Source organism: Labeo rohita, chromosome 3, assembly GCF_022985175.1.
Source record: "Labeo rohita strain BAU-BD-2019 chromosome 3, IGBB_LRoh.1.0, whole genome shotgun sequence".
NCBI lineage: Eukaryota > Metazoa > Chordata > Actinopteri > Cypriniformes > Cyprinidae > Labeo > Labeo rohita.
Window position 1 is genome coordinate 32,367,526 of NC_066871.1, and position 144,179 is coordinate 32,511,704.

The following is a 144,179-nucleotide window of genomic DNA, read 5'->3' on the forward strand; positions in this document are numbered from 1 at the left end:
TCTTTATAATTTCAATGAATCTGCTATTATCTTATTTTACTCACAATTTTTAATGGCATCTCATTTAAAAAAAAAAATAAAATAATGTAAAAATGCAAATAAAAAATGCCCTATAAAAAATATAGACTAATTAAATCCATCAGATAGTTTATTTTTATTTTTTTTTTTGTTAATTAAAAAAAAAATAAAACATTAAATGAATGTCCACTTTGTTTGTTTGTTTGTTTGTTTCATTCTAAAAGGGTAATAATAAATATAAATAATACAAATAAAATAAAGCAACAAATTAAAAAAAAATAAATAAAAGCAAGACCAGACTGATATTTTAATTTTTCATGATTTTACATAAATTACCAAGTCATAAAATACTTCTAAATCTGCTCTTATCTCTTTCACTTACAATTTAAACAACAACAACAACAACAAACAAATCCATCCATTCCTTTTATTGAATGCAAAAAATAGTATTTACCATAATTTCCTGAGTGATTTTTCCATATAGTGAATAAAATAAAATAAAAAATAAATCAAATAAAATAAATAAAAAAGCAAGACCAGACTGATGTTTTACATGTAGATTTTGTATCAGAATAACAAGCCATAAAATAATTGTAATAAATCTGCTCTTATTGTATTTTATTTACAATGTTTTAACGGCATCACATTTTAAGAAATAATGTAAACATTTAAATTAATAGTGAGTTGAAGTAAAACTAGTTACTCTAGTGAAGTAAACACTTTATCTAATTTTTTTATTAATAATTTTTAAAAAAAATAATTTGCTTATTTTTATTTTTATTTGCTTAAATTTATTTTATTTTTTATATTTTATTTACTGGTTTTTAAAATGCTAATATAATTAGAATGTTAATTTTAAACGATTAAAGAACTAGTTTACCCAAAAATTTAAATTCAGTCATTATTAACTAATCCATATATGGATATTCCTTTAGTGAATGCAAAAAATATACATTAAGCATTATATATATATATATATATATATATATATATTTGCAGACATGCAGAGTTTGTATCTAGAAGAACAAGCTATAAAATACTTTAAATAAATTTAAATCTACCCTTATCTTATTTTACTTACAATAGAATCACATTTTAAGAAATAATGTAAAAATGTATATATATAAAAATTGCAATAAATATATACAAATTATATCCATTAGATTAGATAAACAGCCTTAAATATTCTTTAGTGAAGTAAACACATTTATTTATTTAATTTAATGTAATTTAATTTAACTTAATTTTGAATATAATATAATATAATATAATATAATATAATATAATATAATATAATATAATATAATATAATATAATTTCAGAGGGCAATCAATTCTTGTTTTAGAATGCTAGTAGAATTTGAATTTGAATTTTAAATTATTTAAGAAATAGTTTACCCCAAAATTCAGTCATTATTAACTAATCCTTATAGAGTTCAAATCTTTTATGAATGGATTTTCTTTCACTGAATGCAATTTCCTGGGTGCACTTTAATAAAATAAAATAAAATAAAATAAAATAATAGATAAATTTGTATCTAAATTAAAAAGTCATAAAACACTTTGAATAAATGTGCTCTCACTTTACTTAAAAAAAAAAAAAATCACAATAAGCTCCTAAAATTAAATTAAATAATAAAATCATTATACAAGTATAAAGTAATCCATTACGGCTCTATATTTTCTGTATGACTCTATATAAATAAAAACTTAATAAAACTTTTTTTTGTGCTTGAAATTTTGCATACAATACTACATGATTTGTAAATGTGGATCACTTCATAGATAGACAGCGCAGGTAGGCACAGATTTGTTAATGGCTCGCTGAGGGGGAGATTTTGTCACACGTTCGTCTCTGTTTGGGACATACTAATGAGGCCACCGCGCAGCAATTAATGAATGTCTGTTTCTTTCTTCTTCTCCATTTACTTGCTCTTTTTAACGGTGAATGGATGCCTGACACAGAGGAATCATGTTAATGAGCGCTGGGTGCGGAGAGAGGGGGATCTTTGGGTCAGACGCTCTCATGAGCGCATGAGCCTCATGATCAATGGAGAGGAAAGGTGTGTGTGTGTGTGTGTTGGGGGAGAGGGTGTCTCACTGTTACCATAGAGACGAGAGGACAGTGGTCTTGAACATCACTACTGGGCAGGAGGGATGCTCATACAAGCTGGGGGAAAGGTTATAAACGCCGGGGTGCATGAAAATAAGAGATGGGGTTCAGACAAGAGGACATGGGTGTGGAAAACTGATTTATTACTAGTTAAAAAAAAAAAAAAAAAAAAAAAATTCAAATATAGGCAAATGTGGGAGAATATTATGTTTACTACAATCTATGACTGTCAGATGAAGTAAACACAGCTCAATGATATAACAATAACACACACGCTGCCATCTAGCGGTCATACTGTGATACTACTCTTTTGAATAAAACTATTTGAGGTGAAAATGGTGTTGGTGATCTGACCTGAACTGTAGACAAAAATCATGTAGTGGCCGACTTCTAGAACAACAAGACTAATTAAGATTGAATTTATTTATGTATAAAATGAATAAATAAGATGAAACAAAACTGGGGGTGATATCGAGGAAACCAATCTGTTGACTTAAATGGTCATTTATTGATTTCTGTCACCATCTAGTGGAGATACATTGCAAGTGCTACAGATCACAAGAGCTGTTTTAGTGACTGTGTAAAATTATATTACATATAAGCTGGAGTATGAATACTGACTTTGTTATTTTAACCCTTTAACTGTCACCGTCCCCTCTGTGGGACGGCTAAGTTTACTTCACCATATTACAATTAAATCATAATGTAATCATGACAAACTATACATTGTTGGAAAGGTCTAAGACTCCTAGTAATAGATTAATATATGTCAAGAGTGCAAAAAAATGTACATCATAACATGAGTTCTGACCTTTGACACAAAAGACGTTCTTCGTTGCCTTTTTCCTTATCACGTTTTAGAAATCAGTCAAAATTCATCCTTTGAAAGGCATTTTCAAATCAGACATGGCATTACCACGGGAAATGTACATTCGAATCATATTACAAAATATTTTCATTCATGAATTATACAAATTTAAGTCTGGATAGTGCATTTTTATGTCTGTGTTCAAAAATGGGAGTGACAGTTAAAGGGTTAAGGAATTTAGCAAAATAAAACTTCGGTAAAGTAAAAAAGTTTGCATCATCTATATATTTCATTTATATTTCACTACTCATCTCTATGCAGTTATTTTGGTATTATTCATATATTCTTATAGTATTTATAAAAAATTTGAACTAGCTTTTATTTTTATATTTTTCTTTTTAATTTTAGTTTAGCTTTAAGTAATTTTGTTGTGCTTTTGTCAGTTTAATTAGCTTTTGCTTTTTTAATAATATTTCTATTTAGCTTTAATTTACAGTATTAAAGTTTTAGTAATTTGAAAGAATCTGCTCTTATTTTACTTGAATAAAATCCAAAATAAGCTCATAAAATAATAAATAAATAAACTGATGAATAAATAAATCATTACACGAGTATAAAGTAGTCCATTATGACTCTATATTATTTGTATCACTCTATATTAATGTAAGGATACCTGCTTAATTGTTTTTTAAAATTATTAATATTTTGAATTAGCTTTAATTTTATAATTTTATAATTTTATAATTTTCATTTTAGTTTTAGTTTAGCTTTAAGCAATTTTGCTGTGGTTTTATCAGTTTTATTAGCTTTTTTTTTTTTTTTTTTTTTTAAATAAAATTTCTATTTAGATTTAATTCACAATATTTAAGTTTTAGTAATTTAGTAAACTTATTTTTAATCTAAATTAACAAGTCACAAAGCACTAAGTGCTTTTTAAAGGTATAAAGTTATAAAGTATAAAGTAATCCAATTATGACAATATATTATCTGTATCACTCTCTAATAATGTAAGCATACATTCCTAATTGTTTTTTTATTATTACAATTTTTAAATTAGCTTTTATTTTATGTTTTTATTAAATAATATTTCTATTTAGATTCAATTAATGACTTAACCTAAATTAACAAGTCATAAATCACTTTAAAATAATCTGCTCTTATTGTACTTGAACAAGGTTCAAAATAAGCTCCTAAAATAATAAATAAATAAAACATTACACAAGTATAAAGTAATCCATTATGATGCTATATTATCTGTATCACTCTATATTAATATAAGCATACCTTTTGAGTTGTTTTTTTTATTATTAATATTTTTGAATTGCTTTTATTTTTCAATTTTTAGCTTCGTTTTAGTTGTAGTTTAGCCTTAAGTAATTTTGCTGTGTGTTTTGTCAATTTTATTAGCTTGTGTTTTTAATAATATTTCTATAATATTTCCATTAAGCTTTAATTGACTGTATTTTGGTACTTATACTTATTTATTTTAGTTTGCTGCCAAGGCAATATTTCTAATTTCATTTAAGCGCTTTTTATTCACTTAGTTTTTTAACATAATATTTCGATTTTATTTTATGCCAAATTTATTTGAATAAGGAAAACATTTTTGTAATACTTTTAGTTTAACGACACTGACTGGATGTAAACTTCAGGTTGTGTGACTCTAAGCATGCAAAATGCAAAACAAAAGCTGTCAAGCAAAAATAAAATAAATAAAAATACAAATGTATTCATTACCATACAGCAGTATGTTTATATTTCCCCTAATATACAACAAATTTGAAATAGTGTCAGATGGGTTTTTTGTAGTGTCAATCAACACACATTGAACACTTTCTCAACTTGTGTCACACCATAATCTCTCTAGGAGGTTAGATTAACACATTTTCTTATGAGACGGAAGTCACTCATCCTCTGAAAATCACACCTTACATCAGACAAGACCTGCTGTCAAAATGTTGTATCTGTAAAATTTCTACTCAAATGCAAACAAACATAATGCAAATTTAAGAAAAACAATTAACTGTTAGATTGGCAGAATCAGGGCGATTAACATTGTATGATGTTGCCCAATTTTAGTTTTTCAGCTTTGGTTTTGTCTACCCATTTTTCTCCCATTTATTTCCTTCATAGTGTTTAATAAAGACTGATTACTGAACTAAACCAATCAACTCAACACTATAAACTCTGATTTGAAACATAAAAGTATTTAGATAGGGATATATAGGGAAGGGAGACTGACTATAGAGTTTCCATAATAACTGCAATGTTTCTGATTAGTGGATATCACTTTAAGATTATCGGTGTTGTAGTTCCTCAGAGAATTTTGCTACTAAATACTTTTTTGGTCATTAAATGTTTATACATATACTAAAAACGCTGCTCTGTCTGAAAAGCTAATCTCAAAATACAAGCTAACAATCATCAGCAATGGTGCGGTAGCCTTATATTTAAAGATCTGAGCTGTGTTAAAATCCCAAAAGGCTTCTGTTGTGTTCTTGATCGAGACAACCTCAGCCTACTCTGTAATTAGTGTACTATAAACTGCATTTTATATCTATAATGTTCTTAATTATGATCACAGTGGTTTGTAGTGCAAACAGTTTTACCGTTTACTGCTTGTTGTTATTCGTCTCGTTATTTCCGGGCTGATGAACCGGAAGTCTCGTCTATAGGCTTACTTCCGCTTTGAAGAAAAGGTGGATACACACTGGCTAATACTGGGCCAGCAAATGCACATGAACTACTCATTTAGGCATTATAAATCCTGTACTGTATGTAACTGAAAGACCTGGCTCAAAGTGTGAAAAAAGAAAACCTGATTGCATCTCTTGAATATGAATAAATAAAACCATTTTCAATTGGTTGCTGATTCATGAAGCTTGCACCCTCAGGGCTGATGACACATGTAAATGTAGCTCATAAGTAATATTAATCAAAAACTACACAATCAAGCCACCTGTCTGTCTGATGAATATGCATGACCTGTTTACATGATTTGTATATTAATTTGTCACTGTCACAGCATGAACGCTTCAAATCAGACCCTTCAAACCTTTTAATATTAAATGCCTTGTTTGTTTTTCAAGTGTGTGTAATATTTCACTTCACTAAACTTAAAAAAAATAACCTTTCACATGCAAGTTAATCTGCACTAGACACAAAAATTCACTGCCCTGCAAAATCATTTCAATCTTGTATAGGAAAATGCAATTAGGAGGGAGCAAGGCCACGTATTGGTAATGACCTTTATAAATGACATGTAGATTGAGACATTTCAATTTCAATCCTAAATGGCTCAGTCAAAGGCACAGTGAGATCTAATGCAAGCCTCTTTCAGTGTGAAATATCAGCTTTGAGAGTTTGGATATTGCAGGTAGAGCTTTTTAATTTCAGAGGAAAGGTGAAAAAGGCTTTTTCCCTTTTGAAACGCAACCTGCTGTTTAGCAATAGGGGATGAATACGACATCAACATCTCAGTTTTGTTTACATGTGAGATATTGCCTCACAGTGCGCCACAAGCTGTTGCCTGGAGACAGCAGTTGGCCCTTCCGTCATCTTGCCGTCTAATCCGTTCGGCGGGGCGCAGGTTTAGAGGGGTCCGTTTCAGGACATGAAACGCCTCCTACTGTACTCCTCACATGAAAGCCGCAAGATGATTTGGCTTTGTGAAGGAATAACTAAGCCGAAACAACAGTATCTGCAGGTTCTGTGAGAATACAAAGCAGTGAGAAGAAAGCCTGGATTTTTTTTTCAAACAGCATCCTATAACATTTTGCTGTGCTATGATAATACAGCATATTTAAATCACATTTTTTAAAAATGTTGTACTGCCATCAAGTGGTCAAGTAATGAACTGCATGTCCTGCTTCCTCTGATACACTAAAAAATATTCAAGTTCACTTCCAGAAGGAAAATTTTCTGATAATTTACTCACCCCAGTGTCATCCAAGATGTTAATTTATTTCTGCCTTTAGTCGAAAAGAAATTAACTTGTTAAGTCAACTTAAAATAATTTGTTGCCCTAAAACTTTAAGTATAGTCAACTCAAATATGTTTAGTCAAATTGAAATATTAAAGGAGAAGTCCACTTCCAAAACAACAATATTTACAGATTATGTACTCACCCCCCTTGTCACCCAAGATGTTTATGTCTTTCTTTCTTCAGTCGTAAAGAAATTATGTTTTTTGAGTTAAACATTTCAGGATTTTTCTCCATATAATGGACTGATATGGTGGCCCGAGTTTGAACTTCCAAAATGCAGTTTAAATGCAGCTTCAAACGATCCCAGCCGAGGAAGAAGGGTCTTATCTAGCGAAAAGATTGGTTATTTTAATTAAAAAAAGCAATTTAAATACTTTTTAATGTCAAACGCTCGTCTTGTCTTTCTCTCCCTGAACTCTTGTATGTAACCTGTATTCTGGATCAAGACAGTTAGGGTATGTCAAAAAACTCGTCATATTTCGTTTGTTTTACAGATAGTTGTGAGTTTAAGATATCCAAATTAATATTACAGGCTTAATACAGGTTGAGCTCTAGTACCACAGCAAATGAGGTCAATGCTCAGTCCCTCAGTTTGTAAAAACATAAACATGACTTTACAATAAAAATCTATGTAGCAATTAACATGAGACCAGACAAAAATCACTTACTGGCATTTTCTTTGTAAAATTTTAGTTTAATATTTGACGAAAACGTATCATTTGCATGTGTTTTCAAACACTGTGGTTTAAAAACAAGTGCTTTTAAGCTGTTGAAACGCAATCAGCAGCGACAGAGAACTTGGGAGTATTGAACCGAGTTATTTTTACTGCTTTTATTCTTGAACAGTTAAATACACACATTTATATGTGTCAAAACGCCCGTGTTTGCAAGTATCCTCATAAACACAGTAATTTGGGTCTTAAGTGAAAGCAGACAGCTTAGAAAAAAAACACATGTGTAACAGTATATTAAATCTGGGCAGCTCTTAAAGTGACAGCAGTCTAATATTCCTGCTGTCCGTCATTCATGTTAATCAAACAACAAAAGAAAGAAAATCTTTTACTGCTCTTGACTAAATCACTTTTGTAACTTTAAGAAGAAGAATATATTTACACAGAGAAGAATATGCAGTGTTTATGCATTTGATTAATTTACACAGTGCATGTAGCATTTCCTATTTATTTGTTCTCCTGCTTTTTTGTCCCATTGCTTGTAATTAGTGTGTAATTCCTAATTAATCACTAAATGATTACTTGTCTTCAGGAGTCTTTTTCTTTTTTTTTGGTAATAGGCTAGTGTTATTTTTTGTGATATTGACACCTGTGACAATTCAAATTTCTATGGTATCAAAAAAAAATGATATCATAAAAATAACTAATATATAGTCCTGTTATGACTAGGTAAAATTGGCAACTTTATATGCACAAGGATATCAGAAAGCAAATATTCAAACAGAGAAAAGTCCAAACATAATATGTAGTCACTTGTGAAATAGAAGTGCATTTTAGCATATAAAATGCTCATAACCAATGTGACCGTGGCTTATCTTGAACCCGGAACATTCATTTACATTTTTGATCCTTCAAAATCTCTATTTGCTTTGTGTTTTACACACAAAAGAGTTCAACAACATAGCTTCTTTTATTGCACACTTTTATCATTTTGCAAACAGATCTTCACAGTAACAATGCCTAAGAGAATAAAAGAAAGAAAACTGAAGCATATTTTTCGCTCCAAAAACAGCCTTTTGGATCAACGTATCATATTTACAGATATGTACAGAAACACTGAGAGTATTGGGAACGTTTTTAAATCTGTTTGGCTAATAGAAAGCCTTGACCATCCCACAATTACTTACTGCCAACCAAAAAATAACAAATAAAAAACCCTTTGAGTCCATGCCGTGGGCTACTAAAAGGTCCGTTTGTGAATAATCCCAAAACATTCAAGTTTCTTGAGCATTGCACAGGCACTGGGGTTAAACACAAAACACACATGTGGCCCCTCACTTTACACAGAGCAGTCAGACTATCAAATCATCTTTACAATGTCTGTGAGGAACAGGGACTTCATTTAAAGCACACAAAAAATCTCAAATGCAAAATAAGACCTAAATCCCAAGAAGTTTACCTCACAAATGTACTCTTTCTTAATAAATAGCATTGTGAGCTTTTACAACACACAACTACTTCCAAAAGGTTCATTTAGAAACCAACTAAAACTTCTTTAAAATGTGATGCCGTGAATATGAATGAATGAATGAGACCGGAAGTGGCAATCACCACTGCTAGAAAGATAAAAGGCACTCTACTGCCTTTTGGCCATAGTTTACACAATACAAAAGAAGTGAGAGCTGAAAACATGTTTAATACAGAACAATGGAATAATAACTTTTGTTGAAAAGGTATATGTGAGTAATGCTGAAAAACAAAACAAAACAGTAGGAAGGGAATGATTTTGTATTATAAAATGATCTATGAGCATTACACCATGTCCTCACCACTTTCCAGTGACAAGTAATTTGCTAATCAGTGCTGGATTCACAAATGATTCGTAAGAGTACGATTTTCTTAACTGTTATTGTCATCTTAATTTACAACCTAAGAAAAAAAGAACATATTGTATTCAAAAACAAAATTCCTGACAAGAATGTTTTGTAAATACATTAGAATAACCTCCATCTTATCTTAAACCCCCAAAGATAAGAGGTTTAATACATTTAATTTGGTCGTCTCAAATATTACGCATTTCAACACAACACTTTAGCTACATACTTATAATATCCATATAAGACACCTCTGATTGATAAACAATGTTCAGTCATGATTATGCGTAACATGACTTTTTACTGAATTTGAAATTCAGTAACAACTCTACAAAATTGACCCAAATAGGGAACTCATTTTTATGAATGACATTATTTCTTCAGAAGATATTTGTGAATCCGGCCCCAGAACACACATGCATTCTGTTCAACTCAGAAAAGTCATAATGTCTAAAATCTTATTTGGAAAAGTGCAATGGAACGCCACTTCCACCTTAAGATTTTGTGTACAGCAGATATTGAGACTGTTATTGATTGTAAATGAATGCAAGTCCAAGTACCCACATTTCATTATAATAAAACCAGAGAAACGGTTTGATTGAACCTCTCTGTTAATAATCACAGAACAACAAATGCTTGCACTGATTACCATCATGTAACCTTCCCAAACTGATTTCTAGGACAGATCTTCATAGACCATGGAACATGTGCAAAGCTAACAAGAGCATTTGGTTTGCCACGTCATGTTCTGAACACTGAGCGCTGAAACGGATGAGAGATAAGATCCCACGTCTGACTGGAATGCAGCATAATACACAGTTATTTGGAGCAGGATTTCAAACCAGTGAGAGTTCACTGTTGGCAAAGCTAAAAAATAGACTCCAAAGAAACAGAAACCAACCAAAATGGCTTATCCAGGGGTCCATTCCTGTTTGTGGAGGGCCACTGTCCTGCAGAGTTTAACTCCAACCCTAATTAAATATACCTGAACCAGATAATCAAGCTCTTTAGGCATACTAGAAACTTCCAGCCAGGTATTGTAGGGTATCTTAGAGTAGGGCTGGGTGATAAAACGATACCGATATAATTTTCCTTGATAAAACGATACTAAGAGTTGGCTTAATAATGTTTGTGTGCCAAAAGCGCAACGAAACAGCGATACTCATTTGATCCGTGACACATGGACCATTTATCCGCTCAGGGGTGCGTTTCCCATACAACGATTTAACTCACTGAATAACCTCCACAGTACGATGCATTGTTCTGGAAACGAACTAGCTAGTCATGAACTGTTTCCCGAACGCAGTCGCATCTCCGTTGTTTGAACCACATTAGTTCAACAATGTAGGGCCGTTGTTAATGACGTCACAGGGTAATAACAGCGCTTACAGAGGAAGCTTAAAAATACATAGATTAAAATGCATTTATAATTAGATCGAGTGAAAGATATAGATTGTACTGCATGTTAGCTTGCATATTGTGCCCAAGAGAATTTATTGAGCCCATATGTCTTACTAACAAGGAACTATGTTTCTAACCACAGGTGGAGAGCTGTAGTTAAAACCACGTAAGTTTGTGACGCTGTTTGCGAATGTTCGTTTGAACTATGGTTTCGGGAAACACTGAATCATTGAACTATGTTGGTAATGACGGAACTTGCGACCATAGTTGGCTAATGATGCTTTTGGGAAATGCACCCCAGATCAAAGTTCAAACAGCAGTGCAGCACAAGTTTACTAGAGCAGATGCGCTTGCTCGCTGATAAATCTCGGTCACGCGAACACTAAACAGCGCTGTGAGATCCAGTGTGAAATGCTTGAATCCAGCGAAGAACACATAAATTAGTTTAAAGCCAAATGAAATGGCACTGACAAACAGGAGAAACACTGTGTGCAACAATACAGTCTTGCGGTTTTCCCTCTAAATTGGGCTACTTCTATACGGCTTCCTGGAATTAAGTTTTGAGCCCCTGGAATCCCATTTTGATAGCCATTTTCCCCCAGAAAGCAATTGAGATAATTTTGGCCGTGATTGGGTTATTTTAAGTAGCAATTGGACTTGTTTTGTTATGCAGACCTGGCAACCCATTGAAAAAGGTTTTTCAATCTAAAAATCGCCATTTACCACGGATTTATTGTAGTAACATTAACTGCACCATGGTATTGTGCCAGAAATGTGGGCTATACATATGAAAATTCATGTAGAATTCATGCTATAGTGTTTGTGCATTTATCCTAAATGTAGCCTATTTAGACTACTGGTTTTCATTCAAAATGCCTAGAAACCATATAGTTATATTTTTAACCATGGTAATGAAGTGCTCTATGTGTGGTTTTAAGTGTGGTTAAATGTATGCTACTATGGAAGACCAATGGCTAATTTCAATAAAACTTAAACAGTCAGAATAATTATATTTCACCATATAAAAATGAGGTTGTTATAATTTTTACAGACTTTACTGTTTTTGATAATGAACATAAATGTACATTTGCATCCTAACTCAAGCTACTGTCAAATGTGCATTTCTAAGAGACAAAAAATCTATTATTATTAATATTGCAGTCTGCAATGCAAACTGTGTTGAAGATACATGTCATCGAAGTCAGGCAACACAAACCTGTTTTATGATTCAAAATAATGCAGAAACTAAGAAATTAATTTTTCTATTAAGATTTTTTTTTGTTAAGGAAAAATGACTGGAGAGGTGTAAAGATCTCAAAAATGTGAAGTGTTTGTCATGTTCTGACCATAGAGACTGGTTTAAAAACACAATTAAGGGCAGGGTTGCCAGGTTTTCACAACAAAATCCACTCAATTGTTACTAAAAACTAGCCCGTTTTTGAGGGGGTCACCTGGTAAAAATCATATTCCAGGGGCTAAAAATCATGTTTTCGAGGTCGCTTAAACCCACGGACATGAACCGCAGACTTGGCAACACTGATTAAAGGTGTGGTTTCTTAAACTTTCACTTAGGAGCAAAAATCTGCCTTTAAACTAAAAAGAAATTATCTACATGGACTGACATGAATTTTTTTTTGGCCATATTGCTCAGCCCTATGCTGGAGCTAAATTCTGCAGAACAGTGGCCCTTTAGTAACAGGTTTGGACTCCCCTGGTCTCGTTGGTCATTTCTTGTCAGCTAGTTAGGACAAAAACTCATTTTAACATTAAAGGACTTATCGTTTGTTGTTTCCTGGTTAGGACACGGTGTCAGTTTGCCTACACATCCGATTGGTTTGTTTTATTCCCTCGAGTCTGTGCCCTACTCTATAATCAAGCACTGAAATCACACCACCAGATGAGACACGAGATACCTGCAGCGTGAAGTACGACTAACATCATTATGAACTTCCGCTAGCATAGCATCAGCCGTCCTTAAGGTTCTCATTAAGAGAGAGCAGGTGTATTCAGTATGAGGCCTGAGATGGGAAACACTGACTGCGGGCACAGGACGCCTGAAGAACCAATCAGCGTCATTCTCTTTTCCTCCACGGAGATGTTAAAACACGTGCTTCACCACTGAATAACCTCAAATGAAGCACACTTCACCTCTGAAGTGAAATAACAAACGTGCCCAATCTGACACGATGACTGAAGGCTTGATGGCACGATGTGCAATTGAAACGATGGCTTAGTTGGCAGGAAATGATGTTGTGAATGCACAGGGAAGGATGTGTTTAAGTGTCCTTGCACAGTAGTACTGCACTGCAGTACTATCATTAAAGCTCGTTTACGTGCCCTTATGTCGAAGACCTACATGAGCACAGTTGTGTATTCGAATATATAGATCTGAGTACCAAGACAACAATCATCTCTGTTCCAGCGTTTGGTTCCAACTCGTCTGTACACTCGCCAACTCGAAATATGCAAATGTAATAAATTATATCAGCAGACTTGTCCAAACAAATCAGGATGCAACAGAATAGTATGTACTGCAGCTCCGAGCACAGCTCAAACCCATTCAGAAACAACGTCTTCGTCCCAGAGTTCCTCTGATAGCTGTGTCTCTGTACATCCTCATCTACACACACAATAGGGTGGCTCCTCAGAGGCATTGGTGGCTAGTCATGGAATTCACTGAATTCAGAGTGACTCGAGCACAAGCCTCGGCGGGGCTCATGGTGGGGGATTGACTGGCAGGAATCGAGGTTCAGGCCTTACTACCTCCCTCCATGCGCCTGGTGGTGGTGCGAGGAGGACTGTCCGTCCAGATCGTTCTCCACCACTGATGAGAGGCCTTCTTTCTCCACGCAGTCGGACAGGACCTTGAGCACCAGGCGCAGGCGGCGGTCCATGGCCTCCAGGTGGGGCTGGATGAGGATGGGCGCCAGCTGGTCCTGCAGTAGCGATTCCTCCATTAGAGAGCTCAGCTTGAACTCCTCTTTAGCCAACATCTGTAGCCGTAGGTATGTCGACCTCTTCACTCTGAGAGAGAGAGAGAATAGTGAAAGGTATAACTCAATATCAGCTAATCTGTTTAGTCTGCAGGGCGCTATGAAAATACAGACGGAATTGTAGAATCCGGTTATAAAAATGGAATTTAAAGTATAACGTGAAATATTTTTTAAACACTAACTTTTAGGGATGTAACAGTATTTTCAATATCGTGGTATCGTGAGTGCAAAACTGTCTAGATATCATCGTGGTCACATGATGATATGAAACAATAGGCCTTTTGTGTAAAAAATGTATTTTTTTTAAAATATATTTAAAGTTGTTATTCTAACATCAACAATCTTTGAAGTAGTGTTTTAGGCCATTATGCTTTGGCACAGTATCTGTCAAATAACCGAAAGCACAATATAGCTTAATTCATTCATCAAGTCTGTTTTCGCTGCGTGTTTCAAAGTGAAGCACACACTTTTGCTGCGTTCAAGGCGTAATAATCAAGGAACTTTGCTGCCGTACCAATGGGTGCAGCAGGCGCAATAATATTACGCAGCCATCAACCCGGCTGCAACTCTGCACCTATACAAACTTAGTGCCGGTCACTTTCAGGCGCTGTGTAATATCATTGCGCCTGCTGCACCCATTGGTATGGCAGCAAAGTTCCTTGATTATTACGCCGGAATGAGAGTATAGTTCCTAGCCATATGGACCTACAAAATTGCAACTTATAATTTTTTGTCCGTCTTAGTACACACTGTAACTATAGAAGAGTCAAGTTTTAAATAGGAAAAATATTGAAACTCTTTGGTCATTTTTGAACGAGATGCTAACGGTCTAATCGGATTCAATGATCTATGCTAAGCTATGCTAAAAGTGCTACTGCCAGACCCGGAGATCGGCTGAATCTATTCGAAGACAGTAAAACTCAACTGTTTAACTCTAGGGGAGTTGGAAAATGAGCCTATTTTCAAAACAAGTGGAGTGTTCCTTTAAACTCTGCATATACAAAATGATGAATTAAGAATGTGCATCATTGTATGTTTACTGTTTTCTGTTTTTATTCAGTTTGTGAAGGTGCTGTAAACGGCATCATTACATATATTATAGTAATTATACAATAATATAATATTTTGTATATGTAACTTGTATGGTTTTGTTGTACATTTACAACAAAATAATAATTGTATTCATTTTAGCAAATTTACTGTCAGTACAGACACTGCATACCTATTGTCTTTGGCTGCGTTCATTGCATCCAATACATTTTTTTACTGACACACTCCCAACTCGGAAACTCTGGGCTTAAAGAAAATTTCAAGTTTCCCACTCGTAATAACTTTGTGGTGGTGTTCATGTGCATCTCCGACATGATTTGAACACATCATTTTTCAGGCGATCAGCTCGTGATCCGGTGTTTTTCGTCTCCGTTCACAGTGAATGCAGTGAACTCATTTATTGCATGTGCTGCGAGTTTAGCGTGCATTTGGGAATGCAATGGCCACTGGTTATGCTTTATTTTCATGGCAGATTATTACAGCATTTCACTAGATTTGAAGTAAGTCCATTTTCACTGAAGCTGGAGTTTTCCGTCAAAATGAAAGCTTAAATGAATTCCTGACAGCTAGCGGTTTAAATGGGTAACATTACCGCAGTCCAAATTCAAAATATCTCTTTCAAGTGTAGAAATTAGGAAAGAAGTATTGTAATTTTCCTACTGTAGTGTAAAGCAAAAGTAATAGACCTATGAAATATTCATTTATATTTATTTTACAGTGCAACTGTTTTACAATATATGGCTATTACTGTCATAGGAATAAGAATAATATAAAATTGTTGTTATTATTATTATATTCAGATTTGTTAGGCTTCCTAAAACACCAATGTGAATGTAATTTAGACTGTTTAATAAACTGAATTCATTTTGTACCTGAACTTTAGTCCCCTTTTTTTCTTAGTTAAGAACATGGGTTGGAGCTCTTAATATTGAAATCTCAAAATAGATGGAATAATTTAACTTTAAAATGTACAAAATGTTCATCTTTTTCCAAGTCTTTATTTGTCTTTTTTTAATATCACAATAAATACTGTATCGTATTGTGAGATTCTAATATTGTTACATCTCTACAAACATTTATTTTAACCATTAAAAATGAAAATTCTGTCATCAATTACAAAGAAAACAAAAATAACAACTTTATTCAACAATTTACAATAAAGTCGTTACTTTTGTTTTCTTTGTGCACAAAATGTATTCTCATAGCCTTACAACATTACGGGTGAACCACTGATGTCACATGGACTATTTTAATGATGTCCTTACTACCTTTCTGGGCCTTGAAGGTGTCAGTTGTATTGCTGTCTATGCAGGATTTAAGATTAAGATTTTATTCAAATTAAGATTTAATCAAAAATATCATAATTTGTGTTCCGAAAATAAACAAACGTCTTACAGGTTTAGAACGACATTAGGATGAGTTATTAATGAGTTATTTTTGGGTAAACTATCCCTTTAAAAAGGAATATTTAGAAAATTCAGAATGTTCAGAATTTAGAATGTTCACTTGTTTGCATCGAAAATGAGAGACGAGAAGCGGAATTAAAAAGAAATTCTGGATTTATTTTAAACTAATGCCAAATGTGTGTTCTTAGAACAGCGTGTCGTGTGTGAGATGCTGTAAAAGACAAAAGGCATAAGTGCAATAGACGTCTGTCTAGCGCATGTTTAGCTAGAAAAACAATGCAGAAGTAGCGTGTGGAATGCAAAACGTGTATTGTGTGAACGGCCCTTTAGAATAGCCAATTTAGCCACATGCAGAATGTTAGAAACAAAAGTGCTGTGTACTATGACCAGCTTGCAGAATTATGCAAATTAGGACACAACCAGTGTTTATTCGCAACCACTCATATAGACTGTTCTAGCAAAAAACATCAGCCACAGGAAATAAATGTAAATGTGCAATAAAGGATACAGCTAGAATAACAGAGCGCAGCAGACAGCAGGATGTGGTTGTGTCGGTGCTATACTGAATTACTGCACTGCAGTCACTCTCTCAGTTGGGAGGCTATTGCCTCAATTCAAGAGATGTCTGAAAGTGGAGAAAAACAATCTTACCTGCAGCACTGAGTCAAAGGGACCAGGATGGACATTTCATCATGTGAATGCTTTCCGAATCTGTGGGGTTAGAAAGAAACAGAAGTCGAAAGGCTGATATTTTGAAATGGTTCTCTTATGAAAAAGTGTGCTTTATTGTGCTATAAATGTGCACTTGTAGTGTACTTCAAATCTTAAAAGTATATATATTTTAAAAAACTGTACTTCCAGGTAATGTAATATATTAATGAAAAGGCCACTTAAAGGGCTAGTTTACCTAAAAATGAAAATTACCCCATGATTTACTCACCCTCTAGCCATCCTAGGTGTATATGACTTCCTTCTTTCAGACAAATATAATTGGAGTTATATTAAAAAATGTCCTGGCTCTTCCAAGCTTTATAATGGCAGTGAATGGCTGTTGAGATTTTAAAACCCAATAAAGTTCTTCCGTCCATCATAAATAGTGCTCCACACGGCTCCGGGGGCTTAATAAAGGCCTTCTGAAGTGAATCAATGCATTTGCGGAATGCATCGATTCAATTAAACCCTTATAAACCGTAATTTCGATCTTCCGCTAATTGTCGTACATGCGTTCACAAACATAGGACGTAGGCATAGCGTATGCTTAGGTGAGAATATGCAATTCTCGCAAGAACCAAGTTTTGTTTAAAGCAAAGGAAAACCAATCTCCTCTTGGATTATATCTAAATCCTCCAACATTTTTCTTTACAAATCCTACTTTTTTACTTGTAATAAATATGTACATTTTTCTTACACAAACGCATCAATTTACTTCAGAAGGCTATTATTAACCCCCAGAGCTGTGTGGAGTACTTTTTATGATGGATAGACGCACTTACTGAATGTCAAAATCTCAACAGCCATTCAATGCCATTATAAAGCTTGGAAGAGCAAGGACATTTTTAATATAACTCGGATTGTCTTCCTCTGAAAGAAGAAAGTCATATACACATAGGATGGCTTGAGGGTGAGTAAATCATGTTTTTACTAGGGTAAACATGCTGAAACCCTCAACCATTTCCAACATACTAGTAGTGTGCAGTCTCACCAAACTGTACATTCAGGTCTTTATTTAAACCAAATAAAACCCAGCTCATAGCATAGAAACTTACATCACTTTTTGTCGTTATACATTCATCTTTCGCTATTACTTTCATATTGGCAAGTCAAATTGTACAGCGCATTACTGGTGCGGTTCAGTGGCGCTGAAATGTGTTTTTAGAGGTCATATCATCACTGTACTGTTATATTCGTATTTATAAGTATAATAAAATGTATTTCCATCCTGCAAAAGTAATGACAGAACAGCAAGTTCAAAAAAAAAGTACTGATAAATAAACAGTAGTCCTTTATATAACTTCATGCCAGGACCTTCAACTTATTTGTAGCAGTAAAACCCCAAAAGAAATTCAGTTCGGTATAAATTTCACACAAATAGAAGAAAATAAATGTAAATTTTAGTCGGGGCTTAGATCAATCTGGCATTGAGAGACCTATGGCTCTACACAGTGGCCTACTTCAGTAACAAATCTAGAGAAAGAACAAGCAGCCACTTCAGTCGAGCAGGATGTCAGTTTAATCAAAATCCTTTATCTGTGCGAGCACCTGTGTGACTTCTACCCACTGTGAGCCCTTCACCGGCACACATATTACACCCTGAGACGTGACGCCATATGAATCTGACCTTCCACTCAACATCTACATATTCACGCCTCTTAAGATAGAAACACTCTGTTTCCATGGTTTCGGTGTAAAAAGGAAGCGGCTGCCGAGTCATGTGGAGCTTTGAGGAGTGAGGTGTGAAGGACGGAGGGGACGTTACACCATAATAAAAAAACGGCTTACCCTCTGCCGTTGTCCAAATGAATAATGAAAGTCTCATTTCCAAACTTCTCAAAAGTCTCGTAATGGTGGCGATCCATGTTGCCTGTTCAGGGCGAAAATGGAGAAAGGGAGAGTGAAATACAAGAAGATGCAGAAGTAATGATAAAAGGTAGTCCATTGCTTCTTTAAGGTTATAATTCCACAGATTCCAATTCTGTAGTTGATAATTTTAGTCTTCTTAATGACTACTGAGTTAGCACTTGAATCACAGTCTATATTTATCCACACACAACCAGGGCTGGAGGAGTTGGTTTCTATGGTGTTCACACAATGCCCTCATAGAAAAGCAACAAGAGCTTCTGATGAACAGGGGAAATTCCCCCAGATCAACCTGAGGTTAACAGCCTCGCTCAAGGGCACACGGCTCATGAATGGATCAAAACACTCTCAACCTCAGAAGACACATGCAGAGACCACCCACAGTCTGCTCATAATCTCACAACTGTGACTTTATATCTTGCAGTTGTGACTTTATGAAATTGAGACTTTATACTTGACATAGTGTGAATTTATACCCGTCTTTATATCTCGAAACTGTGAGTCTTTTAGCTGTGACTTTATATCTTGCAGTGACTTTATATCTCACAATATGACTTTATATATATGTATTTGTTTTAGATATATATATATTATTAGAGGTTGCGTTAGACTTTTACTTTAACAGGTCGTAAAAATTCCGTCAATCTATTATTACCCATTATATTAATTAATGAATGAATTCATATTTTAAATATAATACATTTAATTGCTTTTTTTTGTTTGTTTACATTTTCAGTTTTAATCATGAACATACAGGACGATATAGGCTTATACATTTATTTTGAAGAGAACAGATTAACAGAGATTGCGTTACTTTTCATGTTTAACACCGCACAAACAGGGACAACGAAGGACACTAAAATATTTCTCGATTTTAATAGATTCTCATTTTCATGAAACAATATAGATTTTTAATATCAGGCGATCTTTTGGTCTACGCTGTTTTCAGTTTATGAATGAACAGTAAGTTACATGCGCCTCCCATTCAATAAATTGCAATCTTGTGCTTTGTTACTTTTGATATGAAAAAGTCTCAGATTTCAAATTCTGTCCATTTCATTAGAAAATTCAACCCAGAAATACAGTTTTAGAATGAATATCCCCTCAGCATTTGTTGGTATCGTGATACCTTTATGGCGTTATTTTTTAGTCAAAAGTTATGAGCGTGTAAGACATGCTCACGAGCACATTATGTTATTTCACACGCGCAAAAATGAACCTTCAGCTGGCATGATAAAAGTACTCGCGCACAAATTCAACAACCCGAGAGGTGCACAGGCAGCTGCGCGCGAGCGCCTGGCATACTCTCATAGGTTAACTCTGCTTGTACAGTGGAATCCTGCTCGCGCGCAGCGGGCTTCTGCTCGCGGAGTGCTGTTTTGCTCGCGCAGTGGATTTCTCCTCGCTCAGCTGATTTCTGCTCCCTCGAGTCTAGATGACTTTTGACAATTTGGGGGCGGAAACCAAGGAGGGCACTGACTCTCTTATGATTGGTCACTTTCATCGTAATCACACCCACAGGGACATCCTTGTACCTTGATTGACAGCTCTCATTACAGGAAGCACGGAGACAGTTGTGCTGCTTAATATTTTTTTTATAACCTGAGATACTTTTTTTCAGGATTATTTGTTGAATAAAAAGTTAAAAAGAACTGTATTTATTTAGAATAGAAATCTTTTGTAACAATATACACTACCGTTCAAAAGTTTGGGAACAATAACTATTTTTTTTTTTAAGAAATTAGTACTTTAATTCAACAAGGATGCGTTAAATTGATAAAAGGTGATGGTAACGATGTATATTGTTAGAAATGTTTTTATTTTGAATAAATGCTGTTTTTATGAATAAATGCTGTTAACGTTTTACTCAATGAATCCTGAAAAAAGTATTCCAAAAAAATATATTAAACAGCACAACTGTTTCCATCATTGATAATAACTGAGTATCAAATCAGCATATTAGGATGATTTCTGAAGGATCATAAGACACCAAAGACTGGAGTACTTGCTGATGAAAATTCAGCTTTGCATCACAAAAATAAATTACATTTTAAAATATATTAAAAAAGAGAACCATTATTTTAAATTGTAATAATATTTCATAATATTACTGTTTTTTTTGTTTGTTTTTTTTTTTTATTTTTTTTTTGCAGTGTTAACTGAATGGCTGAACTCCGTCAGATACCTTGACTCCGTGCTTCCTGTAATGAGAGCTGTCAATCAAGGTACAAGGATGTCCCTGTGGGTGTGATTACGATGAAAGTGACCAATCATAAGAGAGTCAGTGCCCTCCTTGGTTTCCGCCCCCAAATTGTCAAAAGTCATCTAGACTCGAGGGAGCAGAAATCAGCTGAGCGAGGAGAAATCCACTGCGCGAGCAAAACAGCACTCCGCGAGCAGAAGCCCGCTGCGCGCGAGCAGGATTCCACTGTACAAGCAGAGTTAACCTATGAGAGTATGCCAGGCGCTCGCGCGCAGCTGCCTGTACACCTCTCGGTTGTTGAATTTGTGCGCGAGTACTTTTATCATGCCAGCTGAAGGTTCATTTTTGCACGTGTGAAATAACATAATGTGCTCGTGAGCATGTCTTACACGCTCATAACTTTTGACTAAAAAATAACGCCATAATACCTGTCGTCGCCTTCTGTGTATTTTATTTTTTGCACCAAGAGTTGTATCCTTTTTTCTGTTATTTAACGAAGTAAAATAGGCACGGAATGGAATGGTTCGGCCTGATAGTGGGAAAGCAGCTTTCATTTCTTCTAACTGTGATGTTATATCTTCCTGTTGTGACTTTATTTCTCGAAATTGACTTTTATGACTTTGTCTTGCAGTGTGACTTCTTTATATCACAATATGGCTTTTTTTAAATATATGACTTCTGTAATTTTGACTTTATAAATCAAAATTAAGACTTTATGCTTTTAATTAGTGACTTGTCAGATGTCAGAAAGAGCTTTATTGCCAAGTATGCTTGCGCATACAAGGAATTTGTTTTAGTGTCACAAGCTTCGAGTACACAGAGAAAACAACACACAGACAATAAAAAAATAAAAAACAAAAAGAGAAAAATTAATTGAAAAATACATTTATATTCATCTCATAATGTGACATTATATACTTTTTTATCCCACAATGTTACTTTATCCCTTGGTTTCACAGACAGGGATTAAACCTAGTCCCAGAATAAAATCTAAATCTGAGCTGTTTCAAATAAAGTAAATTTGCACTGACTGATCTTAAAATATACCACTGGCTTTGTTTTGCCTCAAAATGCACACCAGTAATGTTTTTGGTAATACTTTTTTTAAGGTGTCTTTGTTACACGTTACATGTACTTACTTTTATAATAACAATAAATTAGCCATAATTACATGGAAGTAACCCTAAACCAAACCCTAATCCTAACTCTAATCCTGGCTTAGTCTAAACCCTGTCTGTGAAACCAGGCCTATATCTTACAGTATGACTGTTATTATATGTATGGCTCATGTTTGTGACTTTATATCTAAAAGTTGTGATTGTATTTCTCAAAACTGAGACTTTATATTTTCCCATTTTGACTTCACATTTCTCAGTGTAACTTCCTTACCTCACAATGCAACTTTATATCTCACAGTGACTTTTTGTTTAGCAGTGTTACTGTATATTAACCAACTGTGACTTCTGTGCAATTCAACTTTTTTATCTGACTATGTGACTTTTTATAATCTAACACCATGACTACTTCTTGACAGTTTATTTGTGTATTTTAACTTGCAATGTGACTTTATATTTCACATTGATGTTTGTTTATCTCCCAACAGACTTTCTCACAATAGGACTTTTTATCTCACAATGTGACTTCATTTCTTGTAACTGTGATTATGTCTTCCAATCGTGACTTTATTTCTCGAAATTTCCTTTATACCTCTTAGTTTTGCCGTGCAACTTTTTTAAATTTTATCTCAGAATGTGACTTTCTTTTGTATTTGCTACTGTATATCTCCCTATTGTGACTTAACATTGTACAACGTGATTTTATATCTTTAAATTAAAACTTTATATCTCCCAACTGTGTAACTTGCAATGTGACTTTATGTCACAATATGATCTTTTTTAATCTTGCAGTGTGACTTTATATCAAAGACTATGGAATATCAAAGACTTGTCACTCGTATAGTTTTGAATGGGGAAAGATGCAACACTTATTATGACCGTGAAGCCCCGCCTTCTTAATGAAAGAACCAATCGTTGACTAGTAAAGTCAGCGCATCACTGCAGCTGCCGCTATAGAAACAGTCAGACATGCGCTTAGAATGTGACTTTCTTTCTTATTTGCAACTGCATTGTGACTTCATATGTTACAGTTTGACTTTATATCTCAAAATTGTGACTTTATTTCTCATAATTAAACTGTATATCTCCCTATTGTGACTTAACATTGTAAAGCGTGACATTATATCTTGAAATTAAAACTTTATATCTCCCAACTGTGTATTTTAACTTGCAGTGTGACTTTATATATCACACTGATGTTTGTTTTTGATTTGTTCTTTGATTTCTTGTGACTGTATATCTCCCAACTGATTTTCTCACAATATGACTTTTATTTTTGGTAATTGTGACTATATCTTCCTATCATGATTTTATCTCTCAAAATTAACTTTATACCTCATAGTTGTAACTTTATATCTTGCTAATTGTGACTTTTTTTCTTGAAATAAAAACTTTACATCTCCCAACCAGAGGCTGCGCTAGACTTTATCATTGTCCGTCATTTTGACGGAAGGGGTCGTAAAAATTCCATCATAATCTATTATTACCTGTCATATTAATTTTCATATTTTAATTATAATAACACATTTAATTGCTTTTATTTTTGTTCACATTTTCATTTTTAATCATGAACCTACAGGACAACAGCGCAGTGTTTAAAAACAACAAAATAGGGCTGGGTAAACAAACAAACAACAGCAAAAAACAAAACAAAACAAAACAAAACAAAGCAAAAAAAAAAATGATTTCACCATTTTAATAGATTCTCATTTTGATGAACCAATATCGATTCTTAAATCACAATCGATCTTTTGCTCTATGCTGTTTTAGTCTGAATGAACAGTACATGTGCGTCTTCCTTTCAATAAATAGCAATAGGCTAGGCTTTGTGTTACTTTTGATACAAAACAAAGTCTCAGTTTTCAAATACAAATTGGGAAATTTTCAAATTAGGAAATTCAAGCAGCAAATACAGTTTTGGCGCTCTTTACTGTGGTGTGATAATCGTTGTAGCTTCTGTGTACTCGCCTGTGCGTAATCAAAGGCATTGCAAAGGATTCGTGACAGTTTCGTTTTTGTTCTGGATCCCCTGCTCTGCTGTCAGACTGGAGTGTGGGAATTACAGCTACAATTTAGTAGTGACAGTGACAGATGACCTTCAGATTTTTCCATCACTGATAAAAAAAAAAAAAATCTGTCAATGATGGACAATTTTTGGTTAACGTGACCTCTGTTCCCAACTGTGTATTTTTAGTAGCAATGTTTTTTTATTTATCACAGTATGATCTTTTTTTAATCTCGCAGTGTGACTTTATATATCACATTGATGTTTTTTTTTTTTTTCTTGTAATGTGACTGTATATATTATTTATGGTAATTGTGACCATATCTTCCTTTCATGACTTTATTTCTCAAAATTTACTTTTTACCTCGTAGTTGTAACTTTATATCTTGCTGTGATTTTTTTATGTCAGAATGTGACATAAATTTGTGACTTTATTTCTTGAAATTAAAACTTTATATCTCCCAACTGTGCATTTTCTTGCAATGTGACTTTATCTATCATAATATGATCTTTTTTAAATTTGCAGTATGACTTTATATATCAAATTGATATTTATTTTTTGATTTTTATGTAATGTGACTGTATATCTCCCAAATGACTTTCTCACAGTAGGACTTTTTATCTCACAATGTGACTTTATTTCTTGTAACTGTGACTATATCTTCCTATCGTGACTTTATTTCTTGCTGTGTTACTTTTTTAATCTCACAAAGCGACTTTCTTTCATATTTGCAGCTGTATATCTCCCTGTTGTGACTTTATATCTCACAACATGACTTTATATCTCAAAACTGTGACTTTATTTCTCATAATTAAACTTTATATCTCCCAGTTGTGGCTTTATATATCTCACAGTGTGACTTCATCTTATAATGTGACTTTATATCTGCTAGATGTTTATCTTATGATGTGACTTTCTGTCTCACAGTGGCTTTTTTTTAAAAAAAACCTTGCAATGCAGCTTTATTTATCAATGTGACTGTATATCTCCCAACTGTGACTTTCTCACAATTTGACTGTAGAGTGACTCTATCTCACAGTGTGACTGTACAACTCCTAAATTTAATCTCAAAATGTGTTTATTTGTTTACCTCACATTGTGACTTTATATCACACAGTGTGTCTATTTCTTATTTTTTTAAACTTGTATCTCACAAGTCAATTTGTTTTTTACACTAAGGCAAAAATAGACTTCAAAGTGTTTAAGCAATGTGATTGGTTGGATATTACACAACTTCCAGTAGACAAAATGCACAGGTTTTTATCAGTTGCCAATGTAGGGGTAAGTTGTCACAAAAGTTACATCCAATTAACTGTGTCTCTTCCCTGAGTAATAATGGAAAATGTTCAGTTTTGTCTAAGACTTCATGAATCTACACAAACATTTAATTCAAAAAGACAAAAATGAAAAATAAATACGTTTTTGAGCATGTTCAATACTTACCCATTAGAAAGTCAAAAATAGTCATGTCCATGATGTCCAGGAGCCGTGTGCCTCGGTCATACGGAGGAGTCTGTTTGACTTCATCACAATAATCCGGATCCACTTCCCACCTTACAAAAGAGAAAACGACTAAGAAACTCACTTCACCCTTAAATTTGAGCTGCATTTTGTCCCGTCTCATATATAACCCTACTAGCGTACAACTGCCATCTCAAACAGGATGGCCCATTGTTTTACTGCACAGATAGGATTTCTCTGAGAGTAAGTGAGAACCGCAGTAGTCTTTTTTGCTGATAAAGCCAGACTGTAGTTTAATGAAGATATGGGGTGGTGCGTGGAGACCTGAGATAAAGCGGAGAAAAAGAGCTTACTCAGCTTTCTTGCGTTTGTGGTAGGATCGGCGCCAGGGGTTCCTCCAGGTCTTGCGCTTAGCTAGTGCCAAGTCAGGAAGAAATGCAGCTAGGGAGCCCTCGATCTGGTCAGGCTTCCCACACAGGGCATGTTCGGTGGAGCAGTAGTAGGAGCACTCGCCGTAGAAGCAGATGTTGTTGGCTGCAGAGGTGAGAATAAAAAAGGTCTTAGGAAAGAGAAAACTGTTCTTGAGGGTCTTAAAATGGGCTGCCAGTGAGACAAAGAGAAGGGAATGTCCCTCTGGACTAACACGGGGTTAAGTGCCTTCAAGTACACAATGGTAATAGTGCATTGATTGCCCATTACAGGGGTTTGAACCCACAACCTTTTGGACTCCCCAGATATTTAATCCAAGATTTATATAAAGCGAAGCAGCTGTTTTCCACTGACGCATCGATTTGTACTAAATCAATACGCGTCCATCAAGGTAAATCAATCAATCATAAATTATTATATTGTGATACATACCATTACTACGTAATGTGGTTAAGTATACTCTAAAAAGTAGAGTTTTGAGGTAGTTTTATTTAACTCAACTACTGTTTGAAAATGACTACTGACTAGGGTGACAACCTGGCAAAAGATCTGGTGCGGGACATAGATGTGATTTTACGGGACAATGCAGGACACGTTTGAAATGGGTACATTTTCTACAGTTATGCTATGTAAATACTGATTACATCCATTGTCATATGCGCTGATTTATGTTTCTGAGTGTGCATATACAAGCGAAAGAAAGCGCATCTTATTTATTGAGAGTTAAGAGATTTCACCTGCGAGAGAAGAGATTTGTGCTTGTGCATTTTGATGTGCTCCCGGCATTGCAATGATGCGCTGTAGTAATTAAAATAATGCCATAGAAACCGCATCAAACAAACTATTAAAAATAAGAAAGTCGCGTCTGAAAGCTACATTGGTTTTTTAAATTGGTTAAAAGGAATGGAGAATATTGTGTTTTTTTCTTAGTGAGGTCCAATTCTTTGTGCGGAAACTATGCTGCAAAACAAAAAAATAAAAGCTTTCTTAAAAAAGCAAAAGAATGCATGGATGTTTTCTTAATATGATCACTAAAAACCAACAGACTGATGAAAATGCGGGACGTTTTCTCAATATGCGATGTGCGGGACAAAGGGTGAAAATGCTGTGCGGTACAACACAAAGCGGGACAGGTGGTCACCCTACTACTGACTGGCTTAGAATGAACCCAAAGTAGGTTGTAAATTAAAAATCAAGCACATAATTACTAGAGGCATCAGCAATAATCAAAAGGTGAACTTTTAATAATAAGCCATTTAAAAATGTTCATTATTTAATTATTATTTATTCAACTTGTTAATAAATGTTCATTTATTGAACATATTAACAAATGTTAATTTCTCAACCATTTTGGGTCCATTATAAGCAAGGAATGTAGCACTTTATAAGCAAAAGTTGAGTTAAATAAAACTACTCAGACGGTGGAGTTAAACCTTTAACCCAACTACTGGGTCAAAATAACAATGCTTAGTGTTGCCAAGTCTGCGGTTGTTGCTGCGGGTTGTTTTTCATGTCCGCGGGTTGAAGCAACCCCAATAATGTAATATTTATCCCCTGGAATGCAAATTTTACTAGGGGAACTTCGCCAAAAAACATGCATTTTATACCACAGAGTGCAATCTTTTTAACAGGGGTCCCCTCAAAACGCAATTCGCCAGATTTTGTTGTGAAAACCTGGCAACCCTGCCAGCGCTGGGTTGTTTTTAAAACAGTAGGCTATAACTCCTCTAAAATCTTAAAAGTATATTTAAATTGTGCTTGCAGATAATTTAATATCAATGAAATAAAATTGCACTTGAGTCAAGACACTTTCATAACTGTTTCTTTACATACAGTATCTTACAGTTACTTACAGTTCTTAAAATACTTACCGTATTTTAAAAAGTGCACTTTGTAATAATGTAAAAGCAAATGCTTTACTTTAAAGTACATTTTAAAATCATTATATTTAATACCATTTATACTTGCTACACTTATTTTCATGTGTTGATTGACATACTAAAGCACATGTAAAGTACTTGCTTATGAATTATTTTAATACATGACATACAAGGTCCAATAGAAATAACATTAAAGTACATTTTAGTTTATCACAAATGCTTGTCAGTACATTCAGAAGTTAGCTTTAACCATATTTCAGTTGAAGTCATTATGAAAAGACATATACTAAATATACTTACAGTAATTGTTCACCCAAAAATGAAAATTCTGTCAGTAATTGCTCACCCTCTTGTTCCAAACCTGTAAGACCTTTGTTCATCTTCAGAACACAAATTAGCTTCATAAAATTACAGCTGAATCACTGATGTCACATGGACTATTTTAACAATGTCCTCACTACCTTTCTGGGTCTTGAACGTGTCAGTTGCATTGCTGTCTATGCAGGATTAATGACAGAATTTTCATTTTTTGGGTGAACTATCCCTATAAGTCCTACTTAAGTGGGTCAAAAACACTCTAAAGTTCAGCTAACTGCATTTAGTATAAATTTAAACTGTAATAAATATTCATTACATTGCAAAAAAACATGCAATTAAATGTCCGAAAGCTGTAATAGCCACATAAATATATCTATGTGGCAGGAAAAACAGCTGACGCATATAAACGTCATCATAACACCAAGCCCTACTGTCCACAGTAATGATGATAAACACATCTGAAAGCAACAAGATGCTAATGATGACAATCTTTTGTGCAGCAGCCTTGTTTATAGCATTAATACAGTTTGTAAAACATGTTTTTGACATAGGTGACTTCTCCAGATGTGCCTTTATGCGATGAAGGATGTCAGTGATCTAAAATGCTCGGATTCACCAAGGGCTCATTAAACGCTGCTGTTTAGCCAATGATGAATCATTGTGTATAACGCCTTTTTCAAATGTTTCCTGACACGGCTCCCCGGGGGAAGAGGAGCCCTTTCACTCGTTCCCACAAAAACACATTTGTCATGAAAAGTGGAGGCAGAATGCTAATGATAGCCCTGCAGAGAAAGAATATGGCCAATCTGGGTGCCTCATCCGAACACTTACATCATCTAAATGTCGGTAATTTAGTTGCCAAACTTGCTGCACGTGTGTTATTGCATGCTTGTTACTCCCCAATTAAAGGCTGTAATTAGCCTAGCATCTTGACTGGGTGTCGTTAGCTGGTCTACTGTTGGTCTTCTGCCCGCTAATTTTTGTCACAGCCCGTAGTTAGTTAGTTTAATGGTTATTTATAGACCTTTTAAGCTCTTAAAATAGGAATAAACAGTCACAAATACATGTAGCAAAATGCTAACATTGCCATATGTTAAATATACAACAAATTTAGCTACATGCTAACACTTTAACACCACATAGGCACAGAATGACTGTCTTCATTCTCAGAAATCTGGATTTTCCCATTGTCCAAACTCTATATGCGTGAGAAGCCAGCAATCAAGAGGGAAAGAAAAGGCCATGCGGAAGCCGCTCATACCTGGGGATACGAAGAATGTCCGCCAGAGCTTTTTGTCACGGGTCACGTCTCGGATCTCCCGTGTCATGTTCACCAGCCTGCCGGCCACCGGGGGAACTCTCCGGAAATCCAGGATTCTGTGTGCCACAAACAAACGACACTGTTAAATGATTCATTTGCAGATATAACACCTGTGGTGTTTCTTCATGCATTGCATTGCACAGTTCACAGGCTGCTTTATGAGAACACTGACACCAGACATTCAATCTCCTGCCGCATTCAATAATGAGGAAGCAAACAATAAAGAGCGCAGAAAAATCCATAGAATAAAGCCATTTTTAAAGTAGGCGGGTAACGATTTTTTCTTCAAGGTGCTACTGCTAAGCAACTGAGCCCACTCTTTACTCACTAGCTTTATGACACCTCTGTGATTGCTCTTTATTAGACTGTTATTGGCGTTTTAGCATCTGGCCACACACCGCAGGAAATAAATGCCCTCTAGTTTCTCTCTCATTTCATCTTTCTTGTGTTGGGCAAAAGTCAGAATTGGCTTCTTTTCATTCATGAAGTTGAAATGGAATGACAGGAAGAAAACATTTACAGAATGCAATTTTCAGAAATTCAACACAAGATTTCCAATTAAACACACAAGCATGCATTATTACTTTGGAAAACTGTGTGTTCTTTGATCCCTTAACATGTGGAATATTTTTCCTCAATTATTAGACATACTTTTCTAAACCAATCAAAACAATTAACCCATCAAATTAATTTTGCCATACAGCACCATATGAAAAATGAACTGCCTGATCTCATGACGAAAATGTACCTATGGGAACTTTTTTGCAAGATGCAAAAGTGAAAGTTGTGACGTATTGTCAAGTATGGTGACCCATACTCGAAATTGGTCCTCTGCATTTAACCCATCCAAGTGCGCACAAACACAGCAGTGAGAAGTAAACACACAGACACACACATATGTCTGGTTTATTATCTTTGTGGGGACTCTCCATAGGCGCAATGGTTTGTATACTGTCCACACTGTATTTTCTATCCCCTTACCCTAACCCTACCCCTAAACCTAACCCTTACAGAAAACTTTCTGCATTTTTACTTTCTCAAAAAATCTCATTCTGTATGATTTATAAGCTTTTGTACCCATGGGGACCTCAAGCCAGTCCCCACAATGTCAAAAATTTCAGGTTTTACTATCCTTGTGGGGACATTTGGTCCCCACAATGTAGCAAAAACAAGTACACACACACACACACACACACACTAAAACAGCGAGCACTTGTAATCGTTTTCATACACAGTTATGATTACAGCTCCATGTGTTTCATTTTCTGAACATAAAAAGCTTGCTCGGCAGCTCAGCTGGCACAGAATTGGACTTAGGATGTGGAATTCTTGGGTACGAATTCTGTGAAAAACATGACTCATGATGAAAGAGCTGAAAGATGAGAGATCGAAAAACAAGCTAAAGTGGCATGCTTGCGATTGTGTTTTTACATCACATTCGCTTTCATTCACACTATCATGTAGGTTTGGGTGTAGCTCAAATGGTACATTATTTTAAAACGTCATGGAGCATTATGGTTGTAGGCCCACTCAAAGGACATTTGAAGTCAGATCTGTGCTGACGTGTACAAAACCAACGTCACATAAAACATACCATATGTACGTTCATATGTTTCGGGAGTGCCACTCAGTGGACATTTCACATCACATGTCACGAAACATACTATAAATATAGAATACTGATTATCGTCTCACTATGGTCAACATGTGGTCAATATATTAAAGGGATAGTTCACCCAAAAATGAATATTCTGTTATTAATTACTCACCCTCATGTTAGGCACCCTCATGTATTCCACATTTTCGTCTTTGCTGCGTCACTTGTGGACGTGCATTTACGAGAGTACCACAACAGTGTGGCGGCGCTGACCCAGATCAATACAGAGTTCTGGCATGAAACTCTAGATGGCAGCCCGATAGGTCTTACTCAATATGACCTATGACATCAATACCACATGGCACAGCTGATTGGTTCTCTCCTGTATCAGTAGCCAATAAGCTCACTGATCAACATTCAAATTAGGGATGGGCGATACCTCATATTTTATTTTCGATCCGATACCGATATTTTCAAGCCAAGTATCGTCGATATCAATACCGATACCGATACCTCTAAACTAAACTGATCTTTTAGATTATTAAAAGAATAAAATCAGTAATTATACTTACTTAACATTATATTTGAAAGTCATGTGTTTTAAACATTTCATAAGTGTTTTTTTTTTCCCTTTTTTTGATAACACTGTCAGAAATAAAATGTACTAAAATTTTGTATTTTAGCTCTTTACTGGGCAGTAACCTCAAAGGTGCACCTTTCTTTACCCCTAAAAGCCAGGGAGCATACTAGTACCATACAAGTACACACATATTAAGGGTAGATAAGGTACAAAGGTGTACCTTGGAGGGTACTTGATGAAAAACAACCATGGTGTTACATAAGTACTAAAATGTATAATAATAATAATAATTAGTAGTAGTATTATTATTAGTAGTATTATTAATTATTATTACCATGGTTTTTGCTACAAATATTATGCTTGAAATAATGTTCCTGTAGTGTTAACCATGGTAAAAGGAAGCAAGCCAAAAGAGAGAGTGTTAACCATGGTAAATTTTTGTTACTGCAGTTTTACTACAAATACTGTGGTTACTGTAGCAAAACTGTTTGTGTGTGTGTGTGTGTGCGTGTGTGTGTGTGTAAAAAGCTGCCAGGTCAAACTTTAGCACAAGTTGTTTCTTACAGACAGCGATTACAGGATATAATAACCAATCTGAACTTTTAACAACCAGTTTAAATAAATTTACTTACACAAACTAACAGTAAAAACAGCAAGATTGGGAAAATTAACAATTAAAATAACTATTTTCTGTTTTAATATACTTTGAAAAATGTAATTTAAAAAGCATCTGTGACCAAAGCTGAATTTTCAACATCATTACTCCAGTCTTCGGTTTCACATGATCCTTCAGAAATCATTCTAATATACTTTGCTACTCAAGAAACTTTTTTTTTTTAAATAATGCTTTATTATTTCAATGCCATGAGAACAAGAGGAAGAAACATAATTTCCGATTATTATCAATGTTGAATGAAGCGTCAGCAGCGAACACTATCTGTGATTGGTTGGTTCTGACTTTCAGCATTTGCGTGTGTTCCGATGAGCAGGAGAAATAGTTCTATCCTACACAATACTTCTTTAATAGTCTGTTGTTCCTCTTAGAGGCTTATTTTATGCACCAAACTTCTTATTAAATAAATAAAATTAATGGTTAAAAATGCACTTAGAATCGATATTTTTATGTGAGGATCGATCCTTTCGATACAACGTCAGTATCGAAAGTATCGATATTTCAGGATCGATCCGCCCATCCCTAATTCAAATATATGACTAGTGCTTGTCGTAGCAGTTTACAGCAAAAGTTTCAGAAACCCTCCACCTTCCCCAGCTCTGTCTCATAAAACAAAATTATGTTGAAAGTATCTGTTTTGATGAGTTTTCACGTAAACACACTCAGTCAAGATTTTCATGTCTTTCTGTCTTCAGTCGTGAAGAAATTATGGTTTTTGAAGAAAACATTTCAGGATTTTTTTTCCCTATAATGGACTTCATTGGTGCCCCGATTTTGAACTTCCAAAATGTAGTTTAAATGCAGCTTCAAAGGGCTCTAAATGATCCCAGCCAAGAAGGAAGGGTCTTATCTAGCGAAACGATCTGTCATTTTTTTCCAAAAATAAAAATTTGTATACTTTTTAAGCCAAAAAGCTGGTGTAGCACAGGCTCTGGGATGCGTGTTCACGATGCTACGAAATAGTAATGGGTCGTTCTTGAACGATTCTTTTATTTTGAACGAACCTTTAATGTGACTCGGGAAGAATGAGTCATCTCGGGGAGTGATTCGTTCAGTCACGTATGCGCAACATCCTATTAGGTTCTGTACTGGAATTAGTTCACCTGTTCCGAAGTCCTCAGGTTTTTCGAGTTGTTCGTTCATCTTATGGGGCTGTCAAGTGATGAACGAATGACTCAAACCCGAAAACTTGTCAGATAAGAGGTGAGGTGAGCTAATCATAGACTAAAGACCCAGGTAAACAATGAATGAATCTTTTCTGTTTCTTGTAGCATTATAGTTTTGTCTTGTTTGTAGTTTGATCAACATTTGTGTAAGCAGTAGATGTGTTAGGGAAGTAACGTAACATTTTAATTATATTTTGCTAAAATTAACAAAATGACTCGAAAAAAGATTCGTTCATTTTGCTAAACGAGACTCAAAGGTCCGAGTCGAACTTCCCATCACTACTATGAATCACGTGTAAGTTCATGGTCTGTGTACTGAGTATGGCGAAAAACTCCATCTTATTTTCTCCTACAGCTTGAGAGGAGGACATCGTTGTACCTTTTTGTTTATAAACAGTGTTTACAAACTTACTTACACTTCTTTGCGCATTCGCTTTGTAAACACTAGGTCTGTAGTTCCAGCTACGTTCCGCATGACGTGATTCAATAGTACATAGCGTCGTGGACGCGCATCCCAGAGCCTGTGCTACACAAGCTTTTGTTCTTAAAAAGTATAAAAAAATGACCGATCGTTTTGCTAGATAAGACCCTTCTTCCTCGGCTGGGATCATTTAGAGCCCTTTAAATCTGCATTTAAACTACATTTTGGAAGTTCAAAATCGGGGCACCATAGCAGTCCATTATATGGAGAAAAATCCTAAAATTCTTTCCTCAAAAACCGTAATTTCTTCACGACTGAAGACAGAAAGACATGAACATCTTGGATGACAAGGGGGTGAGTAAATTATCTGTGAATTGTTGTTCTGGAAGTGGACTTCCACTTTAATCAAGCAACAAAGGAAAGACAGAAAATCACTCTGCTCTGTGGCTGAATCACTTTAGTAGGCCTAATAAAGATTAATCTAAATTTATTTAAAATTAACATTGTTAAAATTAACACTGATTGTGATATATATCGTTACTCATATCGCCTTCCCTACTCTGTCTTTGTCTGTGTGTGCAGTGGACCATCACGGAGAAAATCCCACATCGTGTGGTGCAACCGCTTTCAACATTAAACCTCCAAAGACGCATGGGCTTCTGCCTCCTGAGAGACAGAAACCCTAGCTTTTGAGATGAAATCACTCAAGGGTCGCAAGTTGTAGAGTCACTGTGGATGCAGGTGACAAAGAGCCCAGTGTGGAAACACCGCATTCTAGGAACATTCGGTCAGACTCTTGTGGAAACAAGCTATAGTACAACCGGGTGGAAGTGGCCAGTGGAAGTGGTTTGTGTTTGTACAACATTTCTTGTAAACTTCCTTTGTTTCCACACGCTCTCACGTTAATAGAATATCAATATACCATTTCACTAGCAAACATCCTCTCGGCGTTATCACTCAACCAAAAATAAATTGGTATATAATATCATGCTTTTTCCTCCCCTAAATAAAATACATCATGAACATGACAGGCAACTGGAATGAGAGCGTTCTGGAGGAAATCGAGTGGGTCTCACAAGCTCAATTAGCTCTCTGACTCCACAAAGGCTTTCTCTGTGGGGCTTCTTGTTAAAGTCAGCAGGGAGTTTCTTCTGACTTCTGACTGCACTCACATGCACCTTGTTACTCCCTGAGTAACTGTAAGGTGTATCGACTCTATCGCACTAAGTGCTTTTCAGGCCGTTGTCCAAAAATGTCTTGAGTGACATGCGCAGAGCGGCAAGAATATAATAAGAGTTGGTTTGGCTTTCTGACATCACAATGGCGCAAGTGATCTCGTGCGTAAATGTGAAATGTGGAGATGTGTGTGTGTGGTTATGGTTTCTTTTTCCCGGCCCACGTCCATTCCAGAGCAGTATCAGAGCACTACAGGTGTTTTCAGTGAAAGAACTGGGAGGAAGCCAAGCTGAAGGTCTCTGTAAGGGGAATTTCCTCTCAAAGGCTACTGGGGTGGGTGAATGGGGTTTGGATGAGCGTCATGCAGGCTACCAGACTGTAAGACTACCAGATCTCAATTTACACATATAACAGTAATAGACTTTTCTTCTTTCTGTGCAAAATAAAATAAAATAGAATAAAATAAAATAAAATAATAAACACATTTTACAACATGGTTCAATTTGTTCCAACATTAGTTAACTACTTTAGCTAACATAAATGAAAAAATGATTCTTAAGTATGTATTAATGTCATTTCAGCATTTACTAATACTTTATTAAAATCAAAGTACTACCAGACTTGTTAAATTTACACTAAAACACTTTTTTTTTTTTTTTTTTTTTTTAAAATCAGTAATGGACTTTTCTTAAAAAATGTTTATATGTATTGGCTGTGCAAAAATAAAATAATAAAATAAAATAAAATAAAATAAAATAAAATAAAATAAAATAAAATAAAATAAAATAAAATAAAATAAAATAAAATAAAATAAAATAAAATAAAATAAAACTGTATTTAGATTTTTAATGTTCCTGAGCTGACAAGATCTAAAAATGAAGTTATATTTTTTATATAACTGTTATATTTCCAAGTAATATATTTTAATATAAATATAATTTAACTGTTATTTTTTTTTTTAACTAATGTTAACAAAGAATAATGAATAATATATATATATATATATATATATATATATATATTATTATTATTATTATTTTCTAATAATAATAATAATAGTATATTATAATATTAGTATAACACATAAGTAATATACATTTCCTTTTAATGTAACTATGTAACATAATTAGTTTATTAGGTTATATATTTTTGAACCCATGACGCAATTATGCTTGTCTTAGCTAACTAATAATAACAACAAAGAATAACGGGGAACAAAAAAGGGAAATATTTTTAACAGTTTAAAGTTCAGACAATAATGATGACATTGTCAAACAGATTGGCAATCTAAGATTGTCTCATCCAACCTTATCATTAATGTCAGACACCTAAAAACAAAAACCCAGACCTGTCATATCTAAACACCTCCAAACATTTCTGCCGAACGAAGATAAAGGCCGAGTAAACACAAAGTAAACACAGTGGGATGCTAAGCATAGACTCTTGGCGATGCTTAAGGTCACATGATCTCATTGTCATTCAGATGCTTCCAGTTTGTGTCTGAAACAGTCAAACACACAAGAAAATAAGAAATGTAGCCAACAAAAACTGGAAACATCTTCCCTGAAACTCTCACACTGGCCACTGGGCTGCCCTACAGTGCACTGCAAAAAATAGGTGTTTTAGTCTTACCTGTCCAGATGAAATGCAGCGATCTCTGCATTGTGTCGCTCAAAGTCAGAGAAGTAGAAGAAGTCTGGGGGTGTTTCTTGTTCCCTGGTTTGTCTGGAGGACAGAGTAGAGAAAAACAAGATTGATGTTAGTTAGTGCTTGTTAGACAGTAAGCTGCTGGCAGAAACAGAGCCACAGTTAGCACAGAGACTACAACAGAAATGTTTGTTTTCCACCTAATAGTCTCGGAATGCTTTACTGTGTTCAGCTTATATTGTATAAATCATATTAGGGGTTGCACAAACTAGCTGACTTTAATGCTCTGCCATGATGCTTCAGAGGAGAAGTTCACTTTCAGAACAAAAATTGACAGATAACGTACTCACCCCCTTGTCATCCAAGATGTTCATGTGTTTCTTTCGTCAGTCATAAAGAAATTATGTTTTTTGAGGAAAGCATTTTAGGTTTTTTCTCCATATAGTGGACTTCTATGGTGCCTGCGAGTTTGAACTTCCAAAATGCAGTTTAAATGCAGCTTCAAAGGGCTTTAAATAATCCCAGTTGAGGAAGAAGGGTCTTATCAGTCATTTTCTTAAAAAATGTACACTTTATATACTTTTTAACCTTTAATGCTCGTCTTGTCTCGTCTCTGTGATGCACATGTGTACTCTGTGTAATCCAGTTAAAGAGTTAGGGGTTGTTGACAAACACCAATCTAATTTTTTCTACATCGCTGTTTTACCTTTTTGTAAAGGGCGTTTGACCTTCTTTGCACGTTCACTTTGTAAACAGTAGGTCGGTACTTCTGCAGCGATGTAGGGCGATTTTGAAGTCGGAGGAGAAAATGAGATGGGAGTTTTTAGACATACCCTAACTCTATTGAATTGGAGGTACACAGACTACACATGAACATCGCAGAGGTTGACAAGACAAGGTTAAACATAATAACTGATGGTTTTGCTAGATAAGACCCTTCTTCCTCGGCTGGGATCGTTTAGAGTCCTTTGAAGCTGCATTAAACTACATTTTGGAAGTTCAAACTCGTGGGCACCATAGAAGTCCACTATATGGAGAACATTCCTGAAATGTTCCCCTCAACAAACATAATTTCTTTATGGCTGAAGAAAGAAAGACTTGAACATTTTGGATGACAACGGGGTGAGTAAATTATCTACATTTTTGTTCTGGAAGTGAACTTTTAAGCTTGACTTCGACTAGTCGCCGGTCCTATAGACGGCGCTATAGGATAAGAAATCTTTGAAGTCCACATTTGCGCTTTGTTTCCAAACAGTTAAAATGACAAATAAATGTATACTCTGAAAGCACACCACAAGACTTGTGTGATTATACCATCTGGATGAACGAAATTGAACGGGAAAAGGCACGTTTTACAGTTTATTGTACAGGAAAGTTAATCTCTGTTTAAATCTAACGCACTGCTGCTTTGTAACGCACACACATACAGACCATAGCTCGTATGCAGGGTTGCCAGGTTTTCAAAACAAAACCCGCCCAATTACTACTTAAAACTAGCCCAAAACAAGCCCGTTTGCATTTTGGCAGGTTAAAATTTGCATTCCAGAGGCTAAATATCACATTATTGCGGTCGCTTTAACCCGTGGACATGAAAAGGCAAATTCCACGGGAACACTGCAAACTTGGCATAACTGCTTGTATGTCAGAATATCACGCACACATTTTTCAGTAATGCGGAATTGTATAGAGTGTTTTCACAACGCATCATCAATCGGCCATATTGGCAGCACTTAAATGTAAACAAAGCCACTGAACTGAACCAAACTCACAATTTTACTGATTACTGCTGCTGAAAATGGTCAATTACTGTCATGTTCTGGCTTGTACTAATCAGCCAGACTGAGAAAAACATTTGAAATACTATAGACTGTCAAAAGTTATAACAAATCAAAGAAGAGAAAGCAAAAAACTGGAACAAAATGCGTTTGTGGTTGGCCAAACTGAACCAGGATTTCCAGGGCAAGAATTGTGACAACATTTGTGTTTGTTCTTATCATTTCCAGTCAAGTAGGTGAAATATTAGGCCAATACTCTAATTAATTGTGCTAATTGTCGACTTTAAAAAATTTGAAGTTGTCTCTCTATTATCCTCTATTATACTATAGGCAGTATGTGGACCGCTATTCAACATTACACAATTTGATAAGTAGTATGAACATTGCCATCATATAACCTCTCACGGCATGTTCAATTTTGCATTTATAATCAAATTTTGTGTGAAATTGTTCCAACTCTTAGTGGTCAAATCAAAACAGAAGTATAAAATTTTGATGTACCTGCATGCATAATGTATGTTAGAAACCATTGCTGACTTTGCCTCCAGGTCATTAACCACATTGGCTATATTTAGAATAACATACTACCATAATACGTTTGCTATTTATGCATTATGCAGTAGGTTATATATATCTTTATATATTCTGTATGCATAAAACAGCTGGGTGACCTACTACTGTACTTTTGCCATAACGTTTAGTACAGAAGAGAATATACTGCAGTATCCCACTGTGGAGCTTCTTGACTAACTGTTTAGTCAGAAAATATGAACATTAATATACAAAACTGACTTTATTGTATAAATATTTCATCTTTTAGTATTTTAATAATATTCTGTTACATATTTAAATGCATTTCTTTGTACTGAAAATCAAGGATTCCAGCAGTCTGTTGTGTCAGGTAGCGTTATGCTATCTTCAGTTAGCTGTATTTACAAGCAGACATCCTGACACTAACGGACAGACAAATAGACAACATGGACGTCTGCCGACTGGGCTGGATCAGCAACCAGGAATGTGTGTGTGTGTGCGCACAGCACAGATTTTGGCAGGAAACAAACTGCAGGTGCATGTTCTCTCCACGTACCTGTGCGTTCAGACAGACAGATTACAAGACTCAGACAGACAGGCGCAGGAAAAAAGACATAGAATCCAGACAGACATGCTCTAAACCACAGATCTTAACTCTCAACCTCCTACAATGATATCAGTCTCAACCGCTCATGGTATCTCTTACATGGTGCTTTCCTGAAACAACTGTAAGATCTTTCCTGGAAGCGGTATGAAATGAGGGCAGAAAATGTCAAATCAGAGCTATGCTAGGCTAATGTTAGCTCAAAACACGTCAGTTCTCATAATTAAATTTGGTGCACTCTGGTATCAACTTTGTCTCAGCCAGCACTCTTCTTTTCACATGTTTCTCCTAAAACTAATCAACACAAACTGTTGACAAAGAACAGCACTATAGAATGAATGTGCATAACATAAATAATTTGATCTTAAAGGAATCTGACGAGACATGTTTGCGTTCATTTTGAAATGTGAACTTTGGTCTCTTGACAAAGCGTGAGCCATCATTGAAATCCTTGTAAGAAAAATATGAGATTACTTGTGTATTTCATGCAAGAGAATACTCCATCTCAGTATAATCTCAGAGCTTTAGGACTACCAATCGAGATATTAAAGAGATCTCATTCATGATTTTTCTTTCTTATAGGATGTCCTGCTTTTTTAAAAGCCCCAGCCACCAGACCTCAATATCATGAGGTATTATACTAACTTTTTAGTCTCCAAATTCCCATTTTCATCCAGCCATTAACTCTAAGTGCTGCTTATATCCTCTTCCTTCACTACTGTCAAAACACTAATGGAAAAGACTTTTTGTGACTTCATATATTTTCATTTGAGGGACAAAGCAAGCTTTTCGCACTGAAATCCTCCTCCGCCATTATGATCCACTCAATTTCCTGGATCAAAAGGGAACTAATGGATTTTTATTTGCCAGATGAGGCCTAAAATGTACTGCTGATTCAGGCGACCTCTCTGGAGAGAATGGGGGGTAAAGCTTTTGGCCTAGAATGAAATGAGTCACTCCGCAAGTGACTGAAGTGTCGTGTACAACCGCGTAGACCAGTGAGCGGGATTTTATTCAACCAGCAGGTGTCCATAAGCATTGTTAACTACTTTAAGTATGGCTACTTAAAGGGACAGGTTACCCAAAAAATGAACATCCTGTCATTAGTTACTCATTCCAAACCCGTAAAACTTTTTTTCATCTTCGGAACACAAATTTAGATATTAAGATATATCAAAAAATATTTTTTTTGTAAAATCGAAGAGCTGACCCTGCACAGACAGCATGTTCAGGGCCCAGATATGTAGTAAGGACATCGTCAAAATAGTCATGTGACATCAGTCGTTCAACCTTGAAGTGACAAAATTATTTTTGTGCTCAAAGAAAACAAAAATACAAATTTTATTTAACAATTTATTGGATTACTTTTGTGTCTTGCCCTGTTTGTATCTGTTTGCTGGTCAACCCTGCCTGTGTATGGCCATGTCTCTGTCTTTGTTTAATAAAAGCTTGCGTATATATCTAATTCGTATCTAATTCGTAACACGCGGAACGCATGTCCCCCCCCCACTGAGCTAGTTTTGAGTAGCAGTTGGGCGAGTTTTGTTGTGAAAACCTGGCAACCCTTACCGAGATGCCAGAAAGCGCATCCTGTTTGCTTTCATTATTTTACAAAAGCCCTATTTGTTATTCTAAATGCACACAAATAAACAGAGAGACTTCGAGATTAGAAAGATGTATTACTCTTATCTCTATGACCAAAAATGAGGGAGTATTTTAAGAGCAAGTGACCACACTGGCATCTCCATCTGTCATGCATTAAGCGTGCTACTTTTAAGCTTCCACACTTGAATAGCACACATTTTTCTAGGTTGACATTAGTTTGAGCTGCCATGTAAAGTTGCTACTTCTTACATCTTTTAGATGAAAAGCCATATTTGAGGTTGATGAATCATAGGTGAGCGTGAGGATGTCCTGTCATATGTACTATATTATAGACCAGCCGTTAACGGCATGACTTGGCCACTTCCTATGGAAGTTTTCTTTTTTTTCTGTGATTAAGCGTCTAATAATATTTTGGTTGACCAAGCCTCTTCTCATTGACTAATTGACTATTAGGGGACAGCACTAGTTGTTATGCATAAAAACATTCTTCAGAATATCTTATTTTGTGTTCTACAGAAAGTGATCTTAGTGTTTTAAAGGGGTCATTGGATGCCCATTTTCCACAAGTTGATATGATTTTCTAATGAAAAGTCTATAATATACTTTGGTTAAAAATTCTCAATGGTTATGTAAAACAACACCCTTTTTACCTTGTCAAAATGAGCTCTGCAAAATTCATCCCATTCTGAGGGGATTGTTCCTTTAAATGCAAATGAGCTCTGCTCGCCCCGCCCCTCTCTTCTCTTTGTGGAGTGACGAGCCTGTTTACTTTAGCCGCATTTAGTTGCATTTAGCCGCTAAACTTGCCAACTAGCACGTTATTAGGAAAGGCAATCGCAAAGATTCATAAAAAACCCTTATACTCACTTCTGCTGTAAGTGAAGCTGGATCATGAATGATTCGCGCGAACATAGATGGATATATGTAGATCGGGAGGCGCATTCCCTTCACAAACAAATGTAATGTACTGCATCTTCAGCGGCTCGGATGTCGGGAGTAAATGACGACCACTACGTTCATTATTACATCCAGCAACACAACACCTCAGCCGGAGATATTCTTGTCTAACTTACATCCCTGCTCTGGCATCAAAACAATGGAGGTCGAACTGTTACAGCTTATCTGAGGTAAGACGCTCATGTCAATCAACTATCATGGGATACCGACAGGCATCTGAGAATGGCTCGATTTGAAAAAGCGGATATTATTTTTACAGATTCATTAAAAGAAAACTTTTTATCATTATAGTGTAGATTTGTACATACACTGCCAACACACAATAATATTCAAACAACATGAAAAAATGAACTTTGCACCCAATGACCCCTTTAACTATCTTTATTAGCAATAACAGTCAAGAGAGAACTGGAAATGATTGGAAAATGGAGGAAAGGGGAATGAAAAGGCCTGATCTGCATCACCAAGGCATGTGTCAGAACAAGTGCGACTCTGACACACAAATAGAAATTGCTTTGAAATGTATATTAATGTATATTTATGAATATAATGCAAATGAAGCAAAGGATAATATAATAGACAGTGACTCAATTTCCTACCGTACATGCAAAATAGTGGAAAAGCAATGCTTTTTGTTTCTCATTATGTCTCCATATCCCCCATAACAAAACACAAGCGACGTTTTTTCAAATGCTTTTGACATAGTACATCTCCGTCACCTTGCGCTGTGGTTAAAAAGTGCTCAGAGCAGTGCTCTGGATGCGCCAGGCTGTGATTGGCAGGGCGGTTGCCACGGTCACTCTGACCCTGCGTGCAGCCTCCAGTCTGGGAAGAAGTCCTGGCAGTTTGACATGTGACAGCTCATGGCTCTAGGGGCTGGTGGGTGTATCGCTCAGCGGTCGAGCCATATTAATGTGCTTTTTCCTGCTGAAGAATGGGCAGATCAATTATGTTGATATAAATCTCATTGCCAATAAAAGCAGAAGACAGCCTGCGCATTTGTTGTTTGCCAAGTGGCAGCAATATGTGTGTCACTCAAAATGGATACACGAGTCCCTGTTCGCACAGGTAAACAAAGACGGGTCACCTCGCAGTTAAACGGCAGCCTGCTGAGAGCGCTTCAAGGACAATCTGTGACAATCCTGACATGAAACATATCAGCACATAGCAGAGCAGTCTGACTGATATTGCCTCAAAATGACACCTAATTTTGTCACTTAAATATACAGAAAAACTGATGTTAAATACTTGTATAAACAACAAACAAATGACAAACGAATCAACAAACACATGCAAACATAAAAAGCCTTATATTGTAGCAGATGGTAGTCAGACGAGCCTTGAACAGACGATAGTGGAGATGACAAATAATCACGTCAGCCACCTGAAACGTCACATTTCCATAGCATGGCATGCAATCATCAACTGAACAGCAATCACGTAAAGAGCTTTCTGGGTCCAAGCCAGCAAACACAAACATGTGTCGTGTTCCATTATGCTGGTAAAGGAGAATGTCTAAAAGGTGGCTACTGTATTGGAACACCTAACCTGACAGCTTCCACTCTTTTCCACAGGATATTTGCTCATTTTATGCTCATTTATCTAGTAAAACCTGCCCAACACTGCAAATGACAATAGACGCAGGGCCTTTTTTGTCTTTGTGACCACTTAACTCACCTTCATATGTGATCCTGGACCACAAAACCAGTCTTAAGTCGCTGGCGATTTGTAGCAATAATACACCAAAAATACATTGTATGGGTCAAAATGATACATTGTTCTTTTATGCCAAAAATCATTAGGATATTAAGTAAAGATCATGTTCCATGAAGGCATTTTGTAAATTTCCTACTGTAAATGTATCAAAACTTAATTTTTGACTATGCATTGCCGAAAACTTCACTTGGACAACTTTAAAGACGATTTTCTCACTATTTTGATTTTTTTTGCACCCTCCAGATATTCAAATAGTTGTATCTCAGACCAAATATCATCCTATCATAACAAACCATACATCAATGGAAAGCTTATTTATTCAGGTTCCAGATGATGTATGAATCTCAATTTCGAAAAACTGACCCTTATGACTGATTTGGTGGTCGAGGACTTTTAGGCTTTAGGCTTTTATTTTTGGAGTTTGACAGCTCCTGGTCACTTTCTATTTTATTTATTTATTTTTTATTTTTTGTGGAAAAGATCAGCCTGAGCATTCTTCAAAATATCTTCTTTTATAGTCCACTAAAAAAATCAGTCATATACAACTTTTAACTTTCAACTTTTAGTCAATGTTGAAATTAACAAGATTAATAATAACTGCTTTAGACATATTTAGACATATTTCATTGTTAGTTCATGTTAACTAACATTGCTAACGCGATTGCGAATTTACATTTTTGGGTGAACTATCCCTTTAAAAAGATTGGATAGCCTCTGGATGTGGGAGAGACAGACAGAAGAGAGTGCAGGTCAATCAGACAATCAAAAACCATGCAAACAAAATATGCTGAAGTGGCTATATGCGTTATTGTCCCAGCGTTGTAAACTAAAACTCTAATAAAATCTCTGATCTGGAAACAAGCCTTCTAAGAAAACAATATGGAGTATGGAACGGAAGACATAAACAATATTGACTTTAAACGAAATTATATTTTTGCTGTGTCACTAAGGTGACTGAGACAGCCAAACTGTAATAATGTAAATGTACGAATCATCTTTTTGCCTCTGAGATTTTGGACAGTAATGTATGCGAGATGTGAATAACGCAACATCAGCAAACAGAGATGCTAACTTTTTTCTCTCTTCCCCTACAGGAACTTTTTTTCATTTTTTTAAATTGATTCCACCACTTTTTCAGGAGAAATATTTTAGCATTAGATACATAAGAGTCTATACAATTTATTTATTTACTTTAATAATACTTAATAGAGTTTGCACCCAAAAATTTGTATGTATTCAATTAATAATTTGACAAATATTCTCTAAAATATGTCAAAATTGAGGAGATGAAATGGCACTATCCTAGCCCTGCAGATGTTTTTGAGCAAGAATTTAGTTTGATCATTTTTAACATCTAGATTTCTCTTCATAATGAAAGAATCATTTGAATTTTTGACATTTTTTTGCTGGAATGACTGAATAAAACTGTGCTTTTACAGTCAATTTTGATGGCACGAGTGCAGATTAAATTTAAATTCACAACCAATTCTACTTCCAAAATGTGACATACTTTTGAGTGAAACTGGTTATTCACCAAGTAAAAATGTAAAACAGTACTCAATGTTATCTATTAGAAGTGATTGGATTGTGAATGTGGTCTCTGTGGCAGGTGGTTAGAGAGGGGAGATACTGATTTCATCTGAAAAGGACAGCTATTACATTTTGATTAAATATTACAAAGACAATTTTCTTTCAATAGAATAAAATACACTGATGAATAATCAGGAATAGGGCCATGAAAGCGTATTTAAACAGTAAAAAGGATCATGTATAAGCAGATTGACCGCCAAACGAAATTCATCTAGACTTGCTGCAATTCATGAAATAATCTGTCACTCATTGACATTGTTTCACAGAAACCTTACAGAAGTCCCATCGAAGTTAGCAGGGGTATGAGCACACATCCTAAAATAATAATGGCATATCATCAAGGAATAGCGACAGCTGTCAGTCAGCTAAATCAACAACACACGACAGCACATCCAGATGGTTTTATCCCACCACAGATGTCCCATGCACTGCGAGTGCCAGAGCTTCAACACACCAACTTTTTTTTCTCGTTCTTGTTTTTCCTCTCTGTTTTCGCTTTCCTGCAGTGTCCTCCCAGAGTTTCCCACAGGTATTAAGAAGTCAGTGCCACCTGCTCACACTCGGTGACCCGTGGTTCTGTCAGTGCTGGAGAGGCCGAGGGCAACACCTCAACACTGTAACCAACACCTGAAACCTTTAAGCAGGTCACGAATTCTCCCTGAGCGCTCAAACACACAGAAACGAGCTCCTGAGCTTGGCCCGCCTGCGCAGAACCTCCTTGAATCCTGTCCATACTCCTGCAGGCAGATCCAGGGGAGGGATCTATCATTCGGACGTAATCCCGGATATGGTTACTGCTCCAATGACAGGACTGATTGTTAGAGCCCACGTGCAGACTGCGCTGGAGGGGACAGGTTAGCAAGTCATGTTTGACCTGAGCTCACCGTCTTTCACGTCGGGAGAGACAGAGAGATAAAGCTAAATAAAAAAACATGAAGGAAACCTAAGTAAGGGCATAGATGAAGTATGAGACAAAGGAGTTGGAATGATAAGGAATTAGAGATGAGATCGGCTGGAGGGTCTACATCCATCCTGAGAGATCAAACATTTCAGAAACTAAAAGAAAATAAAACCACTATAGAGTAAGAGCTTTTTTTGTGCAAAAGCCCTTAAAAATTTAAGGATGAAACATTAGTGTCTTCAGAAGGCTTACCCGGGGCTTACATAAGCCAGCGCAAAGCATATTATACAGTTTTATCTGCTTATGAGGTTCTCAACGTAATTCAGACAAACAAATCTTTCATACAACTGTTGCAGTGTTTTTTTTTCTTCCTGTTTTTATTCTCTATGCTTTTACATAAACCCTAGTTATTTTCTGAGTGAATTAAGCACAACTACTGTTTTGTGGATTTACTACAGGTTTCATTAAAAATGTATATAAAATAATTTAAAATAAAATAAATGAACGGATACATAATATATACACCACCAGTCAAAAGTTTTTGAACATTTTTTATGTTTTTTTTTTAAGTCTCGTCTGCTCACCAAGCCTGCATTTGATTCAAAGTACAGCAAAAACAGTACAATTTTGAAATATTTTTACTATTTAATATAACTGTTTTCTATTTGAATATATTTTAAAATGTAATTTATTTCTGTGATTTCAAAGCTGTATTTTTAGCAGCATTACTCCAGTCGCATGGTCCTTCAGAAATCATTCTAACTGCTCAAAAAACATTTATTTTTTGTTATTATGTTGAAAACAGCTGAGTAGATTTTTTTTTAGGTTTCTTTGATGAATAGAAAGTTCAGAAGAGCAGCATTTATCTGAAATAGAAATCTTTTGTAACATTATAATTGCCTTTATCATCACTTTTGATCAATTGAAAACATCCTTGCTAAAAAAAAATCAGTATTAATTTTTATCATTTCTTTCCCCAAAATAAAAAAAAAAAGTTTCTTGAACAGCAAATCATCATTTTAGAATGATTTCACTGACACTGAAGACTGAAGTAATGATGCTGAAAATGTTGCTTTGATTACAGGAATAAATTACATTTTAAAATATATTCAATTAGAAAACAGTTATTTTAAATAGTAAAAATATTTCAGAATTTTACTGTTTTTGCTGTACTTTGGATCAAATCAAGCAGAAGAAACGTCTTTAAAAAAACAATAAATATCTTAGTGTTCAACTTTTGACTGGTAGTGTATACCACCATATAAAAGTTTGGCATCCTGAAGATTTTTTTAAAGAAATTAATACTATTATTCAGCAACGTAAAAGTTTATTTTAAAGTGAAAAATATTTAAGATGCTATTTAAAAAATGCTACTCTTTTGAGCTTTCTATTCATTACAGAATCCTGAAAAAAAGTATCATGGTTTCCTAAAAAATATTAAGCACCATAACTGTTTGATAAAATCAACACTGATAATAATAATTAAATCAAATCAGCATTTTAAAATGATTTCTGAAGGAACATGTGACACTGAAGCCTGGAGTAATTCAGCTTTGCCGCTGCAAATAAATTACATTTTAATTATTTTCAAAATATTAGTTCATAAGAGATTCCAATCTTTTACATAGTAGTCTATATTTGTGATTTATACATATAGAATTGGATTATATAACTAAATATTGCATTTTTAATTTATAGATACGATTGCAAAGCCAATTGAGCCTATGTACACAGCTACATTTTTGTTCCTGTAAATGAAAGCTACATGAAAAATGAACGTAAATGATTTTGAAATGACGCCTCCCATATGTTTGGATAACTGGATTGGCTGCCTTTGGAAATCAATGAAACTTGACACATTTTCATAAGCTGTATAATTAATGCAGCGATGATTTTTAGGGTCTAATTTAACTCTGAGATGCAATTAGGTTTCGGAAGCACGTGCGAGGCTCCAACCTTAAAGTGTGTTTAATAACTAGTGAAGAGGTTAGTCCTGATTGGATGCTGCAACAGCTGATGTCAGACATGCAACATGCGGAGTGACAGTTTTGTCGCGAACGCTTTGCTTCACGACTTTACCATACATTAAGAGACATACGATAATTAGAAGCAGTGCAAATTACTACAGTAATTATATTCCAGGGTTAAGAGAATTAAGGGTCATTGTGATTTTTAATTAGAATTTCCCTAGGGCACCCTAGGAAGATTATAGTACATTGATTTAATTTCTCTCTCTCACTTGCCACGCCAAACCTTTTTCCCACCAAATATAATTGACATTTTCCCCAGGCTGTAGCTTCCTGATGGGCGGAGATTCAAGCTTGTGTCAGTGTGTACTGCATGTCGCAGTTTCCACCCAGCATGCCTTGAGGTGTTTCCTTCTGTCACCTTCAGCATGCTGACCAATGTTTGCCTTTTGACGTTGACTTAAATCTTTTGTCACTTTAGGACCCAGACCGATGGACTACAAGGATCTGTGTAAACAAACCAATCCAACTAGTGGCTGCCCTGCTGTAAATTGGAGCGGCCCCAGACATCCCAGCATCCACTCTGACCCCCTGCGTCTGTCTGAGAAGAGTGTGAAGCCTCGGCATATGCCACAAGGTTGTTTTTTTTGCTGGTGTGCCACTGTGAGAGCACATATGGATGACATGCTTCTCAAGGTCTCTTTAATTAACAAGGGAGAGAGTGAATACTTGCTGAGAATCTGAAGGGGAAAAACCAAAATGAATGAGGCGACAGAGCCAGACTCCTGCTCAGCACTTGAGACCCCTGAGGCTCAAAGCGCTAATTGCAATTCACAGACAGACTCAGAAATACCTCGAAGAACAGAGTGGCCATTGTCTATTCCACACTTCGTTATTTTTGCTTAAATATTCTTAGAATGTTCTGTTCAGTGTGCCTTGCACTAAATTTAGGTTTTTGTTATCTTTTTCCATACTGAATTAAACACGCAACTGTATCTTTAAGAATTCTATGTGCAAATGACCTCTGTTATGATTGTATAACTGCCGCATACCAGTAGAGCTCATCAGGCGTGTGCTTCGTTAGCCAACGATGGTCACAAGTTTTGTCATTATCAATGCAGTTCTACAATTCAGTGTTTCCCAAAATTGAAAATTTTGTCATTGTCGTTCCAAATCTGTAAAACAAAAATAACAACTTCATTCAATAATTTCTTCTTTTTCGTGTCAGCCTTCGATGCACATTCAGGATCAGCAAAGGTCCTTGAGACAGGATTCAAACTTGGGACACCTACAGTTGAAGTCAAAAGTTTACATACACCTTGCAGAATCTGCAAAATGTTAATTATTTTACCAAAATAAGTGGAATCATACAAAATGCATGTTATTTTTTATTTAATACTGACCTGAATAAGATATTTCACATAAAATATATTTACATATAGTCCACAACAGAATATAATAGCTGAATTTTATAAAAATGACCCCGTTTAAAAGTTTACATCCCTTTGATTCTTAATACTGTGTTGAATGATCCACAGCTGTTTTTTTTTGTTTTTTTTCAGTGATAGTGAAATCACTTATTCATGAGTCCCTTGTTTGTCCTGAACAGTTAAACTGCCTGCTGTTTTTTAGAAAAATCCTTCAGGTCTGACAAATTCTTTGGTTTTTCCAGCATTTTTGTGTATTTGAGTCCTTTCTAACAATGACTGTATGATTTTAAGATCCATCTTTTCACACTGAGGACAACTGAGGGACTCATATGTAACTATTACAGAAGGTTCAAATACTCACTGATGCTCCAGAAGGAAACATGACGCATTAAGAGCCGGGGGTGAAAACTCTCTGAATTTGAAGATAAGGGTTTAACTTTTTTTTTCTTCTGGGAAACATGTAAGTATCTTAAGTAGCTTCTGAAGGTCAGTAGTAAATGAAAAAAAATATGGTATTTAGGCATGATAAGAAAAATGTACACAATTTCATTGTGTTCAAAAGTTTACACCCCCAGATCTTAATGCATTGTTTTTCCTTCTGGAGCATCAGTGAGCATTTGAACCTTCTGTAAAAGTTGTATATGAGTCCCTCAGTTGTTCTCAGTGTGAAAAGATGCATCTCAAAATCATACAGTCACTGTTGGAAAGGGTTTAAATACACAAAAATGCTGGAAAACCACAGAATCTGTGGCACCTGAAGGATTTTTCTGAAAAACAGCAGGCAGCAGCAACTAACAGCAACCATCACTAAAAAAAAAAAAATAAAACACAGCTGTGGATCATTCAGTATTAAGAATCAAGTGTATGTAAACTTTTGAACGGGGTCATTTTTATAAATTCAACTATTATTTTCTCTTTTGGACTATATGTAAACATCTTTTATGTGAAACATCGTATTCAGGTCAGGTACTAAATAAAACATAACATGCATTTTGTGTGATCCCTCTTATTTTGGTAAAATAATTAACATTTTGCAGATTCTGCGAGGTGTATGTAAACGTTTGACCTCATCTGTACTGTATATGATGACATGCTGCCCAAGGCTACCAGCGCTAACAAGGATGACTTGCAATTTTTTGCCCAGCTTTACTTAAATGAACCACAATATACAGATGATGGGCTAAGAGAGATGGATATTTTGTGTCAGAACACCCGCTCCTGCGTCAGCAGCACCACACGCATGTGTCGTGGTACTCTCATGAAGGTGTGACGAAGACTGACACAGAAGAAAATAAATTGTTGAATAAACTCATTATTTTTGTTTCTTTGCACACAAAAAGTATTCTCGTAGCTTCATAAAATTGATTACTGATGTCACATGAACTATTTTAACAATGTCCTTACTACCTTTCTGGACCTTGAACATGTCAGTTGCATTGCTGTCTATGCAGGGTCAAAAAGCCCTTCAGATTTCATCAAAAATATCTTAATTTGCATTACAAAGATGAACAAAGAACTTACGGGTTTAGAACATAATGAGGGTGAGTAATTAATGACAGAATTTTGAGTTTGTACAAATTTGTAAGGTCGTACAAAACCACCAATTCGCTAGAGCCTAAAATACTTACAAATCACCATAAGATTATTATTTTTTAGCATGACCATAATCAGCATCTCTTAACCGTGTAAATGCATATGGGAACCCCAGAGTATGGTGTAAGAGGAAGCCCGTGAAGATTGTAGAGAAAATTATGTTGTGGAAAAAGCTGCTGACTGAATGAACCACATATATAATTGGTTTCTTTAGTTTAATGAAAACGAACTTTAGTGATCTGACATTAATTGCAGTCTTGATTTGATTATTAGCAGAAATTATTACTCTACCCCCTGTATTGTTGAAGCAAATGAGGTATGACCATCTTACTACAGTTTAAAGAAAACTGCTACTACTAGTTAATTATACTGTGGTAGTTAGGCAAGTTAAGTTGCTGAATGGGAAACGCACCCCAGGGCTGGCCAAGCTGTTGGATACCGAATGTGATAAAGCACACCTGAAGTTAATAATGCCGTGTTACCATTAAATGCAGTGTGCGACTCCTCTTGAGAGACCAATTTCTTCTCCCTGCATGCATAATGCAAGGGAGCGTGTAGGGAATCCTGTAAGATGGAAAAGCCACAAGACTTCACAATTTGACATTTGAAAAACTTTGTAAGAGAAATAATTCAACTAGCTCTATCCTGTGAGACTTGATGAATAGTTGCTTCAACTTTTTCAACATCGTCAAACTTGAGCACGTTCCTTTACTCTGTTCACAAGGCTTGCTGGAGAATATCAAACCCTATGAAAGCTTCTTTGTAGCTCAGAGGTTCCCATTCACTACCACAGACCTCTTCGATCTCTGAGGAAATACTGTGCACCACATCTTCAGCAGGGACCTTTCCATAATTCATAATCCTCATCTTGAAATGGATTTCTTTGGAAGGCAATGGTGGCAAATTCTTTTTTCCCCTTTAGCTGGCAGCACATACAGCAATGAGAGGAAGCCAAGGTGGCCTTGAATGAGATACCGACTGTTTCAACAAGTGAATGGAAGTAAGAGTATTACAAACACATTCCACTTCACTGCAACAAATCAGAGAGGGATCAAATTAAAATTATTATATTCTTTGTTTAGTGACATTTTATGAATGCCGAGATTAGTGCCAGCCCTTAGCTTTGCTGTTGGACACAGCGTGGCGGCCACAAGCACTTGCAACACACACCTAAAGAGCATTATTGGTCTGTGGAGCTGATACAATTCAATGACCTACTGTTTAAATTCTATTGTACTCCAGATTTATGTTTTTCTTGGTTTCCTCCAGTGAGATGTTAAATCGAGAACTGCTGCAACAGTGAGTCCAGTGAGTTGGACTTTATCAAAACTGTAAACCAGATCAACTGGTTTCTTTTAAAAGAAGCAGCTCAATAGAACAATTCAATCATTGGCTCAGAGATCCGGTTAACAGCTCATGTGTTAACAGAGAACAAGATCATCTGTGAATTGGGTTTGTTGACGTGACGCTCACATTTTGTTTCGATCAGGATGTATCGTATTTTTTTCAAAACATCAAAAATGCAGATTATACATACAAAGACCTTTCATTGTAATGACTCACAATGACTTCCAATACACCCCTTTTGTGTTGAGAATGTATTGAATTTCTGAATTCATGTCATGTGGTGCAACTGCAAAAAAAACTTTATAATATTTAAGATTTACTAGTTCATAATACTTGTAAAAAATGCTAGCTTGGATAATACATAATGTGTACACTAACGTATTTAATATTACCTTTAGTTCAGTTTAGTTGATTTAGCATTTAATACAACCATTTTAGACCAGCTAATGACCAGCTTGGACCAATCAATTACCATTTTAGACCAGCTAATGGCCATCTCAGACCAGCTAATGACCATATTAGTGACCAGCTTGAACTAGGTAATGACAATCTTAGAGCAGCAAACTGTTTGGAGCACTAAAAGCAACTGTAAACCAACTAATGACCAGTATGGGCAAAATAATGACCATTTTAGACCAACTTATGACCAGCTTGGACCATTTAATTACCATTTTAGACCAGCTAATGGCCATCTCAGGCCAGCTAGTGACCAACTAGCTAACAAGCTAAAACAAGCTAATGACAATATCATCTTTTGGTCCAACTGACAACCGGACCAACTATCTTGGACCAACTGACAACCGTTTTATACCAGCTTATGTCCAGCTTGGTCCAATTAACAGCCATTTTAGACCAGCTAATGACCATGTTAGTGACCACTTGAACTAGCGAATGACAATTTTAGAGCAGGAAAATGCTTGGACCACTAAAAGCAATTGTAAGGCAACTAATGACCAGTATAGCCAAATTAATGATCAATTTTGACCAACTCACAACCATCTTAGACCAGCTTTGGGCCAGCTTGAAACAGCTAAAAAAAATAAAAACAAGCAAACAGCTTGGACTAACTAACAGACATTTTAGACCAGCTTGAACCAATTAATTACCATTTTAGACCAGCTAATGGTCATCTCAGTCCAACTAGTCTCAGACCACTAAAAGCAACTGTAAACTAACCAACTTAATAAACATTTTATACCAGCAAATGACCTGTTTGGACCTACTAATAACCATGTTATACCAGCTAATGACCAGCTTGAACTAATTAATTACCATTTTACACCAGCTAATGACCTGTTGGGACCTACTAATAACCATGTTATACCAGCTAATGACCAGCCTGAACTAATTAATTGCCTTTTTATACCAGCTAATGACCTGTTTGGACCTACTAATAACCATGTTTTACCAGCTAGTGACCAGCTTGAACCAATTAATTACTATTTTAGACCAGCTAATGACCATCTCAGTCTAACTAGTGACCAACTTGAACTAGCTAACATCTCAGAGCAATAAAAACAGCTTGGACCAGCTAAGAACCATTTTATACCAGCTAATGACCAGTTTGGACCAACTAATAACCATTTTAGACTAATGACTATCTCAGGCCAGCTAGTAACCAATTTGAACTAGTGAATGATAATTTTATAGCAACAAAAACTAGTTTGGGCGATCTAATAACCAATCCAGGCTTATGACCAGCGTGGAGCAGTTAATAACAATTTTAGACCAGCTACTGACCATATAAAACCAGCTAGTAACAAGTTTGAACTAGCTAATGACAACCTTAGAGCAGCAAAAAACAGCTTGGACCACCTAAAAGCTATTTTAAACCAGCTAATGACCAACTTAATAACCTTAATAACTTACAATTACTTTTAGTACACCCTTTCTATGTTGAGAATACATTGAATTTTTTAATTCATGTCATGTGGTGCGACTGCAAAAGACGTTATAATATTTATGAATTAATAATTCATGATACTTGGAAAAAAAATGCTATCTTGGAAAATACATTTAAAACATTCTTAAAAATAATGATTAATGTGTTCACTTACATGCATTTAATATTAAGGAAAATATGTTACTACTTTTTGCTTAAAAGTTAAACCATATTACATTTTTAGGTTAAATGTAAATAAAAAAATGTATTTAAAACTTATTATTATCATTACTATTCATTATTATCATATGAAGAGAATTGAAATATAGTCCACAATTTGTTTTTGGTGTTTTTGTGGTGATGAATATTCTTCAAAATAGTTTTCACAGAAATAAATAACATTATACAGTTTTGGAAACATATGAGGCTTAATTAGTTAATTAATTAATGCTTTTTAAAAATGCTGATCTGCAAAAATAGCAGAAACTTTTGAAAAAAACTGCACTACATTTTCGGTTTAAGCAACACTTTTTACATTAAAAACCAATGTGTTTACATTACTCCAACTTATTTATTTCTTAGATAAAGTTCTTTTTTCTGCTGTACACCTCTTATCGCCCCACACTCCAACAACGAAGCCTCTCAACTGAGCGGCGCAGCAAGCAAATAACAAAGGGTGCTGGAAAGTTAATGGGTGTGTATTGTCAGCCATGGAGGGAACGGCAGTCCATTGAAGATACACACAAGCGAGCCATTACAGCAGGACCAGATAATGAAAGCACAATCACAGTTTAAGAGCGCCACGGGCTGGTCATTTTTCCTCGTTCCTAAGCTCTTTGTGCGCAGAGCCCAGATTTACCGGAATAATGGGCAGCCGAGATCCAGAAGAATTCCCCTCCCGAGAGCCGCAGTCAAAGGCCTCAATCCTTCACGGCTTCAGAGAGCACACAGAAGGATGGATGAGGTGTTAGAGGAGGAGAGGGCATGTGGGGAGACGCTGGGTGTTTTAGCTTTACTTCCCGGGCTAACGGCCAGCTTTGGTATTAAAATATGAGTGCGTGTCCTGGCCCGGCTAAAGCCGAGAGAGGCGGCGAGCAGTGATCAGGAGCATTAATGATGACAAGCCCAACCACTTTCAGCTTCTTAACTCTGATAGCCATCTTAAGCACTTTTCCTGTGTCTTTCCCAGCACACAAAATCAATTGGTGTTTATCAAGCTCCCATCCCTGCACCGTCTTGTATATCGAGTTGCGGTCTTTTAGCATGCAGTGTGCACCGGTCCAGGGATTGATGGCAATCCGAGTTGCTGTGCCTGGCGAAATTGCAGGATCTGCAAGAGGCTCATCTGAGCGCTTGACAGCCACTGAGAATGAGTATAAAAAACACCCTGTTCTTGCACCTGAGGGCTGACTTTACATTCTAATCTCACAAGCATTTTTGTTTAAATGAGAAAACACTACAGACAAAACGGAGCCACGCTTCCATCACGCTTCCAATTTAAAGGTGTCGCTTTTGCCGGGAGCATGCAATTCTCAGGGGCTGACGGAACATCTCTAAAAAGACATGTCTCAAACTGTCTCGCCGCTGTACAGATTGGGCTACCGTTCTTGCTGCAAAGCACACAGATGCTGCAGATAGAAAATCTGCCTGACAGGTTCATAGAGACAGAATGGACATATTAGGAACAGAGGAGGAGAAAAGGAGAACATAGAATGACCATAATTTCCTTTCTTCATAAATGACACTGGTCTTATTGCGCAGAGTTCATCAGTGCATGTTGTTCTTAAGAAAAATTGTTTCTCATAATCTTTCATCAAAATGTAATCACTTTCTCTGCCTCTGAAACAACTTTATGCTGATGTAACCAAGGTTGTGCTGGGAAAAATAATACGTAAGGGATAATGTACAGTCGGTAATGAACATTATTTTCTGCTGAATATTCTGTTTCCCTCAGAAATATACCACTTTATTGCATCCCACATGCAGTTTCATGTTGTCCAATACTACAGTAGTGTAGGAAGGTTTAAAGCAATAAATGCAGTTGCAAAAAGCTAGATACTACACTACCAACCTACAGTAACTCGGTACAACCAGCTGGTAGCTGATTTGTTGCTGGTCAAGCTTGGACAAACCAATGGCAGTCTTATAGCAGCTAACAGTAATTGGCTTGGAACTATAATCAAATTTATAACCATTTAAAATCAACTACTGACAATCCCAGACCAGCTAGTGACCAACTTGAACTAGCTAATGATAATTTTAGAGCAGCAAAAACAGCTTGGACCACCTAAAAGTCGTTTCAAACTAGCTAATGACCAGTTTGGACCAATTAATAACCATCTCATACTAGGCTTCAGCTTGGACCAATTAATAACCAATTGATTACCATTTTAGACCAGCTAATGACCATCTCAGGGCAGCTAATGACAAACTTGAACTAGCTAACAACAATGTTAGAGCAATAAAAACAGCTTGGACCAACTAATAACAATTTTATACCATCTTATGACTGGCTTGGTCCAACTAATCATTTCAGACCAGCTAATGACCGTCTCAGACCAGCTAATGACAATCTTAAAGCAGGAAAAACTGCTTGGACCACTATAAGCAATTGTAAACCAGCTAATGAAAGTATGCGCAAATTAATGACCTTCTTAGACCAGCTTGGGACCAGCTTGAACCAGCTAAAAAAAAAAAAATCTTACTGCAAATAAGTAAATAAATAAATAAAACAGCTTGGACCAAATAATAACCATTTTATACCAGCTAACAACCAGTTTGGACCAATTTCTAAACGTTTTAGACCAGCTTGAACCAGCCAAGAATTTTTTTTAATGCAAATAAATACATAAACAAATAAAACAAACAGCTTGGACTAACTAATAAACATTTTAGACCAGCTTTAGTAAATTAATTGCCATTTTAGACCAGCTAATGGCCATCTTAATCCAGCTACTGTAGTGACCAACTTGAACTAGTGAACGACAATCTTAGAACAATAAAAAAAACAAAAAACAGTTCAGACCAACTAATAACCATTTTATACCAGCTAATGACCAGGTTGGACCAACTAATAACCATCTTATACTAGGCTTCTGTTCACTGTGGACCAGTTAATAACCATTTTAGACCAGTCAGTGACCATATTAAACCAGCAAGTAACCATTTTGAACTAGCTAATGACAACCTTACAGCAGCAAAAAACAGGTTGAACCACCTGGCCATCTCAGGCCAGCTAGTGAACAACTTGAAGTAGCTAATGACAAACTTAGAGCAACGATAAAACAGTTTGGACCAACTAAGAACCATTTTGTACCAGCTAATGACCAGTTTGAATCAACTAATAACCATTTTGGACCATTTTAGACTTTAGATCTCAGGCCAGCTGGTGACCAACTTGAACTAGCTAACGATAATTTTAGAGCAATAAAAACTAGCTTGGATGAACTAATAACCATTTTATATCAGGCTTATGACCATTTTAGACCAGCTACTGACCATATCAAACCAGCTAGTAACCATGATTGAACTAGCTACAAACTAGCTACATCTTATAGCAGCAAAAAACAGCTTGGACCACCTAAAAGCTATTTTAAACCAGCTAATGACCAACTTAATAACCATTTTTTTTTTACCAATTAATAACCATTTCAGACCAGCTAGTTACCAGCTTCAACTAGCTAACGACAATCTTAGAGCAAAACAAAACAAAACAAAACAAACAAACAAACAGCTTAGACCAACTAATAACTATTTATACCAGGTAATGACCAGTTTGGACCAATTAATAACCATTTCAGTGTGCTAATGACTAACTTAATAACTGTTTTTGACCAATTAATAACCATTTTAGAGAGATACTGACCATTTAAGATCAGCTAATGACCATCTCAGACCAGCTAGTGACCAGCTTAAACTAGCTAACGACAATCTTAGAGCAACAAAAAACAGCTTGGACCAACTAATAGCTAATTTATACCAGCTAATGACCTGTTTCAATTACAACTAATAACGATTTTAGACCAGCTAATGGCCATCTCAGGCCAGCTAGTGACCAACTTGAACTAGCAAAGAACAATCTTAGAGAAACAACAACAACAAAGACAGATTGGACCAACAAAGAACCATTTTAAACCAGCTAATGACCAGCTTGGACCAGTTAATGACCAAGTTCGGTCTGTTACTGACAATCTCAGAGCAGCCATATATAAAAAAAAAAATGGACCAAATAATAACCATTTTATATCAGCTGTTGACCATCGCAGACCAACTAATGATATGTCTGTCACTGCTATCTGAACCTATGTATCTCAATTTTGCTTCAGTTGCTCATTGAGTTGTGAAGAGCCCTGTAATAACTGGAAATAATCTGAATCTCATTTGGGCTTTTGATTCACCAGGTGTGCTCTGGCTTTGCCACCTCCTCTCGAAAGTTCTCCTCTCAGACCAACTCCTCTTAACATTTGACTAATGAGTCCCAACAGAGTTATTCTCTTCCTACAAGCGCAGTGCTTTAGGCTTTTGGAAAGGCTTAATGTTTTGCACCAAGTTTCAGGAGTTAAAAGACTTTCGGGAGTTTCTGACTAGATAAAGTCGAAAACGGTTTCTAGATGTGAGAATCTGGCAGCTGCTGTACTCTGATCAACAAATCTAGTGAGAATGGGAAAGACAAATGGCGACACAAAAAGAAACAGCGAGAGAGGGAGAGAGAGAGAGAGAAAGAGATACGGAGAAAACATATTCTGTCAACTCTCCATCTGTGTCTACTTAAACAAACTGGATGTGCCACAGAAACGACCACAATAACAGTGCGGCTTTTCACAGCTTTCAATTTTGGGCTCTTTCCACAGAGTTCAACAACAACAACAACAACCTAAGAATACACCGCGCCCCCCCTCGTGGCAACTGTCACTCTCTTAATTAAAACAGCCTGCTGCTCATTAAAACGTCATTTACTGGTGGCACATGATTCATAATAGAATTACTGTTGATTTAGAATCTTTTATTTAGCTGTCAGATGAGTGCTTACATTTTGTTTTTTCCTTTTACTGAAATGCAGATGTTTATATATATATATATATATAAAATATAACATTTTGTCTTCCAGAATCCAAAAGTGCTCAATTTCAGACCTGAAAAGCAAAAGTGCTTGTCAGTTATGCTACAATACGCCAAAATATGAGTTGTTTATTTACTTTTTTAAATAATTTTCCCCATTAACGCCATATTGTTCATTCAGACTGATTTGCGAACACGTATGATCACAAGAGGTGGGATTTATTGCATGGACCAATCACAGCCGAACATAACCAGTCATATCCAATCATATCACAATTCATTCTCAATTACCCCCTAACAAACCCACCGCACGCTTTAGGGGGTCTGTTAAAACTCACCGTCTTATTTTTGTACTATTTTTTTTATCATCCAATTTATTGAGGAGACACTGCCTCCCTTGCCTCCTCAGAGGAAACGCCTCTGATATATTTATTCTGAGACACAAATATGACTCTGCTGAGCCCTATAGCTACTGCATATGAATACTTCCTATGATAATGGAAAACATTCTGAGATTTGAACCTCTTAAGGAGGCCCTTTCTTTTTATTCCTCTGGTGCCATGTTAGTGAACCCATCATCTTCTCTGTATGGGTTCTAAAACTGTATCTACTTCATAAATAGAACAAATGCATAAACAGCATTTAGTGGATTGTGGTCTTGCTGGAATGCGGGTGGATGGTGGTGGCTTTTCAGGATAAAGGGTTTTTAAAAAAAGACTAGACTTGTTTTTCCCTTCCGTATACTGAGAACTGCTGGAACTGAATTCGAAGATTCTTTCAGGCCCTTCCTGGTATCATTGTAGAAAGCTATACTTCCACACTGAGGTCCCTGGAAGGTATTTTCAGGATACACTCAGGCCTCTCAATGGTGTTTGCTTGATTATGGCAAAACTTTCTCCTTTAGTTCCAGGAAAAGTGCAAAGTGCTTCAAGAAACTGTCGGCGGTTGTTCGCAAGGCCTGAAACACTTCTCAAATAAAGCCATTTAGGCAAGATTGCTGAGGGCCTTTAGCACCATTATAACACATCATTGTGTTCCACCTCTAACTGTGAGCTGAGTTAGGAAGAAAAAACATCTCTGTCCATGGCAGTTCAGCTCTGCCTTGAAGCATAACAGTTTATGAAAAAGACAATGGCTAAATGTTCAGCTAGGACTGAGTGATATATTGAATATTCGCACCATATTCGATAGATGCAATCTACTTGGCAACAGTGGCCGTTCGGCTGAATTGTCAACCTAAAAATAAATTACATACTGAAAAATGAAATAAATACTGAATATCATTATTCTAGCTTCATCAGCCAGCACTAACTGTTGCTTTGTAGAGATAGGGTTAAAAGGCCAAGCTGTAGGATTACATTCCTCCAGTTTTGACCAAGTGATACACGACCCGAAGATTAGAGATCTGGCTAGAATGAGCAAAAAGAAAGGGTTTGTGTAGAGATAATGATTGCTACACTCCTTCATGCTTGAGAAAAGAGGATAATTAAGATGTAGTTGGAGCAAGTGTAACTTCGAGAAGTGTTGGCCTCTCTTTACCTCTTCTTCTTCATTAAGACGTCGCTTAACTGTGGGATGGTATTCCTTCATTTATTAAAGCTCTGTCATTTTACTTAAAGTTACAAGAGCGGTTAGAGACATTCAAATGCTTTTTCTTCTTGTAAATGGAGATTAGAAGTGAAATCTACTGATTTAATGATCGCAAAGTGCGGGAATGAATCTTTTTTGTAACGTACGCTGAAATTTTCCTTGCCTAATTTAAATGCATTCATCCATAACATTTTAGCATAATTGAAAACGCCACACATCTAAACGAATCTGCCATTAGCATGAGCGGAAACACAAGTTACATTTTTTTAGCACCTATGCACAATTCATTACACAAACAGGTTGGCATAATCACAGACATTAAATCTTCCCGTACAATTGGGGGGCAATTACTGATGGAAATTTTAATAAAGCATGTACGGTATGATGTGAAGTGCCTTAACCTGAGTGGGTCTTAAAGACATTCTGTCTCTTCTGTGAGATATTACTGGGAACACATTACCGTTCTTTGTCGCTACCCTTTTTCTTTAGAGTCTCGCTGAATGGCTGAATGTGCAGGTTATCGCATATTTCTGCACATCCCAGATTATTGGGGCCTGACGTGCTGTCAGGGAAGCTGTATCTGTTCTTTCCATTAACATGAGAGGATTAATGAACTTGTCTGGAGATAATCTCAAATTCAAAGCCAGGAGATCACAGGTTTGTCAGCTCGCGTGGGCCATTATTATACACGCCATTCTTTTCTCATTCAGTTTCTTGAGTCTGCTAATACTCCTTTTCAGAACACCTTATGGTGCTTTTCTACTATCTCCATTTGCATTTTACAGAAGAAAGAAAAATACATACAGATTTGAAACAGCATGAAGAGATAAACTGGTGCCATTGGCTTTATCAGAAAATGTAATGTGTACAGTAGATGCCATCAAACAAAGAATGCATTTGGGCGGTCATGCACTTACGGTGGAAGTATGCGGGTCAATGCATAACATTGTCAACATGTTTTTTGTTTGTACAAACTGGAGACGAGTCAAAATACTTTTCTGTGGTAATCGGTAGCCTGCCACAGATGATGTTGAATGAGCTTCACTTGTATTAAATCCGCAGCATTCCTTTAAGCCACCAGAGGCACACTGTGGTTTTACACTTGCAAACTAGTCAAGTAGTTGCGATACAAGATATACTGTATGCATTGCATATATCTGGAAATCTTACAAAAGAAGGGTAGGCCTAGTTTGGAATGATGTGGATAAGGTGATATGGGTTGTTTATATGGAAGTAAAAACACAAGATGAGACAAAGACCTTAGCCAGAACATGTCCTGTTTTAATGGCACTGAAAAGAAATTCAAATGAGGAATGTTTTGGTTCCACAAGATGATTAGAACTGTGAGTTTGACTGGCGTCTGCTGTGATAAGAGAGGATGGACATATCAATCTTAATGCAGCTATAATACACAATGGACCATCTGCTTTCTCAATGATTTTTTTCATGGACAGATCACAGATGGATCAGAGTAGATGCTATAATGATATGACAAATATGCTGAAAACTTTTCAAAAATTCCTTTATGTTGTTCTGGAAACATTTTTAAAATGCATTTCGATGACGGTGATGAGATTTAAAGAGTCCACACTGCTGTTTCAGTGCTTCAGTAGTAGTTACTCTTACTTCGTTGTCTGCCGGGGTGAGATTGCTGAGGTTTTTATTGTTCAAGTTTAGTGATTAATTCTGACACACATTTCCCTTTGTCACATACAATTCAGCAGATCTGAGGGCAGAGAGTGGGGACGCAAGTGAAGATATGAGACAGAAAAAGAGCTGAAGAGAAAAGAAGACAGACAGTTAAAAAGGGTAGGAGAAAGAGAGACAGGAAGGAGAGGAAGAGACAGGAAGAGGAGGAAACACAGGTAAAGAAGAATGGAGAGAGATGGGGTAAGTGGAAGGGTGAGATAAAAAGCAGAAAGCGAGGACAATAGACAGGTAAAGAGAGACGGGTAAAGAGGAAGAAAGGGAGGAAAAAAGACAGAGTGAGACAGACAGCTAGAGACAGGAAGAGTAGGACAGGAAGAAAGACTATCAAAAAAGTAGAAAGAGAGAACAAGGAAGAGAAAGGAGTGAAAAAAAGTAGAAAGAATGATAAGTAAAAAGACAGATAGAGACAGGTAAAGAATGATGAAGAGAGAGACAGATGGACTAGAAGGAGTGAAAGAGAGTAAAATGAGAGAGGTAGACAGAAAGAAAGACAATAAAAAAAGTTAGAGAGACAGAGAGGGAAGAAGAGAACGAGAGACATGTAGACTGGAAGGAGTGAAGGACGAGTAGGAAGAAAAACAAGTAAAAAGACAGATAAAGAGAGACAGGTAAAGAGCGATGAAGAGAGGTAAAAGAAGACAAACAAGCATGGAAGACTAGAGAGAGAGGGGAAGAAAAAGGGAGAACCAGGTAAGGATGAAGGGAGACAAGTAAAGAGAGGGACAAATAGATACAGTTGAAGTCAAAAGTTTACATACACCTTACATAATCTGCAAAATGGTAATTATTTTATCAAAGTAAGAGGGATCAAACCATTTTTATTATTTACTACTGACCTGAATAAGATATTTCACATAAAAGATATTTACATATAGTCCACAAGAAAAAAATAATAGTTATATAGAATAATAGTTTGATTATATAATAGTATGAATAGTTTGAATATAGTAGAATAGTTTGAACACTGAGGACAACTGAAGGACTCAGGGTGTATAAGCCAGGAGTGTTAACTTTTGAACAGAATGAAGATGTGTACATTTGTATTATTTTGCCTAAATATTTTTTTTTTCTTTTTTTTCCATTTAGTACTGCCCATCAGAAGCTACAGAAGAGACTTGCATGTTTCCCAGAGGACAAAATAAATTTACCTTGATCTTTAATTTTAAAAAGTTTACACCCCAGGCTTTTAATACATATTTTTTTCCTTCTGGAGCATCAGTGAGCATTTGAACCTATAGTAATAGTTGCATATGAGTACTTCAGTTGTCCTTAGTGCGAAAAGATGAATCTCAAAATCATACAGTCATTGTTGGAAAGGGGTCAACTACACAAAAATGCTGAAAAACCAAAGAATTTGTGGCACCTGAAGAATTTTTCTGAAGAAAAGCAGGCAGTTTAACTGTTTAGGACGTTTCCTATCAGATGTCAAATAGACGTCTATTAGATGTCTTTAAGATGTTTATGATTTAGAATGTATGTAAAACTGACATCTTACAGACATCTGCAGATGCTTTCCAGATTAAGTAAGCGTGCTATAAGGGGACAAGGTATTAAGAATCAACCATATGTAAACTTTTAAACAGGGTCTTCTTTTATAAATCAACTACTATTTCCTCTTGTGGACTATATGTGGACATTTTTTTCTGTAAAATATCTTATTCAGGTCAGTACTAAATAAAAAATAACATGCATTTTGTATGATTCCTCTTATTTTGGTCAAATAATTAGCATTTTGCAGATTCGGCAAGGCGAATGTAAACTTTTGACTTTGAATGTAGATAAGCAGAGTGAGAGGAAAAGAGGTAAAGAAGGAGGGACAGTTAGAGAGGTAGAGATGAAGAAGGATAAGCAGATTGACAGGGTCAGAAAAATAGCTTGAGAGGCAGGAAGAAAAAGAGAGTTGTGACGAGGTAGGATAAAAGTTGTGAAGAGGTTGATAAAAAGAGGCAGGAAGAGCAGCAGAGAAAAAGAAAGGCAGAGTGGGAGGGGATGGTAAGAGCAACAGGTAGTGAAGGGAGACAAGTCAAAAATGAGAGAGATATGAAAATGTGGGGACGAAGGAAGACAGAATGAGATGGGAAAGGAAGGAGAAATGAAAGCAGGTAGAGACAGACTGGGGTTAGATGGAAAGAGGAACTGAGACGATAGTCATACAAAGTCAGTGAGCGTATGCTCACGAGAGAGAGAGAAAGAGAGAGGCTTGTTATCTGAGCGTGTTTTGACTGCCTGCCATCTTACAGATGGAATCACAAAGAGGGGAATGAGAGATGAGGGGGTGGGCAGAGGGTCACGTTCACTGAGCAGCCCAAACTGAAACTAAAACACAATGCTGAGATTGTGAAGCAGGAACCGCTCAACTCTATAGCAGACGTGGTTCCCAGCATTATATGCAGTGTGTGAAGCATGACCAAAGGGGGAGGGGTGGAAGAATCTGACCAAAATAAAACACAACACATGACCAACATGTTTCAAACATCCAAACCAGACGGTTCCAAGTCAATCACAACATCTGAATTTCACAAACATGCAGAAAGCAGTCTTCCCCTGACAGTTCACCAGCACACAAGAGCCAGGAGGAGGAATTCAAAAAATAATCCAACACCCTGTCCTTGGTGTTTTTAGCTTCCAAGCGAGAAAATGAACCGTCATCAATCCCAGCTAATAGTTTATGTTGCATCACAAAAGTCAGAACTAACAAATTGATCCCTGATGTCCCTAGAAAAGCCACAGTAAGGCAGAAGGCAGAAAAGAGGACAATTGTCTGTGAAATCTGACTCTTTGCTGTTTGATAGCACAACTCCTGTTGGTTGGCTCTCTGGTGCATAACAACATACTATCAGGGAGAAAAATTATACTGTGATTGTTCTCAAGGAAGAGGAGGTGGAACTGAAAGAACAAGGGCCAGTGGTTACAGACTTCAGAACTAGCATCAGATTTCTCTATCGTCATTGTTAAGCTGAGTCACCAAGCTATGGAGTGCAGCAGGTCCGCCTACGTTTACAAAAGCCTTGATTCCGGAAGTATTTTGCCCATTCATTTCCTATTCACATCAATAGGACTAACCAAAAAGACAAGTTACAAATTGTATTGTGAATCAAATCAGTAACAGTGACAGAATATACAACAATTTGCTACAAGTAAACTATGTAGTGACTATGTAACAGACCTCACTCCAGTGCCCTTAAGAGGTGCATTAGTGACTGATTCTACAGGCAACTTTTTTTTTAACATCTTTGTTAGCACACCTTTGTCTCAGACCAGTTGAAGCTGGTTTGAATCCTACTTGTTGTGGTGCCAGTTGTTCAGGACCAGTTTCATTGGTACAGTGAGATTTAGGGGGGTAAATGTAACAGAAACTAGCCCAGGGGTAGGCAATTTGCAGTCCTAGAGAGCCGCTGTCCTGCAGAGTTTTGCTCCAGCCCTGAAAACAAACCTCACCTGCCTATAGCCTTAGTAATCCTAAAGACATTGATCAGCTTGTTCAGGTGTGTTTAATTAGAGTTGGAGCTAAGCTCTGTAGGACAGCAGCTCTTAAGGACCAAATTTGACTACCCCTAGGCTAGCCAGAAAACGCTGTAGGTAATCTTCCCCTGGTCTCGAAAGGTGTGCTAGTGACTGACACTAGAGGCTGCATCCTTTATTCCCCCATGCCGATTGATGTTGGTTTGAATTCTACTCATTACTGCTCAAATAGGACCAATTTAGTTGGTGCCATGACTCGGATAGGAGTGAATTTTATGGTTGCTTAATGTGAAAGAGGCTAACTAGTAAGAGCTGTGCAGGTTAACCTGTAGCCTGCAATGCTGGTTGATGCTGGTTCAACTATGATTATGCATCATCAATAATCTGTTGTTGTCAGATTTGACATTCTGTAATTCCCAAACATCGTGTCTTTCAGCAGGTCCCACGCCTGACACTCAAAATCCAACCCTTCTTCACACACAATGTATAAATGCATCACTTGTGGTGCTAGTTGTTCAGTTGTTAGGTGCTAATTGTTCAGCTGTAGGTCCAGTTTTATTTGTGTAGTGACCAGGATGGGAGTGACCCTGAACAGAGACTAGCCTAGGAGTAGGCAAGTTTCGTCCTAGAGAGTTGCTGTCCTGCAGAGTTTTGCAGGACCCTGAAAAAAAAACCTGCCTATAGCCTTAGTAATCCTAAAGATATTGATTAGCTTGTTCAGGTGTGTTTGATGAGGGTTGGAGTTAAAGGATAGTGGCTAGCGGCTCTCTAGGAATGAATTTGCATTCCCCGGGGCTAGCCATAAAAGGCAGTAGGTACACCTCACTCCCCTGAGCCTGCGCCCTTTACTCTCCCATACCGGTTGATTTGTGGTTTGAATCCTACTCATTGCTGAACAAATAAGACCAATTTAGTTGGTGCCATGACCCGGATAGTAGTGAGTTTTAAGGGGGTTGAGTGTAAGGGAGGCTGGCTAGTAAGAGCTGTGTAGGTAAACCTGTAAGCCTCCCATGCTGGTTGACGTTGGTTCAACTATGACTGCATAATCAACAATCTTTTAGAGTCAGATCTGACATTCTGTAATCCCCAAACATTGTATCTTTCAGCATGTCTCACGTTTGCCACTCAAAATCCAACCCTTATCCGCACACAATGCATAAATGCATCACTTGCAGTGGTAGTTGTTCAGGTCCAGTTTCAATGGTGCAGTGACCGGGATGGGAGTGAGCCTTAACAGAGGCTAGACCAGGGGTAGGCAAGCTTGGTCCTAGAGAGCCGTTATCTCGCAGAGTTGGGCTCCAACCCTGAAAAAAACCTCACCTGCTTATAGCCTTAGTAATCCTAAATACATAGATTTGCTTGTTCAGGTGTTTCTGATTAGGGTTGGAGCTGATCTCTGCAAGACAGCAGCTCTCTAGGACCTAACTTTCTTACCCCTGGGCTAGCCAGAAAAAGCTGTAAGTAAACCTCACTGCCCCTGGTCTTGAAAGGCATACTAGCGACTGACACTAGAGGCTGTTTACTTTATTCTCCAGTGCTGGTTGGTGTTGGTTTGAATACCACTTATTGCTGCACGTATAGGACCAATTTAGTTGGTGCCATGACCCGGAAGGGAGTGAGTTTTAAGGGAGTTGAATGTAATGGAGGCTGGCTAGTAAGAGCTGTGTAGGTAAACCTGTAGTTTCCCATGCTGGTTGATGCTGGTTCAAATCCTGCTTGTGGTGTGAGTAGGATCAGTTTAAATGGTGCCGTGACCCGGATGGGAATGAGCTTTAGGGGGCAAGTGTCGGAAGCCAACTAGTAAGAGCTGTGCAGGCAAACTTCATTCCCCTCATGTCAAAGGCGTGTTGGGGAACTGACGCTAAAGGTTATGTGCTTTAGCCAACCACAAAGGTTGACTCTGGTTCAAATCCCACTCTGAGTGGTGCAAGAAGGACCAGATACAGCTAAAGCTACTGAAACAACAGTAAGTCTATGGTAGCTAATGGGTCAAGGTGGGGCTGATTAGTATGACCCCATTAGCCCCTGCTGCTGCATTCTAGAACTACACCATCTGAAAGCAAAAGCGTCTTTTGTTATTGACAGCCATTCAAAATTATATGAGTATTCTGACTGAATCAATATGGAAAGCATTTATTAAACAATAGACTTTTTATAAGAGTCTGTTTTGTCCTAATATTAAGTATAATGAGCAAAACTACTGCATGTTTGTTAACTATATTTACCATGGCCATTTTTTTGCAAAGGAAGTTTTTCAAACCCAATGGGACTTTTAGCCTTAAGATCTCAGCACTTGCAATTCACCACACACACACACTCCAAGTCCCCATTCAGCTGAGCAGAGAAACAGACTTCCCTCTGTGCACAGAACCTGGATCAGTGCAGAAAGCCGTGCAGCTGTGCGAGACAGCTGTCAGGAATAAGGCAGACAATGCGCTTTGACATGTTGATTCACTGCTTGCTGGCTACGAGCAGCCTGCATCGCTTCAGAAATGCATGCATTAATGGAGGTTTCTTCCACCCTCCTCAGGGGCTCAGAAATGATTTCTGCTTGGAGAACTTGGAAAACATACAGACACGACTTGATGGCTTGGGTTTAACCACAGAGTTTGGCGGGTTGTTCTTGTGGCAGGGCAAACCAAAATAAACTGTACAAATTGAAGCAGGAAGAATCTTACACTAACATTTGTCTTCCTTTTACAGATATGATTGATGTGGAAAAAACTTAGCAACAAAAAAGCACAGTTTCAAGAAATAATTAGTCATTATAACAGTTAGCAAGTTCCTATTACACTTTTAAGAGCCCTTGAATTGAATCGCAACCTTGTGAATCAGAATTGAATCAAATTGTGAAATTTGTGTCAAACCCCAGTCCTAATTTTAAACATTTAGTCTTTTTCTCATTAGGCTTTACCAGCATTTTCATGTTGTCTAGATCTGACTGCATCATCAACAATCTGTTACAGTCAGATTTGACATTCTGTAATCCCCAAACATCGTGTCTTTCAGCAAGTCCCACGTCTGCCACTCAAAATCCAACACTTCTCCACACACAACGCATAAATGCATCACTTCAGCTTAACTTCCTGCCACGGCTGAGGGCTCAGACAGCATGCTCCAAACATTACCCACTTGTCATATTTCATGGAGTTTGACATGTGAACTGCCGTAACAGGATTTGAACCTAAAATATTCTAAGCCTCTTTCACTACATCAGAGTATTTCAATATGAGATCCAATATAGTGTGGAAAATGTACTGTTTTTATTTATTTATTTTATATACGCTTATCTGCTGACCATAAAACATTTTTATCATGCATCTTTTTTCCAACCCATGCTTTCAATCAGAAAATTCTCTCCCTTTTTTCATTTTACATGACAAAGTGCATCTGAACCTGGGAATAAACTTGAATTTTCCAACTGGATTTTCCATCTGCATTCCAAAACAACACAGATAAACCCTGCTTAGTCTGAAAACCCCCAATGCAGGTTTTGACATGCATTATGCTTTAGCTAAATGATTTCCCATGTCATAAATCATGCATTACTAACATAAAGATCTGGCAATCTGGCCTCATACGTTCCATGAAGACACCATGCATTGCCCAAAACAGAACTTACTATAAGCTGGTACCATAGAGATACCATACAGTTACAATAAAATAAAAAGATATAGTATGGGGGAACTGGTATCTGGATGAGCTGCATGTAATATTCTATATGACATGAACACATTCCACATTATGGCGTTGAATGCACAACAGCTGTAGCTGAAAATACTTTCTTTGTTGCTGTTGCTGTGAGAGTTCATATCAAAGCTCTGCAGCAATTTCAGGACCAATATGAGGAAAAAAAAAAAAATCATTAACATCAAAGCAGTGGAAAACTCAAACTTGGCTCTTAGCTTAAAGATCCACAAGCTATTTTGCTGTGTGAGAGTTTTTTTGTTCCTGTTAAGGCACATCTAGTCTGGCAAACACTTAAAAGAGCTGCTCAGAGACCAATCTTTCAGCTTGTAAGTAAATGAGAACTGTTCATAACACTGTTTAACACGCACATGCTTAGTGGGACATCCTCTAACAACATTCCTATTAAACAATCATTGGCCTTTTAGAGGTAAGATAAGATCCTGGAGTCAGGGAGTGAATTATGGATGCATCTGATAATCAATAGAGGACATCAAAACAAAACATTTATGCATTTATACACAGAAAATGCTGTTATCCAAAGCATGTTACATTTGCATTCAAGGCATACGTGAAAACATGTTCCCTTAGAATGAAAATGAATATAACAAGCCTGCTAGATGCAATATAAACACTCATTTTTATCTCAAATCTAGTTGTGTTCATGTTTTTTTTGTGGCCTACACACCTTGTTTGTGGACTTCTATTAAAGTGTAGTGAGTCTCTCGTTGTTTTGCCCGGGGGAATCAAACCTTTGTCTTTGCTTCTTGCTTCAACAAAATCTCACTCCAAAAAATGGGAATGCATAAGTTTTAAACAACATTCTAGTAATGCTAATGCGAACAGTCGCGTTTAATGAGATTCCTGCTCAATCTGTATCAGACATAGATAATCACTTTATTAGATAGAACTAGTATATTTGATAATATTTGATATTTGGCTAACTGCTAGGGTTTGGCACAAGACAATGTTGTTGCGTGAGATGAACTGACAACGAACATATTGCACACTGAAAATTAATGACAGTGTGAACCTCTCTTAAAGTCATTGAGGAATTGCCTGGAGGACCATTCCCATCAACCAATCATGTTAAAGTGTCATTGTAAGGCTTAGCGTTAATGCTAACACTGGATGGCAAGAGTGCTGTTACATGAATAACAAAAGATGTTGATTCAGAAACATGTCCTGGGTAAATCAAGTTGTGTATACACATGCAAACAATACCAACATCTGAAGCACAGTCTGTCATTGTTTTAGCGTCACAGATCACTAGAAAGAATCTCGACGGTCAGGTTTGTAAATCTAACCCAAACATCTCGGCTCAGTCCTTCCCTTGTGAAAAAGAAGCGTACCTAATCATACTGAAAGTGCACTTTCAAATCTTAAAAGTGTATTTTAAAAACTCTATATGATATAAATGAAATAAAGGTCATTTAACTGTATTTAAAGAGTGTACATTGTATCTTGAGTAAAGAGCATTTTGTAATAACGTCAAATTAAAAATTTTATCTCAAAGTACAATATGTAAAATCATTGTTTTAATAATCTTTTGTCATGCTTTCAATAAGTACACTTATTTTGATGTGTTGAATATATGTGATTATATGTTAGACTGTAGTGTGTTATTGGACAACTTTAATATAATATATATTGAATGTATTAAATTGCCACTTTATTACAAATTTATGTAGTTAAATAAAGTGTCTTGCGAAAATATTCATACCCCTTAATTTATTGTTTGTTGCAGCCAACTGCTTTAAATAACTTTTTTCCCCACATCAATCTACACTCCATATATCATAATGACAAAGCAAAAAACAGATTTGTGACAACTTTGCAAATGTATAAAAATAAAAAAAAAATGAAATTTGCATAAGTATTCATACCCTTTTCTAAGACACTTAAAATTTAGCTTAGAAGCATTCACATCGCTTGTAGATGTTACTACATTTTGAGTGCACTGTAAAAAACAATTTGTTGAGTCAACTTAAAAAAATGTGTAACCTGGCTGCCTTAAAATGTTAAGTTCAGTCAACTCAATAAAAGTTTATTCAACTTAAAATGTTAAATTATACTAAGTGACAACTTAGATATTTGAGTTGAATCAACTTAAAATTTTAAGGCAGCTGGGTTACTTACCCATCTGTTAAGTTTAGCAAACACAAACATCTAAATTGTTACTTAGTACAACTTAACATTTCAAGTTGACCAAACTTATTTTAGTTGACTGAACTTAAAATTTTAAGGCAGCAGAGTAACAAATTAATTTAAGCTGACTCAACAAATTGTGTTTTTTATTTTTTACAGTGTGCAGTTAACCTGTTGCAAATACATTTGAATGAGTTTGATCTGAAAAGGAACACACCTCTTAATAAACTGAAACTGAATAAATAAGCTTTTCATTGACGTATGGTTATGATAGGACAATATTTGGCCGAGATACAACTATTTGAGAAAATCGCCTTTAAAGTTGTCCAAATGAAGTTCTTAGAAATGCATATTACTAATCAAAAATTAAGTTTTGATATATTTATGGAACATGATCGCTACTTAATATCCTAATGATTTTTGGCATAAAAGAAAAATAATTTTGACCCCTACAATGTATGGCTATTGCTACAAATATACCCATGCTACTTTTTTTGAGGTCAAGGGTCACATATAAATTCAACTATAAACTTTCTTTCATTTAATTGTAAATAACTTGTACTGAAGTGTCTGAAAACATTACTTTTAGTTTGCACTTAAGTATTATTATTTAACAGTAGACTCCTTTAAAAGTGTACTTCTTTTTCACAAGAGCTTTTTTTCTGTCCCTCTGTTCATTTCTAATCTCATCTCTCTCCTTTCCCATTTCATGGCGATCACTAGCATTCAGTGCTGTGATGTGGAATAATTAAACCATTCAGTGAGCAGGGCTTTCCTATAAAATACAGCTACTCCTTCCTCGTTTTGATGGGATGAGTGCTTTTACGTGGCACAAGTCCCACCGGCTGGTCTCTGAATGAACATGGAGAAGGTAGAGTGAAAGGCTGCACGATGATTTATTGCTGCATTTGCACCTAGATCCCAGTCAGATAACTCAAGTTCAATAAACTCCTCTCACATACACAGAGGGGAGCCCGCGTGGCTTTCTAAGACCGGAGGAACCGGAGCAGTTACCCCTTCATGCGCCTGCAGATAGATTAGCATCCAGCTCAAAGCAGCAGCACATCAAAAGGAGCTTTGACGCTCAGTACGGCTACACAGAAGGGTAGGTGAGGGAAAGGGTGGCCCTGTGCCTTCAACGAGGATTCTGAGAAATACTCCCAAGCTTTTAGAGCTGGAGAAATCTATAGCCTGAGAGGGAGATAGATGTAGAGCTTGGGAAAAGGGGAAACCTGCAGCTTTATTTGGGATGAAAAAGCACCTACCCGCAGTGAGGGTTTGCCATGTGCTTTGGATGCTCAGTGGTTTGAGTGAGACTGTATGGAAGGTTATTCATGTCTATGATATGATGAATAGATGATTCTTCAAGCTTTTTAGCACTGAGCGTTCAAAGCACAAACTGAGAAATAAATGCCAAATCGTACCTATTGCACAATATGATTACTGTTTAATTAACACTTCCAAGGTGTAACTGCTCAAAACGTTCCACTAAAATATTTTTATGAACTAGATAAAAGCTGGGAAGTTATCACTTATTATGTTAAAAACATCTTAATGATATATTTGTTTACTAAAAACGCCCAGTTTGTGATGTTAAAGGAGAAGTCCACTACCAGAACAAAAATTTACGTATAATTGTCATCCAAGATGTTCATGTCTTTCTTTCTTCATTCGTAAAAAATTGTGTTTTTTGAGGAAAACATTTTAGGATTTTTCTCCATATAATGGACTGATATGGTGCCCCGAGTTTAAATGGGGCTTCAAACGATCCCAAATGCGGTTGTAAACAATCCCAGCTGAGGAAGAAGGGTCTTATCTAGCAAAATGATTGGTTATTTCCATTAATAAAATACAATTTAAATGCTTTTTAATCTCAAACACTCGTCTTGTCTTACTTTGACTTTAACTCTGTGTATTCTGGCTCAAGACAGTGTATGTCGAAAAACTCCCTCAACTTCAAAATTTTCTCCCTCAACAAAAATCATTTCAAAATCATCCTACATCGCTGCAGAAGTACCGACCCAGTCTACGCAAGGTGAACATGCAAAGAAGATCAACCACCCTTAACAAAAAAGGTAAAACAGCGACATAGGATGATTTTGAAGTTGAGGGAGAACATGTGACACGACATACCCTGACTGTCATGAACCGGAACAAAAACAGTCCAGGCTGAGTAAGACAAGACGAGCATTTGACGTCAAATAGTATATAAACTGTATTATTTTAATGAAAATGAGCTGTCGTTTCACTAGATAAGACCCCTTGGGATCGTTTACAACCACATTTGGGATCGTTTGAAGCCGCATTTAAACTGCATTTTGGAAGTTCAAACTTGGGGCACCACATCAGTCCATTATATAGAAAAAAAATGCTGAAATGTTTTCCTCAAAAAGCATAATTTCTTTACGACTGAAGAAAAAAAGACATTAACATCTTGAATGACAAGGAGGTGAGTACATTATATGTGAATCTTTTGTTCTGGTGGACGTCTCCTTTAATCAGCCGTTTGAACTCATTCTGACGGCACCCATTTACTGCAGAGGATCCACTAGTGAGCAAGTAAATGCTAAATATATATGAATCTGTTTCTGTGAAGAAACAAACTCATCTACATCTTGGATGGCCTGAGGGCGAGTACATTTTCAGCAAATCTTCATTTTTGGGTTAGCTATTTCTTTAATGGCAAAAGGACTGTTTGAAAATGAAACTGTCTGGTACTGGTACACTAAAAATAACCATCTTAAAATAAAGACATCTAAGACTTTTGCACAATACTGTATTGTACACCCCTACATCAAACCATAAGTAATTCATCTTGGCCTAAGCCAGTTATTCATTCAGCCAGTCATCAAGCCAGTGATTTTTTTTTTTTCAGCAGGGAGTGCTAATCCAAACATGCATAAGCCACCTTGTCTGGTGTGTGAATTGCGCATCTCCTGATGCTACTGTTCTGCAATAACTGAGTGTGTTTTTAGCCACCAACTGTTTGTGCCTGCACCCACCAAGAAAGACTAAGAACTCACAGATGGCAATGACAAAGCATAATCAAAGAAAACAACGACGAGAAAGGTTTTCCTCCGGGTGGAAGCAATCAAGCATCCCCTAGCAATTATTTGATCACAAATGAGTCAGGTAGCCCTGGCAGTGTTGTTTCAACAGAGGGAATATGGCAGACACACTCCGTCGATCTGCCCTGTTTTATGTGTGGCTCTTACAGCTTCTGCTGGCAAATATCCCCAAGAGTGCGTGATAGTGTCTCGCAGTTTTTAATTAATGCGTAAGCCTGGCGATGTTAATTAAAACCAGGCTGATTATTACCCACCAGGAATGATCATACGGACGTTTGTGCTGCTGGCCAACAAATGCCGAAAACAACTGAGGAGTTACTCTAATAACCATTAAGCTCAGGTGCAGTCTTTAGGGGCTTAAAGAATTATTTTTTAAAATGGGGATTTTTAGGTAAATAACGGCTTATTCTATTTATCTTTGCTTTGTTTAATTTCCTAATAAGGGAGCTTAAAGGGATAGTCCACCCCAAAAATTGACAAAATCATTGTGTGAAATTGATTTTGTCACCCTCATGTTATTCCAAACCTGCCATTTCATTCTTTTTTTTTTTCTTTGGAACACAAAATAATTTTGATTGTTAACCAAAAGTGTATTTTAAAGAATATTGGTCACCAAATGGTTATTTTGAAGAATGTTGGTACCATAGAAGATATTTTAAAGAATGTTGGTAACCAAAAGTATATTTTGTTAAAGAAAAACAAAACAAAACAAACAAACAAACAATATTTTTGAGAATTTTGGTAACCAAAAGTGTATTTTGAAAAATATGTTGGTAACAAAAAATTTGTTTTGAAGAATTTAGTTAACCAAAAGTGTATTTTTAAAAAATGTTGGTAAAAAGAAGAAAGGGAAAAAAAAGAGAATGAAAGTTTTGAAGAATTCAAAAAGTGTATTTTGGGGAAGAAAAGGTTGGATACCAAAAAATATGTGTATGTGTAAAACCAAAAGTGTATTTTGAAGAATGTTGGTAACTAAAAGTATATTTTTGTTAAATAAATAAATAAATAAATGTTGGTAACAAAAAACAAACAAACAACAACAAAAAAACAAACAAACAAAAAACAAACAAACCGATATTTTAAGTGTATTTTGAAAAAAAACAAAACAAAACAAACAAACATAAAAAACATAAACAAAAAAACATAAATAAATCAATAAAATAAAATAAAATAAATTATATTATAAAATTATAAAATAAAAGATTTGTAAAGAATTTTAGTAACTAAAAGTGTATTTTGAAAAGCAAAACAAAAAGTTGGTTACCGAAAAGATGTTTTAAATTGTATTTTGAAGAATGTTGGTAACAAGAAACATATTTTGAAAAATTTTGACAACCAAAAGTGTATTTTGGGGAAAAAAAGTTGCCTACTGAAAAAAATATGTTTTGAAGAATTTTGGCAACCCAAAGCATATTTTGAAGAATGTTGGTAACAAAAAACCAAAACAACAACAACAACAACAACAACAACAAACAAAACAAACAAACAAAAAAAACAGATATTTTAAAGAATTTTTGTGACCAAAAGTGTATTTTGGAAAAACAAAACAAAACAAAACAACACAAAACAAAACAAAACAAAACAAAACAAAACAAAACAAAACAAAACAAAACAAAACAAAACAAAACAAAACAATAAAAACATAAATAAATCAATAAAATAAAGTAAAATAAAATAAAATAAAATAAAGTAATGTTAGTAACAACATTGTTACCAACAAAATGCATTTTGGGGGAAAAAACAAAACAAAACAAAACAAACAAACAAACAGAATAAAAGTGTGGGAAACTTAAAAAAAAAAAAAAAAAAAAAAATATATATATATATATATATATATATATATATTCAAGAATTTTAGTAACTAAAAGTGTATTTTGAAAAACAAAACAAAAAGTTGGTTACCGAAAAGATGTTTTAAATCGTATTTTGAAGAATGTTGGTAACAAGAAACATACTTTGAAAAATTTTGACAACCAAAAGTGTATTTTGGGGAAAAAAAGTTGCCTACCAAAAAAAGATGTTTTGAAGAATTTTGGTAACCAAAAGCATATTTTGAAGAATGTTGGTAACAAGAAACATATTTTAAAGAATTTTGGCAACCAAAAGTGTATTTTGTTAAAAAAAAAAAAGTGTTGGCAATAAAAATATATATTTTGAATAATTTTAGTAACCAAAAGTGTATTTAAAAAACAAAACAAAACAAAACAAAACAAAACAAATTTGGTTACCAAAAAAGTTGTTTTGAAGAATTTTGGTAACCAAAACCATATTTTGAAGAATGTTGGTAGCCAAAAAGATATTTTGAAGAATTTCGCTAAAGAAACCTTTTCTGGAACCCAATGACTTCATACCATCATATTTTTTTCCACGTCAATGGGACCATAAACTATTTGCTTACCAACATTCTTCAAAATAATTTGTTTTTCTTCTATAGAACAAACAGATTTGGAATTAAATGAGAATGAGTAAATTATGACAGAATTTTAATTTCTGGGTGAACTATTCCTTAAAGGCCCAGAAGTTAAAAAAGTTATGCGAGTTCAAATTATTTGTGCGCCATTTCTTGACCCCATTTTATTTTTAACATACTTTTCATATTTCACCCATGCAGAAAGACTGTCTACATGCGCCATTTATTGTAGACAGTTGTTCACTGTCTACAATTGTTCACCATCCAACATCAGAACAACATGTTTTTGTTAAAACACAAAAGGCTTAGTCCACGCCTCCTAAATACACCTGAAATAAAAGTATGCAGGGTGAATTCTGAAAAAACTGGTTCTCCACTGGGCGTGCATTCATAAAAAAATGAAAGATTACAATATCACTTACTTCATAGGTTTGAACAGGGCTTGTCCGTAGTTCTGGAATGACATGATGAGCTTCAGCTGAGTGCCACCTGACTTCATAGCTGTGAAAGGAACATAATTACTGTAACACCAGCCGACCAGCTTTCTAAAAACAAGACAATATGCACACACACTCCCACACACACTAACACAATCTTCTCTTCCAGCATTCAAGCTTTCGCTCTAACTCACACAAGCATGAATCAGCTGTGATGTTTTGCAGTCTTGTAAACAGCAGTGGTGATTTCTTAGTGCATTTTGTCAGACTGTCAGCAAATCTCATGAATATATGCAGATTCCCACGACTAGCTAAGCAACCATCTGCTGTTTTTGAGAGTCGAAGAGTTAAATTGTTGAAACATCAGTAACGGATTATAGTGCACATTTGTAAGTTACTTAATTGCGATGTTCCCAGGGTACTTTAAATGAAAAACCAAAGGTCAGTGACGTGACGATTTTGTTTTATAATTTACACTAGCGTAATTATAGTTAAATAAAACTATTAAAAAACACTATATGAAAAATTAAACATTACAGACATTAAAAAATACTAAAAATTACTGAAATATTTACAAATATATATATTCTCAGTTTAACACGTTAAAAATATTTAACGCAATTAACGCAGGGGCGGGGCTAGGTTTGGCCATCCCACTCACAACTGCTAAAGAACGAACCTTTCTCACATTTGCCAGTTTCTCACAGCGGAAGTCGTCGTAGTTGGGTAAAATCCGAGAGCAGTAAATGGGAGAGTACCACAAATATATTTTTTGCATTCCCATTTGCTCAAATAGCAAAAGAAAAACTACACGATAGTGTTTTCACGACTTTCTATCAAAGGAAAAAAAAATGAGCTAGACTGATATCGGCAGTCAGAAGGGAGAACAATGTCAAATTTACCATCCCTCCCATAGAAGCGGCATTAGACACACCCTCGCATAGCGTTAACTATTTTTTTGTAACTTGATGAAATTGGCTACTCGTAGTTTCATTTGGGTTTATGATACAGCACTTTAATATAGCCAATGTCATAGTTATGCCGTCAGTTATGTCAAGAAGTTACAAAAAAGGCGATTAAAGCTGCCTTAAAACTGTGCATGTAAGTATTTATTATTTATGAGTCGCATTCAAAGCAGAATCAGATCTGCGTCAAAAGAACAAAATTAAAAAGACCAAATCAATAAATTCTGTAATTTTAAGCTTTATCTTTATTTAATTTAGATTTTAGTGTTTGATAACTTTATTAAATTAGGCTATGTTTTCTTGCTGAAAGACACTAGGCCTATATGACATTTATTATAATGGGTTTATGTGAAGATTTTTGTTTTAAGTTCACTTAAATTAGAAGATATTATTTAAAGTCTTATAAAAGTCTAAAAGTGATAGCTCTCAATTATACTGTAATGTTGAATGGCTATAGTCAATGGTTTAGTAATAGGGAAAAAAATCATAGAGACATCAGTTGGTATCAGTGATACTTGCCTTCAGTCATAAAAAAAGATGGCATTAAACAAATATGAAAAATATACATTCTTTATGTTGTTTCTACGTTAATTTGAAGATTGAATTTGATATATGATTAATGTTAATATAAACGTATAATTAAAAACTTTAATGTCAGATGAAATTAATAGTGATTCATTTCAGAAAGAATGTGCGATTAATTAGTTAATTTTTTAACCGATTGACACCACTAATATATATAAATGTTTGGAAACGCCCTAGAAAAGTGGGTTTTTGGACAATATTAGCATGACTCCTTTTTAATTTGTGATAATTTTGCACTGATAAGGGACAACACAAACTACAAAAACATATTTTATCACATAAACAGTTTTTACATTAAAAAAAAAATCTTTCGACTCACCAAAATATCCACCATTAGCAGCTATTACAGCTCTGCATAATCTGGGCCTAAATTCATTGTATTCTAAACTTAATTGTCTTCAATGATAATGTCAAATCACTTTAATGTATTTGCACCAAAAAATGATAAGGATTTATGCTGATATCGTCCACACTTTGCCTGGGGTGTTTCCAAACTTCTGGAGGGCAGTGTATATATATATATATATATATATATTTATACACTCGATTCACTCAATCGATTTTATATATATATATATATATATATATATTTTTTAATTTATGATTGTTTCTTGAGGACTATATGATTGCCACATCTTCGTAAGCATGAAAAACATTTTCATTGTGACCTAAGAGCTGCAGGTATTAAAAAACATTCAATTTCCCTTCAAAGGAAAGTAAACAGACTTTCATAAGACTTGACCAATGAATCATATGGGCGTTTCATCACAAATTAAGTCCCTCGCAAGTGTGCGCAAGCTTTTTGTGTGTGCATAGGCCTTTGGCAGCTTAAGTTAGTCACAACAAATCATATTTACTACAAAGCGAATAATCCTCCAAAATTACACCATACTGTCTACAGTGAAGTGATGTTTCTCATGGCTTTCCCAGCAGGGGCTGTGTCAGTGCATGTCTCGCAATTTCTTTTCAAGTGCCAGATCCAGACAGTCTAGTTCTGGAAGTCTTAAAACTACGAGAGAAGTCATGAAACTGACCTTAGATCAGCGGAAAACATTTTCTTTGTCAGGCTGATTAATGAGATTGGACAGCAAAGATGGCTGATACGGCTTTACGTCGAGTAATCCAAAAATTCTGTATCATATTTCCCCAGAGGGCACCTGTGCAATTCTGCAGCAGTAAAGTCTTATTGAACTCATTAGTTGAGCAGAGACACGTCAGTTGGAATGAAGCCATAATGCCGCAGCTCTTAGTGTTATTATCTAGCGAGACTTCACATACACAAATAAGTATTGTTAAACCGCGCATCTTTTGATTTGCTTCAATCCCTGGAGAACTGCTCTATTTATTTGATTAAATCCAGCCTATTTTTGCTAAATGTTTCCAGCAAAACACTGCTTTAGAGTCATTTTCTGAAAGCACAGTGATCACAACAGAGTAATTCAGCAAGTGCTAAATTTATAACCTTAATTAATCCTAATATGACTGAAATTACCTTCAGCAAAGTGCTATTTGTTCCAGAGGCTGCACTGAACCACACTGTAAAAAGTGAACAAAGGCAATTCTTGTACCATAGGGGGTGAAGAGTGATTTTTTTAATGTTAAATATCTCCTCCTGTCCCTGCCTAATATGCAGCAAACTCTAATTAAGCCATTTGTTACTTTATGAAAAGTTAATATATTTGAATGCACTAAATTACAACTTTATCATTAAAAAATGTGTAATTACAAACATATATTATAATACGGCAGTGCACTTTAACCACATTTCAAAGACAAAAAAAGTAATTATGAAGTTAGGTCAAAAGAGCACACAAGTTTAGTTAATTGCTTTTAATATAAATTTAAACTATAATACAATTTCATTTAATTGCAAATAACATAATATATGACTTCACTATTAGTAATCTATTTTCAATAACCATTAAAATGACTTTATTTGCTGTCAGGTTTATTAAAGGGGTCATCGGATGCAAAATTCACTTTTACTTGTTGTTTGAACATAAATGTGTGTTGGCAGTGTGTGTACACAACCACCCTATAATGACAAAAATCCACCTAGTGCTTTTTTTAAATCCCTAATATTAATAATCACTTTCTCAAATCAGGCTGTTCTGAGATTCCTGGCAGAATGACATAGTTCTGCACAGGCCCCTCCCACAACTGTCGATTGACACGATTGTCTTACCTTAGACCCGCCCTGAGTGAGCTGTGAACTGTCAGCCATTGTTTCGACGCCGGAGCAGGGGTAGACGTAGGAGTAGCGAGGTGTTTTGTTGTTGGATGTTATAATGAACATAACAGTTATCATTTAATGGTGGTTGAAGTACACAAATCAAGTACTTCAGTAAAGTAAGTACTTCAGTAAAATAGTACTCCATTAAAAGTAAAAGTGCTCCTTTTTCAGTTTTCCGCGAGAAAAAGTACAAAAGTATTCGATTTTCGATGTACATAACCCTCAAAGACCGAGACAGCCGTCCGCAACTAAAAATAACTATTGTTATTAAATATATAATAACTTTTGAACCGCTCATCCAATCTGAATGCTTTTTTCATGTATCGCATTTGGATATTCAGAGACTCCGTAGTGAACGTGATTACGTCATCACATTTTGATCGCACTGATTCGTCAGAGAAAAAGCAATGCATTTCGTTCCTCTCAGCCAAACAGGAAAGATTGTTGACGCTTAGTTCCACCCCCGTGCCCAGATTGGTTTAAACTGTCATCTATTCAACCAATAAACATATTGGACTTTTGAACCACCAATTAGCATGTTTCTTTGGAAATTTGAACAAACTCAAAGTGAAAGTAAAGTATGTTGTGCGTGCATGAAAACAAACAAAATAGCACATTTGCATGACAGCACACATTTGCATGACAGCATGAAAAAGCACAGGACTCAGACACAGAGCACTTTGACACAAAACAAAAACAGGGATGAAGCAGCAGTACATACGGGATAATGTGCTGGAATTTGTTTTCACGTCGCTATGCGCTGTCCCGGTAAAATGCAAATACAGCCAGTGGATCGATCCATTTGACTGTTATATTATGGTAATTCTTGTCATATAGTTTATAAAGATCATTTGCACTATTTTTTTCCTGTTGCACTCTGTATATTTTCTCTCATTTTGTGTGTAGTTTGTGAATCATTTGCACTGTTTGCATTTGTTGTTCATACTCTGAAAATATATTTCTCTGAAAAAAAATCACCTTTTATTTATTTATTTATTTTTTTACTGTGTTTTCTTATTACATAATACTGTTTCCATTTACTTCCTAAACATTTTTGAACACATCTATATTGTCGAACTAAATAGACCTCTTTTTCACTGAAAAGCGCCTATAACAATATTGTAATAAATGGCTATAACTTGCTTGGGGAATGTTATATGTAGATGAAATTTTATTTTGAAGTGTAAAAAAACCCAAATACAACTTCCTAAAGAAAAAAAATATCCAAACTTCATGAGTTTCTGTTTGAGTACACAGTAGAAAACCTCCAATTGTTGCTTGCAATTTTCTTAAAATTTTGGAAATTCATTCATTCCTAGAGAAGACCATTGGGCCATTAGCTAGACTGAAACTTCAAGTTCTCCTGTTTACAATGATATATAGCTAGAATAGGTCTGAAAAAACAAAGAAAAGTGCAGGCATGTCAGGTGCCCCTAAAATGGCCTAGGTCTTTCAGGGTTAAGTAAAAAAAAAAAAAAATACTGATATAGGCAACTTAATTTAATTTTATATTAGCACATATTTTTTATAATCTTACTGCTGGGATTTTCTCAAAATAACCACTATATGGAGTAAAAATTAGGGCTGTCAAACGATTAATCGCAATTAATCACATATGAAACAACAAGCTTTAAAACACTTTTTTCTTACTGGTGAATCTGTTTTCCCTCAGGTACATCAACAACAAGCTTTACAGTGAACATTACTACAGCATTCTCGTCAACATAGTCCATATCAACAACAAAAATGTATTTTTACTAGGGCTGTCACATGATTAAAACTTTTAGTTTGCCTAATAAATGTGTAAATAAATGTGTACTGTGTGTAATTATTATCTATATATAAATACACACAAATTAATGTATATATTTAAGAAAAATATGTTATGTACAACATATTTTTATTTATATATAATATAAATTATATAAAAATTATAATAAATAAATATACTTGTAAATATTACTTTAATATATACATGAATGTGTTTGTATCTTTAAACACTTAATAATTACACACAATACACACATATATTAGGCAAACTAAAACTTTGAATCGTTTGACAGCCCTAGTAAAAATACATTTTTGTTGTTGATATGGACTATGTTGACGAGAATGCTGTAGTAATGTTCACTGTAAAGCTTACACTGCGATGTACCTGAGGGAAAACAGATTCACCAGTAAGAAAAAAGTGTTTTAAAGCTTGTTGTTTTGCAGAATGTCAGGCCTGAAGTTAGCAAGAACATTTTAAGGAAATATAATTATATTTTCACAATTATTTTTTTCCTCTCAAACCTTGTTCTCAAACCATCCCTGGCCAATGCCAATTTAATAATTACTGTAGTTTCCATGTTCTGAACATCACATCCTTTCTTTTTCCCTCAGATGTATTTTATCTAGGTGGTTGAATAAAAATATTTGGACTTTATATCTAAAAATTACCTCAGCTTAGCACCAGCAAGCTTGTTAGCGAGACAATATTTACTTATTTTCAGTATGGTTATAAACAAAAATATCTGTCTACTAGGCTAGTTAGTCCAAACAATATAAAAATGATCCTGTTAATAAACAATACAAAAACAGATGGCATGTAGGGCTAAATGCGTAGCATTTTCATAAAACTGCTAACGTTACAGCAGTGGGGAATATGAACGTGCATGAGTTTTTTAATTTTTCGTTTTTTGACCTAAAACATAGAGACACTGATGTTGATGTGTAATCGGATCATTCCAATTCGTGAATGAATCGTTTGGTGTGATTTGTGAACCGATATAACAGGTTCATTGAAAAGAATCAGTTCGTCATGAATCAGACACTGGTATTGCGCCTCGGATCATGTGATATATTATAAGGAGTAACGATATGTTTTATGAAATTTAGTGAAGTAAAAAGTACAGTCTTTCACTGCAGTCTCTTGAACAGCTTGTCACCCCATGGAAGAGAGGGGCGGGGTAAGCAGAGCTCATTAGCATTTAAAGGGACAGGCACTAACACGGCTTGCTGTGAACAGGGCTGTTTTTGATAAGGTAAAAAGGGTGTTGTTTTAACCAAAGTATGTTATAGACTTTTCTTTAAGACCCTAAAGAATCATATCAACTGGAAAATGGGAATCCAATGACGCCTTTAAATAATTTTTTTTTCAAACATTTGCATTTAGATGTTACCACATGAAGCACGGAGCAAGTGAGGTTTGTGGTTATAGTTTCTGAATTCAGAGACTGTTTTATAAGCGCATCACAATACAGATGTCTCAAACTGCACAGGGCTGGAAAAAATAAGTCATGTAAGATCTTCAGGTGGACTTTCGGAGACTAATGGAGGAAGAGTAGTTGTCAATCACACTCTCTCTTGGGAATAAAAGGATGCGTGCGTGTGCCGCTTCTGGCATAATTCTGCCTACAGAAATAGGTCCTGATGTTCACTAGCCATCTCAAGTGCCTGAGTGCATGCACACATAAACATGTCTATGCGGATCATTCTGTACACTGCACAAGCTTCTAAATAAAATACTTCCAAATGGCACTTTCCATGAATAGGGGAGAAAATAGGGTCTGAAACTCTCAAAACTGAAGTCGAATTTTTCCTTTTTCAGCAAATGGAAAGAAAGAAGCTGCTTAACCTTCAGAAATGTCAACCTCAGACTAAATATGACATTAGTAGCTTCATTTTATAAGGGATTTGTGACTTTGTTACCATAATCAAGTATATTTACCATCCCAAATGTAACCCTAGACCACGAAACCAGTCATATGGGTTAATTTTTGGAAACTCGAAAAAAAAATCGAAATATTGAGAAAATTGCCTTAAAAGTTGTCCAAATTAAGTTCTTAAGTTTTGATCAAAATATCTTCTTGAAACATGATCTCTACTTAATATTTTTAAGTAAAACATTCTTTGACATTAAAGAATAATCGATCATTGCTGCTGTGAGTATTTAAGACATACTGTTTCTGCACAAATAGCATATATAATAACCTGAGGCAGATATATACAGGTGGAGCTGGGGAGGTGGAGGATTTCAGAGGATCTCTGAAAACGTGCTGCAAAATGCTGTAGTGAATGCTAACCAGCCATTTAAATATAAAGCAGCAAGTTTATTTGCTGCATATGCAATATGAACCAGTCAGGTTGTGCCAAGTAGTTTAACGCTATAAATAACATCAGTTTGCTTTAAAGGAGAAGTCCACTTCCAGTAACAAAAATTTACAGATAATGTACCCCCTTGTCATCCAAGATGTTCATGCCTTTTTCTTCAGTCATAAAGAAATTATGTTTTTGGAGGAAAACATTTCAGGATTTTTCTCCATATAATGGACTGATATGGTGCCCTGTGTTTGAACTTCCAAAATGCAGTTTAAATGCAGCTTCAAACGATCCCAAATGTGGTTGTAAACGATACCAGCCGAGGAAGAAGGGTCTTATCTAGCAAAATCGGTTATTTTAATTAAAACAATACAATTGAAATACTTTTTAATCTCAAACGCTCGTCTTGTGTTTCTCTCCCTGAACTCTATGTATTCTGGTTCAAGACAGTTAGGGTATGTCGAAAAACTCAGATCTTATTTTCTTTCTCAACTTCAAAAATCATTTCAAAATCATCCTACATCGCTGCAGAAGTACCAACCCAGTCTTTGCAAAATGAACATGCAAAGAAGATCAAACACCCTTAACAAAAAAGGTAAAACAGTGATATAGGATGATTTTGAAGTTGAGGGAGAACATGAGATGGGAGTTTTTTGACATACCCTAACTGTCATGAACCGGAAAAAAAACAGTTCAGGCAGAGCAAGACAAGACGAGCTTTTGACATTAAAAAGAACCGATTGTTTTGCTAGATAAGACCCTTCTTTTTCGGCCGCATTTAAACTGCATTTTGGAAGTTCAAAATTGGGGCACCTTATCAATCCATTATATGGAGAAAAATGCTGAAATGTTTTCCTCAAAAAAACATAATTTCTTTCCGACTGAAGAAAGAAACACATGAACATAATGGATGGAAAGGGGGTGACAGTGTTCTTACACCTTTTCCGAAGTAAAATTCAAGCACTTTTCAAGCTCTTTCAAGGTGCATTTTCAAGGTTTTCAAGCACTTTACAACTGAGGTAAATTACATGTTTATGTACAAACTTGAGTTCTTCACTTTAAATCAGATGTTGTTGTGCTATTAAAAACCACTTATTTGAATTGTATATATCATTGTCTAATATAAATAGCCAACATAAAGTATAAATGATAAAAAAAAAAAATTATATTGAAAAATTTACAGATTGCACAATTTTTAAAATAAAATGTAAGGCTTTTTAAGACCTGCACAAATAAAATGAATACTGTGTGAGTGGGGTAGGGTAATATCTATGGTAACGTATTAATGACTGGTACAAAATGGTACAACAATTTTAGGAAAAGGGATTAGTCAAAAGTAGCTATAAATTATCATCTTAATTTAACACACACACACACACACACACACACACATATTTTCTATCGCTCTACACCAACCGCTAAACCTACCCATCACAGGAAACTTTCTGAATTTTTACTTTCTAAAAAAAAAAAACTAATTCTGTATCATTTAGAAGCTTTTGTACCCATGGGGACCTCAATTTAGGTCCCCACCGTGTCTCCCACCAGTATATATAAACCAAACCCACACACACGCACACATTTATAATATTTCTATTTACCCTTTATATGATTCGGAAGCGCAGACTCTTCCATGAAAAAGCAGACTTTACAGGAGGTTAATTCTTATTTTAACCATAAGTTGTATGTCGTTTTCAAGCCATCTCTGACTAATGCGGCAACCTCCCTGCACTTTTTTATCTCCCGCTCTGTTCCATGGGTGCACGTAAAGACCAGCAGATCACACTACAGCCACACACGCAGACTCCAGCGGAGTTAGGCTTATTTTATGTAAAAAATTAACTATTCAGTAAGAAAGCAAATTATTATGAAACCAATGTAACTGCATTTTTAAGCATTTTATCCAAAATCCAAGCATTTTTCAAACCTTGAAAACACATTAAAATTCAAGCATTTTCAAGGAATTCAAGCACCCGTACGAACCCTAGGGGTGAATACATTATCTGTAAATTTTCGTTCTGGAAGTGGACTTCTGCTTTAAGTTATACTAAGTGACAACTTAGATATTTGAGTTGACTAAACTAAAAAATTTGGTTTGTTAAACTTAAAAGCTGGGCTTGTTACCCAGCTGCCTTAGAATTTTAAGTTGAATCAACTCAAAAATCTAAGTTGTCACTTAGTACAACTTAGCATTTCAAGACTAAACTTTTTTGAGTTGACTGAACTTAAAATTTTAAGGCAGCAGGGTAACAAATTATTTTAAGTTGACTTAAATTGTTTTTCACAGTGTATGTAACACATAACATCTACTCACCAGGGATTTGTGTGTCTAATGCTTTCATTAAATAATGGGACAGTGTACTCTAATAATGGAAAGCGGCAAATATTCTCAAATAATTCCGGTTTCTCCATTCACACGCACACAAACACTACATTGCACATCCAATAAAGTCTCCAAAATTCATTGTAATTCAACCACAGTTACACTTTGCACACCATTGACCTAGTTGCTCATGTCATACCTATAATGGCTCTAAACCACTTGGCAATAATTGCTTTTCTTTCCCACTTCAGTTGGGCTAATTCATTAAACAGGAGCAGGTCCTGTACCCCAAACCCACCTACGCTGGTGATCTTCTGGGAGACCAGGTCCTTCAGCAGGCCGCCGATGACGGGGTTGTGTCTGGAGTAGAGTTCGTATCGGTTAATCCCGATGTGGAAGCGGAGCCAGTTGGGATATGACTCAGCAGTGGCCTCCCCTGTTGGACTATACTCCTCCTCCTCTACGTTCCCCTCATTATGCCTGCCGGTAAAGGACAGTGGAGGGCATTAGTCACTACCAACACACATGCTGCCTGACAATACGAAACCACATTAAGGGTGAATTAAGGCATCAAACTTTGAGGAAATCTTGAAACATTTATATTTAACCCGATTTACTGTAATATTATACAGTACAAACAAGCTGGACAATGTACTATTACTAGGCCCAGGTCAACTCAGTGTACATTTTCCAGTGATTTGTGGGGAAAATCTGTGTAATAGATTTAAACATGATAAAACAAAGCTGGAATTACTACGAAATATTCATTTGTAGCTGAAAGCGAAATTGTGAACTGATTTGTGAACTGATAGATATGCAGTGTACTAATAAATGTACCACAAGCATTCATAGTACTAAAATATTCTTTAATGTCTTTTCTATTGAAACTTTTCATGTATTGAAATATATCTGTAATTACACATTTATAATTATGAAGCTGGAATTTAGCACATTTAAAATATATTAACTTTAATTGTAACATCAAACACATAGTTAAAATTACAATCAAGTACTTTACGTGCACTTTATGTTAGTCATTTAAATAAATGTACTTTATAAATCAAGAAAAAAATTATTAAAACAATGATTTAAAATGCACTTTAAAGTAAAACTTTTCATTTGACATTACTGCAAAGTGCACTTAAATGTGTACTTAATTTTTTTTATTTTACTTTTAAGATTTGAAGTACGAGTGCATATTTAATACAATTAGGTGCACTTTTTTCATTAGAAACCTAATAAAACATACAAGGAGTGGGCATGACTTTATAACTGCATCTATAGTTTGCAGTGTATTTTCTATGTGTGCTTTAAAATTCAGCTTCATTTGAGTTAAAATTACTGTACATTTATCTAAAGAGCAGCATTTTTTGTATGCTCGTGGAATAAGTGAATACATCCACTGTACTTCATTTCCCTGAGGCCCCTAACTTCATAACAACACACAAACATAAAACATTGTGCCACATCAAAACATGAAAAGGAATATTAAAAAGTAATGTGACAGCATCTGGATGACAGGCTTGTCATATGCATTTTCAGTGATTAACAAAACACTGTTAAATCGGCCAGCTATTCATGTTTAGTTCATCTGGATCCAGATCCAGACCAGTCAGGCATGATTAAAAGGCATGTTTAGTTAATTCAGGCAAGGTTAAAGGCAGTGAGAATAAGCTGAGATATCCCTAGAGGACGCGAGAGGTTGCCAGGTGAAGAACACAAAGAAAGGACACAGGAGCAAACAAAGGGCATGACACCAACAAAAACCCCTTCAGCTTAATGCATCTGACAGCTCTGAAGAAAACAACACATCACACCAGAGGAACATAGATGAGTCCTAGCAGCAAAGCTTTTAACACGCACAATGAGTCAGTATGGACTGGAAATTATAAAAAAAAAAAAAACACACCCAAGCCACAGTATCATGTCTTTCCTCAATACACGCACTCTTATTTTTACCTCTAAAGATTTAAAAATACATGTACTCCTCTCCTAAATTATTCTGACTTTATTATGATTACTACTTACTCAGAATGAGAAAATTATGACCCCAGGGTGTGATATGAGAAACTTTTTTTTTTTCTTAGATGTGTTTTTTAGTAGTACTTGCAGTTTTTAATTTCCCTGGTGCTTCGGGATGAACACATTTTCAACACTCTTGTCAGTTTCTGTATAGGCACACACTGAAGGTTGACTATAGAATAACTATACCGGGGCATGTTGTCACAATGGGGGCATGTTGTCTCTATCCACAGGATATCTCTGTTTAGTGCATTTAAACTTACTTTTCAGCTAAATTTAAACAGGAAACTGCAAAATACAAAATAATTCATAAAACGGCACAAATTATTTTAATATGACATTTGGTAGTTTAAAACCAGCATATTTTGTCTGATTATTTTTTTTCTTTCTTTTTTTTTTTTTTTACTATAAATCTTACAGTTGTGACAATGTGACAACTAGAACAAGTTTCCATTCATATTTTAATTATGCAAATAACAATTCACATGTATAACAATATGTATTTATGCCTTTTATTGTAGCACTTTCCATTCTTCTTTTCCTGCCGCTTCGGAATAAAATATGAGCAATTAGCTTAAATGCTTTTCTTTACATTATCTCCTTAGAAAGAAGACTGGGGCAGGTTGTCACATTTTGTCACATCATCTTATTTTCTTATGCTGTAGACTCACCTCGTCAACAAACAAACATGTGAACCATTTAGCTAGGCAAACTGTCAAACTATAATATGTGGTTTGTCACTTTTTTTTTTTTTTTAAAAAGTGATCCTGGACCACAAAACCAGTCTTTAGTAGCATGGGTATATTTGTAGCAATAGCCAAAAATACATTGCATGGGTCAAAAGCATCAACTTTTCTTTTATGCCAAAAATCATTAGGATTTTAAGTAAAGATCATGTTCCATGAATATATTTTGCTACCGTAAATATATCAAAACTTAATTTTTTAATTAGTAATATGCATTGCTACGAATTTGGACAACTTTAAAGACGATTTTCTCAATATTTTGATTTTTTTTCACCTTCAGATTCCAGATTTTCAAATTGTTGTATCTCAGCCAAATATTGTCCTATCCTAACAAACCATAAATCAATGGAACACCCTTGTTTATTCAGCTTTCAGATGATTTATAAATCTCAGTTTCAAAAGAATTGACCCTTATGACTGGTTTTGTGGTCCAGGGTCACAAATACATTTGTTTGAAATATGCATCTTCTCCAAAGCAACACAAATCATGTTCAGTATAAACTAGCCGGGACTTAAAAGCTCATTTTTAAACATAAAACAGCATGTATTTTACGCCAGGTTTAGAGGAGCACTTGCCATTCTTGTTGTCCGGCAGCTTTGGGGTAGAATCTGATATCATTGTTGAGGTTGAACAAGGTGTCATCTTCAGAGAGACGAGGCAGGTCGGTCTTATAGAGGGGATGCTCATAGAGCGCCTTCAGTCTGGAGGAACCCTGGACAGCTCTCTGCTTCTGTCCGCTCGCCGAGTCTCTCATCAGCCCTCTCTTCTCCGAGCCCAGCTGCAGCTGTCTCACTCTCTTTTCAGACTCAGCTCTCTCCGTCACCTTCTCCCGTGAGTGCGAAGTGAGATTGGAGCTGGGTTCGTTGCTGAAATCCTGCAGTAATCTCAAAGAGTGTTTATTAGGCCAGCCCGGTTCGGCGGCGGCGGCTCTGGCGCGCTGTTTGGCCCAGGACCGAGACTCCTCGCCCGGTGTGTGAGAGCAGGAGCAGCCGCCTCCACCTCCAGCGCTGGAGCCCGATCCCGCAGCGCGCTTCTCCAGCTTGGGTAACAGGTCTATCATGATGTGCATGGTGCAGGCGACGAGAAACACCATTAAAATCAACACGCGAAATTTACGGAAGAGGATCATCTTTAAACCTAAAGCACTTGCTACAGTATGATTACAGGCTATAATAAAGAGATTCAGGGGCGCATGTGGTGTCCTGCTGTAATCCTCGTTATGATGGGAGATCCATGTTCAAATAGGTGCGAAAATCTTCTTCTGCATCCTGCTGTTTTCCAGATGTATCAAGAAAGATTTCTTCTCGGCATAGTTGCGAGTAGCGCCTTTGATTTTAGGTGATCAGATGTCCTGTCGCATCCTTACAGGTTCATGGTAAAGCGCATCTGTAAAATGTCCCGGTAAATAATAACAGAACACGAGGAAATCGCCGTTGTGACTTCTCAAGAACCGCACAAATGTCGGATCGGCAGTCCCATGTGTGGATATCTTCAGTATGTGAAGAGGGAGATAAAGTGCATTAGTTCTTCATGAGGAGCAGTCAGTGACAGGTGTAGATGTATCAGTGCCCTGTGTGTTAAATATTGGGATCCTGCCTCTCCTCGTCACAGCATTCAGATTGGCTGAGTCCATGAGACTCAAGGAAGAGCGACTCAAAGATATTCGGCTTGGAATGTCAGTGCAGTTCCCTCTTGTGAAGACAGGAGGCGCTGATGCGCATCAGACTGACTGACTGGTGATCGGTGGCGGTAGCACTATTCTTCCGTCAATGGAAAGCTGTTATATAATGCTTAATAGATCGGTAGATACTTTATGACTATTAAAGTAAGTGTATCAAATGTATATCTGGTAAAGAAATCAGGTAAAATGAAAATAATGCCATTTATTTTCCCTCACTGAGGAAAGAAATTCATACAGGCTTGGAACGACACAAGGGTGAGTGAATAATGTTGCAATATGCAACAACTCCCTATAAACTCTGAGACTTCTGGTTGAAAAAGTGGGATTCAAATGAGCTTACTTGAAAGTGCTTTACAGACAATTTGAATATAATTTCACAAACTGACAGATGGGTCATTCTATAATTAGGGGTACATGTACAATTTGACAGTGTGAAGAAAAAACTTCCTGTTTCCCAAAAAACCAAACATGACCTTTCATAGCTGCTTTGAAACAATCTATATTGTATAAAGTGCTATATAAATAAATGTGATCTGTAGGAATATGTGCATAAAATACTATCTATGTTTGCTACTGTCCACCATGTTACCTTTACTGGGGTAACACAGTTGACAGGTAACTTAGTTGACATTTTTAGTGTTTTGGGCCTATACTCAACATGGAAGCCTAGAACTACTGAGCACATGGTATGTTTAGTTTTGGGTAAATTTGCAGCAGTGATACTTGTGTAACACTGTTGACAGTCAATGAATCCACTCTTTCCACAGGTTTGCTAGTTTAACCAATATTAGGGGGAAGAGAGAGAGAACATTACTTTTAGTGTTTCATCCATGTGCTTCTAGAGGAAATATCATCATGCTGTGCAAATTATGTGAGAATGGGACAAACCATTCCTTTTTGAGGGTTTTTTTTTTAGTGGGTAACTTAGTTGACAATGGTTTTCTGGACACAAATAAAACAAGTTATATCACAATAAACCCAAATGTCTTGATAACCTCATCTAACTGAAGGCAAAACTATTAAATTAATTGATATTTGAAGTAATTTTCATGCTTAAACGCAGAGTAGAATGAGCACCTTTACAAAATTGGACAGCTGAATACTAGGGTTGTATGTGATATGAACATTATTTTTGGCTTTTTTTGTAATTTGGAAAAATATAAATATAGTTGTGTACTAGATAATTCAACATTAGGGCTTTATATTGATGAAAATATATCAAAAATATACTTCACGGACATGAAATGTACCCACAATTATAGAATGACCCCAATTTTCGAAAACCAAAGCAATTTGTCAATATGGTGCCAAAATGTTAAGTTTTCATCAGAACAATGGCAGGATTTTATCACCGCCCTAACAGTACACTACACTACTTGATTAAGAGTTATGAATTTGATATGGCAGTCTGCCATGGTTTATGTCTGGGGCATGTATTTTGATGAGAAAGCATTTATCTTCTTTGCTTTGTCTTAATAAGGATTATTACTGACTCAAAACAAGCTGATGAAAAATGATCAAAATTAATTAAAGTTTAACACAAAGCCCTGGGGATTATGTGAGAGAATGTTCTATTTTTAATAAATCTGATTTAAATGTTAAATTTAGAAAAAATAATGGAGGGGAAATCTATGCAATTACGCCAGAAACAATAGGTGATTGTGCTTGAACCTCACCTTTTAAGCTCCAGGAAGTGTTTGCAAATGTGATTTGAAACAGAAAAGTAATTTTACTTGACCTCATTATGGATTTTCTGTTTGAATTACAGTATCCATGTCTCCGTGCCGTTGCTAATATAATAACAAAGACGTTTGATCTGCGTGCTTATATGTCAGTGTTGTAAGTCCTGCTAAACAAGTTGCCTTACAAAACCTCAAACCCCTCCTTTTTTCCTTTATCAGTGCTGCAGGATCTAGCAGCTGTTGCTAAAATTATCCCTAATAATTCCTAGTTCTGCTGTTGAAGTATTTGCCGAAATAACAGCCAAAATAGTTTTGCAGAAAAACACATGTGGGTGTTTCTTCAACTACTTTATAAAAACTAACAGAACCTTTTTGTTATGAAGGTCACATTAAAACAAACAAAACAAAACATGCATACTTACATAAAGTAGGGGAGATATGAATATGGTTTGAAAAATATGATGTGTTCTGTCCAACAGAATACCTGTAGGGATATCCTATACAGTTCTCAGTGGAAAAATATATAAAGATTACATAAGGAGTGCTGTATGTATATGTTAAAAAAATATATATATATTCTTGGTTGACGTTGTCATGCTAGTGTAGTCTGAGCTCATCTTGGAGGATAAAACTCCTAAATCTCCTATATATAGTACACATTTACGAATACAGCATGAGAGTAAAATAAATCAGGGTTATATGTAGGTTAGGACCCCTTTTGTTTGACTGCTAAATGACTTTAATAAACGTTTCCATATTTTGCACTGTCCTCCTTAATGTAAGCCAATTTCAGCTCCTTTTCAACATATAACAAAGGATCTGGAGCAGTAAAGATGTTATCCTTTCTGCCTCTATCCTGCGCTCTTATGCTCATCTGACGTGATCCGGGAAATCTGAGAGCTTGCAAGAACACGCCATTGTGTTTATTATGAATCAGACAGTAGAGTGCTTCATTAATAGCTGGTCAAAGGGAGTGTAATAAAAGAAGAGCACCTTTTGTCCTTTTCATCCTTTGACATTACCTCCTCATCATAACCTGCATATTAAACATGTTTTTGAAGTTTGTTTTTTCATCTGAACAGATTTGGAGAAATTTTGCATTACGTCACATGATGACCAATAGATCTTCTGCAGTGAATGGGTGCCGTCAAAATTAGGATCTCAACGGCTGATGAAAGCATCACAATAACAGTTTTTTTTATACAAATATATTATTGGATTTTGATGTGAGAGGACAACAGGAATATGGCTGCAACGATTCCTCGATTCTATTCGAATATTCGATTTTTAAAAATCCTCGATTGTATTTTGCCCGTGTCAAATAATCGGCAAAATACCGGAAGTGGCGTATTCCACATATTAAACCCATTTAAAAATCATAATAAAGCATAATACTATTCTGAATTCACAAACGCTAGGATTCAGTGATATAAATATATGCGTTGCAAGTTTAATATGTGGACTTTAACCATTTACATGCATGCAGTTTATATACGTGCATCTCAGAGTGGCTCCGTTCACAGTAAAAGCTGTTACATAAAAAAACTTATCATTTACATGTGTGGAGCGTCTCAAACTCCATCTCTGCATGTTGCTGTGAGTTTGGGTTTATAATAATGTTCATCTGGGAATGCAACGTGCGCTATTTCAACATATATGTAATGTAAATCATTTATTAACCTCTGCAAACACAGTTTTCAACAATTGTATTCGGGTTTTAAAATAAAAGTTTAAACTCTCACTCTCAGTTTACACGTTTTATGTCCACATATTAAAGAAATTACAGTGGCTGTAGCTTTTCTGTCATAAAGAAATGGCCAGATATTAAAGATTAAGTGGGCATTTGAATTAAATTATTGATTAGTCAATATTAAACAAGGATTAGATCACCAGTAAAGTGTAAAAACGATCGTCAGGCTGGTGGAGCCCTCTGCATGCCTACTATAATACATTAGCTCTATTGTTTATAATACACTGCTCTCCACAAGTTTGTAAACACCCCTGGCAAAGTGTGGTTTTGCACAATATCAGCATAAATCCTCATCATTTTTTTGGTGCAAAAAATACATTAAAGTAACTTGACATTATCACTGAAGACCAGCAATAATAATTTTCATTTTGATTACATAATAATAGCAATATACATGTCAAAGTCACACATGCCCCTTTGTGATGCCTGGTTACTGGTTTAAACTTGGCCCAGTTTGTTTAAAAGATTTTTGGGTCAGCACACCTTAATAGCTTCAACAATTGATTGCCAGTTAAATTTAGAATATGACGAATTTAGGCCCAGATTATGCAGAGCTGTAATAGCTGCTAATGCTGGATATTTTGATGAATCGAAAATGTACGTTTTTTCTATGTATAAACTGTTCATGTAATAAAATATGTTTTCATAGTGTGTGTTGTCCCTTATCAGTGCAAAATTATCACAAATTAAAAAGGATTCATGCTAATATTGTCCAAAACCCCACTTCTCTAGGGCGTTTCCAGACTTTTGGAGGGCAGTGTACATTATGTATTTTAACAGTTTCGTTCAATAAAACCATATGTTTACGTGCTTTATTTGAACTAATTATTATTGCCTCATTGCTATATGTATTTTAAGATATTTTAAAGGCTATTGATCACTTAGGTCTATTTTTATTACTACAAAAAAAATAAATAATAATAATTATAATTATCCAAATACTCGATTAATCCTCAGAATAATCAACAGATTACTCGATTACCAAAATAATTGTTAGTGACAGACCTAAACAGGAACTTTTTCACTGGAGGAAGCATTATTATGGACTATGAACTCATATTTTCTTGGCGGATTAAAATTGAAATGCTTAAGTTTAAATGTTGAAAGATGCAGCTTAGATGTTAATCGATGGACTGGAATTGTGTGGATTACTTGTCGATTACTGTAATATATATATATATATATATTTTTTAGCAGTTTGAACTCTCATTCTAATGGCACCCATTTACTGCAGAGGATTCTATGATAAACAAGTGATACAATACTAAATTTCTCCAAACCTGTTCCAACAAAGAAATAAATTCATCTGCATATTGCATGGCTTGAGGGTGTGTGTGTGTGTGTGTGTGTGTACTTGTTTTTGCTACATTGTCGGGACCAAATGTCCCCACAAGGACAGTAAAACCTGAAATTTTTGACATTGTGGGGACCGGCCTGTGGTCCCCACAATGTTAAAAAAATTAATAAAAATAGTAAATGATGTTTATCTGAAAATGTAACAATGCAAACATGTTTTCTGTAAGGGGTAGGTTTAGGGTTAGGGTTGGGTTAGGGGATAGACAATATCGTTTAGTCAGTATAAAAACTATAGAAGTCTATGGAGAGTCCCCACAATTCACAAAAACAAACATGTGTGTGTGTGTGTGTGTGTGTGTATGTATATATATATATATATATATATATACATATATATATGTGCACTTTTCCGAAGTAAAACCTGGGTCCTGGAGCGAAACAATATGATAAGCGCTGCTTAAAAGCACAAAGGTGCGACCCTCTTTGTGACTGAGCCAGAAAAAATGATGAAATGAATTCCAGTGTCTCGCAACAGTTTTAAGGCAAACAAAGTGTCAGCATTTCACAACTCTGCCTCAAATTGATTAACATTCCTTTTTGTCAAGATTATTCATGGCAGAGCGAGATGGATTTTTCAGTGCATTCTAGAATACAGTGTTGAGGGGGTGTACGGGCCTAAATAAAGCATTGTAATCATCCTAGCTGTTGCAACAAGATTTCATTACCTCTCAAACAGGTCTGTGAAAATCGCAAACACACGCATTTCCTTGAAGCCTCCGACAAGGAACATGAACGTTTTTTTGTAAACCCAGAATGTTGATGAGCCAGTTGGATGAGCCTGTTGGCAGAATTTACATTTCGATTTGATACAGGCTCACGGATATCTTTTACATTCTGGGTTTGGATAGCAGAATCTGGCCCTTGAGATGCCCAAAAGAGCAATGCAAAGTCGTTCGTCACTACACTCATGACATAAAGCAGTATTAAAAGAGGTACAGCATCATTCATTTAGATTCATATACCAGTTTTATGGGAGCAATAGTGATTTCTACGACTTAAAATCCTGCGAGGAAAATAAAACAGGTTTTCTGAAGAGATAACTAGAAAATGTGAGTAGTGCTTGCCTAAGCAAACAAGTCACTGCTACTATATGCAGGAGGGCTGTGGGTGGTTGTCAGAATGCTGTAGTAATGTGGTTGCTTAGCTTGTCAGAGTGGTTTCTAGCATGTCGCTATGTTAGGATTGCTAGAGTGTTCTCTGTGTTGCTAGGGCAGAGCTACAAAATTGCTAAAAAGATCTGAATCTTTAGTGTATTGCTAGCATGGTTAGATGCTTGACTCTGCAATGATTTGTAGATGCTGAGGTATTCTTGGTAGTTTCTTACTGGCAAAAGTTTCAGGGAAAGCCCTTTTCCATGTGTTTATAATATTCTCTGCTCTTGATTTGGCTAGGATCCCCTCTTCAGTGTTAGGTATGGTCACAAAATAGGAATCCATGTAATCTGGAGTTTCATGTGAATGCAAAAATGCTTAAGAAATCCGAGATAGATCCTGCATAGACACTAATGCAACTACGTTCATGGCCCAGAAAAGTAGTAAGGACATTGTTAAAATAGTTCATGTGACATCAGTGGTTCAGCCTTAATTTAATGAAGCTATGTGAATACATTTTGTGTGCAAAGAAAACAAACTTCAACTATTTTATATATATTTTTTATTTTATTAAATTCAATGACTTTATTCAACAATTTCTTCTCTTCCATGTCAGTCTTCGATGTGCGTTCTCAAGAATACCACGGCACATGCGTGTGGTGCTGCTGACGCAGGAGCCGGCATTCTGCCATAGAACCTGAATGCGCTGCGCCTTGTATGCAAACAGAATAAGACGCAAGCTGAACATAAATCAGTCTTTGTAAAGATCTGGTGATTTCGACAGAGAAGATGACTTGCAAGTTTTTGCCCAGCCTTATTTGAATCAGAATATACAGACGATGAACTAAGAGAGAACACTAGCTAGCGTGGATGGTGGTTGATTACATTTGAACCACTGATGTCACATGGACTATTTTAACATTGTCCTAATTATCTTTCTGAGCCTTGAACATCAGCTATGTTGCTTTTTATGCAGGGTCAGATAGCTCTTGGATTTCATCAAAAATGTCATAACGGTCTGTTAAGAAAATCTTTCGCCTTTTGTTGTCCAAATAAAGTTCTTAGCAATGCATATTACTATTACATTTTGATATATTTACAGTACACTGTAAAAAACAATTTGTTGAGTCAACTTAAAATAATTTGTAACCTGGCTGCCTTCAAATTTTAAGTTCAGTCAACTCAAAAAAAGTTTATTCAACTTGAAATGTTAAATTATACTAAGTGACAACTTAGATATTTGAGTTGAATCAACTCAAAATTTTAAGGCAGCTGGGTTACTTACCCATTTGTTAAGTTTAGCAGACACAAATATCTAAGTTGTTACTTAGTACAACTTAACATTTCAAGTTGACTGAACTTATTTTAGTTGACTGAACTTAAAATTTTAAGGCAGCCAGGTTACAAATTATTTTAAATTGACTCAACAGATTGTGTTTTTTATTTTTTACAGTGTAGTAATTTTACAAAATGTCTTCATGGAACATGACCTTTGGATAATATCCTAATGATTTTTGGCATAAAAGAAAAATCAGTTTTGACCTATATAATATATTTTTGGCTATTACTACAAATATAAATGCTACAAATGTAAGCACAGACACATGTATGTATTGCAAAAATTGACCACAAAATAATAATAATCTTGCTCTATGAGCGCATGCAGTCACATCCCATTCAGAAAATACACACAACGCAATCGGTCACAAGCCGCACAAGAGCCAATGCCATTTCACAATAAAACTTGACGTAACGCTTGCTTCCTCAGGTGGAAAATTTGAATGTGCACAGTAAACAGAGCTTTACTGCAGATTGCGGATGGAGACAGTGATCGCGTTGCATGTTCTGCAAAAAAATCAATCGTTTTACCTCAGAATTTTTTTTTTTTACTTTTAAAGGGGTCATCGGATGCAAAGTTCACTTCTTCTTGTTGTTTGAACATTAATGTGTGTCGGCAGTGTATTTACAAATCTACCTAATAATGTTTTTTAAAGTGGTTTTTAATTAATCTGTAAAACTAATATCCCCTTTTTCAAATCAAGACATTCCATGGCGTCACACCGACAGAGGCCGCTCCCACAATAGTTGATTGACATAAGCATCTTACCTCAGACCAGCTGTCACAGTCCGCCCTCTTTGTTTCGTTGCCGGAGCAGGGATTTAAGTTAGACAAGAATATCTCAGATTGAGCGATTGAGGTGTTGTGTTGCTGGATGTAATAATGAACGTAGTGGTCGTCATTTACTTCCGACATCTGAGCTGCTGAAAAAGCAGTGGATTATGTTTTTTTGTGAAGGGAATGCACCTCCCGATCTTCATAAAGGTGTCTGTGCTCGCACAAATCATTCCTGATCCAGCTGCACTTACAGCAGAAGTGAGTATAAGTTTTTTTTTTTTTTCTGCATCTCTGCAATCACCTTTCCTAATAACATGCTAGTAGGCCAGTTTCGCAGCTAAATGCGCTAAATGTGGGTAAAGTAGACAATCTCTCAGAGCAGCAGAGAGTAGAGAGGGGCGGGGCGAGCAGAGCTCATTTGCATTTAAAGGAACAATCCCTCAGAGTGGGATGATTTTTACAGAGGTAAAAAGGGTGTTGTTTTACACAACCATTGAGAATTTTTAACCAAAGTATATTATAGACTTTTCTTTAAGACCCTAAAGAATAATATCAACTGGCATCTGATGACCCCTTTAAATAAATAGTGTCTGTTGTCATCTTCCTGTTATATCTTGTGTTTTATATAATATACAAATGGGTAGGTTTAGGGCTGGGGTTGGGTTACATGCTCAAACATATAAATTGTGTAAATAAAAAAAAAAGTTAATATGGTGGCTGATTAAACAGAAAGCACCAAATGTGTTACAGCGGCAGAAAGAAAAACGTGGTGCAGGCATGAAAGTTCCCCCTATTGAAATACATTAGAATTAAAGTTGTGCTGAGTGACACTGAAAAAAATGTGTGCCCATGAACATGAATCAATAGATTCAAATTCGGAGTGTCTATTTACGCTAAGTGCAAATAGCCTGCCTTGTTGGCAGAGGCTATTTATTCTAACTCCGCCCACCAGTGTGTGATTGGGCTAGTCAACACTACAAAAGACGGCTATCATTTATCGGCTATAGTGGCGCAGAGGATAAAGCATGTGTTCTGCTCTTTTCAATGTGATCGACCAAGGTTCGAATCTGCATTCTTGCGAGCTTTTTTTCTGTCTTTTCAAATCTCATATCATATAGAAAGGCATTTATTTTCAAAAAAATGAAGGAAATAATCGAAAAGTAAATAAAGTAAATAAAGTATCGGTTAGGGTAGGTGTAGGGAGGGCTTATCGTCCCAATAAGGCAGCATCCATTTAATAAATTGAATTAAAACTATAATTTACAAACTATAATTTACACACATCTAATTGCTATCTCACGAAATGCAGTTGCATAAACAGGAGGCGTGCAAAATACTGTCCAACAGCAGAGCTGCAGCACTAAAGAATGGAAAAGAAGACTGGGTCTCGAGTGTGAACGCTGAAAAAGCTGCGAGATGAGACGCAATGGTCAAACATGTCCATCTTGCACATATTAACACAGAAAAACGAATCTATGTAATCACATCATCTCTATAAGAATGCTATGATTGGCCAATTTGGATCAAATTAGACTTCATTCGTCAGCACGTTCTACGTGCTCATTCCGGTAATCTTCATTCTGCTTTCACACAGAACACATTACGTGTAATTTACTGGTAATGTTACGACTTCTCATACCGGTACATTGCCAGAATGAATTTACTGGTATTTTTGAAAAAGTCCTTTTCACACATGATCTCTTAATGGATAATTTACTGGTAATTTAGAGTAATGATGCCAAAAATTCAGCTTTGAAATCACAGGAATAAATTACATTTTAAAATATATTAAAATAGAAACATATTTGTTTTAAATATTTTAATTGTAATAAAAAAACATTAAAAATCTTTTGACTGGTACTCTTAATGGATAATTTACTGGTAATTTACCAGTAAAGACTGTATGTGTGAAAGGGGCCTATGGTTCCGTCCAGTCGGAGGGTATAAAATGTGTTTAATATATATCGAGCTGATTTTAATACACATATTGTTTTTATTTGCCATGCCTCTCCTAGCAATGAGGTGCATGTTTCCGTTTGAGTTTGTTTTGTTTGAAACAACTTAAATTGTCACGTAATTCTTTCTTAGTTAGTGTATGATGCCTGGTTTTCTCTGTAACCATTTATAAAGTCAACAAGTGTGTGGAATCTAGTGTTTTCATGTGGTGTATTCCATGCAGCTGAGACTGATTCTTACTTTAATGCCCACATGCAGTGATTCAGCACTATAAAGCCTTCCTGAGTCACTGAGTGGTGTATGTTCACACTTATCCCTATGGAAAGATGTTGGAATAAATGATGGTTTACACAGTGGGTCTGTTCAACAATTAGTCATCTAGCTTTTAAAATCATGGTAAAAACCCAATCCCCCAAAACCACATTTTTTGCTTTGCACTGCGTCTTAAAGACTCTATTTTATGCATGCCAGGAAACGTTTTATATAAAGAGAGGTCAACGAGGTGAAACTTAGCATTTTTTCCATTCGCCTCCTCAGCTATGCTTTTCCCAGGATGATGTCAGAGTGTCATATTTATAAGTTGATGTCGCTAAAGGTTGATGACCTCTGGTCTTCTACACTGAGGGCGAGCTCAGACGTGGTGCGTTCGAGCCGGAGGAGAGGTGGCTGATTCTTGGCTTCGATCCGAGCTGAACTCTTTGCCAAGTTCGGGAGGTATTTCAAGAATGGATTGTTCCTCCTCCAGGAGAAGAAAATCGGAATGTGGGAATAAAACTTTGAAGAGGGCTGGTGTCAGTGGATCCATGTGTATTCATGATTCCACACCATCCAGGTCCAGCTGGGTCTACATCAGAAGGACTCTCAGTATCTCCCACTGGTTTATTATAGTCCTCGCAGGGCTTTGGTGCATCAGTTTGACTGACACCCAGACTGTTTAGATGCATGTCCCTGAGTAAAATGAGGTTTATTGCAGCATTGTGAGGTGGATAATTGAATTTCTCTCATGTTTTTGTGGCCTTTTCTCTTCGTCACACAGAGCGTAATGTTCCTTTTTCAGAGACTTTGACATGACGTCCGCAGTGTTCCCAGCAGTATTTGAAGTCTGCAATGTGAGCTGTCTGACAACTTGATTGAGTCCAAGGTACAAATTGTGGCTAATCTTCGGATGCTGTTTTAAAAAAAAAGAATAGAGTAGTCCAGAAAGAAGTCACAATTAAATGAATTAATGTCAGACTTGCATGACAAGTGAGCCTGAGGAAAGTTTTAGACAATAATGGTCATAGTCTCTGCTGTCTGTCTGTGGAAGTTATGGTCTGAAATTTAGACTAGACACCAAATACATTTAGGAAAGTATTTTTATTTATGTATTTTTTTTTTTTTTTAATGAAGTTCAACGTAGTATGTGGCAAATACAGTTTTACTAGAACATTTTGAATACCCCTTTCTTTATGTTGTTGCTGAGGGAATCTGAGGAACAAAATAACAATCATGTTTTTGTAAAGGTAATATTTCACTAACTATTTGATGTACAAAGATACAAACAAACAGCAAACTAACAGATTTCAATCCTTTTGCCATAAAATTTTAATTAAACGTGTGTGTATATATATATATATATATATATATATTAATTGTATTGAATTCATTTTTGTTTTATTTTGCCAGTAAATCTTCTCAATATGCTTGCAACTGGCTGATTTGTATATGTATGTGGTATCTATAATAAGGTTTATTATTTTATTTTATTTTACATTTTATTTGCTATTAATTGTCAGTATGCTTGCAATTGGCAGTTTTGTATATGTATATATACTACAGGTACATATAATAAGGTTTATTATTGTATTTTATACTTTATTTTATTTTATTGACAAATCATCTCAATATGCTCGCTATTGGCAGCTTTATATACACTACCAGTCAAAAGATTTTTAATGTTTTTTTATTACAATTAAAATATTTAAAACAAATATGTTTCTATTTTAATATATTTTAAAATGTAATTTATTCCTGTGATTTCAAAGCTGAATTTTTGGCATCATTACTCCAGTTACATAATCCTTCAGAAATCATTCTAATATTATGATTTGCTCCTTGAAAAAAAATAAAAAAAAATAAATAAATAAAATAAAATAAAATAATATATATATATATATATATATATATATATATATATATATATATACACACACACACACACACACATTATTATTGTATTTTATTATTATTATTATTATTATTATTATATTATTATATTATTATTATTATTATTATTATTATTATTATTTTCAAATTGAATTTCTATTCATCATTTCTTGGATGAACAGAAAGTCCAGAAGAACAGAATTTATCTGTAATAGAAATATTTTGTAACATTAAAAATGTCTTTAAATGCTGATCTTGGGATCTTTCCGTACTACGGAGCCCCTTAAGGGACATGGTGGTGAAAAAAATCAGAGTGAGTGAAAAAAAATTCAGGGTGGGAGGAAAAATATTTTTCAGATTTTTTTGCGTTCTCTCGCAAAACATTTGCGTTCCCTCGCAAAACTTTGCGTTCCTCGCAAAATTTTGCGTTCTCTCGCAAAGTTTTTTATGCGTTCCCTCGCAAAACTTTTGCGTTCTCTCGCAAAGTTTTTTATGCGTTCCCTCGCAAAACTTTTGCGTTCTCTCGCAAAACTTTGCGTTCCCTCGCAAAACTTTTTTTATGCGTTCCTCGCAAAACTTTTGCGTTCTCTCGCAAAACTTTGCGTTCCTCGCAAAAACTTTTTTGCGTTCCCTCGCAAAACTTTTGCGTTCTCTCGCAAAACTTTGCGTTCCCTCGCAAAACTTTTTGCGTTCCCTCGCAAAACCAGTTGAGTTCGGACAAACACTATCTGTTTACTTTACAGCTTGTAGTGGTTCCTACATTGCACGTTCGCAATTGAGCGACTCATAGAGTTTGATTCTGAACTTGGACTCAAGTAGGCTATTATATAAATACATCAAGGCACGATTTTGGTACATTCTAAAATGTAAAACACTGTAGGACCAAGTTCAGTACACACCTTATATACCAGAATAGCTCAGTATATAAACGTAACCCGCTAAATTGCACGTTAAGCGTATCCCCCAGAAAGAAAAATTAACGGGATAATAGAGTATAAAAGGCCGAACTCGGTATAGAGTTTGTTATACATTTTAAATGTAAGAAAGCAGGTAAGCCCCGAATATGAACAGAAAGCTCTCCAATGTACCTTAGCTTAATATAAGAAGACAATGATATAAAAAGCCAACATTTTATGTTTTATTAAAAATAGGCAATTAATGAAGTAATCCATTAAACTAGTGGTTCTCAAACGTTCCAGTAGGTGGCGGCATGTCACTGTCTTAATGAGCAAGGCGTCCCGTCATTCATTCATTCATTCATTCATTCAATAACTAAGCAAATGGTTGTAGTTATGAATGGGTGATTAATCACGGACTCTCCGAATGGTTCAAAGCTGCAGATTAATTCAGAAACGAAACACCGCTGTTGCTTGGAGAGACGCCAGTTCTGTTGCGGATTTCGTTGGAACTATTATTATTTCGTTAAATATAACAAACATGTGTTTAAAATGTAGGCTACATTTAAAATGTCACTTAATATTACCCTTTTTGTTGAACTGCTATATAAAATAAATGTTGCATTTGCAGTCGTTTGGATATTGCATTCTCCTATTTTAAACATGAAAAACAATAACTCGCACAGGGTATTTTTCTGTATGGAAGACAGTTTTTATATTATATATATATATATATATATATATATATTTTTTTTTTTACAGTTTTTATATTTCAGCTGTTTGATCGCGCTGGCGCCTCGCAGCCTGTTCATTATTGAAATAATACACAGAATCACCCAAACAGATACAAACTTACACTAGTCAGTTCAAATAGTCTGTATTAGTCTGTGTCGTACAGCGTGAGCACCGGTCCAATCCACTGCAGCACATTTTTGTTCACTATGATTTTTTCATGTCGATATTGGAACGTACAAAGCCCGGTTAATTTAATGGTTTAGCTGCAAATACATTGTGAATATGGAAACATTTGGATTTGTGCTGAAGGAGAGCCATACGTGAGCCCATACTTTCAGTTTCGCTTTAAATTATTTCTTTTAGTTTATTTATAGCTATAAGCTTATACCTATTATTATATACTGCATTATATTATATGTATTCATTAAAAATGAATAAGTTATAGTTTTTTGGTTTTAGTTTTTGGTCTGTTCTGAATACGGTTAAATTTAAAGGATTTGCTGTGAAGTGCAGGGAACTAATGGCCTAGGCTATGTGTGTTTATAATGTTGGTATTATAACACGCTGTAGGCCTGCTGGTAGTATTATTTCTGAATAAAATGGGACTAACAGGCTACGTGACTTGTTTGTTTTATTTTTCCTTTCAAAAACTTATAATTTTTTTTTAAACAAGCAGCAAACAAATTAACCATGGTTACTATACTTAAACCACTGTAACTACAAATACCGTCTTAATTCGTCCATTAGCTTCCATTAAGCGTTTTCTGTATCCTAAAGGTTTTCTGTGGGAAGAAAAGCAAGTTGCATTTATGACTGCTTTATTGAGAGTAATGCTATTAATATTAAAATTTTTATTAGTATGAATAGCATTTATTAATACCGAATTGGGCCTCCGCTGTCACTGTTTTAGTACATTAATCCACATTAAGCGTTTTAGGATTTTCCCAAATCGTGCCTTAAACTATAAGCAATTAAATGACTGTATTTCTATAATAGGCCACTTGAGTTCAAGTTCAGTATAAAACTTATATGAACCGCTCCGTTGTGAACATACTGAGCTGAGTAAACAGGAAGTGTTTGTCCGAACCCAACCGGTTTTTGCGAGAGAACGCAAAAGTTTTGCGAGGAACGCAAAAAAAACTTTGCGAGAGAACGCAAAAGTTTTATGAGAGAACGCAAAAAACTTTGCGAGAGAACGCAAAAGTTTTGCGAGAGAACGCAAAAAAACTTTGCGAGAGAACGCAAAAAACTTTGCGAGAGAACGCAAAGTTTTGCGAGGGAACGCAAAAAAATCTGAAAAATATTTTTCCTCCCACCCTGAATTTTTTTTTCACTCACTCTGATTTTTTTCACCACCATGTCCCTTAAGGGGTTCCGTACTATTCATCAAAGAATCCTGAAAAAATTTATTCAACAGTTTTAAATATTGCTAATAATAATAATAAAAATAATAGACAGCAAATTAAACAGCAAATCAGCATATTAGAATGATTTCTGACTGGCGTAATGATGCTGAAAATTTTAGCTTTGATCAAAGGAATAAATCACATTTTAAAATACATTCAAATATAAAACAGTAATTTTAAATAGTAAAAATATTTCATAGTATTACTTTTGCTCTATTTTGGAATGCAGGCTTGGTGAGCAGAAGAGAATCCATTAAAAACATGAAAAATCGTACTGTTCAAAAACTATTTTAATAAAAGTATTTATTTTATTTTATTTTATTTTATTTTATTTTGTTTTATTTTATTTTATTTTATTTTATTTTATTTTATTTTATTTTATTTTTCTGTTAAAGCTACTCAGTATGCTTGTCATTGGCGGGCTTAGGAAAAAATGTAATTTTGGACCCTGGTGGCAGTGACAAATCAAACAGGAAGGAGCAGGTACAGTGGACACGAAAAACCACAAATCGCTTACATCTATAAAGCGTCCGCGAGATCACATTACATTCCATTTAGAACCTGGCTGTTCATTTCCAGTTGCCTCACAAGAACCACGAATGAAACAAAGAAAGGGAGGTACGGAAGAGTTTCATAACTGGCATGATCTCAAGGGCTCCGCTTTCATTTTGGACTGACAAATGTCTCTTTGAGCTGGCATTTATTTGTCTCTCTGTAAACGATGATCTCAACTTGAGTTTCAGCCTGAGGCAGATGAATTCTTTACATTATTGATAACTGCAGTGGCTGACCTTTTACATGCACACAGACACCATCAGCAAAGCTTTATTTATTTATAACCAGCTGAATACATTCACTGTTGGTTGAAATTGCAAAAAAACCTTTATTCAGCATTATAATTGTGATGGAAATGTGTTTGTACCATTGGCCATATGGTTAAAATCTAAGAGTCCTCATGCAGACTTGATTATGAATTTCCATGCAAATAGTGCTTTAAATAGCATATAAATAAAACAATCATCATACCATCAGTGGTGACCTTGACTTCCGAACACATGCATGCACTGAACATGCAGCAATGAAGAGCATCTGCACACTTAAACGTGGCAGCCACAGGGTGTAATTTCTCGCCTATAGAGCCAGTGTGACTCATGCCTTGCCAATCTAACATCACTTCATCCAAGCATCCATCAACTAAAATGAGTCCAGCTTTCATCCACCATTCATCTTCCCTGCACTCGTCACAATAATAGAGCCTACTCAACAGTACAACACTTATGACCTTGATGAGACGCCATATCGAACATATGACAGCGCTCTCATTTGATTAGTCTTCATCAGTTTTGTTATAATATTATTTATAAATATTTTATTTACTGCAGTGCATACATATTGCATAAAATTAAAATCTAATAAAATAAAATGATTTAATGATTAAATAATTTCCTGTTCTCCTCAAGGTCTTTTATAGGTCAAACATACAACAGCAGTTACAAGGTCCTCAACAGCCACGTTGTTTATTTTGTCTTGTGTTGTAATTGTTTTTTGTTTGACTTTCTGTTTCTTTATGTTGTTCTTGTTTTTGTTGTGTTCTGTTTGATGGGTTTCTTTTTTCATTTTTGTTTGACTTTTTCGTTTGATTGTTTATGATGTACTCGTTTTTGTTTTGCTTTGTTAGATGGGTATCTTTTTTCTTTTTTTGTTTGACTTTTGTTTCATTGTTTATGATCCACTTGTGTTGTTTTGTTTGATTTTTTTTTCTTTTTTGTTTGACTTGTTTGTTTCATTGTTTATGATGTACTTGTGTTTGTTTTATTTGATGGGTTTATTTTTTCTTTTTTTGTTTGACTTGTTTCATTGTTTATGATGCACTTGTTTTTGATTTGTTACATGGGTTTATTTTTTCTTTTTTGTTTGACTTGTTTGTTTCATTGTTTATGATGTACTTGTGTTTGTTTTATTTGATAGGTTTATTTTTTCTTTTTTGTTTGACTTGTTTCATTGTTTATGATGCACTTGTTTTTGATTTGTTACATGGGTTTATTTTTTTTATTTTTTTTGTTTGACTTGTTTGTTTCATTGTTTATGATGCACTTGTTTTTGATTTGTTACATGTTTTTTTTTCTTTTTTGACTTGTTTGTTTCATTGTTTATGATGTACTTGTGTTTGTTTTATTTGATAGGTTTATTTTTTCTTTTTTTTTTTGTTTGACTTGTTTCATTGTTTATGATGCACTTGTTTTTGATTTGTTACATGGGTTTATTTTTTTATTTTTTTGTTTGACTTGTTTGTTTCATTGTTTATGATGCACTTGTTTTTGATTTGTTACATGTTTTTTTTTTCTTTTTTGACTTGTTTGTTTCATTGTTTATGATGTACTTGTGTTTGTTTTATTTGATAGGTTTATTTTTTCTTTTTTTGTTTGACTTGTTTCATTGTTTATGATGCACTTGTTTTTGATTTGTTACATGGGTTTATTTTTTTATTTTTTTGTTTGACTTGTTTGTTTCATTGTTTATGATGCACTTGTTTTTGATTTGTTACATGTTTTTTTTTTTTTTTTTTGACTTGTTTGTTTCATTGTTTATGATGTACTTGTGTTTGTTTTATTTGATGGGTTTATTTTTTCTTTTTTTGTTTGACTTGTTTCATTGTTTATGATGCACTTGTTTTCTTTTGTTTGATGAGTTTCCTTTTTTGTTTGACTTTTTATGTTGTACTTGTTTTTGTTTTGTTTGATGGGTATCTTTTTTGCTGTTTGACTTTTTTGTTTAATTTTTTATGTTGTGCTTGTTTTGTTTCATTGTTTATGATGTACTTGTTTTTGTTTTGTTTGATGGGTTTCTCTTTTCATTTTTGTTTGACTTTGGTTTCATTGTTTATGATCACTTGTTTTGTTTTGTTTGATGGGTTTCCATTTTTTTGTTTGTTTTTTTTTTGTTTTATGATGTACTTGTTTTTGTTTTGTTTTATTTTGTTAGATGGGTGTCATTTTTGACTTTTGTTTCATTGTTTATGATGTCCTTGTTTTGTTTTGTTTGATGGTTTCTTTTTTCTGTTTTGTTTAACTTTTTTATTTCATTATTTATAATGTACTGGTCGTGTTTTTGTTTAATGGGTTTCTTTTGTTTGTTTGTTTTTATTCTTTTTTTTTGTTTATGATTGGAAAGCAAAGACACCTGTAGGTTTATCTCTATGTCAGTCCTACTATCGTCTCTGTCACTATTGTTTCTTGATGTCAGTGTCTGATCAGGACATGTCTGTGACACGGGACAGCTGATAGTGTTGATAGTTGATAGGGTTCAAAACTGTTCTTTTCAAATACCAGCAGGCTGTCTCTGGAGATTCTAGGCTGTATAGATCTGGGACGGTTACACTAAAAGAGCTTAAAGAACAAGTAATTTCAGGTTGGTACTAGTGTTAATCCAATTGATTCAGCCGTGAGAGAAGTGACACAGCAATGTAATCTTTGATCAACACAATAGGTGGAAAAGCAATATATAGATTTCTTTTTCTTTCTTTCTTTCTTTCTTTTTTTTGTTTACATGGTTATTGACTTTTTAAAAATAAATTAATACTTTTATTAATCAAGTATGCATTGAATTGATCAAAAGTGACAGTAAACATTAAAAATTAATATTCTTATTTTAAATAAATGCTGGTATTTTTAAACTTTCTATTCACTTTTTTTCTGAAGGATCATGTGACACTGAAGACTAAGGCAATGATGTTGAAAATTCAGCTTTGACATGACAGGAGTAAAACACATTTTAAAATATATTAACAGAAAATACTTATTTACATATTTATTAATTGTAATAATGTTTCAACTGTATTAATATTTTACTGTTTTCGATCAAATAAATGCAACCTTGGTGAGCATAAGACAGTATTTTTTTCCAAAAACATTACTAAAAACAACAACAACAACAACAACAACAACAACAACAACAACCCTGTAGTTTATATTTGTTCCAGCTTCCCTATACCCTACATTTGACAAACAGTTTAAAACATAGATGGATGGACTAACAATTGTTAAAAATCTTACTAAGTGCAGATTTAGAGGATGAATGATATGTTATATGATATGTTAAGTGTTCAGGCCCACACACACAGTTTTCCATTGCTGAATGCATGTGGATGAGAAGACCTGGACAATGAAAAACCTTTTGAATTGAGAAAGAATGACATACTAGAGAAAAAACAGATTTTGACTTTGATCACTCCACATCAAATGAGTGGCACAGTGCCATGTCATTGCACTGTTTACCAGTGCATGGTGTTCAAGAAAAATATAGGCAGGAGTGTTTTTTTTAGAAGTGTTGTTTCCCTACCTAAATTAAAAGAAAAGATAACACTTTAAAATAGGGAACAGATATTCACTATTAAGTAAGAGTTTTCCCTCAATAAACTCCTAATTTGCTGCTTATTAATAGTTAGTAAGATAGTTAGTTTAGTTTAGGTATAGGGTAGGGTTAAATGCAGAATAAGGCATTAATATGTGCTTTATAAGTACTAATAAACAGCCAATATGCTGGTAAAATGCATGCTAATAAGAAACTAATAATAGTGAGAATTGGTCCTTAAAATAAAGTGAAACCGAAGACAATTTCTAATACAATGTAACGTTGCTCAGGAGAACAGAGCTGCTCAAGGTCATACTACTGCTGTCGCTGGTCGGGTGTTAAACTGGCAGTGTGGTTCAAGTGTGCTGATTCAGTCGTGAAATGAGGCGATGTGTCCTCCCAGTGTACTTTAGCTAAAGCCTGGGATAAAGAAAAGCATAGAAATCCCCTCAGTTGAGGTTAAATCCTGTCATTTTAACCTTTCTCAGATTTCCAGCAGAACATCTGCGGTGCAAAGGGGAAAGCAAAAGACTTTTCTCTACCAAGGGATTACACTATATCGAGCAGGCAGGTGGCTGTAGAGAATGTAATACTGCCTAGTGTTCTTACAAAAAAACAAACAAACAAAAAAAAAAAACATTGTTGCGTTTTCAGATGAGATTTGATGCTTAGATGTACAAACAGTCACCATCATGAGGGTGTTATAAGGGCATTGCTAAGACGGTTGCTGTTTCTAGGTTCTAGGGTATTGACGTTGTAAAGCCAGACATACGAAAAAATAGTCAGGAAACAAACAAACAAACAAATAAATAAATATTGTTGTTGTTATATATAAATTGCATGCATATCCACCTTTTTGGTAACCGATGAGTGCCACCATAGTGGATTCTGTTTGTGTGCTCTTGTGTTCCAGTCTCCATAAAAATCCATGTTAAAATGGGGTAAAAAAAAAAAAAAAACATTGACTGAATTAATTAAACTAAAAGTTTTTCAATATAACTGAAGATGTGCTGCTACTGTAACAGCAATGTTTTGCTTGTTTTGCGCACCAGCAAATCTGTCCGTGCTCTTATTATTTTGTGGACAAAATAATATAATAATACTTGCATACTTTGCTCCCATCAGGAGCTGTAGGGGAGCGTGGGGTAAGTTGAGCCAGTGGGTAAGTTGACCCATCCCCTGTATCTTGGCAACTGTACACTTTTACTGTCATGTGACTACGTAATCATGTATTATTTCTACCAGTGAGAAAAGGAGAAACACATGGGAGGAGTGGAAGGCGTCCATTTACTTTAAAAATGTTTTTTGATTTAGCAACACATAAAACCATGCAAATGAATTGGTAACCTAGCTAGCTTCTTTTTTTTTTTTTTTTCCAAAATGCCAGCTATGGGGCAAAGTGAGCTGCGGGGTAAGTTGAGCCAACACTTTAACTTAACCCGCCATGGGGCACTGAAATAAAGTTAAATCTCTGAACTATAAACTGGTCTTTTAATGTGCTATTACACAACTGGTTTAGTCTATCATATATTGTAAAAAAACAAGCAAAAACAAAACAACAACAACAACAACAACAACAACAACAATGACAGCAACAACAAAAAATCTAGCTCTCTTACCAATTCATTTGCATGGTTGTATGTGTTTAAAGTAAATGGATGCCTTCCACTCCTCCCATGTGTTTCTCCTTTTCTCACTGGCAGAAATGATGCATGATTACATGGTCACATGACAGTAAAAGTGTACAGCTGCCAAGATACAGGGGGTGGGTCAACTTACCCACTGGCTCAACTTACCCCACACATCCCTACAGCTCCAGGGGCCGAAGTATGCAAGATTTTGTCCACAAAATAATAAGAGCACACATTATTTCACACAATATTTTAACTTAAGCGCTGCAAGCCATGCTTATTTTCTTTTGTCATCATTTATTCAAGGCATACAGCACCGGACATGGACAGATTTGCTGGTGCGCAGAACAATGTATCTGTGACAAAAGGTTCTAAAATTATGGCTTTTTATATAAAATAGTGTTCCCATGGCTCACTTTGCCCCGGGTTAGGGGTAAGTTGACTATTATTTGTAGTTTATTTGATAGGGCCAGTGTACAAGTGCACCGAATCATAAGATGCTTTTCATCACATTATAATCAAATATATCTTTCCGCCTGTAGTCCCTAATGATCTGTTTGACGATGCAGAAAAGCTACCATGGCAAGAATCTTTTGACTAAAATGTTTATTAGTTTCAGTGACATTTATTCCTTTATTCTCATTCAGTTTTTATTTCCTTTTACTCAATAAACTCTCTGTTTAGTTTATTTTTGGGAAGGTTAAAACCTTGGTGTTTAACATATTGTTTCAGAAATGCAAGCAATTAAAGACGGAAAATTAAACTTAATTTGACTGGTTTTATTTCGTTTAGCTTAGCTTCAAGAAAAGACACATGACTTTTTGTAAAATGAAATTTGATTATTAAGTTTGAATCAGATTCAGTCAGATGGTCAGTTTTTATGGGATAATTTTTGTGCCAATAAGAATGAACGTAACTTTATAAAACTGAACGTAACTTTCCAATAAACGATCAAAAATATGCCACTGCAAAAGAAGAAAAACACAATGAAAATGAAAAAATGAACTCAGTCGCACGAATTTAACATGCTCTTCAAATATGCTCCATTCTTTGTTAATGATTTTCAAAGAATCGTTTTCGCGAATCATGGATTCTGAATGCGTTGCCACAACTTTCGCTTACGCTTCGCAAATTTTCGTTTGCTGTTTTGGCACAAACCTCTCGTGGGGGCGGGCTTAACAGCGATCTACTCTGATTGGCTAATGAGCTTTTGATGGACAGTTGCTCTCTGACCTGGAAGCACGGACGGTGACGTCAGTGGCGCACATATTGGAAAGTTGTTGCGGTGTGCAATACGTCGTGCTTTGTTTATATTAAGTATTAATGTTATTAGTATTTCACCTATGGTCGTCTCTTAGTTTCTAAAGATGAGCTCCCAGGAAAGACACGGAGCGGCATCATCTTCCACCTCAGCTTGTCCCTCAGGGCAGCTTGAAGTAGGTTCGTGTTGCTAAAGTAACGTTAATCAATAACATCGATAAAAGTTTTATTCATGTACAGTGTGCAACAGTTCTGATAGTTTCTATAAACAAAGCACGACGTATTGCGCCACTGACGTCACCGTCCATGCTTCCAGTTCAGAGAGCAACTGTCCATCAAAAGCTCATTAGCCAATCAGAGTAAATCGCTGTTAAGCCCGCCCCCACGAGAGGTTTGTGCCAAAACAGCAAATGAAAATTTGCGAAGCGTAAGCGAAAGTTGTGGCAACGCATTCAGAATCCATGATTCGCGAAAACGATTCTTTGAAAATCATTAACAAAGAATGGAGCATATTTGAAGAGCATGTTAAATTCGTGCGACTGAGTTCATTTTTTCATTTTCATTGTGTTTTTCTTCTTTTGCAGTGGCATATTTTTGATCGTTTATTGGAAAGTTACGTTCAGTTTTATAAAGTTACGTTCATTCTTATTGGCACAAAAATAATCCCATAAGTTTTCACCCACATGGCTCATCTTACCAACTGACTTGGGTTAACTTACCCCTAACCCAGGCCAAATTGAGCCATGGGAACTCTTTTTTTTTTATAAGAAGCCATATTTTAGAACCCTTTGTCACAGATACATTCTGATCATTTAAAATGCTAGGAAACATCCTTAAATCACTGTGGATGCTTTCAGTGTACTTCTGCCTCATTTTCCCCTTGAGGAAAATCTTGAGGACCACATAAGTAAAAAATGCCTCATCTAACCCCACTCTTCCTTATAATGTACTCTCGTCTGTTTTCAATGCAACCTCGCGGTGCTTAAAGTCATCTTCCCACTCATTAAACTATGACTTTATGAGTTACAGCATAAAGATAGTCATTCGATAGTCAAAGTGAATAAACTATGGCGCCATGTGCTATTTAAGAGCACTTTCATAAGTTTAAAGGTATATTATTGGCTCGGAAAATATGTTAATTTAACTAGAAAAACTGGAAATGTAAAGTATTGTTTCAGTTGGGCAAGACTTCAGCGTTCAGGAAAAAATTGGATATATTTTGTTGTGTTATCATTTTTGATAGATCAGGATTTTATGGCTCATATATTATACAGGAGAATATGAAGCCTATTTTTATGGACTGGAACTGCAAAAATACACAATTAGCTGCAGATGCTGATATTTATGTGGGCAAAAAGTAAGATGGATATCAGCTGCCACTCTATGTTCACATAATATAAGCAATTATAAGACTTAAATGCTTAGTTTTATGTTAAAAGCTTTGGGCAAAAACATAATGCAATGCAAGCATGATTGTGAGATGAACAAACATTCCTCCAAAGTCTGATGAATCATATTTAATACTAACATTTTTACAATTATTATTATTATTTTAATTATGTATGCATAATCAAGTAAGCCTAAGTTGCTTTAGTCAGTTTACTTTAGAAAAAGCAAAAGTGTAAAATGACCTGAAGGTGGACATTTTTACAATTATACAAAAAAAGTACAAACTCAATCAGACAACAGAAGGCAGATTGTATCCACCCGGATTTTCAGAGCTAGAACAGAGTTAAAAGGCTTTATAGGGTTAAAGCAACTCGTCCAATCCATGACCTCCCCTTTATGACCTCCTCATAGTTCAGACAGATGGTACAGTACATTTTCTGATCTTTTAAGCGCCTGGATAGTAGCGGATGGACATTCAAGAGTCATGACATGACTAAAGGACAGACTGACCCAAACCATCTCAGTTTGAACTTCAACCAGTCAACATTTGCTCTGATTAAAGTACCATGAGAATGCAGAAAGGCACTTCTCCAGGCAGTGAGGACCATGTGATGTGGCAGTCTGTGGGCAGATATTATACAACCATTTAGCACCAGCTTCCTGTCAGACAAACGTAAGAAGTGGCCGTTTGGCTCAGCCACAGCTGCCGTGGGCTGCTTCCTGAATTTTTACTACTTGTGTTTATATATGGGTCGGTGTGGGACGGTCTCACCTCCAGACTCACATTTGACATGATGGCTCAGACGGAGCATGACTGGAGCGGAAGGGAAGGAGCGCGGTCTGCTGAAAACAGGAGAGGCCTCTGTGTCTTATGTGTTGCCAGTCGCTGGCATGTTGTGCTTGGCTTGGGCTCTCCCTCCTGCCCCGAATGCCCCATAATTAGACAGCAGCGGATACTCTCTCAGTAGGAAGAGGTTAAGATGGTGTTTGCTTTATGGTTTGCGTGGAATTAGACAGCTAAGCGGTCACAGGAAGTGACAATACCCATATTAGCTAAAAGGAAAGGGAAGTCTTGGAAATGCTTTTATGTCTTTTTATGCTCACCAAGGCTGCATTTATTTGATCAAATATATGGTGAAAACAGTAATTTTGTGAAATGTTATAATGATTTAAATAACTGTAAAATATTTTCAAATGTAATTTATTCCTGTGATGAAAAGCTGAATTTTCAGCAGTCTTCAGTGTCACACGATCCTTCAGAAATTATTCTAATATATTGATTTATTATTAGCTATTATTGGTGATTTATTATTGATACAACGTTGGTATGAATGATAATGAATAATAGGAATCTTATGTAACATTATAAATGTATTTTTTTGCTAAATAAAAGTACACTGTAAAAAAAACAAACAATTTGTTGAGTCAACTTATAAAATATTGCTATAAAATTTTGTTACAACCTAATTTTTGTCAACTTAAAATTTTAAGTTCAGTAACAACTCAAATATTTGTTTTGTCAACTTAACAGATGGGTTAAAAAATTTAAGTTGATTCAACTAAATAACAACTTAGATATTTAACATTTCATTTTGACTAAACTTAAAATTTTAAAGCAGATTACAAATGGTTTTAAGTTGACTCAACAAATTGTTTTTTACAGTGTACCCCAAGCTTTTGAATGATGGAATATCCGGTTTCACATAACATTTTAACATTGATGATAAGAAATGTTTTTGTTGAAGGATCGTGTGACATTGAAGCCTGGAGTAATGATGCTGAAACTTCAGCTTTGCACTGCAAGAATAAATTACATTTTCCAATGTATTCAAATAGAAAACAATATTACTGATTTTACAGTATTTTTGATCAAATAAATGCAGGTTTGGTTAGCATAAAACATTTAAAATTTGAATTATTCTATGCTTTTGTAGTGTAAATGATTTATTTGGCATTCGTTTACCTTGTGGGTTTTTAAATTCAAGGTTATTGCCTAAATAAGTTCAGCTTTGTGACAGTTCAGCTTTACATTGTGTCCTAATCAAGTGTGACAGGATGAAGAGACATGCAATAAATCCTATCTCTTCCATTTAAGTTTTTGTCCTAACTAGCTGCGACAAGCGACGTGACAAGACACGTAAGGGTCGTTCACACTGACAGTGATTAAATCAATGCAGGTCACTAAGTCTCTGTACTGTTTCTAGTAGGTGTTCATACTCTGATGTTTCAGGTGGTGGATCGTGTGAAGTTCACTGTTGTCATTCTCCATCATGTCGCTGCAGAGTTTTATTAAAACTCTGCTCAACTTTGCAGATCGGCAAAGGTCACTGTCACTCATGTCGCCTCAAATGACCAACTGTCATTGAAAATAAATGACTTCCTGTCCTTTTGTTTCTGCATTTCGCTGTCATTGTGGACGCCCCTGTAGACAATCACTTGCTTTCTTTTCCTGTCATTGTGTGACAGAGTGAAACTTCATTGGTCTAAAGATTCTTCCTCATATTGTAATATGCAATATGTTGTTATTGGTTGTGGTGTGTGGTGAGTCATTATCAATTCCCAGACTAAGGGTTATTTTAAGCATAGTTATAGACATAAACTTGCAAAAAAAAAAAAAGAAAAAAAAAAAAAGAAAAAGAGAAGTGCACTTAAATATGCTGACTGTGCACATCTGAAATATATATTTTACTTTCAATTAACTGTATTTGCAAACAATAATAATAAAATAAAAGTGTACTTATAGAGAGAAACTTAAAAAAATGAACTTTTTAATAACATTGAGTTAAAATTTTACTTCTAAATATATTTAAAATTGTGTTTTAATCATTTTGTCTTGCTTTAAAGAAACACACTTATTTTGATGTGTTGACTAAAACATATAAAGCGTGTAAGTATAATTTTAACTGTAGTGTGTTATTTGATTACATTTGTAGTTAGATTTTTAATATTAAAGTTACAATTTACTAAATGGAAACGTCAATAAAATACATGACATACAAGTTTCAGTAGAAATGACATTGAAGTATATTTTATTTTATCATAGATGCTTGTCAGTACATTTAGCAGTTCACTTTAACCATATTTCAGAGACAAAAGAATTATGAAATTACATAAAAAGTGTACTTAAGTCTTAATTGTCAAAAATCACTCTTAAAATTTCAATTGTAATACATTTATAATACATAATACATTTTCTTTTAATTTTGATTAATACATAATACACTGTGTATTATCTATTCATTAATATTAGAATTACATAATACAGTTTCCTTTAATTCTGGTTAAAAATTAATGTGTATGTAGCTCTCTCTTAAATTACCCCAACAAATCCACAGAATGAATGAATGAATGAATGAATAAATAAATAAATAAATAAATAAATAAATAAATAAATAAATAAATAAATAAATAAATAAATAAATAAAATAAAACAAAATAAAATAAAATAAAATAAAATAAAATAAAATAAAATAAATAAAATAAAATAATAAATGATGGTACACAATGAACATGTGCAAATCCATGCATAAAAGTAATATTTAAATCTGCTAAAGAAAAAAAAAGAGAGAGAGAATGTGAGTTTGTGACAATTTAATGGTGAGCATAAATTTTTCTGGATTTTGGGTGAACTATTTCTTTAATATCAATTGTGATGAGGACAGACACAATCAAAATCAAATTGCTGTAATGTTCAGTGCGGCTTTAAACATTAAATAAAGGAAGAAATCTATTTTGGACTTCAAATGCTTTTAAAATTGATTGTTCACAGCCATCAGCAAGGGACACATAGTGTTGAATGTGCTGAATGTGTTAAAACAAATGCTTAACAAATGTATAATCAAAGACAGACTGTAGACACCTGAGATTCAGTCTTTTTGTAGTAAATTATATATGCAGGTTATTACAAATCAGTGTATTTTTAATAAATCCCTTTGGTCTTGAGGCCTCCAAATAAATTATGTAAATACGCATTAGCTTTAATATGTCATTTAATGCCTGAAACCCAACCGTTTAAAATGAACTTTATCACATATTGATTTATCTTTGGCTGACACTGAGGTCATCTCTTACTCTACCTATAAATCAATAAGACTTTCGGTCTTTGCTGTTTGTATGTGAGACTGATATTCCTTATGGGCCTGATAGGTGTGAGCTAACCAACCAACCTAGACAATAGTTTTGAATCATCCAGTCTCTACAGACCTTGTTCTTGTAACAGCTGATGGGGCGTCTTCTCACAAAAGAAAACGTTCTGGTTTCCATTTCACTGTGGAAATTCAGTCATCCTGGCAGCCTCTACCAGGTCATGACGGCCTGGTGACCAAGTCCTGCACACAGACCAGTGAGTAAACAACAAGCAGCATTAGTTGGTTCCCGTGGATATAACGTCACTTTTCAGATAGATAAAACAATCTGGATTTACTTTTTTTTTTAATGGAAATTACTATTACACTATTATACTGATATACTGTGTTGTGGATAGAGCAAATGCTGCACTTGCCATAATTAAAATGAAGATTTTTGTCCACATGTGTTGTATGCTGCAAACATTCTATAAAGTACACATACACACAACAGTTCTTTCTGGTCCTTGAATCTGATCGGCTGAGAGGAGTGTGATATTCTAGTTCCACCATTTAATTTACACCGCTTGTGGTTTTTCTCACAGCGAGTGTCATATTGGACACCCAAATCCACCATAATTTTATAAACAATGCTGTTTTTGTGTCACGGAAAGTTTTAAGAGTTTTTTTAGACGAAAATGTACTTGTTTAGACAAATATGTGGTTTGTTAATAAAGATAACGTCTGTTTGAATATTTGCCTTATTGTTTTCGGGGTTGTCAGGTCCAGGGCATCAGCGGCCAATGAATTTACATAAAAGAGGGGTTTTAAAGATGCTCTGTTGTAGTTTCTTATGTATTTACACACTTGTGCTCTCGAACTGTTGTATAAATGCAATATCACACTGGTAGCCATGCAATATAGCTGTATATCAGCACGCTATGATTACCTGCAGCCTTCAGTCAAGGATTTTTGTTAAGGACATTTTTTCACTGACGAAATCGAGACGCCAACGAAACAAAAACTCGTTTTGAATGACAAAAACTAGGACGGAAATCTATTGACATTTTCGGCAACAAATAAAAATGAGACAAAAATGTTAGGGAGGGACGATTTTGGAAGAGATTCGTTCAGAACGAATCTGCTGCTTGGTTATGAGGTTTGATGCGTACATTTGAACTGTATCACAGCCTATTGATCTATCTGGGGGGATGTAAGCTAGCATATACTTGTCGTCTCATAAAACATTTAAAAATGGGAGTAAAAGAAGAGCAGACATATGGATAAATTTGACAACGCCAAACTCAATACGGTCTTGTTTTCTAAGGCAACACACCTAAGCAGCGCATTTCACACAATGCACGAGTACTCTTTAGCATTGCATGAATGGAGAAATACACACAAAATTATGTTGAATTGTCCGTTTTGATGAGTATTTATGTAAACACACTCAGCTACGTCTTAGGTGAACATAAACAGTTGGGAGAATATCAGACATGTCTCAGTACATTGCATCCTTTCATTTGATTTTAAAGGGACAGCAGCCTAATTTATTTGCTATTGTCTGTGGCATTGATGTTAATCAAGCAACAAAAGAAAGACAGAAAATCACTCACTGCTCTTGACTGAATCACTTATTAGCCCTAATAAAGATAAATCTAAATCTATTTCTATACATAAATATGTCTGCTTGAAAGAATGAAGAATGTGGTAAACAATTTGTTATAAAGAATGCATAATAAGCCTATATAACCATTGGCATTTCATTGAAAAGAAGACCATGTTCTTGGTTCTTTATGAGAAGTTTAGAGAAATCTAAACCCATTAGATTTTAGCCGACTGCAGATTTAGTAAATCTTATGATATTTAGTTGACTGAACTAGAACAATTCAGATGACTAAAATATGACTAAAATTAAATGGCATTTTAGTCAAAAGACTATGATTAAGACTAAATCAAAATTTGCTGTCAAAAATGTGTTTTTTTTTTTTTCCCCCATTTTACCAATGAAAATAATTCCAAACAAAGCCAGAGCAGGACATTTTTACATCTCAGAGCATAGCTGCAGTGTTTCACTAATGACTGATTAATGTAAGTCATTGATTCAATAATCCATTCATTAAGACAGCAACTTGCTTTGTTTTTGTTTTTTTCGAACAAACCATTTTAATGAATCCCAGATAGCACATGTACATCTGCAAGATGTCTGTTAAAGATCACTTGATCTGGAAAGCATCTGCTGTGTACAAACGTCTGACAGACATCTGTAAGATGTCAGTTTTACATCCTAAATCACAAACATCTTAAAGACATCTAATGGACGTCTATTTGACATCTGATAGGAAACGTCCCACCCTGATAGCACATGTACATCATGGAGACGTCTATTTGATGTGTGCATTTACATCTAGAAGACATATTTTTTAGTGTTTGCTCATCTGCAATACGTCTATAGGACGTTTTCTATCAGACATCAAATAGACGTCTATTAGATGTCTTTAAGATGTTAATAATTTAGAATGTATGTAAAACTGACATTTACAGACATCTGTCAGATGTTTGTACACAGCAGATGCTTTCCAGATCAAGAGATCTTTAACAGACATCTTGCAGACGTACATGTGCTATCTGGGTATAGACAATAGCATAATGAAACGAGCTGACAACGTATCATGTCTGGCATGCAAATATATACACTGACAGGCAGGTAGGACAGCCTATCATATCCCACCGAGGATTATGATTGGACGAAGATGATATAAATAAATATAAATACATTTAGACCACTTAACTTTCTGATTTAATGAACATTACTGAAAAATGTTTTTATACCAAATCACCTAACTCTTTCAAATATGTCAGAGCCATGGTCTCACAGATGGTCCGACACATATCCGCAGCAAGTCTGTCTTGTGAAAACTGGCACAAAATGGTCAGAAAATAGTTTGAATAAATACATTTCCATTTATTATTTCAAGGTATTTCATTTTTATTCATACTGACAGCATGACTGTACAGCAGAGAGTCTAATTGGAGCCTTTGACTCAGAAAGGACAATGAGGTACTTTTAGTGCTGGATTCTGCCCAATATGGCGCCCTGTGGGTGAAAGTACACTGGCAGTCAAGTGTAACTCATTAACCACAAGGTCAAACGTTCAGAGGATCCTAATACAAGCACGGTCTGTATGCATTACCCCATTAGAGTTTCTTTTAAAGCTGTTGGGGATAGCCTTCACTTTTTATCACACGTGGACAACAAAAACAACCTTGATATGGTTAAAATGGATTGCGAATATTTCTTTCCACAGGCTAATATTTTGATATTTAGAAAACAGACTTGCAAGAATAGTCCATTATGCATGTAAATAGGTAACAATTGGTTTCCAGTGATTGGTTCAGATTCTCAGTAAGTGTTTACTATGGGCAGCATCAAACAACCAATCAAAGTGAATCAAGCAATTGCTCTTTTGACATGCAAAGTGTGCCGTTTGTTTGTCCCCTCGTGTTTTCATGTTTACCTCTAGGGAGTGTCTCAAATAAGACAAATAAGCATGTTAAAATGTAAAGGCGCGTTCAGGTTAATATTTTCTTCATAATGCTTCGACTCTCCGCTGTGTTCAAATGCACCAGCAGCTGTTGTTCCTGTTCAATCAGAGGGAATCTGTTGAGGTATTGGATAAACATGTGAGTGACAGCTTCAACGAGCCAAAAGTGAAGAGCCAAATCGAAAAGTTAGAGGAAAGAACTGAAGCTTTGACATATTCATCAAAGTAGCAAAAGGAGGTTGAAAAGGTTGATATTGAAATATGGTAATGTCGAGGCGAGCTATTTCGGCTTTCAATATTTATGAAAAATGGGGAAAAATGAGGTTTGTTCTGTTTGATTCAGCATTCTGTTAGTGCACAATGACATGTGCCTTCGTTCTCGAACACTCATTTCAAAGCTCATATCAAGATACGCCGGAGCGTTTTCAAATCCTGCGCACTGTTAGAGGCGGCCGACTGAAGCCAAAATGCTTGGTTTAGATTTTCATTTGTGCTTTATTTAATTATCAAACGCATTCTGATTTGTAAATTGTAATTATTTGTTAATCATAATGCATTTGATGGTAAATCCTGACTTCCTGCTGGCTTTAGATGACATCTTATGTCCATACTTATGTCCGCTCTTTAATGTTTGTCCTAAACTGTGCTAATAAACTGCAAAAAGGTCAAGTATAATTTAAGAAGGACGTCTTTGGGCTGGCTTATTACGGACTAATTGGTTCAGATTAGCATGCTGTGAATATGGTTAATGGCCTTAATTGTGTTAAGAGCAAAGCCATTAATCCTGTTCCATATTCCCCTGCCTTCTGAAGAATATGCACATTTTTCTTTCTTGGTGCTCCTGCCACATGCTTACATGCCACTTTAAATATATAAATAATAATAATAATAATAATACAACATATATTATTATTATTATTATTATTATTTTAAGTGTACTGAATGTAAATGTATTAATTACCATATATATATATATATATATATATATATATATATATATATATATATATATATATAATCTACTATTAAATGAAATAAAAACCCATATGCCCATATGTATATGTATGTAATATGTATGTTTATAAATCTGTAATACACTGTGTGTTTACAATAAGCTGGCCACACACAGCCTAGACCACAAAATCAGTCATAAGGGTCAATTTTATGAAATTTATACACCAGAAATATGCTTTCCATTGGTGTATGGTTTGTTGGGACAGAACAACATTTAGCTGAGATACAACTATATGAAAATATGTAATAAATTAATAAATAAAATAAAAATACTGAGAAAATCGCCTTTAAAGTTGTCCAAATGAAGTTTTAAGCAATGCATATTATTAATCAAAAATTTAATTTTGATATATTTACAGTAGGAAATTTACAAAATATCTTTATGGAACGTGATTTTTTCTTAATATCCTAATGATTTTTGGCATAAAAGAAAAATCAATAATTTTGATTGATTTCCATACAATGTATTGTTGGCTAAAAATATACCCATGCTACTTATGACTGGTTTTGTGGTCCAGGGTGTCATATCTATATGACAATATTGCTCATAACATAGGGAAATATATGTCATATATTACATTTCTATATGTAATCTCAAATTATTTAAAGTATTGTATTAAATAACATTGTGTGATGGAATTTTCTGGAATATAATGATGATTGGGTGTGAAAAAGTAGCAAAAATAAATGATGAAGGCATTGTAAAATGTTTTCAAGACTATTTTAAAGTGACCTTCATATGATAAAAAGAAAAAGGAAAATAAATAAATAAATAAATCTGCTAGTTTAAAAAAGCAGATCTACTCCTGAGACATAAAAACGTAGAAGCACATTAAATATAGAAAATTACTGAATTATTGAGGTAATTATTGAAATTATTTCTTAACTGAAGTTAAAAGGGAAGCCCATTTTCCACAAGTTGATACGATTCTTTAGGGTCTTAATGAAAATTCTATAACATACTTTGGTTAAAATTTCAAATTCTCAAATTTCCCTTTTTACCTTGCCAAAATCAGCACTGCAGACATCAACCCATTTTGTTGCATGTTGCTTTAAATGCAAATGAGCTCTGCTCACCCCGCCCCTCTCTCCTGCGCTCTGAGATTGTTTACTTTAGCCACATTTAGCTGTGAAACTAGGAAAGTTGATTGCAAAGATTAATTAAAAAACCCTTATACACACTTCTACTGTAGGTGAAGCTGAACCACGAATGATTTACATGAACACAGGCGCATTTAGGCAGATCGGGAGGCGCATTCCCTTCACAAACAAACATAATCCTGTGTGTCTTCAGCGGCTCAAATGTCGGGAGTAAATGACGACCACTGTGTTCATTATTACATCCAACAACAAAACACCTCAATCACTTAGGTGCCATTCTTGTCTACATCCCTGCTCTGGCGTTGAAACAATGGCGGTCGACTGTTTACAGCTCACTCAGGGTGGGTCTAAGGTAAGACGGTCGCGTCAATCAACTATCGTGGGAGTGGCCTTGGTCTATGTGATGTCACACAGACAAAATAAAAAATAAAAACCACTGGGTGGATTTTTAGCATTATAGGGTGGATATGTACACACACGCCAACACACATTTATCTTCAAACAACATGTAAAAGTAAATTTTGCATCCGATGGCACCTTTAATCATGAGTTGTCTAAATGTTCTTCCTGATTTGGGAAAAAATACAAATAAAAAATGGTGGTTACGAATGAAGTCCAGCATGGGGAGATGGTATGAAATTGTCCCAAAGAGGTGTCTGTTTTGTACTGTAAAACAGGGAGATAATTACAATGAGTCACAGTGAGAGGTGCATGCTGGGATTTTGTGGAGTGAGAGTCCATGCTGGTGAAGAATGTGAGAATCTTGCAGGAACTGCTGCTGCTTATGAGTCGTACTAGAATCAAAGTATTCACAGCATGACTCGTGTTTCAAAAGAAAGAACAAACAGGATTAGGAAAGCGGAGACATTTCCTTAAAATATACTTTTAAGATTTGCAGAACAGTACACATGCACATTCTTTTTCGGGTTGCCAGACTGATTTTCACCCAAAAATTTAAATTCTGTTTCTCAAATTCTCACTTACTCACCTTCAAACTTGTATGAATTTTTCATCTTTTGAGCACAAAAGAAGACATTTTGAAGGTTGTTGGTAACCTGACAGTTGATGGCCACTGACTTCCACAATACGGAAAACATAACAAATAAAACATACTATAAAATCCAATTGCTACCAGCAACTGTGAAACTATTTCTTTAAGCTATAGCTAATAGTGACTGTTTTGAAATGTTGACATTATTTACTCACCCTCATGTTGTTCCAAACCTGGACACAATTCTTTCTTACAGTATGTTGAACACAAAAGAAGATATTTTGAAGAATTTTGAAGAAGTTTTTTATAGAACCAAACAGTTGTTGGTCCCCACTGACTTCCATAGTAGGGAAAGAAATACTGTGGAAGTCAATGGGGACCATCAACTGTTTGATTACCAGCATTCTTCAAAATATCTTCTTTTATGTTTAACATGAAACTCATACAGGTTTGGGACAACATGAGGGTGAGTAAATGATTACAGAATGTTCATTTTTGGGTGAACTATCCCTTTAAGATAAGTGTATCATGACAAGAATGAGTGAACAAGAATGACTAGAACTTCAAATCACTCTAGAGGTTTCACTTTAGTTAGTGTGCTGCTTTAGGGGATGTAGACAGTAGGTAGTTCACTATGTTTTAAAACAGAGACAGAATTTTATTCCTTACTCGATAGCACAGGAGAAAAATGACAATAAACCAACTTTGACTTTTGATTTTGGTCCATCATACCAACTTGAGTGACACATACCCAGAGGCTCTGCAGTCTCACAGTTTAAACCACCAGGCTTGTTAGGCTGGTCTGGTTTGATGATTTTAGAGGGGATTTGGAAACTTGTCAGTTGGTCAGGCTAGGGAAAAAAAACTAAGACTGAAAAAAACCCTTTAGGCTAGTCTACACTGGATCAGCAGAGCTTATTGTATAACAGACCTTTTTTTCAGATAACAAAGAGGTAGCAAGTAGCAAACAGTCGAGTGAACAAAGTATACTGATGTAATTCTCAATTCTCAGGCAATTCCTTATTAAAGATGTTCACATTAAGCATTCATCTCACGAATTACTGTCAAAATTTCCACTATACAATATTGCTCAGAAATGACTTATGTTCAGTAAAAACAATAATGTTTAGGGGTTCAAACGCATAGCGCTGAAATCCTATTGTAATTGTTAGAATGGCCAAGGATCAGCAATCTCCATGTAAAACTGATCATGCAGACCAAACTGTAAGTCATAGAGACTTGAAACTTGAAGGAATGGTAGTACTTACACCACAGACAGGCTTGCCCTACTCGGCCTACGGGAGCGCTACAACGATTAAAAGTACGAAAACGTTCATAATTCCTAAACCATCAGTTGCAGGGTCAAGTGTCTTATGTTGTTGGAATCCTTGGCTCACGCCAGATAACACGCATGGTTTAGATTTGATCGTGAGCTTGGCAAAATTTTGGGGTATTTTGGATTTTTTGGAAAACGTACTTTTGCGAACTAGCCCTAGGTTTTTCTCCTGACTGGAACCAAACCAGTGCAGGAAGGTTCCCCGAAGAGTGAATATCAATAATTATCAAAAAAAAAAAAAAAAAAAAAAAAAAAGTTGAACTTTTGAATTACTGTCGCAAAGGGATGCCAAGATGTTGGAAAGGGGCAGGGCCACTTTTAGTAAAATGGCTATAACTTTTGAACGGAATGAGATATCTTTGTCAGTTATGTAGGAGCTCAATCTGAGGTCAGAGGAACAAAATTGTAGAGCTTGGCCACTTGGTGGCGCTATAAGAGGGAAAAACCATAGAAATAGCTATAACTATGCAGCTGTTTGTCCTGTCAGCATGAAAATCGCTGTGCACGATCAAGCAGCAACCTCCCGGTCTCCCTCTTGAAGCCAACACGGAAGTGACTAAAACTGCAATTCATCGACTGGCCGCTAGAGACTGGCTGCAAAAAGGAGTCAATCCCATAGACTCCCCATGTTAAAATAGCCAACTTTACAGCAGCAAAAAAAAAATGTCTACAGCCTGGTACAAAAAGTGGTTTTGGTCTATATAGCTAATTTTGCCCTTCATGTCAACTGTGAGGGGGGTGATTTTTTTTTATAACTCATCCGTTTAAATTATATTAAGCCTTAAAGTTCTGCATAATTTAGGGCGTGGCCACTTGAGCGACAGGTGGATTGCCGCTGCTGTCAGCACCGTCGCGCTAGGCGGGCGTGGTTTCAGCAACCAGCTCCGTCCATGCCCCGCCTTTTTGCCCATTTTCGATTATCCAGGAGTGACGTGCAATGACGCGATTCCAAGATAGCGACGGCTGTCTCCCGCCCACTAAGAGCTTCAAAAATGCTCTTCAGAAACCTACGGGTGACGTCATGGATACTACGTCCATATACAGTCTATGTGCACAATCTTGGTCCAAAGTGCAACAATGGTCTACAGGACATCTGCATATCGCAATAGCTACCAAGTTTGAGCACCTATTAGACAACAGAGGCCAATCTGAACAAAACTTGGTGGGCCTGTTTAGCCGCTTTTCCACTATCGGGCCGAACGTTTCTTAGAACGGTCAGGTACGATTTCAGTTGTGTTTCCACCCGAGCCTGGTACGGCACGGCACAATTACAAACCATTCTCGGCCCGGAATTCTCAGCATGGTTAGACAACCGTGCCAAACCGTGCTGATAGAATGTGTGTGCTAAGCGGAAGCGCGCTATTTGATCAAACAGCCAAGTAAACAGCTACGCTTCGTTCATAGCACATGCATTAATACTGTCAATAAATGTAGTATTTTTGGAAAGGATTTTTACGTTCTGTGTCCGTCTCTGTTGGCATGCATATCCCCTCAGCATTTTTTGGTACATTATACCTGTCGTCGCCTTCTGTTTATTTTATTTTTTTGCGCCAAGAGTTGTGTCCTTTTTTTCTGTTATTTAATGAAGTAAAAATCAGACAAAAAAGGAGTCCCAAAAAACAGAAATATCTGATCATTGTCCATATCGCTGTTTACATTACAACTGCATTGCCAAGGCAACGACTAATGCATTTGTGTTTACATTCCAAAGAGTTCCGTTATCAGCACCGCAGTGGAAAATGAAACCGTATTCGTGCTGACTGGCCCGGATCGGCACGGCACGGAACGGAACGGTTAAGCAAAGAGAAAGGTTCGGCCCGATAGTGGAAAAGCGGCTTTTGACTCATGGCCCTGAGTTTTCTGTAAGAGATTTGAAAGAAATCAGCCACTGGGGGCCGCATTTTTTTAAGGGCGTGAACGATTGTACACAGTTTTTCCGCACATACACTCAATATTCGGATCATATGACAGAACTTCTCATTTCGGACAACTAGAGTCAATCAATCTGTCAATCAAATCGTTTGTTAAATGATTGAGAAGATGTAAAAAAAAAAAAAAAAAAATTTCCTTAAAAAATACTGCGGTACAATTCTCTGGACTCTCTAGGTCAATAATTATCAAAAATATGTTAAAATTTAACCTTTGGGAAGCTATAACGGAGTCGTTTAGAAAAGGGGCCTATCCAAATTTACCCCAAATCCTATAAAGCCTAAAGGAAAACTCAAAACTTCACTATACCTGCTGAGCACATGCAACAGGTGATTTTAAGCAAGCATGCCAAGTTTTAAGGATATCAGACCACAATTGGCACTGTAACAGTCATAAATGTTAAAAGACATCATATTTCTATGGTAAATTACCTGGATTTGCCAAAAAGACTTTTTTGAATCATTGATTCAAAGGTGGTTATAGGCTTGCTAAATAATGTCTTTTTTCTTATGTGCTTAAATGCCTTAAAGTGCGTGAACCCTGATGATTGCTGCCTGGAGCTATATTGTGGTATATTTTTGCAATTTAAAAGAATTGTTTTCTATGTTAATGTACTGTTAAAATTATTTATTTCTGTAATGCAAAGCTGAATTTTCAGCCTCATTACTCCAGTCTACAGTGTCACATGATTCTTCAGAAATCATTCTATCAATGATTTGCTGCTCAGCAAATATTTATTATTATTATAAATGATGACAGCTTCTTCATATGTTTGTGAAAACCACATTACATTTTTTCTTCAGGTTTATTAAAAAAATAAAATTAAATAGACATTTTTGTAACAATGTAAATGTAACTTTTGATCAGTTTAATTTGTGTGATCAGTTTAAATCTAATAAAACTATTAGTTATATGGAATCCACACTTTTGAATGGTAGTGTTTGTTTGTTATGGAATTTTATACCAGTTTCAATGGATGATTATTAAGCTAAATTGTGTTTCCTCCTCTAACTGTCATGTCTGTAGGTGTTGAATTCAGTGCAAAAATATCTCTAGAACGGTTGCCATAGAGCCGGACTCATTGAATTGATGCAGGTATTATGCTGTGGCCGTGTTATTTGACTCGTTTCTATAGTTTCTAACATTACATTTCATTTCCAAATTAAATAATTCAAATGAGGCACACAGCATTACACAGTTTGTGTGTAATATTCTGATTAAAACCTGACTTCATCTCTCATCTGAAGATTAAATACATCAGAAATATGAATCCAAATGTTTTTTTTTTTTTTTTTTTTGAAATTTTTAATTGAACGTATAATTTCCAAGATGGTAACTTGTATGTTTAATGTGATGTTTATTAAGGATTAATGCCTTCTGTTTTACAGTATTAAGCTAGTTTTCCATCTACATCATAGCTCGCTGATTTCCACTTGTTTGGAAGTAGACGGGAAATGTTGGGCCAGCGGGTTGCTTTCACGCTCAATACTGTCAAAACGAAGTGTGTGTGAAATCCTTAAACGCTTTATGCCATACAGATTCCTCCACCATACACAAACACACAATGGCACTGATAACGGTGAAAAGTGATATTCAATATTGCTCAGCTTGCTGGAAATCTTATCGCTCATGAGAAACTAAAGATAAGGACTGCAGGAGCTGCTGGCTAATGCACTCTGGAGGTTAGAAAGTGGGGGGTGGGGGGGGACTAAACAGCTGTTTCTGAATACACCCCTAAGTCAAAATATCACATTATTTGCCACAGCTGTAGAATATCTATATGATTACAGAGCTGAAGGATAGGGAGGATTTTATAACCAGTAAGGTGGATTAGTACTGCTGTGACCTGTTATGTGCAATGCTATCGCTTCTATACAAAAATGAGACTGACTGTTTATCATTTTTCTCCACTGGTATCTCTCAGATACTTGCTGAATCTCTGACAACACTGACAAGGGAAGTGAATCTGTTTGTCTGATGAAATAAAGATCTCATTGACTAAAATGTACAACAGAAGTACACTTAAAGAGACAGTTCACGCAGAAATGAAAATTCTGTCATTAATTACTCACCTTCATGTCGCTCCAAACCTGTAAGACCTTCGTTCATCTTCAGAACACAAATTAGGATATTTCTGATGAAATCTGAGAGCTCTCTGACTCTGCATAGACAGCAACACAACTGCCTTGTTCAAGGCCTAGAAAAGTAGTAAGGACATCGTTAAAATAGTCCATTGGTTCAACCATGATGTTATGAAGCTACACTGTAAAAAATAAAAAACACAATTTGTTGAGTCAGCTTAAAATAATTTGTTACCCTGCTGCCTTAAAAATTTAAGTTCAGTCTACTAAAATAAGTTTAGTCAATTTGAAATGTTAAGTTGTACTAAGCAACAACTTAGACATTTGTGTTTGCTAAACTTAACAGATGGGTAAGTAACCCAGCTGCCTTAAAATTTTAAGTTGATTCAACTCGAATATAAGTTGTCACTTAGTATAATTTAACATTTCAAGTTGAATAAACTTTTTTTGAGTTGACTGAACTTAAAATTTTAAGGCAGCCAGGTTACAAATTATTTTAAGTTGACTCAACAAATTGTTTTTTACAGTATAGTAGCATTGTGTCAACTGTATTTAGCAAGAGCAGTAGTAGTTACAGTATATATTTATTTGAATTATGTAACCAAAGTGTAGTGTAAGAGTCCAAATCATTTTTAGGGCCATTTTATTTTGGGTTGTTGTGAAAATTGTTACATCTTTTATGAGGAATAGCATGAGTATGACTATGGTACTGTAGTCAATATTAGAATCATGAAGCTAGTAACATGTTAGGACCGCTGTTGGCCCATGGTGAACTAATATAACTGTTGTCATGGGTGCTGTGACAGAATATGAAGTTTAACTTTTTCTGCTGAAGTGTCTCTGTGACAAGGTACATCTCTATTTTTTCTCCTCTTCTCTTCTTGCTGGAGGGCTGACTAGCTGGTAGAGGTACTGTCACCGTTAATGTGTCACCCGCTGAATATATAACTTGATAACTTGACACTGAGATAGTTTTTGGCTAGATTTAGTATTGGTTTTTCATGTCTGAGTCATTTGATAAATAGAAGAAACATATATATTTTTCCAAAGTACGTTCTGGCTGGGTTTAAAATAAGCTCTGTAAACACAAGGTTAATGAATTTCTCAGTTCTGCGTAATACCCATCTGCATTACATTCACAAATGACTCCTGTGTCTTTTTTTCTTTGCTATTAGCCAGCTATTGAGGTTGATTCCACGGCTTTGTCTTTAAAGTTGTTTCCGTATCCCCAAGGCTTTTCTTGTTTGGTGTGCGTGCTTCTGTTGAAGCCCTGGGGAGAAAACTGAAGCTCACAGTGATCCTACATGCTGGGGCTGAAATTGTTGAGAAGCCAAAAATAGCCTCCCTTTGGGTTTGTGCTCGGAAGCGGCACTGCACAGCGCTGATTGTTCTACCCATATATCTCACATTTTAAGGAAGTGCATTTCTTCTAATGTACCTATAAACTGATAATGACAGGTCTTATAAAGTGTAAATGACAAAAGCAAGCACCTCTCCTGCCTCGCCGTACTGAAAGAGTCCAAAGCAGGGGGTTTTAAAAGAGAATATTTGCATGGAGAAATAACAGAGGAAAGCCAAGCCCAACTGCAATTAATTTACTCCAGATGTGGCACTCTTTCCCAGCGAGGAAACGAAAAATTGTACTTTTTCTATTTTAACCAATTTGATTTGTAAATCCATTACCACCTCCATGGAGTTCGCTAGATTGGCTAAGCAGCTCCGCTAAATAATAAACCCATTCTCTTACTGTGGCACATTTTTCTAACCTTGTGCATTCATTATGCACATCTGATTATTAAGAATACTCCACAGAACATTTTAGGCTTTGATGAATCAGTGCTAAAATAAAAATCTCTTAATGGTTCTGTGCAACACTCAAGGTTCAGCAGAGAGACATATTCTAAATTACTGTATAGGTGTCTTCAGCTAACTAATCTAGATAAAAAAGCTCTTGAAGTTAAATTATAGATTTATCAGATCACTGTATTAGTTCTGTTTACAGAATCATCCATTAAAAAGTGGAAGTGAAGTTTAGGGTTCTGTCTGACAGACCATTATATAGATGTTTTTTAATGAACCAACTAGGGATGCCACCAATCCTCGATTAAATTTCAGTACTCAATTACAAAAATACCGGAAGTGGCGCATTTCACAGATGAGAAGAAATGCAAATCATTATTAGAATGTTTTAGAAGGTTGCACTAAATATTAAATCCATTTAAATATCATAATACACTGGTAGCATTGTGCTACTGTGAATGCACTGTGGGTTTAATGCACTTTATTTAGGTTACGTGCATCTCAGTAATCACAGTAAATGCTGCTCTACACAAACAGTTATCAAACTCTGTCTCAAACTCCAGCTTATGCTGTGAGACTGAGTTGCTCATAATGTCCATTTGGGAACAGCATGCACCATTCTATAATATTTGTAAGGTAAATAATTTATAAACCTACGCCAACACAGGAGAACAGATCATTTTCTTTCTAAATATGCTAACTGTTCACTCCGACAAAATAAGTTTAATGATATCCACACGTTCTTGTTCAAGAAATGACAGTGGCTGTAGAATTTCTATCATAAAGAAGTGGCCAAATATTAAAGATGAAGTGGATATTTTAATTAAATGTGCAGTGTGTAATATTTAGGAAGATCTATTGACAGAAATGCAATATAATACACACAGCTATGTTTTTAAAGGTGTATAAAGACCTTACATAATGAACTGTTATGTTTTTATTATCTTAGAATGAGCAATTTCTACATGTATCTACATACTCCGTTGGTCCCCTTACATGGAAATAACTATTTTGCGTGTTTCTACAGTAGCCTTAAACTGACAAACTGCTCTACAGAGTGTTTCATCACTATGCTGTTTTTGCAAAAAAAAAAATAAAATAAATAAATAAAAAAAAAATAATAATAATAATAAAAAAATAAAACACTGACACAATATCTCAATAACATATTGGTTACTGAATAATTAAGTAAATATAATTCCTTAATTCCTCAGTTGCAACCTCACCACTAGATGTCGCTAAAATTTACACACTGCACCTTTAAACGCTGTCTAGTCAGTCTTAAAGGGGTCATCGGATGCCCATTTTTACCACAAGTTGATATGATTCTTTAGGGTCTTAATGAAAAGTCTATAATATACTTTGGTTAAAAATTCTCAATGGTAGTGTAAAACAACACCCTTTTTACCTTGCCAAAATCAGCTCTGCAAAATTCATCCTGTTCTGGTCAAGGTTGCTTTAAATGTTAATGAGCTCTGCCCTGCCCCTCTCTTCTCTCTGTGGAGTGACGAGCCTGTTTACTTTTGCGTTTAGTCGCTGAACTTGCTAACTAGCACGTTATTAGGAAAGGCGATCGCAAAGATTTATAAAAAAACCCTCATATTCACTTCTGCTGTAAGTGAAGCTGGATCAAGAATGATTTGCACGAACATAGATATGTAGATCAGGAGGCGCATTCCATTCACAAACAAACGTAATCTACTGCATCTTCAGCAGCTCAGATGTCAGGAGTAAGTAAGGTGGGTCTGAGGTAAGACGCCATACCGACAGGCATCTGAGAATTGCTTGATTTGAAAAAGGGGATATTATTTAAGGCATTATAGGGTAGATGTGTACATACACTGCCAACACACATTAATGTTCAAACAACATGTAAAAGTGAACTTTGCATCCGATGACCCCTTTAAACAAGAATTACAGTGCATTCACACAGGGCGTCAGCATCAACGCCTCATGTTTACTTTGAATGGAGTGACGTCAAGCGTTGCCGAGGTCTGTTGCCTTGCATTACTGGCATTGCTCAAGGCAGAAGTTGAAAACTTTTCAAGTCGCAATGCAGGCGTCGGCCAATCAGATCGGCTTATGCAAATATGCTAGTGTAGACGCTAGCCAATCGTGTTCGTGTTAGCACCAAGCTTCAGCCACGCCCTCCACCAAGTGTTGTGTGTGAATGTACCGTTTGATTGTGTGTAACGTGTAAAACCATCAAAACAATGGAGGTGGGACTGTTACAGCTGATCTGAGGTAAGACTCTCATGCCAATCAACTATCGTGGGAGCGGCCTCTGTGGGTGTGACGGCACACCGACAGGTGTCTGAGAACGGCTCAATTTGAAAAAGTGGATATTATTTTTACAGATTAATTAAAAACCACTGCATGGATTTTTTCATTGTAGGGTAGATTTGTACATACACTGCCAACACACATTAATGTTCAAATAACATGTAAAAGTGAACTTAGCATCTGATGACCCCTTTAACTGTTTGTTCAGTAAAACCAAATGATTACTTGCATTTGATATTTTATTTCAAACAATTATTATTGCCTCACTTCTTTTATAGGCCTATATGTATTTTAAGTCATGTTAAAATCTATTGTTCGTTTATGTCTCAACATAATCATGCCTCTATATACATTTCCGCAAAACTGAAAAATGTACCTAAATGTACAAATCACTGCAGTTTCCAGTTGAAATAAACACTAGATTCAATAAAACTCTGACCACTTTTATTCCTTTTCACACAAAGTATGATTTACACACAGAGTTTTGATCAATAAATATTGGTCGGTAGCTCACGCGATACAGCGTTGCACTTAAGTGATGAAGAGCTCCAGTACAAACCTCATGAAACTATGGTTCGACAAAAACCTCAAATCTGCTTATTTATATCACTTTTGCGTTTAGGTTTAGGGTTGGGTTTGGTGTAAGGGATATTTCCAACACGTTAGAGCATTAACCTTCAGCGACACTATCCAGATATGAATTCTAAACAGCCACAATATGTTCCTCAAGCGGACTGAAAAAAAAAGTGGCTGTACCAACAAAAATGTACCACAGTCACGTATTGAATGTGTGTTTTAGCGCCACTCTCTGGACATTTCACTGTTTGAAACTGCCGTGGGACTTGCAGAAAGGTATGTAATGTAGGTGTTGCAGGAATGTATATAGAGGCACATATTTCCAATGAGCCTGGGTTGCTTATGTCTGTTTTTATTACCACAAAAAATACCAGAATACCAGAATAAATGACCAATTACTTGATTACCCCATATACTCATATGCTGTAGGTGAAATTTAGGTTCATTTAGGGCAGGTCTAAGGTAGGATGGTCGTGTCAATCAGCCATCATGGGAGCAGCCTTGATCGGTGTGACGTCACTCTGACAAGTAGCTGAGAATGACTTGATTTGAAAAAGGGCATATTACTTACAAAGACAAAAAAAAAAAAAAAAAAAAAAAAAAAAATTATCATTATAAAAATTTTTATTATTATAGGGTGGTTGTGTACATACACTGCCAACACACATTTATGTTAAAACCACATGTAAAAATTAGTTTTGCATCCGATGACCCCTTTAAAGTCCTTACAGTTTAAAGTTCTTCAGTGACGTCATACAAACGTCTAAATCTTTCTCAACACTAGTTAACACTAGTTAATAGCATTCACCAATGGTGTTATAGAAAATGAAATGACATGACAGGAACTCTACAGTGACATCAAACGAAGAGCTCTAAAGACATTACAGGAATGTATTTTGGTTTGCCAATCTTTTGGGTTTCCAGTGACATCATAGGAACCTATGCCATTTTTCCTAAGGTTGTTACAGGAACTATGGCATCATGGGAAAATGGTTTTCCAGTAATGCCATTGTTAAAAACCTCCTCTTATCACATCATATGGGAACTCTAAAAGTTCCTCAACTAAAGGTTGTCAGTTGTCTCGTGGGAGGTTTTCCAATGGCATTAGGTTAATACATTTTAGAAGCTGTGTTTTTAGAGTGATGATGCACTTCTACAAAAAAAGCAGATACTCAGATCCCTACCGAGTACAAAGAGTGTGATCTACAGGCCTTTCAGGTGTGGAAGAGTGATGCTGTCCTGTTCTGCTTTAAGCCCAACTCATTCGCAGATAAAACACAACACTATCGCTTTCACAGTACCACGGCAATAAATATTTGTAGGAAACCAAACTATGTCTCTGTGAGCAGTGAGGTGATGGAGACGAGAGTCTCCATGTGGAATTATTACTGCATGATACTAATTAATTTGTCAAGATTTTGTGCATGTTCAGCACTTGTGAATGCTGCAGTGCTGTACATTTAAACACTACTGTGGGGGTCAAAGCTAGAAGTGCTGAATTTGAATATCTCAACACTGACAGATGTCAAGGGGCTCTGTTCACATTCAATCATCCCTGCTGACCCATTGGATCACAGTTTGACAGAAAGCGTGTTTGCTGTGTGTACATTATATCAGGATTCACAGTTGACATTTTTCTACTCCTGTCAGTGACGGGTATTAAGACTTTTATGGATTAATATAACATAATTTATGTCTCTTACTGAAAGATGTAGTAGAAAACCCATGAAAGATTAATGCTATTTAAAAAATCTACATCATTTTATGAATATTTTAGACTATAGGGGGCACAATTATTTTGATGACATGAAATGGTTGCACTCTGTGAGCCATTTTTAGCGCAACAACACTTGGAATACACAGTTCAGAAAATAAAATACTGATACGACACCACATTGTGTGGCATTTGGTTGTTATTTTTAAGTTGAAGGACAACAAGAGAAACAAAGTCTTCATTGCTTTCTTAGTGATAAGAAGAGGAGAAAAGAATGGGAAGATGCCTGTGCTCACATCTTTGTTCTCTCCAATTTAGTCCTGATGCCTTTGAGGCTTTTCATAGACCACAGCTACTGAAAGAGCTTACGATTGGCAGAGACAAGAAACGCTAGATGCCTTCCTGGCATGCTGACGCTTGTCATGACACTGCAGCTTCTGAAGGAGTTTCTCAGCATGGATTTAACTCAGTATCTGGATATGTTTACACTCCTTGTGGGGAAAATCAATGGTATGGCATTTGGGTTAAGCCTACGCTTAAATCCATCCACACAAGCTCTTTCAGTAGCTGTGGTCATTGTATCAGTATTTTATTTTCAGAGTTGTGCTGCGGTAAAAATAACAACAGATAAGAACAGAAATAACGGCACCCCCCATAGTCCAAAATATGTATAAAACAATGTGGATTTTTAAAATAACGTAAATCTTTCATGGGTTTTATACTACATTTTTCAGTAAGAGACATCATTTACATTATATTAAGCCATACAAGTCTTAATACCGAGAGTTCTCTTTAAAAACGCAATATATATATATATATATATATATAAAACTCATGTCACCTGCATTATCAAAAGTCATTCATATGATTTGATTTTAATAATGTATTATGCAGAAGTTTCTATTAAACTACCAGCCAACTGCCAAAGCCAATTTTTACACAACATGGTGCTTGACAAATGTTCATTTTAAACAGTGTTTATATGTACATTTTACCTGGGGTGGTGGAGATGTACTGTTTTTCTATATGTAGGAGTGTCATGCATGTGTGTCTGTATGTTTTTCTGTTTACGCTGTTGGTCACTCTGAGGTTTGAGGTTCAGGACAGGAATGCAGACGAGTGGGCGTGAGTGGTCAGCTGTGGTAACTTGTGGATTTCCCCTCCTTCGGTTCATCTAAACTTTGCCTCCAGAAAAACCACTTGCCTTTACTTTCCTTGGCATCTGTCCACCGCAGGCTGCCAGGGGAAAAAAAAGCAGCTTTTAGAAAGAGGTTTTGGAATGGCATGATATTTACCACAACCGGTGAAAGAGCAGCATCGGTTCTAACGTCAATGGGAGGTGCAAGGAATTGACAAAATGCCCTCTTTGATTTTCTGTTGGCTGGAAGGTTGACCGTTCTGTTGTCTTTGTAGATGAGGTGGGGAATATGGAGGCACGGGGAGCGATAGCAGTGGAGGCAGCAGCTTTTCTCTTAATTACACAGGGGACCGTTGATTGACGCGACTCGCCCCTGCACGCTGGCATTTCCGCCCCACGTCTGGTTCCGCCTCGTGACTTGGATGGGGTCAGTTCCAGCACTGAGGAGCCCAGCTGGAGAGTACAGAGTTATGGTAGCAACAAATGTCACTGTGAAGAGAGGTGATGTGCAGGAGCAAATTTAAATGTTGAGGAAATAGACAAAAAGAAAAAAAGTGAGTGGCCAGAATTCATCTAAATGAGAACATTGCTTTGAGGTTGCTCTTTCATACTTCAGAAAACGTAATAGTTAGGTTTAAATTTGAGTTGCAACTGTCTGATGTTTCTCATGAAATTACTTGGGAAAAACTGAAATAAGCCCTGTTTGGATAGGACTGGTTTTCCAGGGGGTCATTAGACAAATTTGTGTTTCACAGACGTACTTTGTGATTTTAATCCTGTCCGAATCTGCCAAGTCTGTGTTCTTCTCACACAACCCCTGTAATGATTCTAGAGCAAATTACCTACTGTTTTTCAGCAGACTCAGTGATCTTCTGAGAAGTTTAATCCCATCCAAATCCAAATCTCTGCGATTGCCAACAGTATTTTTTTTTTTACAATGTGTTTCCTTGTGTGTTTTGGCCAGATGGTCTTACTACTCAATTTCATTTTCAATGAAAATGAAAATTACTACTCATTTTCAATGTGTTTGCCTCCAAAGGAAGAAATAAAAAAGTAAAATCAATCGCAGATTAGCCATGGTTTTGCTATACTAATCATAGCTTACCCATGGTATTTGTAGTAAAATACTATGGAGGTTAATCAGCAAGTTAGGTTGTTGTACGGGGAAACGCACCCTTGGACGACCTTCAGTCCTGCGCTTTTTGTATGTCTCCCTCATCATACACACCCAATTTAGTTCTTGCAGTCTCTACTGCAACGACCTGATGAGTTGAATCAGGTGTGTTAGATGAAGGAGCCATACAAAATGTGCAGGGCTGGAGGTCCCCCAGGTTTGAAAACCCCTGGGGCTTGGGTGTCCAATCCTGCTTTTGAAGCTCCAACATCCTGGAGAGTTCAGCTCCAACCTGCCCCGACACACTTGCCTGGAAGCATCTAGACATCCTGAAGACCTGGTTTAAGTGTGTTTAATTGGGGATGAGGCTAAACTCTGCAAAACAGTAATGCTGCAAGAGCAGGACTGGACACACATGTGGTGTGTTTTGAGTGTGTAGCAGTATAGTGGGACATGCTGATGAAATACATGTTTACCTTTGAAATGCTTTGGGATATTAAGGATGAATAGTATGCACACTGGGACTCAACACCTGTCTAGGACAGGGGTGTCCAATTCTGCTGCAGAAGGACCTTACATCAGAGTTTGACTCTTGCTCTAATTAAACACACTTGAACAGCTAACCAAGGTCCTCAAAATCGCCAGGCACGTCCAAACAGGTGTGTTGGAGCTAAACTCTGTGTTAAAGTGGCTATTCAAGAGCAAGATTTGACACCCCTGGTTGAGGCATTATTTTATTTTCATGCTATTTATTCACTGTTATTATAAGGCTTGTTAGTTCTTTTAGGATTTAATTATCAGAATGCTATGTTTTCGATTCCTCTTCCTGGAGACACACGAAAATGTACACATTTTGAATGTCTCCCATATCTGACCCATTCAGTTCAAGTCTTGGAGTCCCTACTAACAAGTTGATGAGTTCAGTCAGGTGTGTTTGATTAGGAAGGATTTGAAAATGTGTACTGTCGGATTGCCTCTAACAGGGTTGGGAAAAACAAATCTCAACATCGAGCAATGGCATTGTTTTTTAAAATGCCCTTGACAGTGTTGAATACAACTTGATACATGGCTTAATAATGTGTCATGTGAACTGTCTAGCAATTTTTTGCTGTGCTCAGCAGCATCTATTGATGTTGATGCAGCACCAGTTTTCTGCTACTGATGCCACTGTATAGAGGGATAGTTCACCCAAAATTGAAATTTAGCCCCTTATTTACTAACCCTCCAGGCATGACTTCCTGCTTTCAGACAAATGCAATCGGAGTTATATGAAAAATTATCCTGGCTCTCCCAAGCTCTATCATGGCAATGGATGGGTGTTTCTCTCCAACAGTCCAAAACAAGTCCAATAAAGTGCATCCATCCATAGTAAAAAAGTGCCTCACACAGCTCCGGGGGGTGAATGAAGGCCTCCAGTAGCAAATCGATGCATTTTGTAAGAAAATGCCGCTTACATCATCCATCCAGAGCTGCTTCCGTGTACGACCAGTTGGCGCAAACTACATGAAAGTAATTATTATACTTTAAATATTGATGTTAATCTTACAGAAATGCAATGATTCGCTACAGGAAGTCTTCATTCACCTCCTGGAGCTGTGTGAGACACTTTTTATTATGGATGGATGCACTTTTTATTGGACTTGTTTTGGATTGATAAAAAGAGCAACACCCAGTCATCACCATGATAGAGCTTGGGAGAGCCAGGATCATTTTTAATATAACTCCGATTACATATGTCTGAAAGAAGAAAAGTCATATTCACCTAGGATGCCTGGAGGGTGAGTAAATAATGGGCTAATTTCATTTTTGGGTAAACTAATCCTTGAATGCCTTAATTATTTAAGAAAATGTGTCCAATAACAGGAAGTGTTACTGAGAAAAAGATTATTGAGCTTTTTATATGAGCTTAATGTGTTGGTCCCCATGAGACAGCTCTCATGAGGCCACTTTGTGAGAGTTACATTCTTTTTTTAACATTTAAAAAGGTGTTACTGTACCTTTAAGAGATATCTAAGTGTGTTTTTTAAAGTGTGTTTTTTTTTTCATCAAAATGCACGGATAACTCATCCAGCCCCAACGCAACCCTCCTTCAGATCTCTTTGATGTCGTACATGCAACTCCAACTGAGAGAATAATGAATGAATTGAATGAACTGCCAACAGTTGTGTTTACAGACAGCAGAAGATTGTCAGAGGGGGATGGGTTGGGTAATTTGCAGGGATTTTTCTGTCGTTCATCGAGTTCATAACTCTGGCCATCTTGGCACAATCTGTCCATGATGAGGGGCTAAATGGGTCTATAACTCATTTATTCAGCATGATGATGTACAACACAAACAGATCCAGTTCCTTGTGTGATAAATGGGTGAATCTCCCTTTACTTATGGGTAGCGGAGAGAAATGGGAGGTCTCGAGTGAAAATTGCCTGGAAGATTGCAGGAAATACATTTCGTACAAGATGTAGCCATTGTTGCTGAGCGGGTTTCATCTGATATCCTTATCACATTGGATGGTAATTTAGAAGAGTGACTGTGTGCGTAAGGCGTAGTGATTGGAATAATGGTGAAACTTGATAAAAATATTGGCCCATGAAATTTTATCGCTCACATTTGATGTCGAGTTTGATGCTTTTAAGTGAGTTTGCTGTGGACCTAAAATGGCGCTTACCATTCTTAAATATCGAATGGCCCTGATAATGTGCCTTTTTGGAGTTTTGAGCAGCATACAAAGTACATTAAG

At 35.8% G+C, this 144,179-nt stretch overlaps 1 protein-coding gene across 1 annotated transcript; it reads right to left on the bottom strand.

Annotated features, from left to right (window-relative positions):
* Positions 1-8,545: 8,545 nt before the first annotated feature.
* Positions 8,546-93,341, bottom strand: fam20ca (FAM20C golgi associated secretory pathway kinase a). Its single transcript, XM_051101678.1, has 10 exons — positions 91,887-93,341; positions 88,841-89,022; positions 78,342-78,420; positions 36,874-36,966; positions 29,569-29,684; positions 26,034-26,214; positions 25,663-25,772; positions 18,818-18,899; positions 16,970-17,029; positions 8,546-13,893 (listed from the first exon to the last, which is right to left on the bottom strand). Exons 1-10 carry the CDS (start codon positions 92,438-92,440, stop codon positions 13,629-13,631), a joined length of 1,722 nt encoding a protein of 573 aa, XP_050957635.1. The 5' UTR covers positions 92,441-93,341; the 3' UTR covers positions 8,546-13,628.
* Positions 93,342-144,179: the final 50,838 nt, after the last annotated feature.

Excerpts from the sequence above, each read along its gene's own strand:
- fam20ca (XM_051101678.1), bottom strand. The coding sequence starts at position 92,440 with ATGATCCTCTTCCGTAAATTTCGCGTGTTGATTTTAATGGTGTTTCTC. Across the intron at positions 29,685-36,873 it reads GCTGCATTTCATCTGGACAG|AATCCTGGATTTCCGGAGAG; the intron begins GTAAGACTAAAA and ends TGTGGCACACAG. Across the intron at positions 18,900-25,662 it reads TATTTTTGACTTTCTAATGG|GCAACATGGATCGCCACCAT; the intron begins GTAAGTATTGAA and ends CGCCCTGAACAG.